This window comes from Mercenaria mercenaria, chromosome 12 (genome assembly GCF_021730395.1).
Source record: "Mercenaria mercenaria strain notata chromosome 12, MADL_Memer_1, whole genome shotgun sequence".
Taxonomy (NCBI): Eukaryota; Metazoa; Mollusca; class Bivalvia; order Venerida; family Veneridae; genus Mercenaria; species Mercenaria mercenaria.
In genome coordinates, this window is record NC_069372.1 from 41,059,474 (window position 1) to 41,198,796 (window position 139,323).

The window sequence follows — 139,323 nt, forward strand, 5'->3', positions numbered from 1 at the left end:
AAAACAAAGCATGCAATAGAGCTCCTGGACGCTCCAGAGGGACTGCTTACCACACGCACAGCATCCTATTTCGCTCTGGAGCCACTGAATTATCTTAAGGAACACAGAGCGGAAACGTTCGATGACCCGACTGCAGTGTATGCAAGGCAACTTGTGACCCGGTGGTGTACTGGCAGGACACCTGGTGTGTCCAAATGGTTAGCTGGGTGGGAACTGGCGAAAGGATCTCCAAACACGGGCGAAAAGAGACCCTCAACGTCCTTGGAGTTGATAGATGTTTGTATTGCTCCCAAGGAAATCAAAGCTCACTTCAGCCTAGGGGAAACGTACTTAATGGCAAAGGTGGACCTTTCAATCTCGGAGGATTTTCGAGGGATGGACAGCCTCTCACGAAGGCAGAGGGCAATCCAATGTTCAACTGAAATTCCAAGTGGCTCTTGGAAGGTGCTTAACAACCCTGAGACCAAAGCTGAGAGTGCTGCCCTCCTTGGTATCCAGGAACATTACATTTATGTCCTTTTACATAAGCCTAAGCCAAGTTTTCATGCTAAAGTTCAAAAAATGTCTGAGACTCAGACTCATGTCTCTCCATCAGAAGCACCAGATGCGCCAAGTACACAACCGGCCAGCCCAGAGGGAGCTAATGACGACCTCATGCAGGAAGTAATGAAATCGTGTGGTATACTTCCACCGTTTTCACCAATATCATCACCACCACCAATTCACCTGGGCCCTGCTGATGAAGGCACTTCCAACGACACAGAAGACCCCTTTCCACAGGTGACAGTGCTCTCCACATCTGCCAGTTTATCTCCAGCTCTCCCTGATGTCATGACATCCTTTCCAGATGCTAGTGTATCTACACCTGTAGCTTTGCTTCCATCAAACAAGTCAACTCCACCTCCAGAGGTACCTACTGTTGAAGTGGTCCCTCCACCACCAGCTGTATCCAGTGATGAAGTGGTCTCCCTGCCTCCAGTTGTAAGCTCTAATGTTGATGTGGGCCCTCCATCTCCAGTTGTTTCAACTGTTGAAGTGGTTCTTCCACCTCCAGCAGTATCCAGGGATGAAATTGTCTCCCCGCCTCCAGCTGTAAGCTCTTGCAGCTCTTATGTTGAAGTGGTTCCTCCAGCAAACACATCACAGGAAAATTGCCCTTCAGTTGTCAGCATGTCTACTGTTTCACAAGTAATGACTTCAAGTGCAATTGACTCTTTACCACTGCTCAGCTGCAGCAGTAACTCATGCTCGCTTTTCGCTGGTACCACTCCGGTTTACTGCTGCTCAAGTGTTGCACCTACTCCGACTTATGAGCCGACTATGATTGGTGGTCAGAGGCCGTCTGAAGTCATCTACAAACCAACACCTATACTCTCCCCCGACATAGTTAGACAGAGAGCTAGAACTTTGCTGACAAAGGGTTGTATGCCCTTACTTCCACCAGCACGCCGTGACCGGAATGTCATACCAGACCAGAGCATCCAACTCTGTCCTGGTCTGTTATGGCCTCCTGCTAACTGGAAATCAATGCTGCCAGACCAAAGATCATTAGCAGTCGAATTTGCTGCCCTCACTCTTTTGCGCCGGACAGGTACCACCAGTTTCTTCCCAGACCGATTTCCACTTGTTCACCAGTATAACTTTCTGGTTCTTCCTGGAAGTGGGCCTTATAAGACCGATATCAGAGGGAAGGCACGTGTTTACAATTACGAAGCTGTATCCCGAATCATCAATGGACAAGATATGTCACCTTTATCAGATCAGATGGACTTCCTGAGCTGTTTCAATCCTGGCAGTGGCATCGTCAACCAAGATGTACTTCAAAAGATCAGTGCTGTGCCATTAAGACTAAAATGAAATATTGATAATTCATGATTATGTGTGATAGAACTTTAAAGAAATTAAAATAGTGTTCGCATATGTATTCGCGCAATGCCAGCGGAATTTTTAGTCTTAATTGTATACAGTAATCACTTTTAATGTTTTACCCGCATTTAATTACAAATGTACAAATTTTTTATGTCAGGTTACTTCAGGAGAAGTAAAACTTTTAAGGTAGGGAGAGTTGTAGGATTTATGTACCACATGTTTTATGTATTCTATATCAATGCTAAAAGCTATGATTTATTTCATTTAAAGTTAAATCATAATGATGTTTGTATTTCTTAAGAATGACAGTTACCTTTTTTTATCCTGCAATGTCAGTTATTATCTTGCACGTTTTCTCCCATGTTTATGCATGTATCGTTTTGTTATTTCATATCTCCAAGGAGTACATTGCACTTTAAGTAAATTGTCACCATTTATTAACTTTACTCCATCCATTTATCTGTATTTTGCGTGAATGTTAACTTCCTAAAACTTTTCCTGAAATTAATGGAGGCTGCAATGTTGTTTACTGCAGTGTGTAGAAATACATCCGTTTACATATTCTAATGCAGCATATTTGTATCATTTTGTGTAATGTTCATTGATAGGATGTTAGAAACATATTTTAATCATTAACTGTCACTGAAACTTTACATTATGTTCATTTTTGTGAAAGAAGTGCGTACTATTTGTTAGGTCATTCGCGGTGTAAATTTGGAACTTTCAATCACCGGAATTCTCCATTTTATTGCATCAATTACATTTTATGTACCCAAATGTTACTCATCATTTGATTCAATACCATAAAAGATATATTGTCTTGGAGTATTATTGCTCACATTTTATTGTATGTCGTATTATTCGTAATTTTACTTGGAGATTCCGCTTAGCGTATTTTAGGATGAGATTTCCTACCCAACTCTGATTGGCTTAGAAAATTCCTATGTGCAATCTGATTGGATGAGACATCTCTCCTAAATTCCTAAACGGGTCAAAGCTTATAAATAGAGCGATCTGCCTCACTTTGAAAGAACAGTTGCGAAGGCGCCATTATTCAAATCATTATTGGTCAAAACAACTAACGTACAATTCCTAAATCCAAATTTTAGTACGTATTTAGGAATTTTTCCTAAATATCGGTTATCCAATCTTAGGTTCATTGAATTAGTATTATATAAATACAAGTATAGGTATACTTGTATACGAAATAGTTTTTAGTACGAACTTTAGGAAATAAAATCCTAAACTTAGGATTTTATCTTAGTTTTTAGGAATACGGTTTAATATATTTACTTAGGCAACTGCCCCCATTTGAGAGCCGGCGCACTTCATGAATATGATTATTTTTAGGATTTAGCATTGCTATTAAGTATTTGTATGTTATATATATATCAGTTATAATGCATTATTGCATTTAATACAGAGTGTTAAAACTGATATCGTTGTCGTCTTCTATATTGAAGTAATACTACTGCTGGTGTATTGAAACTCCAGTAGTCCTGTGTATTGTAGTGTATTTCATCAAGGCATCCTGACCCCCCTGGCTGAAGTACGCTACAGTTATAATGGGTGGGATAGGAAGACCCCCAAAAGATGAATCTGTTTCCATAGCCTCTGTATCGGTGACTGTTTGAGTGACGGGGTAAGCTATATATTCACAGCTATCTGGGACACCTCCTGTGGAATCTTGTACTTCAGTAAAGGTGTCATCCTCAGGTGCAGATGTCAAGTCATTGCGTTGGGCACAATGGTTTTCAGGTAGGATGGGAATTGAACTGGTTGTATCAAAATCAGTTCTTGGACAGTTGCTCCCAGGGGAGGTCTGATTTGGGCTTTGGTTATTGGAATTTTGTTCGGCATAGTTATTTTCGTGGGGTGCGTGATTTGAGTCTGGGATATCAGATTCTGGTTGGGCACAGTTACTGTTAGGGACGGTATGGATTGGGTTGGGGGTATAAGATTCTGCACCTGGCGGATGAAACCTTGTGTTAGTATACATTTCCTCAACACACGCCTTAAGGTGTGCCAACGCAAAAGATACATTTAGAATATTGCCTTGCATTTGTTTGACATTACATGCGTTTAGAAGTATATTTGTCTTGCATGAGTTTACACTATCCAATATACTTGTCCGGCAAGATGTGAAGCACGCTGTGAGTTCATCCATGTTCGTTTTCATATTGTGAAGACTCCCGGATACTTCTGATTTGAGTTCTGCCATAGTGTTTTTTACCGATTTTAAATCTTCATTATTCATGTTTTGCGTTGCCGCATGTCTTTGCTTGATTAGTAAAACATCTGCTTGCATTGATGAGATTGTTGCCTTTAACTGGATTATCTCTGCCTTGCATTGACACACGTTATGCGATGTAGCTGCATTTTGCGTCCCTAACACGGATGATTTCCTGCTGGGTTTTTTCCCGGCACTTATAAGGTCCTTTATTGTCGAGAAGTTTTCATCTTCAAGAACTGAAATGAGTGCGTGGATATCGTATGCAAGTTTGACAGAAGTTGCCTCCCCTTGACGGGTTTTTACACGTCTTTTGAGTTCACTATTTAAAACAAAAGGAAAATCCTCGGACTCGCGGAGGATATCAAATAGCATCTGTCTGCTTCTTTCTCCGAGTTGTGATATTCTGGAAGAAGTTGATTGACAAACATGTTACAAGGTAGATCACGAACCCATGCTTTCAGTCGCTGTATCTCGACCAGTTCAGCATTGACAGTGGCTTCATGTTGAGTTAAGTCAAAAGTCGATGCATTCATTTCATCGTTTTGGGAGTTTGTTAGCAATATCTTGTTATTTTGTATTGACATTGGTATACTGGAGTTCTCCGTGTAATGTTCCGGCCCGTTGCAATCGACCGTCACAGGTACTTTAACCTCGGTATTGTCACCCAACAATACAGGCTCTAATTCCGTTATGAAGTTACTAGTCGCCATTTCCCCTCAGGGATTATTGTATTTTATAACAATATATAAGCGTTAATGTGAGAATTTTGTGAGCGTTCTTTGTTGAGAACAAAGAAAAATGTATATTTTATCATATATTGTCTTAATTAATATTTATCTTAAACTTTAACTGTCAGCAAATGAAAGATTATTCACTTATCTTCATATCCATATAAAGTTTGTGAAATTCTACCATATATATCCAACAAAATATCATATATTTTCCAGAGCAAAATTTTGTACGTCTTATCACACACAAAACTCGAAATATTCGATATCTAAGTGCATACCTGGATAAAAACTTGAATCTAAAAGAGCATGTAAAACGAAATTGTAGAACAGCGATGCTCAACTACTTCAGAATAAAATGTAACCGGAAATATCTAACCAAAGAGGCTGCTGAAACTCTTGTGCTGTCATTGGTGATATCCCATTTACATTATTGCAATGTCATTTTGTATGGTGTTGCTCAAAGCGAGGTAAACAAAATGCAACGAATTCAAAACATGTGTGCAAAACTTGTCCTAAATCGAAGAAAATATGACAGCTCCAAACAAGCGCTTTATGATCTTCACTGGCTACCCATCAAAGCCAGAATCACATTCAAGATGCTCACCTACAAGTATAATTGTTCAGTCGGAAATTCTCCAGAATATCTTTCAGAACTTCTCATAAAACAAACTCAGACAAGGAACTTGCGTTCTTCAAATTCCGTTACTGTGTGTTTCGTTGTTCCTTTCAACAAGCGCAAAACGTTCAGCGACAGAAGTTTTAGTACTGTTGGACCTAAACTCTGGAACTAATTGCCTCTCGAAATGTGGAACTCAGACACATTAGATGTTGATTATTAGATGTTCATTATTTTAGAAATTACTTTGCACTCTTTTAGAGCCTGTGACTGCGATTTCGAAGATATTGTGGTAACATGAACTGGATGATTTTTACTATGTAAATACATTCGAAAATTGAACAATTTTATCACAAATACAAAAATGCAGTTGTTAGTAATAACTTATGGACATGTCACAATAACTCACTTTTACTTATTTACTAACAAAACAGCTATCTTACTCTAGCTTAATATTCTAGCATTTTATTGATCTTATCTGATGCCTGATCTTTTGTTTAATACTTACTAAACAAGTTATTCACAATGATATTTATGCTCATTTTTTTCATACATCTTTAAAATGTCTTAATTTTTAGACGTAAAATGTTTTATGTAGCTCGTTTATTAAATATTTCTGTGTTTTGATGACTTAATCCTTAACCTTTTGTTTTGAATGAATCAACATTTTGTTGTGCTTTGCACTGCATATCGTATAGAGCTATATCAACAAAAACTGTTTGTTTCCGGTAAAATGCTAAAAAATAGGGTAAGTAGGTTGGTATCAGGGCCGGATCTAGAAATTTTTGACTGGGGTGGGGGGGGGGGCGGGTACCAGTCTTGATTTTTTTTAAATACAAGTATAAAATGGTATCCTAAGGTGCATTTATTGGTGGGTGTACAACCCTAATATTTGGGGGTGGGGGGTCAGGGGGGCTCTCCCCTGGAAATGTTTGAAATACATGCATAAAATGGCGGCCGCTGGTGCATTTTTAGGTCAAATATTTAGGTATTGGAGGGGTACGTTACTCCCCTCTTGATTGTGGGTGGGGGGGGTCAGGGGGCGCTCCCCCTGGAAATTTTTGAAATACAGGTATGAAATGGTGGCCTCTGGTGCATTTCGGGGTCTAAATTTTGAGAAAAAAATATTCCTTTGCCAAAATAGTAGGGTGCATCTTTGATGAGTATAGGTCACTTCTCAGACAACTGAGGTGGGGGTGGGGGCACGGGTCCCCTCGGACCGGCCCTGTATCCGGGCCTGGGTATTCTTTTATTTTGTTTTATTAAGTGGGACTTTTCAGAAATTAATTTAGTGTCAAAAATGAATGCAAATAAGGAGATTATGCCTTAAGAGCATCAGTAAGTTGATTTCTAACATCACTGACCGTGTTTAAAGCATAAAACTGCAGTAAAAAATATCTTCGAGGCCATAGAGCTAAAACATTCAGGATCGGGTCAAACATTTAGGCTAGTTCAGGATACCGGAACCAAACCATTTTTAGGCCTTACAACAGATATCTTATTCAGTTACCAGTTATTCAATTTGTGTAAATATGCAAGTTTGACGTGATCCATTGTCGTCTGGGTTGCTGTTTGAATCCCGTCAAGAGCTGAATTAGGTGGCCTACACTACACAACGTACATAATTATGCCCAACTGTTTAAAGACGCGTAAAAGTATATTTATTGCACTGATATATTACGTCAAAAACTACTTACTCTCAAACAGAAGAGGGTTGGATGTTCACACATGTCTGTAACTGTCTCCGGTGCAAATTCATTAGGCAGTTTCGTTACTTCACACAGTTGACAATCCATTTTGAAAGAAATAACCAAATTAGTTTATGATTTATATTGTAAAGAACAAACATCTATTTTGATATGAAATATGCATGCGTGTTTAGTTTTCTGAAAACGTTTATCTATGTCCTTGACCTAGTGAACGAATATCCATATTTTTAAATTGACATACCATAGATGTTAGGGTTGATTAATAAGTAACACTAAAGTCTGTTCCACCTATTACGTTTACCTCGTTTCTGAATTATCAGTATCGATAAAATCGTCCAAAAAACATATTTATATACCATACATCAATATCTCTAGACCTTTTTTTCATTTTTCAATAAGTGTATTTTAAAGATATAATCTTGGATTTTTCTTTTTTCCCCATAGGCCGTAATGCTATATGACGTTACGTCGACTTTCCAATATGGCGGCGTCCGTAGCGCAACAAACTAGGGGTCAACTCAAAATTAAAACGCCCGAGTTAATATTTGAAAATACTGTGTTTGTTATCGTATTACGCTAATTCTTGGGGAATTCATGTCAGGCCACCTCAACATGAATAAATAAATAAATAAATAAGAAAATAGAAAGAAACAAACACAAAAATCAATGGCATTCTAAAAAAAATGTGCGTGCGAGCGTCTCGATATTTTAATAACACATGGGTATTCTTCTTATATTAGTTTTTCTGTTGTTAGACCGGAAAATTAATAAAAAACTTGCCTTCTGTGGATGTGACCTAGATAGATATTACCTCCCGGGAGTATTTTTATAGGATTTTAATTAATAAAAGTGGAAACTAAACTTCGCAGTCCGTAAGGATATTCCCTTTCAATCACGTCACATTAATCTGAACGGACAGGACAAGGAAAAAATGTTTTAAACATAAATGGTTAGATGTCTACTACTCGAAATATTTGCGTTGAAATACGTTCATAGTTACAAAAACTATCTTGACCGTTTAGAAATAGAAATATTGGTTTTCCTAATAATTTTGTTAACATTTCTGTATTTTTTAGTTATATTTAGGACCCAGATCTAATTATAAAGAAATATCAGTTTATGTAAATGTTCCACTGAAAGGCCAAATTTTTATATTGGACCAGTGACGGAAAACATACAGAAAGTAATAACGTAAACAATTTTTTTCTTTAAGACTCCATATTTATGTTGCATGTAAACTCCTTTAGTTACCACTGTGGATAAAAAATGTAGAACGACAATGGCCTCTTTTTCAAAGGTAACAATTTAACGTTTTACTGACAGGGTGTAAACATTCCACTCGCCCGCTCGCATTGGCGAGTTAAAGTCTGAGTAGGACGAGTGGACCTCGCTGTATACTCGACCGATCGGGCGAGTGGTTTTTTACGTCCTTACTTTACCAAATCAGAAATTACAACTCCAAACCTCAACAAACTTTGAGATGGTTCAGTCGCTACCTGGATTGACTGGAATTTACCCGCGAATCGTAAAGATATCAAACGTCATGCCGGTAATTTTCCATTCCACAAGCACGTGCGACCTGTCGTATTAAATATCTAATTTACATCGACACGTACACAAAAACCGTGCGTAGTGCATTCATTTTTTAACATTTTCGCTTCAAGTTTTCAACACCCCTTAAATAAATCTCTAACAGAATATTATAAATACTGAAAAATGTCAGAAAATGTTCCTCAAAATTAATGTGATTGACTACCTTTAAGAACCAATGCGGTACGATCAAACAGAGATGTGTCACATGGCGCGAAAAAACATGACGTAATGCCATGACAATCTCGAGCAAAATACCGCTTTGATCTCCACTTCAGATGTCAAGATACTGACACACTTCTTTTAGCTCTTTGAGGGGGTGTAAATTGATCATGAAAACAAGGTCAATTACTTATGTTTATCAACTGAATAATTACCGATAATCTTTAAACGTTTTTTTCATCTCTTTCAACACGGGTGGATGGACGATGGTTATTGTGTCCACATTTTTAGACACTTTTCAAATAAATATTTTTCGGGAAATAATACTATTGTACATAATACTCCTTTCATAAAAGTGACAGTATTAAAAGTGTCAATTATTAGGGCGAGTGGCTGTTCACTAAGGGAGAGTAGATATTACTGGCTATTAGTCCTGCAGGGCGAGTGGTGTGAAAAATTTTTTTACACCCCTGAATTTAGTCTAAATTCTTATATAAATGCTCTCTCAAATGGGCTTTTTCTGTTAATTCTAGGAAAAAAAACCTCTTGTTTTAATTAAAAGTGCGGGAAACGACGGGGGGGGGGGGGGGGGGGGGGGCAAAATACATGCTGTACACCGGGGTCCTTCAGGTCCCGCTGCTCCTACGCCTATGTTACACTTTTTGCTTATCATTTTGATCATTCTATCATATTTTCTTCGATCGCGCGCCTCGTCACGTGCCAAATGTTACACGTGTGAGCACGACCGAAAAGAAAAGAATTATCGATCTGTCTCCGTGGACCTTATTAACAAGACTTTGTGCCAGAGACAATAATTAATCTGTGCTCGGTAAATCCAGAAAAAAAAATCTGAAGTTACGTACACCTTGCGACGATTGCGCTCATACCTTTGTGGAATTTAAAAGCATATCCAGACTGCAAATTTAACAGGAATATAGGATATATAAAAATAATGATTAGAAACAAAAAGAAAATATCAAACCTTTGTTAAAAAAACCCTGACTGGAGTAATGTAAAACTAAAGCAAAACTTTAACGGAAAGAAACAAGTTTCAGCTCGCATTAGCGTTAATATTCATGAATGATTTGAAAATAGTTTGTAAATGTTTAAATCTGTTTCTGGACATCGTAGCTCTGATGGACAATAAAAGTTGATAAATGATAGTTCGGGGATATTTTTTTATAATTGAAATCGGCGGTTATGAATAACAATATTTAACGTTTCTATGACTGCTCTCTGGACATTTTACCATTTATTTAAGTCAAATGTAAATCTGGCATAATAAAGATAATAATAATAATTTAATAAAAACAGAGAATGGGTTCACGATCCGATTTCGCTTTTAAAAAAGGAGATGCTTCCATATAAACAGCAACATTATAAAAAAAATAAAACAGATAGGTTGACGAAATGATAAAGAATTAATCATTGTTTAAATAGATCTATAAATTTCAAAAAGTAGAAAATTATTATAGCATGACACACGTCAAGATTTCTATCTTCTATCGGCTGATTGTACACCTATGTAAATTTTCCCTTGTGCGCCTCATATAAATCTGCATAGTGCCAGCAATACTACGTCATTATCTCATACGTTCATAAGTTTCTTTCAAGAAAAAGAAGCATACACAACTGGGACTCGATAGGGTGAATATTGTGTTCATTGTGAAAGAAATTGGATATGTGGCGGACTGTAAATACTTCCTTAAGGATGCTAAAATACAGGTTATCTTTGAACCATGCGTTTGGAAATGATGTTAAATTGAACAAGTCATCGTTTCAAGGGCATGGTGCGATTGATGCCTGAATTTCATCGATGTGTAAAAGAGCTTGTTTGTTTACAACTGATTCATTGAGGATTGGATAGAGCTATTGAAGACTTGGAAGAATTTTGGAGTGTTTACAACTTTGATAGTTAAAAGTGAGTCAATTTACTTTTTTTCTTAGATCTAAATAACATGTTTTTTTAAACACAAAATTTCATTTCACCCATGCATTCCCTTGTAGTGAATTGTGAACGAAATGAGTTTTGAGTCGCTCCCGATAAAATTCACGAGAATTTTCCCGCAATACTTCATATTAGAGAGCAAACTCCAATGGCGACAAGAAATTACAATGGGAGACTGCCGTTGAAAATATAAATTTGTCATTTATTTGGATATTTGGCAAAGCAGAAAAAAATCGTTAAATTTCTCGAGGGTGACTTTTTTTTAGTTTATCAAACCATGTTTACTTTGCCGGTAATTGTCGTAGTTTTGTCATATGACTCCAAAGTTGGGGTAAACCTTTGGAATGGAACAGACTTTAGTAAATTAATCACTATGTTCGGCGTAGATAGACATAGTATAGAATAACCAATTATAAATGTAGAGCCATAGCTTACTTGGCATTTTTACAAAACTATGCCCCTTTGACTTAGCAGTTTTTGGTTAAGTTTTTGTATGTAAGCTGGTATCTCAGTATCCACAAATTGGAAAGGATTGAAACTTCACACACTTGTTCACTGTCGTGATATGACATGCAGTACAGAGGTTCAATACCTCTACTTTGCATTTTACAAAATTATGCCCCTTTTTCAACTTTTGTATTCATTCAATTGACAAGGCTGTTGAATAGTCGAGCGTTGCTGTCCTCCGACAGCTCTTGTTCAACTTAGGAGTTTTGGGTTAAATTCTTATATGTAAGCTGGTATCTTAGTTACCCACTAATGGGAATGGATTGAAACTTCACACACTTGTCCACTGTCATGAGCTGATAAGCACTATGCAGGTTCCATAACCCTACTTTGCTTTTTTACTAAATTATGCCCTTTTTTTCGACTTTCGTATTCATTCAATCGTCAAGGCTGTTGAATAGTCGAGCGTTGCTGTCCTCCGACAGCTCTTGTTCTATATTTTTGCCAGTGCTGGAAGAAAACTCGTCTAACATTCCAAGTAGTAAGATGAGTGGCTGTAATTTATTATATAATTATATGCAATAAATTAACATCTAATTTATGAATGAATGCATAAATTCATACGCTTCTATAATAAAGTAGTACTTAAAAGAAAAACATTCATTTTTATTTTATTAGCTCTCCTGTCACGAAGTGACAAGGTGAGCTTTTGTGATTGCGCAGCGTCCGGCGTCCGTCCGTGCGTGCGTAAACTTTTCCTTGTGACATCTCTAGAGGTCAGTTTTCATGTGATCTTTATGAAAATGGGTCAGAATGTTCATCTTGGTAAATTCTAGGTCAAGTTCGAAACTGGGTCACGTGCGGCCAAAAACTAGGTCAGTAGGTCTAAAAATAGAAAAACCTTGTGACCACTCTAGAGACCAAAATTTTCAATGGATCTTCATGAAAGTTGGTCAGAATGTTCACCTTGATGATTTCTAGGTCAAGTTCGAAACTGGGTCACGTGCGACCAATAACTAGGTCAGTAGGTCTAAAAATAGAAAAACCTTATGACCACTCTTGAGGCCATTATTTTCAATGGATCTTCATGAAAATTGGTCAGAATGTTCAACTTGATGATATCTAGGTCAAGTTCGAATCTGGGTCACGTGCGGCCAATAACTAGGTCAGTAGGTCTAAAAATAGAAAAACCCTGTGACCACTCTAGAGGCTATAATTTTCAATGGATCTTCATGAAAGTTGGTCAGAATGTTCACCTTGATGATAGCTATATTAATTTCGAAACTGGGTCACGTTCGGCCAAAAACTAGGTCAGTAGGTCTAAAAATAGAAAAACCTCGTGACCTCTCTAGAGGCCATATTTTTCAATGGATCTTCATGAAAATTTGTCAGAATGTTCACCTTGATGATATCTAGGCCAAGTTCGAAACTTGGTCACCTGCGATCAAAAACTAGGTCAGTAGGTCAAAAAATAGAAAAACCTTGTGACCTCATTAATTGATAGATTTGTTTCAAACTTATAAATAAGTATTCTTCATCATCACCCACATCAAATTGCACAAGGGCCATAACTCTTGCATCAATATTTCATGAATTATAAAGATTTCAATACTGATAAAATTGGTTAAAATAAGCAACTAAACTCAGGTGAGCAATACAGGGCCATCATGGCCCTCTTGTTTCCTCTATTATTTGAAAAATGTGACGTGCAATGGTTGTAGGTGTGCCAGGAAATATCTGGCTCTTGAGTAACTGTTCTTGCAGTAACTCGGCCAAGCTTTGTTACTGCCTAAACAGTTACAGTTAAGCTAGATAATTCTATCCAAACCTTCAGCCAGTGAAAGATTGCTATGTTCTTTATTAAACAACATCAGTAATACAAAATCACATATGTTTTTAGCTCACCTGTCACAAAGTGACAAGGTGAGCTTTTGTGATTGCGCAGCGTCCGTCATCCGTCTGTGCATCCGTCTGTCTGTCCGTGCGTGCGTAAACTTTTGCTTGTGACCACTCTAAAGGTCACATTTTTCATGAGATCTTTATGAAAATTGGTCAGAATGTTCACCTTGATGATATCTAGGTCAAGTTCGAAACTGGGTCATGTGGGGTTAAAAACTAGGCCAGTAGGTCTAAAAATAGAAAAAAATTTGTGACCTTTGTAGAGGCCATATATTTCACAAGATCTTCATCAAAATTGGTCTGAATGTTCACCTTGATGATATCTAGGTCAAGTTCGAAACTGGGTCTCGTGCCATCAAAACCTAGGTCAGTAGGTCAAATAATAGAAAAACCTTGTGACCTCTCTAAAGGCCATATTTTTCATGGGATCTGTATGAAAGTTAGTGTGAATGTTCATCTTGATGATATCTAGGTCAAGTTAAAAACTGGGTCAACTGCAGTCAAAAACTAGGTCAGTAGTTCTAAAAATAGAAAAACCTTGTGACCTCTCTAGAGGCCATACTTGTGAATGGATCTTCATAAAAATTGGTCAGAATGTTCACCTTGATGATATCTAGGTCAAGTTCGAAACTGGGTCACGTGTCATCAAAAAGTAGGTCAGTAGGTCAAATAATGAAAAAACCTTGTGACCTCTCTAGAGACCATATTTTTCATGAGAGCTTCATGAAATTTGGTCAGAATGTTCATCTTGATGATATCAAGTTAAAATTCGAAACTGGGTCATGTGCGATCCAAAACTAGGTCAGTAGGTCTAAAAATAGAAAAACCTTGTGACCTCTCTAGATGCCATATTTTTCATGGGATCTTTATGAAAATTGGTTTGATTATTCATCTTGATGATATCTAGGTCAGGTTCAAAACTGGGTCACGTGCGGTTAAAAACTAGGTCAGTAGGTCAAATAATAGAAAAACCTTGTCACCTCTCTATAGGCCATATTTTTCATGAGAGCTTCATGAAATTTGGTCAGAATGTTCATCTTGATGATATCAAGTTAAAGTTCGAAACTGGGTCATGTGCGGTCCAAAACTAGGTCAGTAGGTCTAAAAATAGAAAAACCTTGTGACCTCTCTAGAGGCCATACTTTTCATGGGATCTTTATGAAAATTGGTCTGAATGTTCATCTTGATGATATCTAGGTCAAGTTCAAAAACTAGTTCACTAGGTCAAATTATAGAAAAACCTTATGACCTCTGTAGAGGCCATATTTTTCATGGGATCTGCATGAAAATTGGTCAGAATTTTCACCTTGATGATATCTAGGTCAGGTTCAAAATTGGGTCATGTGCGGTCAAAAACTAGGTCAGTAGGTCAAGTAATAGAACAAGAGGACCATGATGGTCCTGAATCGCTCACCTCTTCCCACATGACCCAGTTTTGAGTATGACGTCATTTTTTCTATTATTTGACATAGTGACCTAGCTTTTGAGCTCATGTGACCCAGTTTTGAACTTGACCTAGATATTATCAAGATAAAAATTCTGACCAATTTTCATGAAGATCCATTGAAAAATATGGTCTCTAGAGAGGTCACAAGGTTTTTCTATTATTTGACCTATTGACCTAGTTTTCGAAGGTACGTGACCCTGTTTTGAACTTTACCTAGATATCATCAAGGTGAACATTCTCACTAATTTTCATGAAGATCTCATGAAAAATATGGCCTCTATAGAGGTCACAAGGTTTTTCTATTTTTATACCTACTGGCCTAGTTTTTGACCGCACGTGACCCAGTTTCAAAACTGACCTAGATATCATCAAGGTGAAAATTCAGACCAACTTTCATACAGATCCCATGAAAAGTATGGCCTCTAGAGAGGTAACAAGGTTTTTTTATTATTTGACCTACTGACCTACTTTTTTAAGGCACGTGACCCAGTTTCAAATTTGACCTAGATATCATCATGGTGAACATTCTGACCAATTTTTATGGAGATCCATTCACAAGTATGGCCTCTAGAGAGGTCACAAGGTTTTTCTATTTTTAGACCTACTGACCTAGTTTTTGACCGCACATGACCTTGTTTCGAACTTGACCTAGATATCATCAAGATGAACATTCAGACCAATTTTCATACAGATCCCATGAAAAATATGGCCTTTAGAGAGGTCACAAGGTTTTTCTATTATTTGACCTACTGACCTAGTTTTTGAAGGCACGTGACCCACTTTCGAACTTGACCTAGATATCATCAAGATGAATATTCAGACCAACTTTCATACAGATCCCATAAAAAATATGGCCTCTAGAGAGGTCACAAGGTTTTTCTATTATTTGACCTACTGACCTAGTTTTTGATGGCACGTGACCCACTTTCGAACTTGACCTAGATATCATCAAGGTGAACATTCTGACCAATTTTCATGAAGGTCTTATGAAATATATGGCCTCTAGAGAGGTCACAAGGTTTTTCTATTTTTAGACCTACTGACCTAGTTTTTGACCGCATGTGACCCAGTTTCGAACTTGACCTAGATATCATCAAGACGAACATTCAGACCAACTTTCATACAGATCCCATGAAAAATATGGCCTTTAGAGAGGTCACAAGGTTTTTCTATTATTTGACCTACTGACCTAGTTTTTGACGGCACGTGACCCAGTTTCGAACTTGACCTAGATATCATCAAGGTGAACAATCTGACCAATTTTCATGAAGATCTTGTGAAATATATGGCCTCTAGAGAGGTCACAAGGTTTTTCTATTTTTAGACCTACTGACCTAGTTTTTGATGGCACGTGACCCAGTTTCGAACTTGACCTAGATACCATCAAGATGAACATTCTGACCAACTTTCATAAAGATCCCATGAAAAATGTGATCTCTAGAGTGGTCACAAGCAAAAGTTTACGGACGCACGCACGGACGCACGGACGCACTGACGCACGGACGGACGACGGACACCGCGCGATCACAAAAGCTCACCTTGTCACTTTGTGACAGGTGAGCTAAAACCTTGTGACCACTCTAGAGGCCATATTTTGCATGGGATCTGTATGAAAGTTGGTCTGAATGTTCCTCTTGATGATATCTAGGTCAAGTTTGAAACCGGGTCAACTGCGGTCAAAAACTAGGTCACTAGGTCTAAACATAGAAATACCTTTTGACCTCTCTAGAGGCCATATTTTTCGATGGATCTTCATCAAAATTGGTGAGAATGTTCACCTTTATGATATCTAGGTCAAGTTCAAAACTGGGTCACATGCGGTCAAAAACTAGGTCAGTAGGTCTAAAAATAGAAAAACCTTGTGACCTCTCTGGAGGCCATATTTTTCATGAGGTCTTCATGAAAATTGGTGAGAATGTTCACCTTGATGATATCTAGGTCAAGTACAAAACTGGGTCACATGCCTTTAAAAACTAGGTCATTATGTCAAATGATAGAAATACCTTGTGACCTCTCTAGAGGCCATATTTTTCAATGGATCTTCATGAAAAATTTTCAGAATAAACGACGTCATACTCAGTTCATGTGGGGACAGGTGTGCGATTCAGGACCATCATGGTCCTCTTGTTAGTTACATAATACTGCACAGATGGATTTACTTGTCCTTAATATATTTGAATATGAAGACATTTTTTTTTTAATTGAGAATTCTTTAGTACAGATTACATTTCCTTGAGAAAAATAGATACATTTATAGAAAAGTTACAGTAAAGTCAGTCTGTACTCTTATTAAGAAAAAAAAAATTAAATTTCCTAAAGTTATTTGTATTGTGCTTTATCAGATAATGTTCCAATAATGTTTTATGTATTATTATTAAAAGTTGGATGTTTCAACAACTGGAAGACCTGTGATGACCAGCTTTTTCCTCAGTGTTGCAAAGTAAGTTATCAGCCTTAAACGCTCAGTATGTAGGATATTTTCTTATATTCGCAGGGGCCTAAGGGCTTGTTTTATTCCTAACAGAGTATTGTCATGTAATATCGTCAGTTGTCAGTTACCACCACTTTAATTATAAGTGTCCATTGATATTACTGCCATAGTCTTTCTTAGAAGTGGAAAGAATTCTGTCTGTCTATTAATGCATCTGTCAGTTTGTCAGTCTAATTGGCAGAAAACATTTACGGTAGCCAACATTAACAGATCTAGACTCTGATATTAAGTTCTGCATAAGTTCAGACATATCTTAACCCTGTTTGCTTGATAAGTGCGACGAAACATGATGTTTAATCAGAGCATGGTGGAAATATGTGCTAAATAGAAAATAAGAACATTTTTGTTGTTGACAGAGTTTCATATCAAAGGTCAGCTACGAAGAAGCCGGATGAACATCTGGAGGAAGACGGCTCAGACACTGTAAGTTTATATAAGCAATTATCCCATTTAAACACTCCAAGTATATATAGGCAATTATATAGGCAATTGACTGTCTTAAGCACTGTAAATGTATTGAAGCAATTATCCAGATAAACAAGAGCTGTCCGTAAGACAGCGCGCTCCACTTTTCGGGGATTTGACAGTAAAATGAATATATGTCTGAATAAGAGATCTCTACTTTAAAAGGAAGATACACCAAGGGACATAATTCCATCAAATACACAAATCTGAGTTATTAGGATTGTTACAACACATGCAGATGATGATAAAGACATATTTTGAGTTTCAAGTCATTATCTTATATAGTACCAAAGTTATGTCTAGAAAAAGAAGTTTGTAAAAAATTTAAGTATAAAAGGGGCATAATTTGGTCAAAAATACAAATCAGAGTTATGGGGATTGTTGCCACACATGCAGATGATGATGATAAAGATACATTTTAAGTTTCAAGTCTTTATCTTATATTGCATTAAAGTTATATCCAGAAAGCGAAGATTACAAAAATAACTAAGTACAAAAGGGGCATAATTCCGTCAAAAATACAATTAGAGTTATGGGGATTGTTACCACACATGCAGATGATGATGATAAAGATACATTTTAAGTTTCAAGTCTTTATCTTATATTGCATTAAAGTTATATCCAGAAAGCGAAGATTGCAAAAAAAATCTTTAAGTACAAAAGGGGCATAATTCTGTCAAAAACACAATTAGAATTATGGGGTATGTAGCCACACATGCAGATGATTATAATCAAATACTTTTAATTTCAAGTCATTATCTTTTAAAGTACCAAACATATGTCTATAAACGAAGCTCTCGAAAAAATTTAACATGAAAATAATTCAAAGTATAACTTCTTGGTGACCTTGACCTTGGGTATAATGGGCCCAGCCCCTGCACATACTTTGTTTTTATGCTGGACAATGTTTATGTGAACTTACAGTATGATATAAGCAAAAGTAACAAAGATACGACAGAAAAACAAAGGTTGCTGAAAAATTTTAACCTTAAAAATAACCTAAGTATAAGACCTTGGTGACCTTGACCTTGGGTATAATGGGTCCAGCCCCTACACATACTTTGTATACTGGACAATGTTTATGTAAAGTTACAGTAAGATATAAGCAATAGTAACAAAGATATGACAAAAAAACAAAGGTTGCCGAAAAACTTTAACCTTAAAAATAACCTAAGTATAACACCTTGGTGACCTTGACCTTGGGTATAATGGGCTCAGCCCCTACACATACTTTGTTTGTATACTGGACAATGTTAATGTGAAGTTACAGTAAGATATAAGCAATAGTAACAAAGATAGGTATGACAGAAAAAGGTAGCCGAAAAACTTTAACCTTAAAAATGACCTAAGTATAACAGCCTAAAGACCTTGACCTTGGGTATAATGGGCCCAGCCCCTACACATACATTGTTTGTATACTGGACAATGTTTATGTGAAGTTACAGTAAGATATAAGCAATAGTAACAAAGATATGACAGAAAAACAAAGGTTGCCGAAAAACTTTAACCAAGAAGGGTCACGCCGACGCCGACGCCAGGGCGAGTAGTATAGCCACCCTATTCTCCGAATAGTGGAGCTAAAAAGTGTTAATATATAAAGGCATTATCCAACTTAAACACTGTAAGTGTATGTAGGCAAGGAAATTATCTGTCTTAAACACAAGTGTATACAGGCAATAATCCAACTTAAATACTGTAAGTATATAGGCAGTCATCTAGCTAAAACACTGTAAGTTTATGTAGCGATTATATGTCTTAAAACCTTAAGTGTATGTAAGAAGTTATCTGTCTTAAGCACTGCGCAGTCACTGAAACGCCACATGTCATCTGGCAATTATCTGTCTTAAACACTGTAAGTCTGTAAACACTATGTGTAGAAATGGCAATTATTGTTCTTAAAAACTGTAAGTGTATAAGGCATTTATCTGTCTTACACACTGTAAGTATATAAGGCAGTTATTTGGCTTAGACACTGTGTGTACAGGCACCTTAAAATTTGTAAGTGTATATAGGCAATTACTCACCTTAAACACAGTAAGTGTATATTGGCAATTGTCCACCTTAAAGTAAGTATATAAAGGCAGTTATATTAGATGCTAAAGATAAATGTCCTTTGATACGCCCATTTGAAAAATGGGACTTATTATGGGAATGCCCCTGGTGGGCGGATGGGCGGGCGGAGGCGTCCACAGACTTTGTCTGGAGCATATCTTGTTCATGCATGGAGGGATTTTGATGAAACTTGGCACAATTGTTCACCATCATGAGATGGAGTGTCATGCGCAAGAACCAGGTCCCTAGGTCTACGGTCAAGGTCACACTTAGAGGTTAAAGGTCAAATTCAAGAATGACTGTCCGGAGCATGTGTTCTTCATTCATGGAGGGATTTTGATGTAACTTGGCACAATTGTTCACCATCATGAGGCGGAGTGTCATGCACAAGAACCAGGTCCCTAGGTCTAAGGTAAAGGTCACACTTAGAGGTCAAAGGATACAAGCATGAAAACTTTGTCCAGAGCATTTCTTCTTCATGTATGGAGGGATTTTGATATAATTTGGCACAAAATTAATGTTCACCACCATGAGACGGAGTGTCATGCACAAGAACCAGGTCCCTAGATCTAAGGTCAAGGTCACACTTAGAGGCCAAAGGTCAGATACAAGAATGACTTTGTTCAGAACATTTCTTCTTCATGCATGGAGGGAATTTGATGTAACTTGGCACAATTGTACACCATCATGAGATGGAGTGTCATTCGCAAGTCCCTTCTTTAGAATTACTTCCCTTTGTTGTTACTATAAATAGCTATATTGTAACTTTTTCATTACTAGTCGTAGGGAAAAATCGAGACCTCTTTTCTGTAGTACAACATACATGTTACTTCCAATTTTGAGGTGTATTTTGACCTGTCTCTACCTGGTATGGATTTTTGTTTGGACTTAAATTTTTTTGGTTTGTTTAAGATTAACTCCCTTAGTTGTTACTATAAATAACTTATATTGTAACTTTTTTATAACTGACCTTAGGGAAAAACCAAGACCACTTTTCTGCGGTACAACATAGATGTTACTTTTAAATTTTAGGTGTATTTTAAGGTATCTCTACCCGGTAAGGAGTTTTTTTGTGGATTTAGAAAACAAAAGAATTAAAATGATTACTACACAACCACAGAATTAAAATTCCATTTGCAAATACAGGTGCTAGTGTCAAGAAATTTGCTATGACGGGTGTATATTGTGACATTCTGGCACTCTTGTTCTTTAGTGAGTTGCAGGGCGCGTACAAGTTGCAGAAAGACCAGTGAAATTCTGTGTTGGACGTCCTGCTGAAGCTATTTGTCAAGCACAGTCTGTGCTACAATCAATTTATAAATAAATAAGTATATATAAAGACAGAACAGCTTGTAAATGGTATGTAAAATACCTCTGTGGTTATCTTTACAGAAAACCCCCATCCACAATGTACAGGTTTATGATTTGAGAGGATCATGGAACCAGGAGAATCGGACTGTTCTGATTGGTCTGTATGACAGTTATATGAAGGCACAGTCACTGAAGCGTAACCTTTCATCAGAGGCCCTGAAAGGGTTCAAAGTAGAGGGAGGTGGGAATGCTGCTAATAGTGTAAGAATGCCTAAGTTTTTGTTTTCAAAATTATTGAATACAGTTACTAGTTGTTTGAAGAAGTGACGTTCTAAGATACAAAATGAGCATCCGCATCTCCGCAGTCTGGTCAGCATCCATGCTGTTCGCTAACGGTTTCTCTAATTGCAATAGGCTTTGAAAGCGAACAGCATGGATCCTGACCAGACTGCGTGGATGCACAGGCTGGTCTGGATCCATGCTGGTCGCTAATGCATTATCTTGGTTTTCTCATGGTGCGCCTCAAATGAGCATTCAGCACAGATTAACCAATGTTTTTATTAAGCATTTGTTTTTCTTAAAGTGTATACTAAGGTTTGTGGTTGTTTGAAAGAAGACAGAATTACAAAAGCTATGACAGTGTTAGTATTCCTTAACAATGTATGAAAAAATAGGTGTTACAATCCATCCAATGAAGTTAAAGCAGCTTGTAAATATTGTGTTTAAATGTGTCAAATCAGGTTTAGTGTAATTTCTAATATGAAAATAAGAAAAAAACATAATATTACTCATTTTCATTAAAGCATGGCAGTACTGATGTCACGTCACATATTATTTAGCTTCATATAGGCACTGCAGTAGAGTGCTACCATATTTTGTCTACAGTTTTATATTAAAGGCATTCAAGAACAAAAAAAATGAAGAGCAGAAAGGTTTAGTATTTAATATTAGCACCCTCCAATCTATTTTAAGGAAGGCAAAGTTATTCTTTAGACCTCTAAGCACTCCTTAATTATTCAGCAGGGTGTGTAACCTCTTGCTATGCTTTAATATTATTAAAACGCTCTGACATTGATGTGAAGTGTACCTACTATTTGGTGCCATACATTTGTGTTTAGTGTTTCCCTGTTTCATTTTTGTTTTTGCATAAAAGAAATACTAGATTTGTAATAGTATTTAGGTTAACCATGTTTTAATATATTTAATCACTCAATTGGTTATGCGCTGTATAAAGTTATTCAGTAAGGAGATGCCCTTGTAAAATTATTCCACAGGCATATAACCTCTTGGTCATGTTTAAATCTATTAAAACATGGTTTTGCTATACAGTATTTCATAATGTCAAATTATGTTTTTCTGCAGAAATCCAACATAAAAGGTTCAAACCTTTCAATAGATGCACAAGATGTTGCCACACCGAGTCCCTCTACCAAGATGCAGACTAGTCACGCTCACACTATGCTAATGAAGCTGGTGGCTGAGTCAGACAGTAAATCTGTTGCTTTTACAGAAGAAGTATGTTTTAACCCTTAGCCTGCTAAATTTCTATAATGGACTGGTCCATCATTCAATTTGGGCAATACCATTTATTATTCGAAGGGGTGTTTACTGAAAATTTACTGACTGAATAGCGAACAGTGCAGACCATGATCAGACTGCACGGATGTGCAGGCTGATCTTGGTCTGCACTGGTCGCAAAGGCAGATCTACTGCCGCCAGCAGGCAAAGGGTTAATGGTTTTTTGATTGATATATAAACAGTAAATCCACCAAGGGCTTGGGGTGGGGGGGTCTCTGTAGCCAAGTAGTTTAGGTCACTGACTTGGAATCACTTGCCTCTCACCAGTGTGGGTTCAAGACTTGCTAGGGGTATTGCATACTCCATTTGAGAAAGCTGTCTAGCTTATGGAACGTCAGTGGTTCTACCCAGGTGCAATCTCAGTGATAAAATAGTGCACAGAAGGGCACCTGGCGCCTTCCTCCCCCATCAAAAGCTGGAAAGTCACCATACGACAGTAAACCAAAATAAAGAAAAAAATTAGTAAATCCACTATATTAATTTTATGTTCATAAACACTTACTTTCCTTGATAGAAAATGAGGTACATTGAACTAGAATTTTCAGCAAGAAGCACTTCCCTTAACCTACATTTACATGTATTGTAGCCTGTTTAAATTGAACTCTTATAGGAATTTCCAAGATTAAATAAATTACCATGATTGTCCTTTTAAAGATTGAAAAATGTGTTTCAGCCATCTAGCACAAACATGGATCAGTTACAAGGAGTTGCTGCATGTCAGAAAGACGATGTCATCCAGAAAAAATGGCTGAGTAAGCATTTTTCTTTCTCATAAACATTTTAGCGTGTGTTTCAATGATTTTCTTTTATTTGAGTAGACCTCAAGTTTTTGTTTTCTGTGAGCATGTACTTGAGCCTGCCAGGTGATCTATGCAGAGTGCAAAACTATCAGTCAGTAAGTTGCAGGTTCAAGTCTTGATTGAGGTATACTTTTGTGTGATAATTGTCATGTTTTAAGATCATTTAGCCTCTGATTGAAATGAGGGAAGGGTCAATTTAGTGTAGTAAGGAATATGTTAATACTGGTAGTGAATCCCGGAACATTGGTTAGTTTGACTGATCACGCCATAAAACTTAAAGCTGATAATTAGTTGAGTATGGATTGAGAACATGCTTTTTCTTCTGTTTTCTGAGCAACTTAGCATTTTCTGTCATGTGGCCAAGTTTAAATTTGTCTCTGACTTTGTCCCCTTAAGTTCTGTCTTTGGACCATAGTAAAATTGTCTCCTTAAGTTCTGTCTTTGGACCATAGTAAAATTGTCTCCTTAAGTTCTGTCTTTGGACTGTAGTAAAATTGTCTCCTTAAGTTCTGTCTTTGGACTGTAGTAAAATTGTCTTTATAAGTTCTGTCTTTGGACCATAGTAAAATTGTCTCCTTAAGTTCTGTCTTGGACCGTAGTAAAATTGTCTCCTTAAGTTCTGTCTTTGGACCGTAGTAAAATTGTCTCCTTAAGTTCTGTCTTTGGACCGTAGTAAAATTGTCTCCTTAAGTTCTGTCATTTGACCATGTTTCAATTTGTTTCTTGAAGAACAAGACTTCAGTGTGAATTTGTCACCTTAAGTTCTTTCTTTGGACTTAACTTAAATTGTCCCTTTGATTTCTTTCATGTGACCATGTTTAAATTTGTCATAATATGTAGGTCTGACATGTGAATAAGTTTGTTCTGTCACACAAACAGGTTTATATTTGTCTTAGAAAATAGATTGTGCATCATGTTACATATGATATGAAATATTTTTTGTTACTTATGGTGTATATTTTCTGTTGTTTTGTAGTTGAGTTACATAACAGTCAGCTGATAGTGAAAGGTTGTGAGACACTTGGGTTTGTCATCGTGGCCGCTGCCAAAGCCAAAATATTGTCATGTGATCACATGCCTATCTGGGTACGAGACAATCAGCTCCGTAGCAAGGATACATGGGTTGGATCTCTAGATTGTATGCAGGTAAAATTGAAGTAAATTTTAAAGAAAATTTTTGAAGGGAGAAGACTAAACTTACATTCATTGAAGTGTGGAGGGTATGTAATCCATTTGTAACTTAATCCAAATACACTTTTTACTGATGTGGGGGCCTCTTTGACCAAGTGGCAAAGATTGCTGACTTCAGTGACTTCAAATTACCTGCCCCTTACCAATATGGGTTCGGGCCTCACTTGGGGTGTTGAATTCTTCATGTGAGGAAGCCATCCAACTGGTTTACAGAAGGTTGGTGGTTCTTCTTAGGTTGTTGCCTGTGATGAAATAATGTACGGAGTGGCACTTGGGGTCTTCCTCCACCATCAAAGCTAGAAAGTTGTCATATGACCTAAATTGAGTCTGTGTGACGTTAAACCCAACAAATAAAGCTCTTACTGATACAGGGGAACCCCTCAAAACCAAAAATCCTAAAGGTGGAAACCTTTCTAAACAGTTTTGTCAGACAGACATTAGTTCCTTCTGTTGAAAATATACTCTCTAATCCAGCCGAGATTTTTTTGACGGTTTTTATAGCCGTTACTTGGCTATATTTCCAATGCCAAAAAGTATGTATTTTTCCCAAAATGGGTGCAGAAATTCCCAGTCTACATTCTGAAAAAAATTTCATAAAAATTGCACGAACATTGACCAAATTATGGACAATTTTGTAATGGCAGTATGATAAAGAGGTTGTACAATGTGAAACAAGTGTGTGAGAAAGTGCTTAAACACATTCTTACTACTGGTATATCCTATGGGACTAAATATTTCCCAATTTGCAACATTTATGCATAAAAATTCCCAATTTTGGGGGTATAGGCTATGTTCCCAAAACAGCAAGAAAAAACTCTGTCCAGGCACCTTTCAATATATTAGTTATGGGGGATTTGGAAGTCTTAAAAATTCATATGCATGATTTTTTTTTGTCCTTTCAGTACTATGCTACAGTTGACCCAGAACATGAATTTAGTGATGACAATATTCCATGGTTGTCCAAGACTCATGTTGAGGACAGGTCTGAACCTGAACTCTCCAGTCTGCAAGAGATGGCAGGAAGTGGGCACAGTGTTGGCGGAGTTGTCAATATCAACTACGGTGGAGTACATGTAAGTACTCAGTAATATTTAACCCTTACCCTGCTAAATTTCTATAATGAACTTGTCCATCTTTCAATATGGACAGTACCATTAACTGTTAAAAGGGGTGATTACCAAAAATATGCTGACTGAATGGCGTACAGTGCAGGTCATGATCATTGCTTATGGAAGGTTGGTAGTTCTACCCAGATGCCCGTCCCTGATGAAATAATGCATGGAGGGGATCCACAGTCAAAGCTGGAAATCCCATATGACCTAAAATTGTTTCAGTGCCATGGCTAAACCCAACAAAGTAAAAAAATAGTTATAACACAAATACTCATGTCATAAGAATTCTTCTCACGCTAGTAAGGCTGTTGCAGAGAAATTGCTTACTAAAGCCTGCATGAATATCACCCAATAAATACATGTAGTAATATATTGAGATGATTATGTTTTGCTTTCAGGTACAAATGCAGAGAATCATATCAAGATGTAAATGCCAGTTCTTCTATGTAAATTATGGTGAGGCAGATCCTGTCTTACTGCAAGAAGTACCACCACCTGTAAGTACAGTGTGTTTAAAGCCATATGTCAACATTTTTATGCCATTGGTGTCAAAGACCGGGCATACAGGATTTGAAATGTAGGTCCGTCTGCCGGACTTTCTTGTGTATCAATGTTTCCAGCCAATTGCAATGAAACTTGGCATACATCATCAAAATGAAATTGACATGCACATATTATTGTTAATTTGTTGTCTGCTTATTTTTGTCCTGAATTACTTTGAATCATTAATATTTGTGGGAGGGAGACTAATTTTCATGGTTGAGTCAATCTACGAAATTTAATCCCAACGAACAAGTGAAATTCCCATTCATTTTATGTTCAAATGTTGAAATGCACAAATTCATATCCCCATGAAATTGCAGTTTTGACAAAAACCATGAAATTTCATGCCCACGAAATTTAATGATTTTACAGTATGCCAACTTCAGCATGCCTTAGCACAAAGTACTTTTGGTGAGCTGTTGTAAACTCATGTAGGCCATCCATCTATTCGTCATTAGTCTGTCCACATTTTTCTTCAAATGTCATCTCGGTGGAAGCTGATGAAATTTGACCAGGATATTCCTTGGATGTTCCTCTACAATTTTTTTTAAAGAATCTTATATCATGCAGAAGGGGAAAACTTGAAAAATCTTCTGAGAATTAATTTAGAAATAATTTCACACAAATTTTGATGATTGTTAAAACCATGGCTTCCATTTTTTCTGTTTGTAAGTAGTAGGAACTTTGAAAAATCTGCTTGTGAGAAACATGGGATATTTGTTTAACATTTGACACTTTATTTTAATATGTGCAGATGCTTTTGTCAACAGTCAGTTCTGTAGTAAAACTGTTGGAACTATTTTCTTTTAAAAATTAAATTGATGATATGGTATCGAAACAAAACAGCATACTTTGTCAAATGACATTGACCCAACCTTGAAAGAGTTGTGTTGTAATTGTTAAATTTTTTCAATTTTCAGTATTGAGAATACCAATTTCTGCAGTCTTCTACGATACTTCAAAGTTTGCATTTCTCATTTGTATATTTTGTTTGTTGTAGCCATCCGATGATTCTGATATGATGCAGAGAGACGAAGGAGTGGATACATTTACCCTGTTACATCATGATCTCAATGTTGTCACTAACTCTGTAAGTTATTCCAGTCTTCACATTACAACCATGCTCTGTGTTACATCATGATCTCAATGTTGTCACTAACTCTGTAAGTTATTCCAGTCTACACGTTACAACCATGGTCCATGTTACATCATGATCTCAATGTTGTCACTAACTCTGTAAGTTATTCCAGTCTACACGTTACAACCATGGTCTGTGTTACATCATGATCTCAATGTTGTCGCTAACTCTGTAAGTTATTCCAGTCTACACGTTACAACCATGGTCCATGTTACATCATGATCTCAATGTTGTCGCTAACTCTGTAAGTTATTCCAGTCTACACGTTACAACCATGGTCCATGTTACATCATGATCTCAATGTTGTCACTAACTCTGTAAGTTATTCCAGTCTACACGTTACAACCATGGTCTGTGTTACATCATGATCTCAATGTTGTCGCTAACTCTGTAAGTTATTCCAGTCTTCACGTTACAACCATGGTCCATGTTACATCATGATCTCAATGTTGTCACTAACTCTGTAAGTTATTCCTGTCTACACATTACAACCATGGTCTGTGTTACATCATGATCTCAATGTTGTCACTAACTTTGTAAGTTATTCCAGTCTTCACATTACAACCATGCTCTGTGTTACATCATGATCTCAATGTTGTCACTAACTCTGTAAGTTATTCCAGTCTACACATTACAACCATGGTCCATGTTACATCATGATCTCAATGTTGTCACTAACTCTGTAAGTTATTCCAGTCTTCACATTACAACCATGCTCTGTGTTACATCATGATCTCAATGTTGTCACTAACTCTGTAAGTTATTCCAGTCTTCACGTTACAACCATGGTCTGTGTTACATCATGATCTCAATGTTGTCACTAACTCTGTAAGTTATTCCAGTCTACACGTTACAACCATGGTCCATGTTACATCATGATCTCAATGTTGTCACTAACTCTGTAAGTTATTCCAGTCTTCACATTACAACCATGCTCTGTGTTACATCATGATCTCAATGTTGTCACTAACTCTGTAAGTTATTCCAGTCTACACATTACAACCATGGTCCATGTTACATCATGATCTCAATGTTGTCACTAACTCTGTAAGTTATTCCAGTCTACACATTACAACCATGGTCTGTCTTACATCATGATCTCAATGTTGTCACTAACTCTGTAAGTTATTCCAGTCTACACGTTACAACCATGGTCCATGTTACATCATGATCTCAATGTTGTCACTAACTCTGTAAGTTATTCCAGTCTACACGTTACAACCATGGTCCATGTAACATCATGATCTCAATGTTGTCACTAACTCTGTAAGTTATTCCAGTCTACACATTACAACCATGGTCCATGTTACATCATGATCTCAATGTTGTCACTAACTCTGTAAGTTATTCCTGTTTGCACATTACAACCAAGGTCCCTGTTACATCATGACCTCAATGTTGTCACTAACCATGTAAATTCTTCCTGTGTACACATTATAACCATGGTCTGTCTTACATCATGACTTCAGTGTTGCCACACACCATGTATGTTATTCCTGTCTACACATTATGACCATGGTATGTGTAACATCATGATGTCAATGTTGTCGCTAACCATGTACTAAGTTATTCCTGTGTTCACATTATGACCATGGTCTGTGTTACATCATGATCTCAGAGTTTTCACTAACCATGGAAGTTATTCCAGTTTACACATTATGACCATGGTCTGTGTTATGTCATGATCTCAATGTTGTCACTAACCATGTAAGTTATTCCAGACTATACATTAAGACCATGGTCTGTGTTACATCATGATCTCAATGATGTCACTAACCAGGTAAGTTATACCTGTGTACACATTATGACCATGGTCTGTCTTAAATCTTGATCTCAATGTTGTCACACACAATGTAAGTTATTTCAGTCTACACGCTACAACCATGTTCTGCGTTACATCTTGATCTCAGTGTTGTCACTAACCATGTAAACTATTGCAGTCTACACATTATGACCATGGTCTATGTAACACCATGATCTCTATGATGTTACTAAGTTATTCAAGACTACACAGTATGACAGTATCAGGCACCTTGGTAGAACTTGCCATAAGTCGACTTGATGACTTCCTTACATGAAAGACATCCATGCCCCAAGTAAGGCAAACACACAGTAGTTAGAGGCAGGTAATTCAAACTCTCTAACTTTAACCACTTGGTCTTGGAGGCCCCAGACCACAGTGAATATAAGTTTTTAAATTTTACACATTATATCCAGTCTATTTGTGTTACGTCAGGATCTTGGTGTGTTCTGTAACTATGGAAATTCAGTTTACACATTATGTCCATGGTTGAAGTTACGTTATGATCTCATGGTAGCTAATCATGCAAGTCTACACATTCTAACCACTGTCTGTGTTACAGTTGGGTGACTAACCATCATGTAATTACTGTTTACACATTATGGCCATGGTCTGTGTTATATCATGATATCAGAGTGGTCACTGACCATGTAAGTTATTCCAGTTTACACATTTTGACTATGGTCTTGAGTTACATCATAATCATAGTGGTCATTAACTATGTAAGTTATTCCAGTTTACACAGTCAGCCATGGTCTATATTACATCATGATCTCATAGTGGTCATTAACAATATAAGTTATTCCAGTTTACACAGTCAGCCATAGTCAGTGTTACATCATGATATCAGAGTGGTCACTATCCATGGAAGTTATTCCAATTTACACAGTCAGCCATGATCTATGTTACATCATGATCTCAGAGTGGTCATTAACCATGGAAGTTATTCCAGTTTTCACAGTCAGCCATGGTCTATGTTACATCATGATCTCAGAGTGGTCATTAACAATGTGAGTTATTCCAGTTTACACAGTCAGCCATGGTCTATGTTACATCATGATCTCAGAGTGGTCATTAACTATGTGAGTTATTCCAGTTTTCACAGTCAGCCATGGTCTATGTTACATCATGATCTCAGAGTGGTCATTAACCATGGAAGTTATTCCAGTTTTCACAGTCAGCCATGGTCTATGTTACATCATGATCTCAGAGTGGTCATTAACCATGGAAGTTATTCCAGTTTTCACAGTCAGCCATGGTCTATGTTACATCATGATCTCAGAGTGGTCATTAACCATGGAAGTTATTCCAGTTTACACAGTCAGCCATGATCTATGTTACATCATGATCTCAGAGTGGTCATTAACTATGTGAGTTATTCCAGTTTTCACAGTCAGCCATGATCTATGTTACATCATGATCTCAGAGTGGTCATTAACCTTGTAAGTTATTCCAATTTACACAGTCAGCCATGGTCTATGTTACATCATGATCTCAGAGTGGTCATTAACTATATGAGTTATTCCAGTTTTCACAGTCAGCCATGGTCTATGTTACATCATGATCTCAGAGTGGTCATTAACCATGGAAGTTATTCCAGTTTTCACAGTCAGCCATGGTCTATGTTACATCATGATCTTAGAGTGGTCATTAACCATGGAAGTTATTCCAGTTTTCACAGTCAGCCATGGTCTATGTTACATCATGATCTCAGAGTGGTCATTAACCATGGAAGTTATTCCAGTTTTCACAGTCAGCCATGGTCTATGTTACATCATGATCTCAGAGTGGTCATTAACCATGGAAGTTATTCCAATTTACACATTCAGCCATGGTCTATGTTACATCATGATCTCAGAGTGGTCATTAACCATGGAAGTTATTCCAGTTTTCACAGTCAGCCATGATCTATATTACATCATGATCTTAGAGTGGTCATTAACTATGTGAGTTATTCCAGTTTACACATTATGACCATGGTCTTGAGTTGCATCATTATCTCAGAGTGGTCATTAACCTTGTAAGATATTCCAGTTTACACAGTTAGCTATGGTCTATGTTATATCATGAACCGCCTCGGTAGCCTAGTGGTAGAGCGTCCACTTCGAGTGCAGGAGGTCGCGGGTTCGATCCCCGCCCACGTCATACCAAAGACATAAAAAATGGTACTAGTAGCTTTCTTGCTTGGTGCTCAGCATTATGAGGATAGCGCTAGGACTGGTCAGCCCGGTGTCAGTATAATGTGACTGGGTGGGGTATCATGCCACGTGTCTGCGGCGTGATATTCCATTGAGGTAGCACTATGAATTTGGGCATTGTGCTCACTGCTACAAGCAGACACCATCATTTATATGACTGAAAAATTGTTGAAAAAGTCGTTAAACCCGAACACACACACGTTACATCATGATCTCAGAGTAGTCATTAACCATGTTAATTATTCAAGTTTTCACATTATGACCATGGTCTATTCAGTTGTTATATCATGAGTTAGGACTATTCACATTGCTGCTTTGTGATTCACATTTTTACATTAATTCAAAAACATGAGAGTTGTAATTTAATGATAAAAGTGGATTCAGAAGCAAGATTCACTATATTCTTTTAGTTGTGTATTGGCAGAAATTTGCCAAGGCTTGCATTTTGTCGGAATTCAGAAACTGAAATATTGTTGCAATATGCTGGCTGAATCAAATTTGAGCCGCACCATGAGAAAACCAACATAGTGCATTTGCGACCAGCATGGATCCAGACCAGCCTGCGCATTCGTGCAGTCAGGTCAGGATCCATGCTGTTCCCTTACGGTTTCTCTAATCGCAATAGGCTTTGAAAGCAAACTGCATGGTTCCTGACCAGACTGCATGGATGCGCAGGCTGGCCTGGATCCATGCTGTTTGCTGGTCTGGATCCATGCTGGTTGCAAATGCACTAATGTTGGTTTTCTCATGGTGTGGCTCATTATTATTTACTTTTCTACATTTCAGTTGCAGTATAAGATCATTTTGGACATTGTCAACAATCTTTTACTTCATGTAGAGCTTAAGAAAAGGGTGAGCATTTCATTAAACAATTTATATCACAAACAAATAAACTTAGTTATGTGAAACAGAGGGGTATAATAAGATACTGAGAAATTATTTATATTTGGCTGGGGACTACTTTTTGTTGATTTTATGGTGCAAAATTTTCACCAATTTTGTGATTTAAAGAAATACATGAAAACATCAGCCAGTGTAAATTTCCATGTTTGCCAAGACACTTTAAAGTCAAGTAAAGAAAAACAACGTTAGCTTTGGCACTTAAGTTTTTGGTCACGCAACATCTGGAATTGGCAAACAACAAACTTTTTGACCTGTGAATGTAACAACTTATACAATATGTCGTGTTGCAGGAAGCTACAGAGAAGCTACAGAGCATGAGGTTCCAGCTACAGCTGTCGAGAGTGGAGGACCAGAAAACACCAATCCTCTCACTGCAGGAAAGTGTCAGGTATGAGTTATAGTGGTGATTGGTCCCAAACTCTTTTCCATTTATTAGCTCATCTGATTTTTTGAAAAAAAATGATGAGTTATTGTCATCACTTGAGCGGTTGTCGGCGTCGGCGTCGGCGTCGGCGTTGCCTGGTTAAGTTTTATGTTTAGGTCAGCTTTTCTCCTAAACTATCAAAGCTATTGCTTTGAAACTTGGAATACTTGTTCACCATCATAAGCTGACCCTGTATAGCAAGAAACATAACTCCATCTTGCTTTTTGCAAGATTTATGACCCCTTTTGTACTTAGAAAATTTCAGATTTCTTGGTTAAGTTTTATGTTTAGGTCAAATTTTCTCCTAAACTATCAAAGCTATTGCTTTGAAACTTGGAATACTTGTTCACCATCATAAGCAGACCCTGTACATCAAGAAACATAACTCCATCTTGCTTTTTGCAAGATTTATTGCCCCTTTTGGACTTAGAAAATCAGTTTTCTTGGTTAAGTTTTATGTTTAGGTCAGCTTTTATCCTAAACTATCAAAGCTGTTGCTTTAAAACTTGCAACACTTGTTCACCATCATAAGTTGACCCTGTATAGCAAGAAACATAACTCCCTCCTGCTTTTTGCAAGATTTATGGCCCCTTTTGGACTTAGAAAATATCAGATTTCTTGGTTAAGTTTTATGTTTAGGTCAACTTTTTCTCTTAAACTATCAAAGCTATTGCTTTGAAACTTGCAACACTTGTTCACCATCATAAGCTGACCCTGTACAGCAAGCAACATAACTCCATCCTGCTTTTTACAATAATTATTGCCCCTTTTGGACTTAGAAAATCATTTTCTTGGTTGAGTATTATGTTTAAGTCAACTTTTCTCATAAACTATCAAAGCTATTGCTTTAAAACTTGCAACAGTTTTTCACCATCATAAGTGGACACTGTACATCAAGAAACATAACTCTATCCTGCTTTTTGCAAGAATGATGGCCCTTTTTAGACTTAGAAAATCATGGGTAGGACAATATTTCTATTACACAAAAAAAAATCAGATGAGCGTCAGCACCCGCAAGGCGGTGCTCTTGTTTTCTTTGTTTTGACCACTAGAAACCTCAGATAATTTTAGCATTTTGATCATTCTGTTTGCAGCCTTGAGTAGGGCTGTCATTGATTGGGTCTTAGGCGTATCGACGATACCGATATATCAGAAGACAAATATCGACGATACATCGATATATTGATTATTAAGTTAGATTAACGACCTATTTGTTCATATGCATACAATATACCTTCCTGTAAATGCTATTTTAAGTTTTATTGCCTACTTTCCATATTTCTGTTTGATTGTGTTGTATTTGTATTTATGAAATAAAAGAAATACATAAAAATTAATAACATCTTTCATTTTTATTTTGCCTTCACTCCTTTTTTGCATTTATCCAAATTTACAACTTTTTGAACTTTAGTTGTTTTTTAGGGTCTGAGTGTTTATTTGGGTAGTTTTTTTCTCTCTGTAAAATATCAATTTTTGAAAATGGGAATCGATAATCGATCGACAAAAAAATATCGTTGATGCATCGATATCGTTTCTATCGATGACAGCCCTAGCCTTGAGTGATCATAATTTTACTGTAATTTATCAAAAGCTTTTTATAATGTTGTTTACTTTAAATGTTAATGCATTAAAAATTTGTATACATTTATCTCCCTTTAATAAATTTGTTGTATTGGACTGTACAATATTTGAAGGAACATAACCAAAGTAACAATTACTTCTGTTTTTAGGGAACAAACAGAGAAGTATAGGTATTACGAGAGAGAATTGTTTCACATTATAAAAGCCATGGAAGAAGAAGAAAATGTAAGGTAGGATTCAATCCAGTAAACTATCATATCTGGCAAGTCTCAAGAAATAAGCACGAGCCTCACAAATATTTTGACTGCCTCGTGAATCGCCAAAAAACAAATAGGAATGACATATAGTTTGAAAATTTTTTAATTTCTTACTAGTTCTACAAAGTATGGATGAATACAATTTTGTTTGTTTTGGATTTAATGCCGTTTTTCAACAGTATTTCAATTATGTAACGGCGGACAGTTAACCTAACCAGTGTTCCTGGATTCTGTACCAGTACAAACCTGTTCTACGCAAGTAACTACCAACTTCCCCACATGAATCAGAGGTGGATGACTAATGATTTCAGACACAATGTCGTTTATCAAATAGTCATGGAGAAAATACTCCCTGCCCGAGGATTGAACTCGCGATCCGTAGACCAAGGATACAGGAAGTCCTTTTGAGCCAGTAGCTCACTGAGTCTAATTTTAAGTTTTAGAAACTTGGAATCAAATATTATAAAAAATAATTACAGTGCTTTTTTTACAAGTTTCCTAATACATCCAAGTGAAAAGGAATATTGTGGTATATGTTTGTAATGTCATGATATGCCATGGGCTTGGATTCTTCTTGATTTGGATCATTGTGAAATCATTAATTATTGTTGGGCACTATTTTTAGTGGATTTTTAGCTCACCTGAGCAATGCTCAGGTGAGTTTTTCTGATCACTCAATGTCCGGCATCTGTCTGTCGTCTGTCTGTCCATCAACATTTAGCTTGTGTATGCGATAGAGGCTGTATTTTTCAACTGATCTTCATGAAATTTGATGATAATGATTACCTTGATGAAATCTAGGCCGAGTTCGAAAATGGGTCATCTTGGGTCAAAAACTAGGTCACTAGATTAAATCAAAGAAAAACCTTGTGTATGCGATGGAGGCTGTATTTTTCATTAATCTTCATGAATTTTGGTCAGAATGATTACCTTGATGAAATCTAGGCTGACTTTTTAAATGGGTTATCTGGGGTCAAAAACTAGGTCACTAGGTCAAATCAACGAAAACCCTTGTGTATACGATAGAGGCTGTATTTTTCAAATAATCTTCATGAATTTTGGTCAGAATGATTGCCTTGATGAAATCTAGGTTATCTTCGAATATGGATTATCTGGGGTAAAAAGGTAGGTCATTAGGTCAAATCAAAGAAAAACCTTGTGTATGCGATAGAGGCTGTATTTTTCAATTGATCTTTATGAAATTTGGTCAGAATTATTGCCTTGATAAAATCTAGGTAGAGTTTGGTTATTGGTTATCTGTGGTCAAAAACTAGGTCACTAGGTCAAATCAAAGAAAACCCTTGTGTATGCAATAGAGGCTGTATTTTTCAATTGATCTTCATGAAATTTGGTCAGAATGATTGCCTTGATGAAATCTAGGTCAGGTTTGAATATGGGTCATCTGGGGTCAAAAACTAGGTCACTAGGTTAAATAAAAAAATACTTGTGTTTGCTCCAATTTTAATGATACTTGGTCAGAATATTTTTTCCATGCAATCACTAGGTCTATGTTTACACTGTTATGGTGTATTATGGTGTGTTTCTCAGGTGAGCGACCTAGGGCCATCTTGGCCCTCTTGTTTGGTTTAGTCAATCCATGAAACTAAATCCAAACAAAGCAGTAAAATCCTAATCCATTTTATGTTCAAAGGTCAAAGTCAGTGAAATTTTATCCTCACAAATTAGTCATTTTGGCCAAAACAACAAAAGTTTTTGCCTCTGAAATTAAAAATTTTCACAGTACACAGTATTGTCGATATACGTTACACGTTACAATTCTGAAAATGATTAATGGTTTCATTCAGACAGTTGTAATTGTTCTGGTGAACTTTTACTTATTATTTAAGGATTGTTTATCATGTAAAGTTATGAAGTTAGTATGATTGTGTTGACAGTTATGCAGCAGACTTGATTGAAGACCAGGAGAGGCTGGAGTGTAAGTTACGACAATGCAAGGAGAAAATCAACAGTCTGAATGAGGAATTGTCCATACGAATCAGTTGTTTTAAGGAGAGCCAGCTTCAAGTTCAGGCAACGTTACAAACCAAACAGACACAACAGGCATACGTGATCAGGAGGAACGAAGTTTGCTTCAAATTTGCTCAGTGGCGTTTAACCGAACCAGATGGACAAGTAGGAATTGCCGATTTAGCATTGAGGAATTTTGTATACACAAAGGTGAATCGAGATAACGATACTTGGAGTCATCAGGTGGAACTTGGCTGGGTCAAGGCCACTAATTTATTGCCAAATTCAATATACAAGGATGTGCTTGCACCACGTGACCCACCTGGTCGTGATGACAACAGACAGATGACCTTAAGAGTGCTATGCACTGAACGTCCTCCAGGTAAAAATGTAGAAATATTGTATTCTTTGGAATTACTTGCTTCATTTCTGTATTCTTAGCGAAGCATTTCAAGATTAGTCCTTTGTTGATAATACCTTTAAAATACATATACAGTCGAACCTTAGCTAAAGACCACCACTAAATAAAGGCTGCAACTACAAAATCTTGCTTATCAAGGCCACAGTTTTCCTGTTTAACGAAATAATTTTAAATAGTAATTAAGCCTGTAATTAGAGACCACCTGTGAACAACGGACACATTTTATATTCCAGGTGTGGTCTTTATAAAAAGGTCTGACTGTGTCTGTACAGCCTACATAGGTAGACATTTGTAAATGCTAATAATGATTTAATCCTTTAGTAATGGTCAAAACTTTCTTATAATGTTACTTATGAAGTGTTTTAGCAATTAGTTGATAGAGATACCATTATAACAATATTTCAGTGGGTGGAATAGCAGTAAAGGAACATTTTGAGGTGAACCTAGTACCACTTCAGATACAGATGACATACCAGCTCTTTAAGAAGGTCATGGAATTCTTCTTCCCTGATAAAAACATTGACAACGAGGACCAAGGTAAGGTTATAGAATTCTTCTTCCCTGAGAAAAATGTTGACTAAGAGGACTAAGGTAAGGCCATGGAATTCTTCTTCCCTGATAAAAAACATTGACAACAAGGACCAAGGTAAGGTTATAGAATTCTTCCCTGAGAAAAATGTTGACTATGAGAACCAAGGTAAGGTTATAGAATTCTCTTTCCCTAATAAAAATATAAACATTGAAAACCAAGGTAAGGTCATGGAGTTCTTCTTCCCTGATGAAACCTCAACAATGAGGGCCAAGGTAGGATCTTTAATTGCTTCTGTGATAAAAGCATCAACAGTGAGGACTAAGGGAAGGTTATGAAATTTTTCTTCCCTGATAGAAGCATCAGCATTGAGGACCAAGGTCAATTCATGTAGTTCTTCAGTGACATAACATGAGGACAAAGGCTGTATCTTGGAGTTCCTCTTCTTTAATACAAGCATAACAATGAGGACTAAGGTAAGGTCACAGAGACCTTCTTTGATTAAAACATCCTCAATGAGGACAAAGGTAAGATCATGAGGTTATTTTCCCTGATAAAAGCTTCAACACTTAATACCATTGTAAGGTCATGGAGTTCTTCTTCCCTGTAAAAAACAATGAAAATGGAGACCAGGGAAAGTTCATGGAGTTCATCTTCTCTGATAAAACATTGATATTGAGGACTAGGGTAAGCTTATAAAGTTTTTCTTCTGGGATAAAAAGTTCAACAGTGAGGACCAGGGTAAGGTTTTTATGTAGTTATACCCCCACAAAACGAAGTTTGGGGGGTATATAGGAGTGAGCTTGGCGGTCGGTCGGTCCGTTGGTTTTGCATGGTTTCCGGATGATAACTCATGAAAGGCGTGACCGATTTAAATAATTTTTGGTACACAGGTGTAACATCAGAAAATACAGGTCAAGTTCGAATTTGGGGTCAGTAGGTCAAAGGTCAAGGTCACAGAGACCCTGAACAGTTAAACGGTTTCCGGATGATAACTTGAGAACGCTTGGGCCTAGGATCATAAATTTTGGTACACTGGTGTAACATCATGAAGTGCAGGTCAAATTCGACTTTGAGATCTGTAGGTCAAAGATCAAGGTCACAGTGACTCGGAACAGTTAAATGGTTTCCGGATGATAACTTGAGAACGCTTGGGCCTAGGATCATAAATTTTGGTACACAGGTGTAACATCATGAAATACAGGTCAAGTTACTTTGAGGTCAGTAGATCAAAGGTCAAGGTCATAGTGACTAGGAACAGTTAAATGGTTTCCAAATGATGACTTGAGAACGCTTTGGCCTAGGATCATAAATTTTGGTACACAAGTGTAACATCATGAAATACAGGTCAAGTTTTACTTTGAGGTCAGTAGGTCAAAGGTCAAGGTCACCTTGACTTGGAACAGTTTAATGATTTCCAGATGATAACTTGAGAATGCATGGGCCTAGGATCATGAAAATTGATAGGGAGGTTGGTTATGACTAGCAGATGACCCCTAATGATTTTGAGGTCAGTAGGTCACAGGTCAGGGTCACAGTGACCCGGAACATTTAAACAGTTTTCGGACAATAACTTGAGAATGCTTGGGACTAGGATCAGGAAACTTAATCTGGAGGTTGGTCTTGTCAAGCAGATGACCTGTATTGATTTTGAGTTCCAAAGGTCAAAGGTCATTTAAACCTTTTATTGACAATAACTTGAGAATGCTTGGGCAGAGGATCATGAAACTTCAAAGGGAGGTTGATCATGACTAGCAGATGACCTCTATTGTTTTGTGGTCAGTAGGTCAAAGGTCAAGCAAGTTTGGCTTTGACATTGGCTTATTCTGTGACAAGGCCATATTGTGGGGGTATAATTCGTCACTCCTGTGACAACTCTAGTTTTTATTTTTTCATAAAAGAAAGGACTGAGGTAAGGTCATGGAGTTCTTCTCCTAGATATAGTTATAACAATGAGGACCAAGGTAAGGTCTTGGAGATCTTCTGATAAAAATATTGACACTGAAAACCACGGTAAGATCATGGAGTTCTTCCCTGATAAAAATGTTGACATCATGACAAGTTAAGCAGACAATGTTGTTCTTCTCCTTTATATGAACAAAACAGTGAAGACCAAGGTAAGGTCACTAGTTAGTATGTTGAGGGGGCGGGGGGGTTAATATTCCCTGAAAATTATTACTTTAACCACTCCATGCCATAAATAGTGTAAAAAAACGACAAAAAAAAATGAAAAAGAAAACAGCAAATGAGCTACTCCCACTGAGTTGTTATTTAAAGAATTTTATCAATTTGCATTTGAAAGTGACATCTAGCAAAGTATAAGCAAAAGATAGATGTGTAGAAACCATTTAAAATATCTTCTGATAGAGAGATGAAGTCCAGCTGCATGTAAATACCTGTGTTACTAAATGGAAGTTTCTTCAAAGCTTTGTGGACCTTTCAGATGATGATATGGAAGGTGCAACAGCTTCAAAGTCATTTTCAAAATCTGAGAAACGATCAACACAGAAAAAGGAAGTGAAAAGATCGCCATCTTTCACAGCCACAGATGATATAGATAAAATGAAGGTAGGTAATTCTGACAGAATTTTGGTTACCATGGTAACCAAAGGAAAAATTTTAAAAATCTTCTCTTCAGAAAATCTCTTTGTTTCGTTTTCAAAATAATTTCACATCATTGTTTCTTGTGTGACCTGCCAATATTTCTTGCAAGCTTTGTTGATTTGTTAAAAAACATGATGGCCAGCGGGCAAAGCTAGTTTTCTCTGTATCTGTATGGAAAACATTGAAATTCATTTCCTCTAAAACCACTGGTCTGATATGAAAATAATTTTACTATAATGTTTCTATGGTCATCCACTCAAATTCCTTCAAGCAATGTTGATTTGCTAAAGAACATGACTGCCATGGGTGGGGCTAGTTTTCTTTATAAGGATATATAGAATACTTCTCTGAAACCACTGGCCTGGTTTTTAGCTCACCTGAGCCAAAGGCTCATGGTGAGCTTTTGTGACCGCTCAATGTCCGTCGTCCATTGTGTGTCGTCCGTCGTCCGTCCGTCAACATTTTATAAAAAAATCTTCTTCTTGAAAACCACTGGGCCGAATTACACCAAACTTCACAAGAATGATCCTTGGGTTTCAAAATATGCAGAACTCTGGTTGCCATGGCAACCGAAAGGAAAAACTTTAAAAATCTTCTTGTCCAAAACCGCAAGGTGTAGAGCCTTGATATTTGGCATGTGAAATCATCTTATGGTCCTCTATCAAGATTGTTCAAATTGTGCCCCTGGGGTGAAAAGAGGCCCCACCCCGGGGTCACAAGTTTTACATAGACTTATATAGGAAAAAACTTTAAAAATCTTCTTGTCTAAAACCACAAGACCTAGGCCTTTGATATTTTGTATGTAGCATTGCCTTGTGGTCCTCTACCAAAATTGTTCAAATTATGCCCCTGGGGTGAAAAGAGGTCCTGCCCCTGGGGGTCTCAAGTTTTACATAGACTTATATAGGAAAACAACTTTAAAAATCTTCTTGCCTGAAAATGCAAGGCCTAGGCTTTTGGTATTAAGTATGTTGCCTTTCCTAGTGTTTCTCTACCAAATTTGTCCAAATTATGTCCCTAGGGTGAAAAGAGGCCCTGCTCTTGGGGTACCAAGTTTTACTTAGACTTATATAGGAAAAAAAATTAAAGATCTTCTTGTCTGAAAGTTCAAGGCCTAAGCCTTTGATATTTGGTATGTAGCATTGCCTGGTGAATCTCTGACAAGTATGTTCAAATTATGCCCCTGGGGTGAAAAGAGGCCCCACCCTGGGGGTCACTTGCTATAATGATGAGTTATATAGAAAGAAATACTTAAAAAAAATATCAGATCATATTTCCTAGACTGTTTAATTATAATTACCTGATGACCCCAAGCGATTAGGGATCACTTGACTGTGACCTTGACATACTGACCTACTTTCTTGTTTTTTAAGATACAGCCTTGAAATTTGGATGACATGTACAGTTTTGCACACTGATCTTAAAACTGACTTTCAGTTACCATGAATGTGACCTACTGATCTACCTTCTTAATATTTTAGCATCTGTTTGCCATTTGAAACATGTGGCTCTTATTACTCAGGTGAGCGATCCAGGGTCATCATGACCCTCTTGTATAATTACTTCATACCAATGTTCTTTGGATGACCTTCTGTTAAACTCCTCTAAGCCATGTTGTTTAGGATTGCATGTTGAGTTTTCTCTGTAGTATATATGAAACACTTTAAAAAAATTCTCTTAAGAAACAACAGGTCCAGCTCCAAAATAATTGAAGAAAATTATCTTAATCAAAACCAAGATTCATGTTACAAATGGGTGTTTTATTAATTTTACTAAAGGGTTTGTTTACTTTATGACTTTATGTGCCATTTTCCTAGTCTCTGAAGTGTTCAAAATTAGATCATACCCACAGATCTTTCAGTGTTCATTTTCATAAGCAGTAGTAACATAGATAGGACATTGATTAGCTTTTGTGAAAAGCTTTTGTTCTGTTCTAACTAGAATGGTATTGTAGTATTTATTGTTCCATGATAATAGACCTTGCATTCGCTGAATTACTCATGCTTTATACTAATATACCTTGCAATAACTGAATTATTCATGGTTCCATACAAATAGACCTTGCAAAAGCTGTTGTTTTTTTTTTTGCTTTATTCCATATTTAATTTAGTAGACTTGACAATTACTGAATTTTTCATGCTTCTATGCTAATAGACCTTGCAATGACTGAATTATTTATGGTTCCATATTAGTAGACCTTCCAATTACTGAATTATTTATGGTTCCATACTAGTAGACCTTGCAATTACTGAATTATTTATGGTTCCATACTAGTAGACCTTGCAATTACTGAATTATTTATGGTTCCATACTAGTAGACCTTGCAATTACTGAATTATTTATGGTTCCATACTAGTAGACCTTGCAATTACTGAATTATTCATGGTTCCATACTAGTAGACCTTGCAATTACTGAATTATTTATGGTTCCATACTAGTAGACCTTGCAATTACTGAATTATTTATGGTTCCATACTAGTAGACCTTGCAATTACTGAATTATTTATGGTTCCATACTAGTAGACCTTGCAATTACTGAATTATTTATGCTTCCATATATTCAAGTAGACCCTACTGTTACTGAATTATTCAGGATTCTATAGCAATAAATATGTCAATTTCTTCCATAATGTTTAAACCTTGTTTTTACTATATTATTCATGGTTCTTTACTACTAGACCTTGCTTTTACCATTTGATTTTTGCTGCTAGTTCACAATCTGTATTTTTGTTTGTTTTTTTAGGTAGTTCAGGTTTTCTATCTTTTATAGTAACTGACTTTTTTTACAGCACACCTGTATGATGGTTAAATGATAAAGCTTTAAGTTTTGGACTGATTCATTGTTGTGCCTCATTGATTTTAGCATATCATTATTTACACTTACTTCAGTTTTATTTACACCTTGAATGTGATCATTATGAGTACTTTCTTAACAAAATTATTTTGATTTTTGCTGTTAGAAAAAATCTGTTTACCTGCGACGTAACTCAACTGTCTCTTTATCCAGTGGAAAAATCTGCTATATCTCTACGATGAAGGTTTGGAGTTACTCCCTATATATTAATTGTTGTAGTATTGTCCGTTTTCGACTTCTCTATCAATATTGTTTAAACATGTTTGTATCTATATACTTTTGCATATTTAATTTCCCTTTAACTGAGATAATTCATACATGTCAGGTGAATTTTGAAGCTATTTCCAGTCAAACTTTGGTCACAACTCTCAGTATTACTCCATTTTGTCACTCAAAACTGAAAAATTCTTTGAAAGTGTAAGAAGTATGATAGAATATGCAATAGGATAGACAGATCAGAAATAGATCTTGTATAAATTTAAAAGAGTTATTCAGAACTGTTTTTCACAACTGATAGGGAAGTTTGTATTGCCTGGCCATATTTTCTTTCACTTTGTTATCTGGAAATGCTATTTTAAGGGTAAATATTTTATACTACGGAAAATCTTGAAATGTCAATAAGACTTATAGTTTAAGAAAGCCCCCTCAAGGCAGTTAGACATACAGTCAAACCTGTCTTATGGCGTGGTCACACTACACGTAGTTAATCGTAGTAAGGAACGATCGTAGCTGATCGTAGTTGATCGTACTAAGCGTAGTTACACGTAGATAATCGTAGTCAAACGTAGTAATGATCGTAGTTCGAACTTATGATTTGTCCGTAGTAAGCAAATAATTTTTCGACATGTTCAAAATCTGACTACGATTAACTACGATGTTTTGACCCTACTGTGACCGTAGTTTGAACGTAGTTGATCTTAGTTAAACGTACTTGATCGTACTTAACAGTAGTGTGTATCGTTTTTGATCGTAGTACAAGAAAAACACATCGACAGTACGGTTCAACTACGACCAACTAGGGCTCCACTACGGCTAAACTAAACAAGGGCTCCACTACGGCTAAACGCTTTTCCGTAGCTCAACGTAGTTGATCGTAATTTGTCGTAGTTGTTCGTACTTCGATCGTAGTATATACGTAGTGTAACGTAGTAACTCGTGGTAAGACATAGTGATACCCTATTTAACCCTACCCGATTTACTCGTAGTTGAACATAGTAAAACTGTTGTTCGTACTTACACGTACTTCAACGTACGACAAACTACGTTTAAAATGAACTACGAACAACTACGTGCTTGAACGTAAATGTGACCATTGCTTTAAGCAGCCAGCCAAGGAAGCAACAGTCTGACTGCTTAAGACAGGTGGCAGGTTAAGGTAAGTTAAAATGGGAACAAAAAATCAATTTTTGAAGCTAACTGACTAGCTGTTTAAGAAAAGTGGCAGCCTATAAAGCAGGTTCAACTTTATGCATAATAAAAACGAGTGTCAAGGTAGCAATTTTTACTCTGAATGAAGTTCATATTCAGATTAGTTTTACTCGGTTATACAGTGATCCAGTTGTCATTGTTGGAAAAGAATATTGAATATCTATTTAAGTAGCAAACTGCCAACATAGGTGAATTCTGAGTAATTTAAACATTCACAATCATGGTGGTTTGAAAAGTTGAATCCTGGAGACTCATCCTGTCTCAGCTGTCTGGCATGATTTTGGCAACAAGGGTCACGTATTGGGACAGAAACCACTATATTTAATGAATAATAATAAGTTAATTATCAAAATATTTGAAGCAAGACTAAAATGATTGCCATATATTAATAAGGTACAGTAGAATTCCGCTATTAAGACCACCCATGGTTCTTTGTAAAACTGGTCTTATTAGCGGTATGGTCTGATTAGTGGACAAGGCTATACGGGGAAGGTCTGGCAGATAATAACACATTGGAATACAATCAAGACGCAATAATGGCAAACACAGTGCTCAATTTATATGTACATGTAGCTTTATTTTCTTTAATTTCTTTAGCCTTAAATACTTGATCACTGTGTTAATCAAAGAATTACGGATCAAACTGTGTATTAATTAAGGACGCACTTAACTGATAATGATTTGAAATTTGTTCAGTTAAAGACAATTACAACAATATCAAACCTTTTCAAACTTCATTCTCCGCTGAAATCCCAAACGTATTTACATTAATAATAACAAACAAACACCGTTTAGATCTAATTAAATCCGTTTTAATCCAGTCAATTCGATCAGCGGGCATTCGTCTAATTACAAACAAATTAGTTAATTCAACAATTTCTTATGTTAAAATAGCGATGTAAAACACCAAACATCTTTAAATAACAATTTCAGACAATCAAACAGTTTGATACGTTGTTTTGATAACGTTTAAAAGACTTGTTAGCAATTAATGGATAAATACACAATGTACTCGCTTAACGTGTTAACACGATGTCGCACGTGTTAATTCCCACGGCGATTTGCGGTAACATACAGAAAAATTTGAGTGGTCGTAATTGCGGTGATTAATTAAGTGTGAAAAAATCAAACAGTTCTGAAATTGGTGGTCGCGTTAGTGGATTAGCGGTCTGGTTGCATTTTCGGACAAACAACCACAGTGACTGGTTTTAAGAAGGAAATATTCCGTTCTTTGCAAAATCGGTCGTATTAGGGCATATAGTAGCCAACAAAGTAGTTTGGGACACAAAACAGAGCCATATCTCATCAGTGGAGGCCATTCACAAAATCTGAAGTACTTTCTGATATAATACGTACAGGTCAGTGCAACCATTCAATGTGATACATGTATTGACCTGTGGTTATCATGTCATCTTTGAAACCATGTCCATTTCTGCATGTATCCATCCATTATAGCCTATGTAGCCAATTTGTTACATTGATGGTATACCTCCAGTAGTGTCCAGGTGTTGTCGTACTAGGAGTTCAAGGTTGCATTTTACAAATTTCAATAAATGTAGTCCTTTTCTGACACCAGCTGCTACTTTTTTCTTTCCATTTTATGAATTGTGGAAAATGTGCATGTCTTTTCTGCTTTCACTTACTCCTTGTAGTAAATTGCATGACATGATGGTCTCTTACCTCAGACATTTTATTTCTGGTAAGAGAATTTTTGTAAAAAAATTATCAGTATTAAGAGAGATAATAGATTTTCATATTTACAAATTTTAGTTATAATACTTTTCTTTGAATATAATATTTGTATGACTGTAAAAAAACACAGTATATGTACAGAACACAGTCATTTTTGTCTCACCCACTTTTAATGGAAGTGAGACTAAGTGGTCCAAATTCCAGAGGCAGCAGCAGCAGCGACGGCGACAGCAATGACAATTGGGAATAACTCAAAAACCGTTACATATAATTCTTTTCTTGTAGAATGTTTTAGAAACTAATTTTACACCCCGATGGTGAGTCCTGGCCTCCTAGTGATCTTGACCTTGAAGAAATTAGCAGTTTTTAGATTTTTTTGACGCCTTTGAAAATTAACAAAAATGACAATTTCTTAAAAACCGTTACATATATTGCTTTGAAACCTTGTAATTCTGCCCCCCTAGTGACATTGACCTTGAAGAAATTAGCATTGTTTAGATTTTTCAATGCCTTTGAAAATTCACAAAATTGACAATTTCTCAAAATCCGTTACCACCTGCCAATTAATTATAAATCAGTTTATTATCCCCCGACGAAAGTCGGAGGGATATAGCTTTGGCGTTGTCCGTCTGTCTTCACGTCCGTCCTTCCATCCGCCCAGAGCCATATCTAGGAAATGGTTGGGAATATTTATATAAAACTTCATATACATGTTCACCACAATGGGTTTTTGCGGCCCGCCAAGTTTCAGTCAGATTGCCCTAGTAACACCAGAGTTATGGCCCTTAGAAGTTTTTAGTGTAAACTATATAGGGTACTTTAAATATGGCAATTTCTGCATCATAACTTTTGATATATTTGACCTAGAACTATGAAACTTAAACAGACTTTAGATCACCATAATGTGGTTGTGTACACACAATTTCGTTCAGATTTATTTTGTAAATTAAGAGTTATTGCCCTTTAATTGTATAAAAATCCACATATTTGTACATAACAAACTTACCATTTGGTAGAATTTCATTAAATTTATTTCATTCTTTTCCATGAACATTAATTGTAAACATGTGAACTTGTGTACCCACACCTGGTCACCCCCTTACCTTGATCATACCCCCTACCCCACTCCTGACCCCCCCCACCCCCACCAAAAAATAAAAAAATAAAAAAAAAATTATTCCTTATTTTAGATTTTTTTTTTAAACAAACGTCATATACATGTTCACCGCTATGAGGTTATGGGGCCCATCAATTTTTAGTCAGATTGCCCAAGTAACACCAGAGTTATCGCCCTTAGAATTTCTAGTGTTAACTATATAGGGTACTGTAAATATGGCAATTTCTGCATCATAACTTTTGATATATTTGACCTAGAACTATGAAACTTAAACAGAATTTAGAGCACTATAATATGGTTGTGCACACACAATTTCGTACAGATTTCTTTTGTAACTTCAGAGTTACTGCCCTTTAATTGTCTAAAAATCTACATATTTGTACATAACAAACTTACCATTTGGCAGAATTTCATTAAATTTCTTTTCCCTGAACATTTATTATTAACATGTGAAGTTGTTCACCCACACCTGGTCACCCACTTGCCTTGGTCACACCCCCTCCCCCTCCCCCCCCCCCCCCAAATTTTTTTTCATGCCATTTTTTTTATTTTTTTCAAACCTACCATGAATATTTATCAACATGCAAGTTGTACCATTCCCCCTACTTGCATTTCAATTAGCTGCATTTAATTTTAAAAGTTAAGCTTAATACAGTAAGCATATCCCATTCAAAATAAATTCTTTATCAGGTTCAAAGTATCATACATTTATTATGTACTCTATAATTAAACATTTGTTTTCTGTTAAATTGATTTTGACTAATGAAATTATTTGCTTCTTATTAACATCCTTAACTTTTTGCTGGATATATTTTTTTGCCATTCCTCACCACAAACCCTTTCGGCGGGGGATACAAATTCATCGAATTTGCTTATATATTTTGTGTTTTAATCTGTAGTCTTCTTTTGATACATTTAAAGTAAATAAATATGTTGCTGTTATTTAAGAAAGAATTTGGCAGACTATTATTTGGTGAAAATCTAGTGTTTCTTTTTGTGTCCAGTACTAACGATAGGTTTTATGTCATTTTTTAGAGCATGTGAAGCACACAGTCAAATTTATGAAAGGTCATTTAAAGAAGTAGATTTTTTAATAATGTTTGTCATTTTCTGGTGTTTAAATAGAGTAAAACGTTTCCTTTTCTTTGATAGGATCCAAGTGGTTAGTTCAGGAGAGTTATTTTGTTGATTTTTTTTTTCAGGAAAGAGCTGCCAACAACAATACCTTCTTGTACATCAAGATCCCAGAGGTGTCCTTAAGAGTTTCTTATAAGGTAATTTGTTTGAAATTCGCTCAATTACAAGAATTTATGCAGTTTTGCATTTAAACATTTTAAGTTAAAATTTTTTTAGATATGAATCTTTCATTCTTCCTTATACATATTACATGCTAATACCAGTACAGATGTTTTTATGCCCCTTGGGCATATAGCGATTGAACTGTCTGTCCATTTGTCTGTCCCTATGAACCAGATTTCCTACAGCCGATTTAGTTCATACACACACACACACAACAATCCTTGTTGCAAGACCTACAAACTGAATATAAATGACCTTGACCCTCTTATGACCTTCACCTTCAAACTTAAAAGCTTAATAAACAGCACTTCTTAATAAACTTAAAGCCTCTAATTACAACATATTTGGTCATACACCTTGGGGTGTGATTTTGCATTTTGAAAACTCAGCTCCTTGTTTATCCTATGAATAATGTACTTATGGTACATATACATTGAAGGTAATATATGTACATATGGTTTTGTGTTATGAATAATTAGCACTTGCAGTACATATACATGGAATGTTTTGACATACAGACTGGTCTACAGTTTAATGTTTAGCTTTGATTACGATTCAAAACATTGAATATCAGTCTGAATCTTTACATCCCTGCAAACAGAGTTTGAAAGAGAGTATATTTCATAAGAGTGTTTTGTGAATTCTGTTGCAAAAAATTGTTGGGAGAAATACCTCACACTTTCAAAGGAATTTCAGTGTAATATTCTTGTACTGAATCACCATGAATGATAGATGTGCATTACATATGTCCAAGTATTGCAGAATTATGTGCTCTTGTTTCCTCTAACAAGCAGTATTGTGAAAGTATTAGTCCCTGTCAGTGATAAGTCTAGTTTCTATTGTTTTAATCTGTCTTTAGAAAATAGTTTTTCCTGTATTCTTTATGTAACATGAATATTGTAAAAGGCTAGTGTATCTTATGAAACTTGATAGGAATGCATCAGTTATGTTGCTTCTTCATTCTTGTAGCAGGTACTGCACATTACAGTTATTATGCCTTCCCTCGAAGAAGGAGGGGTATATTGCATTGTAGATGTCTGTCTGTCGGTTGGTCAGTAGGTCCATAGACCAGTCGGGTTTCCGGATGATAACTCAAGAATGCTTGGGCCTAGGATCATGAATGTTGATATGGAGGTTGATCATGACTAACAGATTACCCCTATTGATTTTGAGGTCTGTAGGTCAAAAGTCAAGGTCATAGTGACCCAGAACAGTTAAACCAGTTCCAGAAGATAACTCAAGAATGCTTTGGCCAAGGATCAGGAAAGTTGATAGGGAGGTTGGTCATGACATGCAGATGACTCCCATTGATTTTGAGATCAGTAGGTCAAAGGTCAAGGTCACAGTGAAGCAGAACAGTTAATTTAGATGGTATATTTGGTGGATTTAATTCATACCACACTTGGCAATCCTAAACGGGGTGATCGATATACTGAAATGCGTCATGATATATCTGTCAGGCTATTTAGCGTGTCCCACAGGTGTACTGAATTGATGTACTCACAACGAGCACCCATACTGAAATGTTTTCAAATTGGGCCACGTAGGAGTACCTGGCAAAATAGGGGTACATGATGGAGCCCACCTTATATATTAACGTTTTGGTAAGATATGTGCATGTTTTTGCTCTTACAGGGAGAAAAGGAGAAGAATATAGAGGATGTACATGATTTCAGTTTGGTATTACCTACACTAGAATACCATAACTGTATATGGACATGGTTTGATCTACTCTGGGCAATGAAGAATGATAGCAAGAGGGTGCTCATATCTCAGGTAGTAATGTGAACTATGGAATTTCAGTTGCACATGCCATTGCTTAATGCCAACTGTGCATTGTCATTTGTCAATGATATGTAGAATCTGTTTCTCACAAAATATTTTCTTCATGCGTAACATATTCTTTGTTTCATTTTATCTCTAGTTTTTAGTGGGCCATTTAGAAATATTTGTATAATGGCAATGAAATTTTCTGCCTTCTGCATAATTTAAGACTGAGGTGTATTCAAGAATACTAAAAGCTTGTCAATAATTTTATGTTTGCTAACATGCTATCATTTTGCTGTGTAACTACCATTTCTGAGGATTTGTGAAGATCCTTCTTAGAATTTTGCTTTCAGCAATCACAAAAATCTGTGGACAATTTAGGCAAATGACAATTTGCTTTATCCAGCTAATAATCCATATTTAACTCAATAGTTAATGACATCATAATTTGAGTTGTGCATACTGGAAGCTTAGGGGAAAAGATAACACCCAGTTACTTAAAACTTTAACCAGCTGTTAAACTAACTGCCAAAATTCAAAATATTTGTCAAGATGGGAAACTCTGGTATGATGTTTTGAATTTACTATAAACCACATTTAATGTTCATAATCCTTAATTTATACGATTGCTTTTCTTAACCTTTAGCCATCTGGCGGCGAGTTATTCTGCCTTTGCGACCAGTGCAGACCAAGATTAGCCTGCACATCCGTGCAGGCTAATCATGGTCTGCACTGTTCGCTATTCAGTCAGTAAATTTTCAGTGAACACCCCTTTGAATAATAAATGGTACTGCCCAAATTGAATGATGGACCAGTTCATTTTTGAAATTTAGCAGGGTAAATGTTAAGTATTCTAAATGTCGAAATATGACCAACATTTTATTCACCTGTTAAAGTTTCAAACATCTTGGTGTAGGTAGGCAAGAACATTGTTTCCTTGGACCTTAACACTATGCTACAGCAGACTGTTACAATAAAATTTAATTGAAAGGCATCGAAATATTTCTATGAATAGCACTTAAATTTTTCTAACAGGCCATCAAGCAGAAGTTACATATGAGGAGTAGACTGACTGAGGAACCACCTGTAACTGACGTACAACAGGAAGAGGATAAGGCTAAAATGCTGCTGGGTGCTAAACTTCTGGTATGTCTTTGTCATCTTCTCTTAGAATGCCAAATGAATGGTTCTCTATGTAGGTAAAGATCTGTTTTGTAGAACTGACTGAAAGAAGCGAACCTGAGTAAACGCTCATATATACAGTTTCAGTTTACAAGACCTTATTGAACTCTTAGGCATTAGATTTGTGAAAACAATAAGAGCACTGACAACAAGAAATTTTGCCTCATATTGGGACATATACACAAATTCCTGCAGAAGTATAGATTGTGTTATGCAGAATAAACATGTTAACAGAATAAATTACAAAATGAAAGGTCACTGCCCTTTCAGGAAGCATTGCCATGTCATTGGCTGAAGCAAAAGTAGTTCAGTTTGGATTTTTTTTTTATGATTTTACAGAGTATTGTTTTTGTTTTTGAGTGACATTATTGGAATCCACTGAAATGTAGAATTAAACTTCACAAGACCTGAATCAAAGAGCTATAAAAAAGTATTTTATACACCTTTGCCTCAGTCAAACAGAGCTGCTTTTTATTTTATTTTTGCTGGGTTTTTTTCTGCTTCTGAAGGACTTTATAATTGATTTAATTTGATACAATTATATCATTGTACTGGTTTTGATGTTAAAAAGTCAGCAGCTTATCCACTTACCATGAAATTGTAGTTTCTTACTTCAACTAACTGTTAGTGAAATAACATACTGTGTAACATAATATACAAACAACTTTCCAAGTGTTATAAACTGAAATACCCAAAATAGATGTATACTTTGAAAACTGTTCTAACAGTTAATTGTTTTTTCTCTCTTCAGGCTCCTCAGGAAAAACCAGCCAAGAAAACACTGTTTGGAAAATCACAGAAGTAGTTCCAAATAAACTTGACAAAGATAACTATTATTTCAGCAAAATCCTAGGAGAGGAATATATTATTGTTAAAGATTGTGTAAGGCTTGGCAGCAGTTACTTGATAGTTAGTCAATGTTTTTCACATGCCGTGACCTTGGACATATACACTACTTCACAGAGCTTTTGCTTTGACCGTACATGTATTTGCATTGTCTTTCATAAATTGTAAGAGTTGAATTTGCAAGACACATTTGCCTGAAGATCATTTTGTTGCATTGTTTACTTATGATATGTTGATGGCCCTTTCCTGTGTTAAACTCAAAATACACTTTAGTTTATGTATGCCTTAAAAATTACTGAATTACCTACTTAACACTCCACATTTTTAACTGGATCATAATAAAACATTGTAGTATGATTGTCCCTATGATACCTAGGTCAGACATGAAACTAAACTATCTTGGTGAAGAACTAGGTCAGTAGATTAAATAATAGAGAGACTTAGTTAATACTCAAAAGGCCACTTTTTCTACCCTGGTCTTCATGATACTTGACCAGAATGTTTATCTGTATAAAATCTAGGGTAAATTTATAACTTGGTTACATGGGTAAAATACTGGGTCACCAGGTGGGAACATTGAAAAACTTGGTTTATGATAGTCTTGATTTACGTGAAATATTGTCAGGATGTTTGCTTTTATGAAACCTGTTTTAAGGATAACATGGTGTAATAGGCCTCAATTTCACCAAAAGCGTGCACACAACTTGATAATGTAAGCTTTAAAAATGTAAAACGATAGAAATAAGGTGCATATTGACAAGTTATATAATGATTGAAATTCTCAAGAATTTCCTTTAGATTACCTCCCCTGATTATTTTAGTTTTTTATGAGTTATCTCCCCTGAAAACTAGAAAAAATGATTTTCTCCTTTTCCCTAAGGGGAATTTAGATTTCTTTTTGATATTTGTATCAGAATCATATAATGCAGCTTTCTACCGCAAAATTTTCTCAAAACTCGAGTTCAGATTATCATAATCAAAGAAATTATATATTCCCCATAGGCATCAATTTTATTTTCAATACCGATTATCTCTCCAAAAAATGATAAAATTTGAAAAATCTCTCCGTGAAAAGTTTTTAATTTTGAATGTCTTTAAAGTGACCAAATTTCATTTAAATATTACCATCCAGTTACAAGATATGAAATATGGCTATTACACCATGTTATCATTTAATGTATCACGGAAGTGTTCCTTAAGTAACCATGGTGGACAGATAGCTCAGTGGTTTGCACACTGGCCTTCCAATCCTGAGGTTGGGGGTTCGATCCCCGGCAGCTACTCGGGAAGTTTCAGAAACGCTTTTCAGTGTTTCCCACCCAACTAGAGGTGTACTGGTCAGGAACACTGGTATCAGTGCTATATACTGGGCACGTTAAAGAACCAGGCTGTCTATTCGAAACGAGCTAGGCTAAGTTAGCCGGAAAAGCCTGTATCTGATTTCTGATCTCTCTGTCGTGGGGGCTTTGTCTCACTCTGTCCCTCTGGTCAGATTGCTCTGTGTCTGTACTAGTAGAGGATGAATTATGCGCCCTTTGTGGCTGCATTTGAACTATGTAAAGCGCCTTTGAACGTGAAATTGATGATGAAAAGGGCTCTATATAAATCTAGTATAATTATAATAATAATGTTCCAAGTTTGATCAAATTATTCCAGTTTGTTGAAAAAAACATGGCCACCAGAGGAGGTGTATGTAAACACCATTTCATATATGTACATGTATACAGTATTTACTACATGCATATAGTGGATACTTTAAAAATCCGAAAATGCTAACTCAATTTCAAAATAATTACACAGATATTTTCCATTTGCGACCTGGTCGATAAAAATTGCTCGGACGATATGTGAAACTCATGTGAGTGATCTAGGGCCGTCATGACTCTCTTGTTGTTTGTTTGTGTGTTTAACATTGATTGTTTAGGAAGTTAACCAAAATAAGTTCAAAATTATGTAGAGTAAATATTTTAAGTTCTGTTAAAGGGGTGCAATACTTTTGATAGATATTTTTAGAATTTGTAAAATTATTTGTATTGTTATGAGTAAATGCAGCTTATTCTTAGGTTGCTACATTTTCTTTGAATGCTGATTTTAGCTAATGTTATTTATTATGGTATGCTGTTATTTATATACATGTATATTTATTAAAGAAAATAAAGGTCACTAACTATCATTTGTTTGTGTTTCATCAAATAAACCCCTCAGCTGGGTTTTCTCATCATATCTGTTTTGTCTTTTAACCCAGCAGTTTATTGTCATCTTATTGACTTTGGTCTCTCACCCAGGGCAACATCTGTCAAAATTAATAGTACTAACTATTTTCATTGCTAAGATTACAGTGATTTTAGCTGACTATTTGAAGATAGGTAGAGCTATTGGACTTGCACGTGCATAAGCGTCTGTGTCCCAATTTGAATATGGTTTTGTATGTAAAATGGTATGTCGGTACCCACAAATCGGAATAGATTGAAACTTCACACACTTGTTCACTGTGATGATCTGACGTGCAGTGCAGAGGTTACATAACTACATTTTTACAAATTATGCTCCTTTTTCGACTTGGCAATTTTTGGTTTTGTTTTGGATGTAAGCCGATAGCTCAGTACCCATTAATGAGAATGGATTGAAACTTAACACGCTTGTCCGCTGTGATGGAGCTGACATGCATTCTACAAGTTCCATAATTCTGTATTGCATTTTTACAAAATCGTGATCATTTTTCAACTTTTATTTTAATTCAGTAAGTTTGTGGAATTGTCGAGCGTTACTGTCCTCACAACTCTTGTTATACAGAAAATTGGTTTGATTTTAAAATAACAAAAAAAAAAAAACAAAACGCCTTGGCCTTGTCTTCATAGGATTGCTGTCTATGGTCAGAATATGACTCTTTGCTTTGAGGTTAAGTAGGTCAAAGGTCAAGGCCATAGACTGACAACGGCTTCAGTTCAATAACTATGTATATCTTGCACCAACTTCGAACAAAATTTATATTGTGACTGCCTGTGCACAAAAGGTCTAGACGTATTGGAATTTTAACTGGTCTCCAATGATATGAGATCATTTTAGCCGACCTTGAAGTTTCATTGAATGACGACTGCCTGTGGCCAATAGATAGCACGCATTTCTGTTTTCGACAAATTGTCAAAGGTCAAGGTCACATTTACACCGAGCCTGAAAACGGATTCCAAGTAATAGTAGAGCGCACAGGCATCTAGTCATAGAATTTCACAGGTAGATTATTTTAGGGGTAAGGTCACGGTATCCTGTAGCCAGAAAACGTTTTCCCCGTCAACTAGATGGGGCTTGTACCTACCTACATCAAACTTCAAAAGAATGATCGACTGATTTTGCTCGAATTCGGCTGAGAAGCACCACTTGTCGCAAGCTAAATATAATGTTTCTGTTACTTTAAGTCACAGTGACCCGATATCACTAAGGCTTGTAATATCTTCATCCTGATCTTGTTCGTGTGTTTGTTTTGGGGTTAACGTCGTTTTTTTTTTCAACAGGATTTCAGTCATGTAACGGCGGGCAGTTCACCTAACCAGTGTTCCTGGATTCTGTACCAGTACAAACCTAGTCTCCGCAAGTAACTGCCCCATATGAATCAGAGGTGGAGGGAGGACGAATGAGTTCAGACACGGTGTCTTTTATCAAATCGGCACGTAGAACATACGCCCTGCCTGGGGATCGAACTCCTGACCCTGCGATCCGTAGACCAACGCTCTCCCTACTGAGGTAAGCGGGCGCGCTTCATCCTGATCTTGCAACTGAATTAATTCGGCAGCGCAGTACCCTTTACTGCAGTTCAAAAGCTAACTGTTTCATTGCGATTGAGGAAAGAACACTTAAATCACAGTGCCCGATATTACCAAAGCTTATATAACGTTTGCATCACGTGCGGTTTTCACTTTGTCCGGTGTAAAATTTCAATTTTGTCCAAATTGTGACCGTCATCCTGCTCTACCTAATGCACGAATTCGACATCGCAACGCCTTGAAGTGCAGTTCAAAAGATATTAATACCGTTATTATTTCATTGCAATTTAGCGAAAAGCTCCGTAGTGGCAAGACATCAAGCGTTTCACTCTTTCTGCTACTGTAAAAGCAGAAATTTTGGCGAGGGTTTAATTTTAGCTATATTCGCGAACCCTTCATCTCGCGAAATTAATCCTTGCGTAAATATTCACCATTAGTATTATTCAAATTCAAGTAGTATACCGTTTTTACAATTTTTCGAATATTTAATCTCGCGCACATACTCAAAATTTCAAATTCGCGAAATGTTGACCCAGTGAAAATGTGTGCTTTTACAGTATGTAAACTTATCCATCGTAACCTTACAATTGAACGAATTCGGCCGCGCAGTACCTCTTAATACATTTCACAAGACCTGTGCAAAAAATGGTATTTTTAAGGGTACCGTTCCTGGCGGTTTCGGTACTCATTTTTAACGTAGGCCACTGCTTCGGCTTCTAGGACTCTCCTAGCATGAATAGAAGGCAAAATATGCAGGTCGCCAAAATCATCTCAAAACTCGTATATCGAGCAGGTCCCTGCCAGTGCAGAAATGACAAATTTTAAGGGTACCGTTTCTGACCGTTTCGGTAGTTATTTTTCAAAGTAGGGCACTGCTTGGTCTCATTAGAACTGCCCTCCCAAGTATAAGTTACAAGCAAAATAAGCGAGTAGCCAAAATCATCCTTAAACTCGAATTTCCTACAGGTTCCGACCTGTGCAGAAAAAGCAATGTTTAATAGTACCCCTGGCTGTTTCGGTAGTTAATTTTCAAAGTAGATCACTGCCTGGTCTTCTAGGCCAATCCAGCATTAATTGCAACCACAGTATGAAGGCTCCCAAAATCATCCCAAAACTAAATTTTCACACGCGTCCCGACCTGTGCAGAAATGACGATTGTTAAGGATACCGTTCTGGGCAATTTCGATAGTTATTTTTCAAAGTAGGTCACCGCTTGGGCTTCTATGACTGTCTAAGCGTGAATTGCAAGCAAAATATGCGGTTCCCCAAACCATCCCAAAACTCGAATTTCGCACAAGTCCACCCCTATGCATAAAAGACGATTTTTAGGCGTACCTTTCCTGGAAAGTTTCAGTGCTTATATTTCAAAGCAGGTCACTGCTTGGGCTTCTAGGAATCTCCTAGCATGAATTGTCAACAAAAGATGTGGGTTCCCGTAATCACCCCAAACTACCAAAGATGTGAAAAATGATACCAGTAGCTCCCTTGTTTGGTGCTCAGCATTAAAAGGGAAACTGGTCTCTTCTCTCATACCCTCGTGGCGGTGGATTCCACCAGGATTGAGGTGTCCAGAGTGATTAATATAAGTTGTAGAACTTGTTTCACAATCGACCAAAAATATAGCGTAAACTAACAGTAATATAAACAATTTTGTTATCTGCCTTTGAGGCCCGCATGAGGACATCCAATATGTAGTCTCGTTATATAAAGTCGTTTTACTATCGGACTAAAAAGGTAATGGATTAAATTGCTGTGAATGCAACTGGTAATTTGCATTTTATCAGCTGCTAAACACCTTAGGTAAATTTTCATTTGCATAATATTTTCATGCATCAAAAACAATTCACGAGATACATACATGATTCAAACTAAAACTATCACTATTACTTTAAAAGTTACTTTTGTAGAAAACAAAGGAATCTAACTTTTGTGTAAACTTCAGGATGAAAATACAAACTTTGATAATAATTTTATATATTGGTTTCGTTCGATGCACCAAGAAGGAAATGTTTGACCAAGCGTTTGAACAAGATCTGGAAAGGTATATAGAAAATACAATGGAATGTCACCGTCTCCCTGGGCTGACAATATCTGTTGTTAAAGGTATCATTTTTAACATTTGCAACAAACATAATTTAAGTGTACATTTGCTACAGATTTACCCTAAGCCTTTTTTTACGCAAGGGAAACAATCTAACTATATAGTGAAATTTTTGAGTGAACACAGTTTCTTAATCCTAATCCTGCCCATGTTATATCAGTGCAAAGGAAAAGTAACCTATCTATGATAAATGCCATGTATAATCACATAGTTATGCATCTAACAGTCTTGAAACTGATTTCTTCGATTTTCTCATATTTTTAGATATTTTTCCCATACTTTGACGCAATGTATGGGTAGTTGAGATTGTTCTCTTTCCAGCAGTAGCCTTTTCAACATATTTCACCTTGTGAAATTCTGTGGGTTTTGACTTTTTTAAAAAAATCGTCTGTTTGTTGACAAATTTCACCACAAAAATGTCCTACTTTTCCCTAGGGCAATCAATCATTTGATCTTTACATAGTTTTGTATTGAGGTTGCTAATCCATGTGGCAAATGTACATGCTTTTTTCATGGTTAGAGGTAAACAGTGGGTAGTTTGGATAAGGTACTAGGTCAATTGACACCTAAGCCTATCATAAAGTCTTTGCGGAGTTGTCTCCATTTTTTCCAAATATTTCATCCGTGATCATTTTTTTCAGCTCAAATAACTCTTTTTCAGGAAATGATATTTTGATAATTTTTTCAGTCCTTGTATTCTGATGCAGATAACTTCACATATATATAATATAGATAGCTCCTACTTGAAGTTTGTATTTTCAGTTACAATGCCTACATTTGCTTATTTTGATAATATTTTTCTCATAACGTTTCTCATATTTTCATGAGTAAAATTATTATTATTGTTATTATTATTAATTAAGTCACATTCTTGCATAAAACCTTTGTTTTTTGCTGACTTCGGGCATACAAAAACGAGGAGAAAACGTGTACAAACAAGGAGATTCTCGTGAGCACGCACTGTTTGTGAACGTTTTGGATATGTTGTTACGGGTCCAACCACAGGAGCCTGAAATTCTATCCAAAAGCCACGAAAAGTCTGTATATTAAAAAAGACCACTCTTCTATATAATAATGTGTTTTTTATTATATAGAAGGGGGTCTTTTTTCATATACAGACTTTTTGTGGCTTTTGGATAGAATTTCAGGCTCCTGTGGTCCAACGTAGACAAAAATAGACACCGGATCAGTTTTAGTTCAAGCGGAAAGGTCCGAGACTTATTAAATTTTCATTAGATATCACGTTTTAACCTTACGTTACTTTCAACATGCAGAAAAATATTTCCAGCACTTTTGTTGTGTTGTTTTATGCAAGAAAAGCGATATCGCACGTTTAGTTCGTGAAAAAACATCTGCAAAATCAGCCCGTGCACTAACCAATGCCTCGGGATACCTCGGATATTGTTACACGAACAAAACGTGCGTTAACCCTACAGTTGAAGTGCTTTTTACAATAAAGACAATACAAAGAATGACAACTCTAACAACTGTATATAAGTATTAAAACAATAAACAAAACAAAAAAAGTTAAAAACACACTGAAGACACATAAAGCGGCATTGAAAATGCATAAATGCATTCTACTTGCGACGTTACCTTAAGAGACTACCTAATATTAGGGTATTATCAAATTAAAGCATGATGTAATACACAAAAATCAATCCGGATTCAGACCTAATCACTCCTGTCAGAAACGTGGCTAAAAGACATTGACAATGGGGAGTATGTAGGGGCTATCTTTCTTGACTTTAGGAAAGCTTTTGATATGGTGGATCATGAAATACTGATTTATAAACTGAAACTTTACCATTTTACAGAGAGAACATTGGATATACATGTATTTAAATCTTATTTAGCTAATCGAACACAGATTCTAGAAGTAAAGAAGCTGCATTCCAAAAGAATGACAGTACAATCCGGTGTCCCGCAAGGATCCATATACACTATAGAGACCACATTTCCTGCCTGATTTTCATGGAACTTTTCCAAAAATACTTTTGTCACTTCTTGGGTCAAGCTCGTCTGTGGGTTATCTGCGGGGACTTTGTCAAATAAGCCATGTTAGTGAACTTATTTTCTTCCGGACCTTAAAATGTTGTAAGAAGGGCTGTTGTTCTGAGAGCTAAGGCATTAGTGTCATTAAGGCCTTCTTTCAAATTTGATTTGACATTTCAACCGAAACTGACACAGATTAAAGAAAAGATTACATGTATTTAGTTGTACTGTATCTTGCAACTAATGTAAAGTTTTGCTTTAGGGGGTTCAGGGAACTAACGCTGCTATCTCGTCTGAATCTTTGTCACTGTTTTTAAGTGAGCCTGATTTAACTTTGCTCCCAGATAATTTTCCAGATAAAACAAACCTTTGTTTGTTTTGGGTTTAACGCCATTTTTTAACAGTATTTCAGTTAACGGCGGGTAGTTAATCTAATCAGCATAAACCAGCGTTCCTGGATTCTGTACCCGTATAAGCCTGCTCTCCGCAAGTAACTGCCAACTTCCCCATAGGAATCAAAGGTAGAGGACGAATGACTTCAGACCCAATGTCTTTTATCAAACCGCCATGGAGAACATACGCCCCGCCCGGGGATGGAACTCACGACCCTGCGATCCATAGTTCTGCACTCTCATTGAGCTAAGCGGGCGGACAGACAAAAAAAAAAAAGATCAATGTTCATGTTTTCGGATAAGTTTTATTTGTTAAATCAATGATTTCTGTCTGCAGATTCAAAGACTTGGGCCCGGGGATACGGAACAGCCGATTTTTCACAAGGACGAATGGTAGACAACACTACACAATTCAATATTGGCAGTGACCAAATCGTTTACAATGGTGCTTCTAGGCATACTTTTGACAGAAAAGGGGTAAGTTTTAACGTGTGGCGTATACACCTAATAAAATTTACACTCAATCTTAAAATTTAATGAAACATATTTTGATCTCAGATACTTTTTTTCCTTTTATTTCTTTTCATTTCAGTTCAGTAGCGCTAGCCCCGTTGTGTACCCCGATGTGTATCCACGCACCATCACACGCGTTGTGACGCCACACTGTGTGTTCTGAAATGTTTATTAACATATTTTGTTCAGTATTCTAATAGGAAGAGGGGCATTCATGGCCGAGTGGTCATCCTGCTGGCTTACAGAAGGTCAGTGGTTCTACCCAGGTGCTCGCCCATGATGAAATAATGCACAAAGGAGCACCTGGGGTCTTCATCCATCATCAAAGCTGGAAAGTCGCTACATGACCTATAATTGTGTCGATGCGACGTTAAACTCAACAAAACAAAGCAAACTAAAAGAAAGAAGTTTTCAATAATAATAATAATAATAATAATAATAATAACTTCGTGTAGCAGACTTGTAAATGAAGATAAACGCATGTTAGGATAGTGAATCTCTGCACTGAATCAATTAAAAGAAAATTTCTAAATACATATCTAAATGAATTTCTTTCCAAATTTCTACAGCCATAAAAGAAATCGAACGTTTAAGAAAATTAGCTTTTAGGTCAATGGTGCTGTTTCATTGTCTTCCTGTAACTAGTGATGTGATTTTTTGTGCATCTAAACGGCAATACCATATTATTGTTTATGTTCAAATACTGTAATTACAGTCAGAAAAAGTGAAAACTTTCGTAATGTTTCAGTAAGCTGTTTGCAAATGTAGATGAAACGGTATATTTATGTTTCCCACAAGTAGTGATGGAGGCATACTGAATCAGTGTTGTCCGTCTGTATATATTTCTTTCTGTCGCAAAGTATGTCAACGCAACTCCTCCGACACCAATGGGCGGAATTACACCAAATTTCCCAAGAGTGATATATGCTAAGCCTAGTTGTGTATATCTTTGGCATTTCCTGGTTCGGTGATTTTCAGTGGAGTTATAGCCCTTGATTCATCAAATTTTATGACATTTTGCCACGTCTCTTATTTCATTGGGCGGATTTCCACCATACTGTACAGGAGTAATAAGTGCCAAGCCTCATTGTATATATTGTTGACATGTTATGACCTTTTGATTTTCGTATTTTACCTTGTCCGCGCAACTGCTTTGATACAACTAATCGAAATTACACCAAACTTTCTTAATAGTGATCACTGCCAGGCATGCAGTGTAGTGTATTTTGCAAGCATGTTCCGTTTCGGCAAAGTTACGGCCCTTGATTTGTCAAAATTCATGATGTTTTGGCCACTTCTCTTTTATTTTTATAACAGGGCGGATTTCCACCAAATCTTACAGGAGTGATCAGTGCCAATTCTTTATATGCATATTATCGGCATGTTCCGTTTCAGTGATTTTCAGTGGCCTTATTGTCCTTTAATTGTCATATTTTATTATATTCTGGCAACTTCTCTTACATTTTTGGGCATATTTCCACCATACCTTACAGGGACCAAGCCTAGTATTGCATACCATCAGCATGTTCAGTTTCAGTGACTTTCAGCAGAGTCATGACCATTGATTTGTTACATTCTTTGATATATTTGCTACTTGGCCTACTCCTATTCAACTGGTTGGAATTCCATCAAACTTCACAGCTGCTACCACTTCCAAGCCTAATGGTGCATATCGTTGGAATGTTATGGTTCAGTGATTTTCCCAGGAGTTATGACATTTTATTTGTGGCATTTTGCCTGGTAAGTAGTGGGAGACATACGCTTTTTGTGAAAAACAATCTCTAGTTATATTAAAGGTTGGATTGGAACGCAAAGATTCACGATATTCTGGGACCAAACTACGAGTTTATAGACAAGTACCGAAGTAACGAGACGACACTTCGAGACATGCTCTCACACCGAACGGGTCTGGCTCCGTTCAATATAGGCCAATTAGCCGGTTATCCGACCGGTCTGACTAGAGAACTTTTCAGCAAGTAAGAATATTTCATAACACTACAAATTTCTCAGTAAATTATTTCTGTACTGAAATGGATCGATGAATGTTGAGATACCAAACACAAGTTGAACGATTTTAGTTTTCGCTTTCTGCAATCTGACTAAAGCACGATCTTCCTAAATGTCAGATCTGATGACCACTTATTCTGTATTCGGATTTCCAATTCAACCAATCTATTTATATTTGAAACAAGCAGACGGTTTGTTTCACCAAACATTTGACTTTGGCTAACATCATCTTTAGAATAGAAGTTTCGTTATATCATAAAATAACATGAGCTTTTTATTCTTAACTAAATCAAGTTCGGGAATCGCACATGGGCCACCGCCGCAATATCTTTTTCCGTGTTTTTGACCAGTATTCTACAGAGGAACACGAACTTACCAATGTGTCGTAAACCCCAGTCCCGGGGTTAAACTGTTCAATGAGGACCTAAAATGTGGTTGTTTGCAATGTTCTGATTGCTCGAGTTTTGGGGGTAAATGTTCAGGATGACCGACACCACTGGCTTAATTAATTTCAGGAAAAGCCAGATTCCTTATGAGACCACTTTCTGGGCTATTTCAGAGTTATTATATATATATAATGCCAAGTGCTGTAATAATAAGTTCAGTTATCATAACACCACTTAGATCATAAATTGGAAAAGTCAACACACTATGTAGTATTAAATGAAAACACAAGAGTAATTTCAGTTTTACAAATCTATTTTGTCTTTTCTTTTCTATATTTTTTTTCTTTCTCCAGATATATTTATTTTGTACAAGTTCAAAATCACAAAAGGTAACAGAATTCAGTTTGAATGCAAGTGCACTAGAGTCATAAAAGTTCCACAAGTTTCCCAGTTAAACTTAAAATTAAAGTCTGCAAAAAATTCTACAGTTCTCAAAAATTGCCACCCACTGTTCTTGGTAATAATAAAAAGCAAAATACAGAATTGCACCCAAAATAATGGCTCCTAAAACTGTCAAATTCAGAAAAGGTTAAGAATCAGTGCAATAGTTATCAGCCACATTTTTCTATTCACAAATTGATTAATTAATATTTAACTAATTCTAAGTCCAAATTTCTTATTTATATCCACAGAAATAATTTTACCAATTAAGCTTTCCAAAAAGATGTTGCTGCTTTAAGATCCAAAAGTGTCAAGTTAACTGACCTACATTCTGTTTCCTTATATAGACAGGGAGCCTGACTGCTGCGTTTTGATTGGCTAATAATTTTTAAAGGAATTTCAATATTTTCCCCATCTAATACAAGAATTAGAATAAGTGTCATCAAAAACAAATAACATAAATATAATCTACAGAAAAAACTACATCATAACAATATGTTTTAAATAACAGAAAACTCTGTTGAAATGATAAAATTAAGTGTCAAAGAAATTGCATAATTTGTCCCCAAAATCCAATATGGCCGCCAAAATTCCACACTCACTTCAAAGGGCCATTTTAAAGATTACCAGAGAACAAAGCTGATAAAAAATCTATAAAATTTACTACAACTAAAAAACATCATTCTTGACATGGCAGTAAAATTTCCTTCATGAAAAGCTTCTTTAAATATTTTTAATAAATATTTCTAATTGGCCAGCTCTAGCCACCTAAGGAATTGACTAGAGAAATTGCAGACAAAAGGGCATTTCCCAAAATTGTTCTAAAACTACAGAATGTCATGTCCCTAAATTTTGCATAGACCTAAAGGCATATATTTACAACATATATAATGAGAAATGGCACCAGAAAATATAAAATATGACTTTAAGAGCATTTAATGGTTTCTGCTGATAAACTTTCTCGAAGTCGGGAGTTTTTTAGGTATATTTTTGGGAATAACTCGACCAATATTTACTCAATAAGGGTCAAACTTTCAGCAAAGCTCTGTCATAATGTATTCTTTAATGTACGGTAAAAGAACATGGTAACTAAAACTATTTATTCAGATATTTACAAAAATCAGAATAATTCACGGCCAAAACCGAGGTTTACCACACAGCTCCCCCCTTTGAAAAGAATGCATTTTGGAGGAAAAATCATTCCATTCCGGCCTCGGAATGCTATACATATAAAAAGTTAAAGGTTTTGGCAGAACATAACATATATACATAATGAGAACCTTACACAGTACGTCATATAGGGTAAGATACCACCAACTTGGCATAGCTATAGTGGTTTTGAGCAATATAGTCACAATGGCATAGAATATATACCCATGAGCAAAATAAATAAATAATCTCTTTCTCTACTCCTTGTAAATAATCTCAAAGGGTCAACATTTCAATAGATCTCTCAAACTTAACATCTGTACCTCAATGCACTTAGTCAGCATAAATATGTATCACCAAAATTTAGTCTGAGCCAAAACAGGAATGCAAGTGAAATAATAGAAACAATTATAAATAAAAATACACTGTGTACTGTTACCGTATGTAACGTAAAAAGCACCATCAAGCATTGCAAAGTGTTACCAGACTCAGTCAAGCTTCAAACAATATAGGGACAGGTAAGTGTTCGACCTGGCAATTTAAATATTGAAAGAACAGTCACCAACTTGACATACACAGAAATGCATAACTTTTGAATGCATTAATTTAAGTGATATCAAAAATACTAGAAACGTAATAACTTTTAAAAAACTCACTCCAAACCATAATGCACCTAAAGTATTTATATTTTACACAGTATATAACTGTTGGATACACTATGGATGTAAGATGTAAATACTCAAACAGCGCTGAGATAATTAAACCTCAAAGACCTTAAAATGAAAATACTCGGTGAAACCAGATATAGATAAGTGTTCAATCTATAAATTTAAGGAGACACCTACAGACTAACTGTCAAGCTTGCCCAGTAGTCAAAAATACACAAACTAATACACAAAGTAAGACAAATGGTAACGTTCCCTGAGTGTTCATATCACTCAATACTTCACAAACAGAAATAGCACATAACATATTCAAGGTAAAATGTCCCAAGGAAAATTTATGGTATAGCACTTAAGAAATGGTACTTGCATAATAAGTCCTAGAAATTAAAAATATAGTTATATATAGTTCTGTGGCACATCAGGTCAGGTCAGCTAGTCCCTCTCAGGTTCAGTATGGCACACATCTTAGTAAATCCCCAGAGTAAAGGTTAATCCATAATGGTTAAATCCAAACAGAATGATAATTTCACAATTTTAAACACTTTCTTGATTTCACTTTTAATATTTATTCACTTTTATTTTGATATTTGTAGGTATTCACTTATTTAAGCACACTTAGAATTAATCTCACAATTTTACATCCTTTTAATCAGTTTTAGTAGATGGCATGATGAGTTCCTTCTCAAGTTGGTGAAGATCATTCATCGCAGCATTATAGAGTGTCTGAAAGTCCTCTGGTTCCTCCTTTTCATCAAGTACAGGAGTACCTGGTTCAGTGCAATCCTCATAGTCTAAATCATCATCTGTGACAACCTCAAGCATTGGGTCTAGTATACTGAACTTGAGGCCTGTAGGGGTGACCAATTTCTGTAACACTTTACGTTTCCCTGACAGTTTCCCAATACACAGCTTAAAGGGTTGGCTATCTCCAGAGGCAATTCCAAATGTAACGTTAGTGCAGTTATCTCCCCTTTGAAGATGGCGTGATGCTTCCCTTGTATTTTGAAAGACTTGACCGCAGGAACACGTGAAGGGAACATAGTCTTCATTCATGTGGATTTTAGCGGTATGCCGCCATACTGCCCAATATCCTCCAGAAAACCCACATAACAGACACTCAAATCGACTTGCCATGGCACAGTCCTAGATATAGCAAAAGAAAGTACATCAGTGTCATTTATTTAAATGAAATATTCATTTAGCATAAAAGTCAGAAAGTTTTATCTTGCTTATGTGTGACATGTTTTTGATTCTTTTAATAGTGGCTAGCAATTTTTGTGATTCGATTTATTTGACCAGTGATTTTTGTACCCTTTTAGCCCAACCCGGCACTTGACTAATGTCTAACACAAAAGGTTTTAGTCTATCATGGTGCACAACATATGTGCGACTTCGCCCTTGTAATAAATACACTGATTGCGTAACTGTTTTCAGTATTACAAATGGACCTTCCCAAGGTTTTTCTAATTTACGATTCGGTGGGCACTTTTTATACACTAAATCACCCACTTTGTAAGTCCTTTCACAAATCCTACTGTCATAATCGCGTTTTTGTCTATTAGAGGCTAAGCGTAATTGTCCCCGCGCGGCTTGATAGCACTCCTCTATTCGTTCTCGTAATTTTTCAACATATTCATTTTCATCAACAGAGCCATCCAGTTTTGGTACAGGGAAGATAACATCCACCGGCATAGTGACTTCACGTCCAAACATCATGTAATTCGGGCTAAACCCAGTTGAAGGATGAGTTGTGCTTCTGTAAGCTGCTAGAAGTATGCCAATATACTGGTCCCAGTCATCACAGTTCCTATCAACAAATTTTCTCAACATACGTCCCAGAGTTCCATTGAACCGTTCAATCAGTCCATTCGAGGAAGGCCTATAGGGGGTAGTGCGCGTCTTTTTTATTTCCAGAAGGTCACATATTTCTTGAAATAAATCGCTTTCAAAGTTCCTGCCCTGGTCGGTATGAATTTCAAATGGTACTCCATACCGGCAAATGAATTCTAAAACTAATTTGTTGGCAACTTCTTCTGTCTTTTGACTGGGCAAACTATATGCTTCCATCCAGCGCGTGAAATAGTCCCCTATTACTAAGATATACTTATTTCCATTTCTGGTGATGGGTAGAGGTCCCATAATGTCCAGGGCAATGCGGTCAAGAGGATATCCTGCACGATACTGCTGAAGTGGTGCCCTTGGTACTTTTGTAGGCTGTGATGACTTCTTACACACATTACATGTCGATATATGAATTTTAGTATCCTCTTTGTACTTATACCAATAGAATTTTGTACGTATTTTTTCTACAGTCTTATTGACACCCAAATGTCCAGCACATATACTGTCATGGCACATTTTTAGGACTTCTTTCCTCAAAATTTTAGGTACTAGCATTTGAAGGGTATCTCTGCCTTTCTGCTTATCTTTTTCAGAAACAATTTTTTGGTAAAGAACATGGCCCTCCTTTACAATATTGTCCCGGTTTAGCCAGTACTTTCGTACAGCTGGGCTCAGTCCATTTACCTCCTCCCTAGAAGGAGTTTGGTTTTTGTCAATCCACTCATGTAAATGTCCCAGGTCTGGGTCTTCTCGCTGGAAGTTTGCTATATCCCGTGTTGAATAATTTGGCAAATATTGCGCATTTGTTTGTCGATATCCGGTATTAGCTTCTTTTTGAAGTTTCTCTTCATTTTCGTATTGCTGCCTGGTCACTGCTCTACAGTTTGTACCATTATTCACTGAATGACTTAAATCCACGACAGTGTCTATTTCCTCGTTAAATTCCTCCCATTCATTTCTAGTGTATGTACAGTCCGGGCAATCGTTAATCTCCTCTGCGCTATGGGGGCATACGTTTAGTTCAAAGTCCTTTCTACTTAAGCTGTCTGCATTCTGGTGGTTCCTGCCTGGCCTGTGCTGAATTTCAAAGTCATATTGTGCTACTGCTTCTAGCCATCTGGCTAATTGTCCTCTGGGGTCCTTAAAATTAAACATCCACCTTAAAGATCCATGATCTGTCCGTAAAAGGAATTTCCTTCCTAGTAAATAGTGTCTGAAATGATGCGTAAATGTGATAACCGCGAGAAGTTCACGTCTAGTTACACTATATCGCTGTTGGGCCCCGCTAAGTTTCTTTGAAGCATATGCCACGACTCTTTCCTTGCCACACTGTATTTGTGACAACACTCCACTGACCCCAATATCCGACGCGTCTGTGTCCAAAATGTATTGGCAGTCACTTTGAGGGTACGCAAGAACCGGAGCATTGCACAGTGCATTTTTTAGGTCTTCAAATGAAAACTGACATTTTGCTGTCCAGTTGAAAGGAACACCTTTCCTAGTCAGTTGTGTTAGGGCTGAAGCGCGTTCACTAAAATTTTCAATGTACTGACGATAATAATTGCAAAGTCCGACAAATTGCTGAATACCTTTGACAGAAGTTGGTTCTTTCCAATTTCGAACAGTTTCTACTAACTTAGGATTTGGACGGATACCATTTTGTCCGACAATATGACCGAGAAATAGCACTTCATTTTTGAAAAGTTCACATTTAGATGGTTTTAACTTCAAGCCGGCCCTTGCGATTCGGCTGAGCACTTCTCTCAGTCTTGACAAATGTTCCTCAAAGTCCGAGCCTAGAACAATTATGTCGTCCAGATATATGAGAATAGCTTCCCACTGGAGTCCTCGTAAAATCATTTCCATGCAACGTTGGAAGGTAGATGGTGCTCCGCAGAGACCGAACGGGAGGGTTTGGTACTCATATAATCCATATTTACTTATAAATGCTGTCTTCGGTTTGTCTTGTTCTTCTAATTCTAGTTGCCAGTACCCCGCCTGCAGATCTAGTGTTGAAAATATTTTGGCCGAAGAAAGACAATCTAGGCACATGTCGATACGCGGAAGTGGATAGGCATCCTTAATGGTGACGTCATTGAGTTTGCGATAGTCTATGCACCATCTAACTTTCCCATCCTTTTTCCTAACCAGTACAGTCGGGGAGCTCCATGGAGAGTTTGAAGGTCTTATTACACCGGCCTCTAATTGGTCCTTTAAATACTGTTCTTCCTCGGCTTCAAATCCCTGCGGTTTCAATTTTATGTTTGATCACGTCACACCTACCTAGATCTGTAGGGGATTTTGCAAAAGTGTTCTTATGTTCATCTAACAACGTAGCTAATTGCAGTTTTTCATTTGCGGATTTTAAATTTTCTATACTGTCTTGATACAGAGTGCCTAAATGTTCTGGCAGTGTTGGGATGTTTAATTTTAAATTCAAATTTGATTCATTCTCCTCCATTATGCTACTTAGGACAACATCTGGCATTTTCGGTGAACAAGTACTTTGATCAACAAGTCCCTGTTTGACATTCAGACTTTGCTGGTCACTACTACCTACAAGTTGGTGCTCCCTATGAAAAGTTTGTAAACGTGAAACCGCTACTTCAGCCATTTTTGCATTATCTAATATAAAGTCTGTGCTTTGTACATCTTGTGTTTCATGCAGGTATCCAATTTTTGTGCTTTTCTTAATGCGTACTGGAGCATTACTAGCATTTATAATCCTTACAGGAATTTTTCTGTTTTTTGGTGTCACTAAAGCTTTAGCAACAACCAGTCGCCGGCATTCATTTGGTTCAAACAGATAATCACCACTCATGTCATTTTCACACAGGCAAGTCATCACAAATTCAGACCTGGCAGGTACTGTTACTGAGCGTTTGACTTCAATGTTAGCTACGGAACTCTTTGAATGAGTAATTTGAATATCCAGCCATTTGTTTTTTACTCTAAATCCTTTCTCTGGATCAATTGCAAATTTGTGATGATACATCATATCCCATCCGAGCAAAACATTATCTCTTATAGGTGCCACATAAACTGGCCACTTGAAGGTAAATTCCCCTATTGTAATTGTAATATCCGTCGTTCCACAAACGCTCATTTCCTTGCCAGCTTCAGCTACGACTAGTTTCCTTTTTGCTCTTTGTAAGGGCGGCCTGACTTTTTCAGGAATTTGATTAAAGATTTTGTCATTTATCACAGTCACTTCAGCACCAGTATCAATAACTGCGTCGCAGTACATTCCACCAATTTGAATGGGCACTTTAACAGTTTTTGCCTTGATTCTGTCTATCACAATATGTAGATTATCACTGATGTTAGTGTCACTATCACTTAATATGCTACCTTTAGAGCTACCTTTAGAAGATATATCTACATTTGTTAATTCACTAGAATTTGTATGGTTACAATTGTTTGTCACAATTTTAGCTTCTTTTTGTGAACTGTTTAATGTATTATTTTGGGTCCTACGTCCATTATGAGCTGAGCTGCGACCCCCTAGCACAACTCCTTTCCATTTCCCTGGTTTGATGGTTCTGGTGTTTTATTCCTACTGGCCGGCCTATTTGGGCATTTCGTAGATATATGCCCCTTCTGGTGACAGGTATAACATGTAGGTTCCTGCCATTTGTTTCTTTGATTTGAGTTTTCTTCTGTAACGTCATTGCTGATTTTAGCAAGTTTTTCCATTTGCTCAGAGAGGTATTTCTGCATGTCACGCCAGAGCTGATTTATGCGTTCCTCAGTCACAGTTTTTCGGCCATTAACGCGTCTCATGTCAGACATAACTGAATCATCGTCAGAATACTGACTTTGATCATCAGACTGTTCATCTTCGATATTGCGTATTCCTGATGTTTTAATTGTATATTGTCGACATGCCTCATGCCAAGAGATCATGTCGAGTGCTTCTGTTAAGTCCTTTGGTTTTTTTGTCAAGACTTCATAGGCAAGTTTCTGATCTGGAAGTCCTCGAAGGAGATGCTCTATTGAAAGGTTATCAAATATAGGTGTTCCTTGCATACCGGGGTAGGCCCTAGACATCACTTTACTAACTCTGGCACAGTACTGCTGTAATGTTTCCTTGGAGTGTTTTTTAATATTGTACAAATTTGCACGATGGGTTTCAGCTAGCAGACATTGTCCAAAACGCTGTTCCATAGCACGCACCAACTTATTGGTGTTTTCCCGTACATCCAGTGAAAGGTCCGACACAAACATGAGGGCTTCACCTTTAAGAGCAAACAGGAGCTGTTCCCTAAATTTTTTGTCAGTCCACTCATAGCTTCTGGCAATATGTTGCAGCTGCATCATGAATGGTTCCCAAGTGTCTGGCTTGCCATCAAATGTTGGAGTTCTCGGCTTGAAATCGTTATTTGACTTGTCATAGCGGTAAGGTGTCGCAACATAATCAAAGTCATAGTTTGGTCTTAGTGTTGCTCTTCCACGGGGCAATTCAGCGAATGTGTCTGAAGGTGTATCTGCTCTGTAGGGTCTTGGCAGGTTCGTACGTGTTTCTTGCCAGTAAGCATTAGGCCTGGGATGTCTTCTAGGAGGGTCATAGAATGTGTGTGTTGGTGACGATTCCCTGTAGTACTCATATCGGCCTTCCCTTTCTAATAGGTCTTGTCGATCTTGTCCTCGAATAGGTGAACGTTGCAAATATTCACGAAGATCGTCTTCATATTCATCATGTGACTGTCTGGGTAACCTTGGTTTCCATTTTTCCCAGTCGAGTTGGTTCTGATCCCGGTCTTGAAGTCCTGGGTTGAAGTCAGCATGGTCCCTGTCTGCAGGGGGATTGGGCGGCGGTTGCAAGGCTGTTCCCCCATTTCTACCGGATTGAAATGGGCTTCTGTCCCTCAAATTAGACAAGGGTTCATTAGCCATGGCCATCTCTACCTCGAGATCAGCTGATGCTGGCCGATCCAGACTCTTTGACCTAGGTCTATGGGTTACAGGTACAAATCTGGATCGGAGTTCCATTTTTAGCGTAAGAAAATTATTACAGGCGCACCGATGCCGTGCTCCCCTGCCCTAAACTCTATCTAAGATTAAAAAATGTAGCAGGCGCACCGATGCTGTGCTCCCCTGCTCTTAACTCTAAGGCTTAAAAAATGTAGCAGGCGCACCGATGCTGTGCTCCCCTGCTCTTAACTCTAAGGCTAAAAAAAATGTTGCAGGCGCACCGATGCCGTGCTCCCCTGCCCTTAACTCTTAGTTAGTAATGGTTGCAGGCGCACCGATGCTGTGCTCCCCTGCTCTTAACACTAAAGTTAGGAAAAAATGCTGCAGGAGCAAAAACTAAAGGCTCAACTGCATTTACAACTAAAGTTAGGAAAAATGTAGTAGGCGCACCTATGCTGTGCTCCCCTGCCCTTAATTCTAAGGTTTAAAAAATGTAGCAGGCGCACCGATGCCGTGCTCCCCTGCTCTTAACACTAAGTTTTAAAAATTGTTGCAGGCGCACCGATGCCGTGCTCCCCTGCCCTTAACTTTTAGTTAGTAATGGTTGCAGGCGCACCGATGCTGTGCTCCCCTGCTCTTAACACTAAAGTTAGGAAAAAATGCTGCAGGAGCAAAAACTAAAGGCTCAACTGCATTTACAACTAAAGTTAGGAAAAATGTAGCAGGCGCACCGATGCCGTGCTCCCCTGCTCTTAACAACTCTAAGGTTTAAAAAATGTAGCAGGCGCACCGATGCTGTGCTCCCCTGCTCTTAACTCTAGGGTTTAAAAAATGTTGCAGGCGCACCGATGCTGTGCTCCCCTGCTCTTAACACTAAGTTTGAAAAATTGTGGCAGGCGCACCGATGCCGTGCTCCCCTGCACTTAACACTATGATAGGATTTGGAAATTCAGAAAAAGTGAATGACCTGATTTAATAATCACAGGCCCAATCACCCAACTGAAGCTTTGTATAGCAATAGAGGAAAGCCTAGTTCATTCACAGGCCTTTCACACTATCACCACAAGAAAGAAGGAGTTGTGATGCAATAAGCGATAGAAGAAAGCCTAGTGTATAATACAGGTCTTCCCTATTATCACCTATGTTTCAAAGATAAGAGTATAATCCAGAGGTCCTGTTGAACTGCTGAGGTCCGATTCTTAAAAATGATTCCTGCAGTATAAATTATTTCCAAATAATATTCCTGTATGAAATCCCCGCTTCTGACGCCAATTTTGTCGTAAACCCCAGTCCCGGGGTTAAACTGTTCAATGAGGACCTAAAATGTGGTTGTTTGCAATGTTCTGATTGCTCGAGTTTTGGGGGTAAATGTTCAGGATGACCGACACCACTGGCTTAATTAATTTCAGGAAAAGCCAGATTCCTTATGAGACCACTTTCTGGGCTATTTCAGAGTTATTATATATATATAATGCCAAGTGCTGTAATAATAAGTTCAGTTATCATAACACCACTTAGATCATAAATTGGAAAAGTCAACACACTATGTAGTATTAAATGAAAACACAAGAGTAATTTCAGTTTTACAAATCTATTTTGTCTTTTCTTTTCTATATTTTTTTTCTTTCTCCAGATATATTTATTTTGTACAAGTTCAAAATCACAAAAGGTAACAGAATTCAGTTTGAATGCAAGTGCACTAGAGTCATAAAAGTTCCACAAGTTTCCCAGTTAAACTTAAAATTAAAGTCTGCAAAAAATTCTACAGTTCTCAAAAATTGCCACCCACTGTTCTTGGTAATAATAAAAAGCAAAATACAGAATTGCACCCAAAATAATGGCTCCTAAAACTGTCAAATTCAGAAAAAGGTTAAGAATCAGTGCAATAGTTATCAGCCACATTTTTCTATTCACAAATTGATTAATTAATATTTAACTAATTCTAAGTCCAAATTTCTATTTATATCCACAGAAATAATTTTACCAATTAAGCTTTCCAAAAAGATGTTGCTGCTTTAAGATCCAAAAGTGTCAAGTTAACTGACCTACTTCTGTTTCCTTATATAGACAGGGAGCCTGACTGCTGCGTTTTGATTGGCTAATAATTTTTAAAGGAATTTCAATATTTTCCCCATCTAATACAAGAATTAGAATAAGTGTCATCAAAAACAAATAACATAAATATAATCTACAGAAAAAACTACATCATAACAATATGTTTTAAATAACAGAAAACTCTGTTGAAATGATAAAATTAAGTGTCAAAGAAATTGCATAATTTGTCCCCAAAATCCAATATGGCCGCCAAAATTCCACACTCACTTCAAAGGGCCATTTTTAAAGATTACCAGAGAACAAAGCTGATAAAAAATCTATAAAATTTACTACAACTAAAAAACATCATTCTTGACATGGCAGTAAAATTTCCTTCATGAAAAGCTTCTTTAAATATTTTTAATAAATATTTCTAATTGGCCAGCTCTAGCCACCTAAGGAATTGACTAGAGAAATTGCAGACAAAAGGGCATTTCCCAAAATTGTTCTAAAACTACAGAATGTCATGTCCCTAAATTTTGCATAGACCTAAAGGCATATATTTACAACATATATAATGAGAAATGGCACCAGAAAATATAAAATATGACTTTAAGAGCATTTAATGGTTTCTGCTGATAAACTTTCTCGAAGTCGGGAGTTTTTTAGGTATATTTTTGGGAATAACTCGACCAATATTTACTCAATAAGGGTCAAACTTTCAGCAAAGCTCTGTCATAATGTATTCTTTAATGTACGGTAAAAGAACATGGTAACTAAAACTATTTATTCAGATATTTACAAAAATCAGAATAATTCACGGCCAAAACCGAGGTTTACCACAAATGGTTAAATATCAAGTTTGATAATTAAAGCAGTTTACCTTCAGTATCCCGTAGCAAACTCTTTTCAATTTTGATTGGAAAAAAAAAAACAAAGAAAAAAAAAACTACTAGTTATTCTCATGTGTTTCCATAAGCTTTATTATCTGAGCCTTGCCATGAGAAAACCAACATAGTGGGTTTGCGACCAGCATGGATCCAGACCAGCCTGCGCATCCGCGCAGTCTGGTCAGGATCCATGCTGTTCGCTTTCAAAGCCTATAGTAATTAGAGAAACTGTTAGCGAACAGCATGGATCCTGACCAGACTGCGCGGATGCGCAGGCTGGTCTGGATCCATGCTGGTCGCAAAGCCACTATGTTGGTTTTCCCATGGCACGGCTCATTTTATTCCTTTGCAAAGAAAATAAAAACACGTGTTCCAAACCAAATTTAAGGTGGCCCGAAAAGGACATGTATGTATATACATAAACTATATGGAATAAGAACTAATGCTTTTATGTATGAAATTTGGATCTAATATACCTTTAATTAAATACTTTGTAATGCAATCTTTCTCAGGAAAATGAAGCTCTGGCCACAAAAGCGGCCTTTCCGGGATACATTCATTTACAATAACCTTATGTACATGATGCTGGGACATGTGGTGGAAAAACTGGGTGGTGACACATGGGAAAACCTCCTGACTTCTAAAGTATTTCAGCCAATAGGAATGAATTCTACCCGGATTCTCAGAGAGCCAAAAGATGTGTTGGAAAACGGCGTTGCTAAACCTTACATATTTAAAGACAATATGTTTCAAAATGGTTCACTCGAAATATATCGGTATGTATTTTCACTGATTTGGAACGAACTAACTAATATTAAGAGCATTGGTGCAAGTAAAATGAATAGAAATAAATTTAATTCATATTATTTGAAATAGTAGAAAGGTTGATACTTCTAAAGTGTAGGTAACAAATTCTCTGTACATATACTTTAGTTACTTAACCTTGTCCACTAAATTCTAATCGATTTGCTAACTAAATCAGATTTAGGTTTTACTAGTACACTGAACGTGTTCATGATAATATTGTGAAAACTGTAATGTTCTAAATCTAGATACAGTTAAGACAGACTCTGATTGAACCCAAATGTACGCGTGCCCGTTCATGGTAAAATACAATCGCTAATATTACTGGAACAACAACGTTAAGGAACTTACCCGAATAAATCATGGAAGGGGCCATACGCAAAGGAAAAAAGCGTCCATTTCCATTGATTTGCACCTGACCGGAAACAGTAAATCACTGTACATGATGTATAGTATAATAGACATGGTCATGAAAATACTATATCGCTTCAATCACGCTCCTAAAAGACGGACTTTGACAAATGGGGCCTATGCAACTAGAAGAATAGATAATTTATCTTCAGTGGTACACTAAGTTCTCAATGTTTCTTATCGCCTGATGTGGCATTGTTTCAGCTATACGTGCACGCCAAATGTGTATATGAAACATAAATTTGCAGTGTCACAATAATATATCAAGTATTTGCTTTGTTCTGACATATCGCAGTGACTTTGTTTGTCTGCAATTGAAGCAGAACACGCATCTACTCTTTTATCTTGAATAAGTTTCTAGGCGTTAAAAATTATTTGTTTCCGGTATCCTGACCTACCCTAAATTTTTGGCCCGACCCTAAATGTTTTTATGGCCTTGGAGAATATTTTTTCAACATTTTAACAAAAAGTTACAAAACTGCACTTTTATGCTTTAAACATGGTCAGTGATGTTAGAAATCAACTTACTGATGCTCTAAAGGCATAACCCTCTTATTTGTATTCATTTTTTGACGTAAAAATAATTTCCGAAAAGTCTCACTTAATAAAAAAATTCCAAAAATAAAAAATAATTTTCCGACCTACCTACCCTATTCTTTTAGCATGTTACCGGAAACAAAGCTTTTTTTAGGCCCTATCAATATCGGCATTATCATTTTTATTTTTAATTTATGTTTCAATTGTTAGCATCCATCTACTTGAACCGGCTGGTGCAATTTTGTCAACAGGAGAGGACATGGCTAAATATATGAGATTTAATCTAGATGGTGGTGTTACAGATCACGGAAAATCTTTGATTGGCCGTAAACTACTTTTAAAAGCATTTAAAGGTATGAAGAACGTTTTCAAACAATTGATCATGGCTTCGCGATTAACTGAAATGCTGTTTCCAGTATTTGACTTTCTCACTGAACACTTAGGTTGGCTTATTTCTGTTTTGTTAATTTTATGCACCGATCTGTAGTTATCAAAAAACTGTATCAGTTACCGCATCACTGTTACTTTAACCATCGAAAATATTGTATAAAATTTAAGTAGATAGTTTCTGTGCTTTAATTTCATATATTACATGCTACATTAAAAGAACACATATGCTTTGTCTTTATTTGTTTTTTGTTCAAGTACAAACCTGATTTCTGGCTAAGTAGATATCCTTCGAACCCTTTTATTTTCCTCTATTGCGTTATATACCCTTAAAGGATTTTCCAGGATTATATTAATTAATTGCAATCACAACAACAGTCTTTTCGTGCCATATATTGTATCCAGGTACTCGGACTCAGTATTATCTTCTATGATCCTTTGGGATCATGGAATTCATTCAGAGCAACTGTATATTAGGGTTTCATTGATGTTGTTAATAAAATAGTATCACTTATCTAGGAAAACAGCCTACTCAGCGTTTGCATTCATAGACATTACACATCTTGAGACATACAAGGCTTTATTATATTCTTTCAAATAAAATATTGAGAATTATTGATGAAATATAATCCATATTCTAATTGTATTTATTTTTTATTGCATTGAAACATGTATTGTCACTGCCTTTAAACATATTTACTGTATTTTCACTGTTTTTCCAGGAACTACTTATTGCAATAAGGATTCTTTAGGAGTGATTTTGGAATCATTTGAAAAAAAAAAATGTACAAATATCGAAGTAAACTATTTCAAGTCAAAATATAAAAATTACAATGAAAATTCAAATTTTTATCAGGAATAATGTTGATATTTTGACATCCTGGTATGGTAAAAAGCATAGTGGCTACGGCACCCGTGAAATATTTTATTTCCACACCATTCAATGAAAATAAAGACCGTATTGATGAAAACAAAACTTCTCAAATATCCTATGTGTATAAACCAGGAAATAAGACCAAAATCCGGATGATTCCCGAAATGTTTGGTCAATACAAACTTGTCATAAAATGTGGGTCTTGGTTTAATAATGCATGGGTTTGAATGACCGTTATTGAGCCAATATATTGTAATCAAGTAATACTCATCTTGAATCGGCAAAGTTACGAGCTAAATTGTAAGGGAGTTTCTTTTTACTTGTTAACAAAAACATAAAGCCGAAAAAAAGCCATAGGCCATTTCAGTTTAACAATATTGGTACAGTATTGAATTGTTTTTGTAAAACTGTTTAGTTTGTGAAATTATTTTTTAATTCTTTTAAAGACAAAATTACTGTTGTTACTGTTTCAGCTACCATACCTACGGTTGGTAGCAGTTTTATGAAGAACAACTTTCTGACACTCCCAGAAGTCCCAGCTTCAGACGCAACATTCGGATACGGCCATGCCTGGTTTACCGCGACATATCGTGGTGAGAGAGAATATAAATGTATAAAATAAGTGTTAGGACGGCCAAGGAAGAATTATATAATTTGCTTTAAAGTTAGCTTTAATAATTGTCTCTCTGTAGATATCAGTCAAATAACACGGGCACAGGTAAATTACTGGTATGATAATGTCAATAGCTGTAGATCATAACTCAACATAATGTTTGATATTTTATTCTATACCTTTTTCTTTTCAAATAAGGGATTCGTATTTGTTCCATGTGACCGTCCAGTATTTGATACAATGCACTCCATGTTGTACGATGCAAGATTTGATTCGAATCTTCGTGCTAAATAAACAAAATTTTCCCGATTTCAGTTTAAAATAATAGATTATCAGACAAAAAATGAACTCTTCATTTAATGATATCATTAAAAAGGATCCATTTCAAAAGTTTGCGCATAAAAATATATCAAGACCAACAACCTACGGTCACTTTAAAATAATAAAAGGATACATTTTCTTTCAAGGGTACCGTAAAGTGTGGCATAGTGGAGGACTTTTCTCGTATGTTACGCTCTTAATGATGTTTCCAGACATAAATGCAGGTATGCTCGGTTTAACCCTTAGCATGCTAGATAAATTGTCGTCTGCTGGAAATGTCATCTGCTAAAGTAGTAAAGTTCATTCAATTTGCTCCAAAATTGGAAGAAATATTGTCAGAGTAGCAAACAGCTTGGAACCTGATCAGACGCCGTCTGATCTGGTTCCAAGCTGTTTGCAAAGGCTGTTAAATTCGCCTGCAGCAGGCTAAGGGTTAACAAACGTTGGCATTTCAATGATTATAAAGCAATTTTATATTACAGTATATTACAGTTGATACGTTTAGTAAAATTTGTACGGAACACAAGGGGTGCCATTGTGGATTAGCTTTATGTTAAGTTATGTGTTTTTATAGTTAGTTCCAAAGCATATGCACAAACAAATATTTTCGTATTACATTTGTAATTACATTGATTGTTTATACCAAAGTAGTGTTTCTTTTGGTATTTATGAGTACTTCGATAAATTGTAAATTGGATATTCGTTTTGTTTTTATTTAAGGACTTTATGCAAGTGTTAATGGTCCAGCTATAAACGGAGTGTCAGCATATGCTCTGCGTAACATTTTGTCTTACATAACTGATGAACTGATTGGGAAAGAGCAATGGCTTGATGAAACAAACTCATGTCCATCACCACTGCTTTCGCCAAATACGAGCACGACCTCGACACCACCAGAACCGTTGGGAAGTTTGCAAAATCCTTCGGAATATATGGGATATTACGCGAGTCATTTTCTTCCTGGCTTAATGGTTTCAACAAAATCAGGGGATGATTCGTCACTATCATTTCAGATGAACCGACTTGGAGGAATTCTCCATTCTACACAAGACAAAGATAGATTTTTGATGGAAGTCACAGCTCCATGGGAATATATGGTTTCATATTTTGATGACAATGATGAAGCAATCATGATAAATTCAACATTTCTGCGAAATGAGGAAGGCGTTGTTACGTCTTTAGAAGTTGATTTGGAAGTGAAGGTGGTATACAGTAAAGATGTACCCGCTCTGAGCTATCTTAATCTTATACCTGATCAAGAACCTTTTATCTACCTATAGATGAATACCAATTATTTGCATGGACTGTTGTCACCAGTCAGGTTCATTTGTTTATATTAAGAGCGAATAGCTTCTACTGAAAACGAAATTAAAGGCGTACGCTAGAATTCCCTGTATATGAGAAGGGCAATCATCTAAGAAACAAAAATCTGCAATAAAAATCATAGGTCACCGGTCCTGAAAAAGAGTTATCTGCCCTTGAAAATGGCTTTTTAAGGGAAAATGACGTTTTCAAGGGCAGATAACTCTTTTTCAATATCGGTGACCTATGATTGTTATTGCAGATTTTTGTTTCTTAGATGATTGTCCTTCAATATCCAAAGTTCGAAGAAATTCTATTATTGGGAAAATTTCGCCCCGAATTCTAACATGCAACGAGTAGCAGTAACGTCTTGACTACATAGCTTGTGTCTATATTCATTCATGTAGTATACTCAGTTAGATAAAGTAATATTGTGGTACAAGTCTCTTATAAATCTAATGGAACTGCTGCATTAGCTATTTAGATGTATAATGTACATGTACATAATTTGTGTATATTCTATATATGTTGTTTGTTTTGGGTTTAATGCCGTGTTTCAACAGAATTTCAGTCAGCTGTCAGTTATAACAAAATAACTTTGAGATAGCAAACAATGTCAGCTACTAACCTATGTTAGTATGTTATGACACTAAGCATTTGTTATTCCATCCAGGCATTATAAAACATGTTTGGGTATAGCGAAGTGATACACTGGCATCAAGTAGGGTATCATCAAATATATGTAATAATATAGTTCATAAAATAATTATTCTTTAAATCTAAATTTGATTTACAATTTCGGCCTTGCGGGTAATGAATGCTTATTAGTATAAAATTAGAGATTGTGTGTTTCTCTCATAATGCAAATTAAGAAAATAAAATGTGTTACGTACACTTCCTGTCTATTGGCTAAGTTGTTGGCCGCTCAACCGGCAGGCCGAGGACTCAAACCCCACTGGGGTAACCACCATGACACCAAGACCTGTTTTTTCGTAGAATAGAACTTGAATGCTATTCAAATAAGCCAATATTTTCTTCGTGAACGACCTAAAATAAATTAGTATCAATTACGCAAAACAAATTTTACTGTTATCTGCTCCTTGTGGTCTTCCATACTTGCATGTTAAAATACTCAATCAGTATTAATGTAAAAGTAAAAAAGTAAAAACTCTGAAAAGCGGACCTTGTCTGGACCAAGTCAAAAGTACCGTTTTCAGGGGATTTTGTACATATCTGTAAGTGGTATTACATATGTTATTTTATTCCTTATATATATACATTATTCATTATATTAGATATATTGATTTCTACAATTTTAAATACTTATTAATGTGATTTCAATGTCTGTTGGTGTAAGGTTACATATTATATCGTTGCTTATTTTATTATGTTAAATATATTGATATCTACAATTTTAGATAATTGTAAATGTGATATCAATGTCTTTGATGTAAGGTTAGGGGATTTGAAGTGGGAACTGATCAGTTTGTTATAGAGTGATATACAGATGTGACGACATCTAATAATGGGATATCAGAATGTGAGGACAGTGGTATTCCGACAAATGTCCGATTAAAACTTCCCAAGGTTCTTTCGAGACACATGCTTGGTCATACAGTTTTGGCGCTGTTGGAAACAGCTGAGGCTACTTATTTGATAACTGTATGTTATATTCAGTTGGTTGACTGTTTAAAGCCCTGAGGTTCCATGAAGGAATAATGCCGGGCAGTTTGATCGAAGCGCTGAGTGGTTGCGGCTTTGACTTTGTAAATCGTTTGTGTTGAAAAGATGCTAGGTCATATTGGTTTGGGTACTGTTGAGTCGGCTTCAACTGCTCTGTCAGATAATAATGTTTTCTGTTCTGTGGATTGATCCCTTAATCTCCACAGGTTCCATTAAGAAAATAAACCTGTCCAGTATGATCTCGTGATGTTTGGGTCAACTTTAACTATTTGCTAGTTAGGTTACGGTCACTAGTTAGGAATCGGTTTTAATTTTGAAAATTCATGTTGTTACTTCATTGTTTGACATGTTAGTATAATTTTGAAACATAGGGCCTATGTTCATTAGCTTGCTGCATGTATAATTCATCACTCGTATTTTTATCTAAAAACATTCCTTCGTGATGACTTTCTTTTTTTGTAAATAGAGGGAAGGAATGAAACGGTTTCGACTGTTCTACATGCTAATTTGAAGTATTTTAGCTTAAGCTTAATTATGTTATTGTATGAATCAATTCCCCATTATTCTGAACATTTAGATTACTGTAGCAGTTCTTTTTACAGTAAATCTAAAGTTTGTTGAAATTACACAATAATTCTTAAGGTAAATCAGATTGGTACTTAAGATATTAGAGAAACTACTATTGTTTATAAATCTGTTAAATTATATAGCACATATGGCACAGTGTTAGGAACCGTAACTCCCCCGCATATCAGTTTTCAGTTATACCTCTTGATCCCTTATTTTTAGCGTTGCCCAATCCCGTCCGCCTTCAAGTCCGTAGGTCCTTCAGCCAGTCCCTTCTTCACACAAAATGTGATTCCTTGATAACTTTAAAAGTACAAGATATTTTGTATGAAATTTGGTATATGAATACATGACAGCATACTTAGAGAATACTTACTTTTTTCTATTTCGCTAAAATGGCTATAAATAGTTATTATTGACTGTATCATCTTTGAGTAAGAACATGTTTTATATGATCAACAGTTAATAACGAGGAAACGTGGTAGGGCACGGCCTTGAACAATGACAAAGTTTATTCTTGGAAGTCTAAATAAGTTATTTTTTCACAAAACCTAACTGTAACCAATATGTTCAAAAGTTATGGTATATAAAATATCCATGTGAGTTGAATCTCTAAAACATAAAAAGGCTATATATGTCCACCGTTACACGGCCTAAAGACGCACAGACAAATGACGCGAAAAACTGATCGTTGCATAATTGCGACTCAAAAAGTCCTCAGTTATTTTGCTCTGAAGAGCTGTTTTTCCTGATTTTTTTTGCATTTTCACCCCTGAGATCACATGACAGATGTATGCTTTACATTTAGGTAGCATGTTCGAAAAAAAATAATACCATTACAGAATTTGCCATGGATACTTGAATCATACACCACCACTACAACTGGGGTGTGATTTTTGAGCTGATTTTGCAGTTAGTGTGTTTGACTGAAAATATTTTTCATGCATCAAATATGACCCTACTTTTCTATTCATTTTTATTCAGCACTGACATTATTCTTCAAGAAAACGTAAGCTACAGCCATTTAAAATTGGTCCTCATGTGTGCTACAGCCATTGGAAATATGTCAGTTTTATATAGAGTAAAGAAGAACAGCTATTTAGTGTGTTGTAACCATTATAATGGTTACACCTCTGTTAGGACGTGAGTTGACAAAAGAGCCAGTGATACATCCGACGCGGCGTTAATGACCGCAAATATACGAAATATGTAACAAATTCAAGGCCTTATAATGATCGCTGACTTGTTCCCTCTGTCACAGACAAAAGTCGCCCCGCCGAATGTCGCCCCGACCAATGCGCGATGCTAACTGCCGAATGCTAAATAACAAATAGTTAATGTCAATTACCAATTACATAATGCTAAATGTCTTATACGTAATGCTAACAGCTACATACAAAATACTGTATGTTATATACTAAATGATCAATGTCAAATGTTAAATGTTAAAACGATTTATGTTTATTGCCAAATGATAAATGATAAATTAAATTGATGAAATATATTTACTGTATGCACAGAGATGGTCGTGGCTAAAACCTGAAGGCCTGATACTAGCATTCGATAAGAAAAGTTATACATTCGTCAGCTAAAACTTGCAAAAATAAAGCAGTAAAGTCGACATTTGAATCTGAAGACACAATGAAAAAGAACACAAACAAATGATAATGTTACACATATTGTATATAGACAAGCTCCTATATGCTACGATAATGTGTCTGGAATGTGAAGCATATGTTCACAGTGTACAGCTTATACATGCATTTTGCAAGTTACCTGTTTAGATATTGAAGTGAAATACACAGCAAAATTTCTGATTATATATTTGAGCCTTACGAAAGACTCTTGTATATCTGTCTAACGGAGATTTTTTGATCCTAGTTTGTTGGTGTTTCACTGTTGGTTATTTTAAATTAAATGGAAAATATTGATACTGGTGTGAAGGTCGTAACATTAGCTTTACAATGACACCCTGATCATAAAGCTGATTTGTTTGTATAAGTCGTAGTGGCTTGTGGTCATGACACTGTTGATGAGCCCACGTAGCAGATATTATCCGGTTATTCACCTACATTGATATTTGATGCCCCATTTGATCATAGTGTTAATAAACATTGGCGGGTAATGAACTCTTTAGAATATCTTGCAATTAATGATACTATGACTTTCTTGTATAGGTAATATACCACTTAAAATATATTGTTTCATGTGTATTATCCAAGCAATTTTGAACCACCATTTTTTTTCTTTGCAGAATTTCACTCATATTTTGACATATATTGCGCAACAGAACAATTCAACACAGATATCTGAAAATGGAAATGATTCAGTTTACCATGCAATAAAATGCAAGACAATCTGTATTTAGTAACGCATGTTTATATTACTGATTTTGAAGTATCAACCCCCAAGCAAAATTGGCTAGCGCTAGTTTTCGTGGTTTTGGCCGCTCTGATTTATTCGAGATGTATTTCAAAGACACATACATCTTATGAGTTATTTATGATTATAATATTTTTACGTATTCATTTGAATGAGCACATTTTATTTTGGAGCAATGAAACGGTGAAATACATTTACTGTAACCACAGAGATGGCCGTGGCTTAAGTGGCAGGGGCCAGGTACGTATTTGGCACGGGTACGTTTTTTTAACTAAAATAGGTAGATGTACTATAAAGGCATTTATATTCAACTGGTATTTAATGATGTTTATAGAACTAAGGATTCCTGCGTACGAGTAATAATTGTGTAAGATAAATTTATACTGAAATCGATTTTCCTAGCCCCATGTAGTCAGCCGGGGCTAAACTCTTACCTGAGGTAACGGATTTCAGACGAAATTGAAAAGGCCATCCATCCTTCCAGATTCAGCTCATTATTTTCATCTGGTCACATGCTTAAAATATACATATGCTTAAGGTCAGTCATTTGCAGATAATACGGTACAGGTCGCGCAAGGTGTGCATGTTGGGCCATGTTTTGCCTCAAAATTTAATGTACTGAAAACGAAGTTTCACTCGTTTGATCATAGAGACAATGGAATCGGCAGGCTGAAAATGTCACATGATGAAGTGCTAAGAATATGCAATACATCCGCTTAGTACTTTCCTGGAATTTCTCAATATTAGAGATGTTTATGACTTTTTTTCGCACTGATATCAGCGCAGATTTGTGGAATCTTCAAATTTACTGTACCTTGCCCTCACCCGAACCCATTTAAACATTTTCTTGTAGGCCTGGTACCGGCAATCGATTTAAGTAGTAATACATTCCTCAGCTAAAACTTGCTAAACATCGAGCTGCAAAGTCGATTTGTGATCACAAGACACGACAAAATAGAACACAAACAAATTAGAATGTTATTTATAGACAAGCACCTAAATGCTACGATAATGTGTCTAAAATGTTACTCATTTCGAATATTGACATTGTGGAGCATATGTTCAGTCAAAGTGTACAGCTTACACATGTATTTTGGAAGTTAGATATTGAAGTGAAATATGAAGCAAAACTGTGTTATCTGTGTGACGGAGATTTTTTGATCATAGTTTGTTGGTGTTTCACTGTCGCTTATTTTAAATTAAATGGAAAATATTGATACTGGTGTGAAGGTCGTAACATTAGCTTTACAATGACACCCTGATCATAAAGCTGATTTGTTTGTATAAGTCGTAGTGGCTTGTGGTCATGACACTGTTGATGAGCCCACGTAGCAGATTTTATCGAGTTATCCTAGTACCTACATTGATATTTGATTCTCTATTTGACCATAGTGTTAATAAACATTGAAGGGTAATGAACTCTTTAGAATATCTTGCAATTAATAATACTATGACTTTCTTGTATAGGTAATATACCATTTAAAATATATTGTTTCATGTGTATTATCCAGGCAATTTTGAACCACCGTTTTTTTTCTTTGCAGAATTTCACTCATATTTTGACATATATTGCGCAACAGAACAATTCAACACAGATATCTGAAAATGGAAATGATTCAGTTTACCATGCAATGAAATGCAAGACAATCTGTATTTAGTAACGCATGTTTATATTACTGATTTTGAAGTATCAACCCCCAAGTAAAATTGGCTAGCGCTAGTTTTCGTGGTTTTGGTCACTCTGATTTATTCGAGATGTATTTCAAAGACACATACATCTTATGAGTTATTTATGATTATAATATTTTTACGTATTCATTTGAATGAGCACATTTTATTTTGGAGCAATAAAACGGTGAAATACATTTACTGTAACCACAGAGATGGCCGTGGCTTAAGAGACAGGGGCCAGGTACGTATTTGGCCCGGGTACGTTTTTTTTAAATAGAATAGGTAGATGTACTATAAAGACTTTTATATTCAACTGGTTTTTAATGATGTTTATAGAACTAAGGATTCCTGCGTACGGGTAATTATTGTGTAAAATAAATATATACTTAAATCGATTTTCTTAGCCGCGTGTAGTCAGCCGGGGCTAAACTCTTACCTGAGGTAACGGAAGTCAGACGAAATGGAAAAGGCCATCCATCCATCCAGATTCAGCTCATTATTTTCGTCTGGTCACATGCTTAAAATATACATATGCTTAAGGTCAGTCATTTGCAGATAATACGGTACAGGTCGCGCAAGGTGTGCATGTTGGGCCGTGTTTAGCCTCAAAATTTAATGTACTGAAAACGAAGTTTCACTCGTTTTATTTTAGAAACAATGGAATCGGCAGGCTGAAAATGTCACATGATGAAGTGCTAAGTATATGCAATATATCCGCTTAGTTCCTTCCTGGAATTTCTCAATATTAGAGATATTTTTTATGATTTTATTCGCTCTGGTATCAGCGCAGATTTGTAGAATCTTCAAATTTACTGTACCTTGCCCCCAACCCCCAACCCATTTAAACACTTTCTTGTAGGCCTGGTACCGGCAATCGATTTAAGTAGTAATACAATCGTCAGCTAAAACTTGCTAAACATCGAGCTGCAAAATCGATTTGTGATCTCAAGACACGACAAAATAGAACACAAACAAATTAGAATGTTATATATAGACAAGCACCTAAATGCTACGATAATGTGTCTAAAATGTTACACATTTCGAATATTGAAATTGTGGAGCATGTTCAGTCAAAGTGTACAGCTTACAAATGTATTTTGCAAGTTAGATATTGAAGTGGAATATGCAGCAAAAGAAGTGAAATATGCAGCAAAACTGTATTATCTGTGTAACGGAGACTTTTCATCATAATTTGTTGATGTTTCGCTTATTTTTAATTATATGGAAAATATTGATACTTGTGTGAAGGTCGTAACGTTAGCTTTACAATGACACCCTGATTATCAAGCTGGTTTGTTTGTATAAGTCGTAGTGGCTTGTGGTCATGACACTGTTGATGAACCCAGGTAGCAGATTTTATCGGGTTATCCTACCTACATTGATATTTTGACCATAGTGTTAATAAACATTGGCGGGTAATGAACTCATTAGAATATTTTGCAATTAATGATACTATGACTTTCTTGTAAAGGTAATATACCACTTATAATATGTTGCTTCATGTATATTATTCAGGCAATTTAGAACCACCGGTTGATTTTCTTTGCAGAATTTCACTCATGTTTTAACGTATATTGCGCAACAGAACAATTCAACCGCTTCTTATATCTGAAAATGATTCAGTTTACCATGCAATGAAATGCAAGACAATCTGTATTTAGTAACGCATGTTATATTGCTAATTTTGAAGTATCAACCCCCAAGTGAAATTGGCTAGCGATATTTTTCGTGGTCAATCTGACTTATCCGAGATTTATTTAAAAGACACATACATCTTATGAGTTATTTATGATTGTAATATTTGTACGTATTCATTTGTATTAGTAAGCGGTCACGTTGTCATATATAGCCCGTCCCACACAGAGAGACCTCGCATATCGATATTGTAAACAAAAGCTTGAACACAGCCCGAAACAGATGTTAGTAATAATGTTACGTAATATCACATGAAATTCAATATGAATGCATTATTCATTTTTTTTCAAAAGTTAGTACATTAGTCTCAAAACTCATTTATAACTGACAGGAATCGTGTATCACATTAACTTTTAGCCTACTGGTGGCAAGTGATTCTGCCTTTGCGACCAGTGCAGACCAAGATCAGCCTGCACATCCGTGCAGTCTGGTCATGGTCTGCACTGTTCGCTATTCAGTCAGTAAATTTTCAGTGACACCCCTTAAAACAATAAATGGTATCGCCAAAATTGGAAGATGGACGAGTCCATTTTAGAAATTTAGCAGGCTTAGGGTTAATAAACATTGGTAACAGACAAATGCATTTGCCTTCTTGCCATTATACTACTACATAAATCAAATAGTAAATTTTTAGTAGTTCTCTAAACAGTTTGCATACACTATCAAACGAATGTGTGTCAGCTAGGTATAAGGTTAAAATGTAAAACGTGTATCTTAGATTACATTTTGTACCAGTAATCTGTGCCATTTAAAGGTTATGAACTTGATAATAAAGTGGTTATATCTACACTGTTACAACTACATTGTAACTACGTACGCTCTGTTATTAATATGAACGTTCCGATGATATCCGGTAATATATGTTATGAAAATTAACGGACCGAATCGTTGAATTGAAAAGCCATTACAGGCTAAATTGTAGCACGCGAGTTACTGCAAACAAAATGATTCCAAATTGAATATTCGCTCCTATAGAGACGAGGATATAAAGGTGCTGCTGGAAATGACCTCTGAAGAAGGATGGAGTTTTTCTGAGATTGATTGTAGGGCTAGCTTAAAAGTTGACCCGGAAGGATTGCTTGTAGCAGAAGACGAGATAGGAATGCCCATTGGTACGTTGCTTGACTCGAAGAACTAGTTTAAAATTTAACATGAATGATTGTTGCTGTTTATGTGTCATTAAAAATGTGTTGTTTCCCATACATAGCATATGAAGTGTATTTTAATTTTCAGTCCGACATTGAGACATGAGATTTAAGACATTGGTATAGGATTAAATCTTTTTTTTCTGCTGTTTATGCATGTTTAAATCCTGTCGAATAAAGCACACGTTGAAAGGGTTTTATGTTGCGTGCGTTATTTATAGGACCGGTTTACACATGCTTGAACACCTAAAAGAAATTAATCCTCCTAATTGCAAGTAATAGTTAAAAACAAATTTGTCCTCCATATCAAATATTTCATCAAATTTTGAATCGAAACCATGATTATGATATGTATATGAAATGATCTAACTGGAACAATGAGTGCTCGGTTTAGAAATAAGGAAGCTATCGCAGTTTTTTCGAATGTCGTTGCTATCTTTATGGCTTTTACGCAACTCTGAAATGAGCCGTGCCATGAGAAAACCAACATAGTGGGTGTGCGACCAGCATGGATCCAGACCAGCCTGCGCATCCGCGCAGTCTGGTCAGGCTCCATGCTGTTCGCTTTTAAAGCCTATTGGAATTGGAGAAACTGTTAGCGAACAGCATGGATCCTGACCAGACTGCGCGGATGCGCAGGCTGGTCTGGATCCATGCTGGTCGCACACCCACTATGTTGGTTTTCTCATGGCACGGCTCAAATGTGCACATGAATACAAAAAATATACACAAAGGGTTAGTCGATATATGAACGTCCCGGTTAAATCATACAAATTTCTTGGATTATTAAATATTGAAATTATTACAACATAAAGGATAATAACATTTTCAGTTAGATCACTATTGGAAATGTATATTTTGTTACTTTTGATAAAATTTTGTAATTACTTCCCTTTTATATAAAATTATTTAAAAAGTGGTCTATTTCTGTTGGTTTCAATAGCATTTCTAGTTTTACATTTGCATTTGACAAATACTGAAATATTTCAACTACGTGAAACAAAAAGTAAATTTTAAAACAAAGTAAAGCTTCGTAATTCATCTTTGATAGACAAAAGGAGGTAATAACAATTTTACAAACTTGTATTTCTGATTAATTTTGGGAAATATGTTCTTTTCAATACAATTTTTGACACTTTTAATACATACTGCTTGTATTCATGTTACTCCTTAGGCAAAATACGTTTATTCAATTTATATTTATGCTAATATCTTGGTTGGGCAACTAGGAAAATCAAATGTTAAAAATACTTCCAGTGAAAATCTGACGTGTATTAAGAACTCAGTCAACACAAATAAGTGGAAATGATCAGCTGATTAAGTTTTGAACAAATCCATTACTTGCTCAAAACCTGATTAACCACGTTTAAATTGTCGTTCTTGTGTGTTTGTGCTCTTTAAATGCACCAACACACCTGAACGAGATGGCAGAAATCAGCCACTAAAGTGTCACACAGACGTCATGTAGTGATACATGTCTGCGAATATCTAATACTGCGTGCTTTCTTACATATTCTTTAATACCGTCTGTGTCCTCTATCATTGTCATTAAAATGTAGTATAGTTTGTCACCGGGATAAATTCAAAATTATTGAAACATAGAAATTATTCATACATCTTGTTATTTAATGTTTTTGGTTGCTTAAATGTTATGTTTGCTTGTTTTGGTGCCTTGAAGTAAACTGAAGTGCATTACCCCCTACAAGTGTTTTATATTGAAATAGAAAACATAAAATGTGCGCCTTGACACAATTATTCTTTTATTTTAAGGAAAGATACTGACCAAAACGGCGAAATCACCGCTTGTCACTTTGCTGATACGATAATCTAGTACTTTGTTTTTTAGATCTAGCGTATGCATATAACAATAATAATATGTTGTTAAAATCTCTTGAACTTTTAATAAAACTGGACTGTGCTATCATATAAAACCATTCGTTTTACGACGTCAACTTTTTAAAAGTCACAAAAATACATTAAAATATCTAAAATTCACAAACAAGAAAAAAGTTATTAGGGAAGAAAATGATGACCAAACAAGCTTTTATTTGTGTATTTTTTGTGACTTTTTAGGATCGGACGAGGTTGTTAAATGAAGGAATGATGTCATTGCGATATTCGATAGATTTGATTGTTATTAGCAACATAATATTATTGAAAGTGTACTTTCAGTATTTTTCCAGAAATTGGTAAAATAGCACATGACATTGATTAATTGTCAAACATTTCTATTTTCAGGATTTATCGGGCTTTTCAATATGACGTCAAACATAACGTATGTGAATGTTTTCATTGTACAAAAAGATCTGCGTGGGAAAGGAATCGGGAAGAAATTATGGGAAGCCATGCTAAAGGTCACAAAAGACAACACTTTAGTCCTTGATGGTGTTTCACAAATGAAAGGGTGGTATGAAAAACGGGGTTTTTCTTTTGAAGCTCACAGTGCCAGTTCCTACCATGGAACACTTTCATCTCAGGAATCTGTGACTTTACAAAACCCGTATAACATTGTTTCTCTCTCAGACGATATATGGTCAGCACTTATTGCGTATGATCAGCAAATTTACCCATACTCCAGAGAGCATGTTCTACGAGCATGGTTTTGTGGGGTCGACAGATACACCGCTGTCGCATTTCTCGATGAAAGCGTTGTCGGTTATGCGAATCTTCATTGGAAATCAAAGAAAGAATGTAACATCCGTGTATTAAACGCTGATAATGACGTCATTGCTGATACATTACTTCTTAATCTGTTGCAACATATTCCTCTAGGTTCAAACGTTTCCTTCATTTTATTGGAAGATAAACCCATTGCAAAGTATTTCTCAAATTTCAAGATTTCGGGAACTGAACATAAACTATTTACAAAGGAAATAACTGGTATTCAAACCGACAAAATAATATTTCATACGGGTCACACAATTTAAAAGGACATGTAAAAGAGCTATATGTCAGATATATAAATTTCTGATTTGGCATTTTAAAAGTAATTCAAATTATAGTATCCTCTTCAGATATGTGTTAATGTCAAGTAACCTTCACCGCTACAAAGCTTTACACATATGGATATATAATATAGATCGATACATATTTGGTGCATATCGTATCGGAATATACAGTGAGGTACTTACATTTTAATTCCAAGATATAGCAAAATATCTCTTTTAACGAGAATGTTATGGTTGTAAAATACTGGACCATTTAGGAAATTACTCACTTATCAAGTTGGAAATACCTTGCTAGAAACAACCTCTACAAGTTTGAGAAAATAGAAAATCTTTCTTTGTCTCAACATATTACTGACTGTTCTCTGGAAACGACATTTTAATAAAAAAAAGAGATGTATCTTGAGGAATTGACATTTCACTTATTAATCATTACGTCAACGAAACCCCATGTATTGACTAAAGCAAAAAGGATGACCACGGGCAGTTTGGCTGTTTTATGGTCACCTCAGTCGGTACCGTGTCGTATTTGAAACCAAGTATTTAGTTTTTGTAATGCTTGTCTAAAGCAAAAGCTTAAAACACGGAACGCGTGATTATCATTTAAGACATTTTTTGTGGATATTTAAGAGCAATGAAAAAGAAGTTAGGCACAGTTTACGAATAAACAACCCTTTGGTGTAGAATAAAATAGAAAGAATGTATGGTGATTAGATCCATATATTAACTGAATTTTGTTTAGTATAAATACGTTTTATCGGAAATATTTTAAAATTTATATACTTATAGAGTGAAAGGTATATTATGAACAGCATAAATGTATTATTTATTTGGATACTTCTTTGGACACTATGCTAAGAATCTCTTGAGCAGGTCAGTTCCACATTTTCTGGTCAAAAATCAACACCTAAAGTCAATATTCAACATTTTGTTTTCGCTTGAAACAACTAGGTAATTGTCATAATCTACGGTTGTTTAATGTCCAACGTCAACAAATAGTAACAGTTTACAAATTTTTGTTTCTTGGAGTAAATGTATTTGTTGTCAGCAGCTGTATAACGTTTACAATGATCCACATTTCAGCCTGCTTCAGAACGCCCGAATAGACTATACATGTATAAGGTGTTAATTTCTAAGTATGTTACCATAAATAAAATCCAAGAAATTTTACACGATGCTAGCAACAATACTGCACTGCATGCCGCGGGTGCCTAATATATCGATCACTTTACAATACTGTTGCAACGTTAATCTTCTCATAGATGATCTCTGATATGCGCTAAATGCATATAGCAAGCAGTGTGCCTTTATTCCAGAGAACATGGTTCACATGTTTTGTTTTTTCTGGACCCGCAGATAAAGTATTATGGCACTCTTCGATTCAAGTACCACTGGCTTTGCAAGTTATGACGAAATGGGACATCCGCATATCGTTAAAGGGTGATGACCGCTTCATTGCAGAAATAAAACTTTTGAATCTGTGACAAAATATGCCTCTCGTTTGTTCTCTTTTGTTCTACTTGGAACATGACGATTGCAAAGTTCTTATCAGAATTCCAAATTAGAATTATAAAATAGTATTAGACTATTTCTGGTGTTCAGTCTGACATAATATTATCCTACGTCTTCCATGTACTAAACATTAAATGAATTTATACAGTAGCTTGTACAATTTAAATGGGAAAATTTAATTTATTTGGCTTTCTATCCTGGATCAACTGCGTCTGTTTTTGCATTCAATACGGATATGACGTATTTCCCGAAAGGACTGGAATTAATCCAAAACGAAAATTATTACATGAATACTAACAGTGGTTATTTTTCCCTAGTGTATGAATAAATACACTTTAAAAGTTATCCATTATGAACAATGAATAATGAATAAATGATTATATTGTTATAAAACCTGGAGGTTATATTTGAGCTCGTACCATATGCTATAGTTTTCTCATGTTAAATAAAGCTATACACTACTGGAGGATGTCTGTGGATAAGGTTTAATATTACCAAAATATTACGTTCCTGATTTTAATCGATGAGCTCATTGCTAGCAAAATGATATTTGGAGAACATTTAAATCGCTCAATTTGAACGCCAGCCATTCCTTTAATATCACACTGTAGCTGATTATGTAATAGAGGATCTGACAAGGTATGTCGCGCTTGTATCTTTTTTACGAAATAAGCAAAATAAAGTGAAAATGAGAAACGTAAGTACACATTTGATTTTGACTGTTATTTTCCATTAGTGTTGTGAGCAGGCGAGAAGTTTGAACAATTCGGAGATAAACCTACACAAGGACTTAACCCTAATGTTATGCCTCAACAGAATAAATAAAATGGAGAGATGCCTTTCTCACGTGGGATCCTATGAAATATCCCGGATGTTCTGGAATTAGTGTTTAAAATACCGATATATGGATTCCGGATGTCGCATTACAGGACACGTTTGATAAACTGACGGAGTTAGGCCAAGAGGGAGGTAAAGCTGATGTGAAAAGTGATAGTTTGGTAACTATCTGGCCGTATCTCACAATTTCCGTTTGATAAACAACAATGTGTTTTCGATTTCCTTTCATGGAGCCATTCGACATCTGATCTTCTTTTAAAAAGTTCACAAAAGAAACCGGATATGACCTTCTTCACATGGTCTGATGAAGTCGCATCCTTTAGTGTTAACGTAGGTGTGCAACTTCTTGGAAGCGCTTTTACGGTCATGCTCGCAATTGTCTCGTTAAATATCTTCTATAACGAGAGAAGCTGTGCTATCCCGAGAATACTGAAGGCTTTTGTAAAACTTTGCGGCGTAACTGAAGCAAATGAGCACTTCCAGATAAAAACAGATGTACCACATGAGACTTCTGTAGATTGCTTGAACGATATGACCGACGATCACATAAGCGTTAGTGACGAATGTCGGCCTGTGACATGTAAAATGGTGTCAAGAGCAGTGGATAAACTGTGTCTTACATCTGCAGTCAGCTGGCATGTTATTCTTACGGCAAATCTGGTTATAAACGTTCAATATTTAATTTAGACATTGTCGGATTTATGATGTTTTTGTTTTGTAAAGTCATATTTTACATAAGATATCGCTCACATTGCACAAAACAGATGAGTGCTCGATTCAAACTATAGAAATTTGAATAGACTGTTTTTGAAAACACATGCCTACCATTACTGGAATAGGCATGAAATTTGTTGAACTGATGATAAGTCTCATTTCGTTTGTTTTCTCAATAGGCCTAAAATCAAAATTAAAACAATACAATTGCAAAAAAAAAAAAGAAAAAAGAAAAAAAAAAGAAAAAAAAAAAGAACCAAAAAAAAAACAACATTGGAAATAATTTGAAAGAACATACCTCATTCAGAATGAAGAAAATACCTTCAATAAAAACACTTGTTGTAAAACATTTAATTGTATTTTATGCCCAAATATCATATATGTGTGCATTTGCAAAATCTATTTTTAGAATTTTGCCGACATTGAAAGTATTAAAGTATGAAACAAATGTGTACCTTCTTTTAGTAATAGAAAGTAATATGTTTCTTTGGTTGGATATATTCAAATGGTTTTTGAACTGTGAAAATGCGGATCAATTGTTTTCATTTCCTTATTTGAAAACGTGTTAAAATAGTGTTGACCGTTGGAACACTACCTAGTTTTAAGTGTATATTACAAATTTCAGGAAGTGCTTAACTACCTGTTTGCGATAACTACTTTAAATACTCTGACACGTTATACCTTCCAAAACACGGTAGTCGCAATGTGTATTTTATAACAAGGATGTAACTGTTTACAAGTATATTTACTAATTAACTACATCATAACCATAATTTCTAAGGTGACAGGTGCAAGGGGGAGGGGGGCAGACGTAAGGGCGATATCCAGAACTTGGATATTACTTGTCTCCAAATTTGTAGTGGTTCCTACGTCAGTGGCTGTCGAAAATTATTGAATCAAATCGGTTTTTATATAAAAACAGTATCTATTATATGGTGACTGATGTTTTATTAAGCCAGCTTTTCAGAACACGGAGGAAATAATACTTGTATGAAGGTTGTCTTGGGAATTTCACAGTAACCCTCTGCAAATATTTATGCTTGTAGGACTTTTAAGATAATCAAATAGACTCTAGTCTAGTTAGTTAAATTAGCATTGCAAACTATCTTGACGATATCATATACAGTTACCATTATGTAAATCACATATTGACCGGATAGTTTTAATCAATGCATTGGACTAAAACAAGGACAAATATAAGCATTGACAGTGAAAAATTTGGACAACGCATCAGAGAAACATTCACTACTGTGCCAAAATGGCCTAAATCTTATAGTTTGCAAATGGAGTAAAATTTCACTATTATGCCAAAATGGCCCAAACTTATAATTTGCAAATGGAGTAAATTTTCACTATTGCACCAAAATGGCCCAATCTTATTGTTTGCAAATGGAGTAAATTTTCACTATTGCGCCAATATGGCCTTAATCTTATAGTTTGCAAATGTAGTAAAATTTCACTATTGCGCCAATATGGCCCAAATCTTATTGTTTGCAAATGGAGTAAATTTTCACTATCGCGCCAAAATGGCCCAAATCTTATAGTTTGCAAATGAAGTAAAATTTCACTTTTGCGCAAATATAGCCCAAATCTTATAGTTTGCAGATGGAATAAATTTTCACTATTGCGCCAAAATGGCCCAAATCTTATAGTTTGCAAATGGTGTAAATTTTCACTATTTTACCAAAGTGGCCCAAATCTTATAGTTTGCAAATGGAGTAAAATTTCACTATTGCGCCAATATCGCCCAAATCTTATAGTTTGCAAATGTGGTAAATTTTTACTATTGCGTCAAAATAGCCCCAATCTTATAGTTTGCAAAGGTAGTAAATTTTCACAGTTGCACCAAAATGGCCCAAATCTTATAGTTTGCAAATGTAAATTCCATTTCATCAAGACATCTTTTATCAATCTGCGTGAAATATTTTGTAATTTATTATTACTGAAGACAAGATCTGACGTAAATAAATATAAACTTTCCAGCATTTTTTGACAAATCTGAAATGTTTTGTTGGAACACAGTTATTGACCACAATCAATAATGACCATAAATTAAGCATATTTTTATATCAAAGGTAATTCCAACAAAATACAATTTCAACAAGTTTAAAGAATAAACGATTAGCTTTAAGTCTCATATCCTCCAAAGAAAGAAAACCGAATTTGCTCCCATACGAATTGTCTTACATATGGCAAAATGTACATTTTCTTAAAAATCAGATATTTTTATCCATCAGTTTAACAAAAAAGAAAAAAAAAGAAGATATTTCAAAAACATTATATGCTAGCTTTCTTCGTTTAGAAAAAAGTGCAAAATGTTCAGGCAATTAAGCCTTCAGTGAACTTTGTAATCATTAACACAATAAATATTTGGTAATCAAATAAATAAATAACCCTGAAAAGTGTCAACCATCAATTTGATAGACAAGAATAAATATTCTGTCCTAAAGGGATAATTGAATCGAGATTATTCCAAAGTGCTGCTCTCATGGGCCATTTTGAACAATATTGTTTACAATTAACCGTTTCCTAATATCATTAATGACAAATAGCTTATGTAAAATTATCGTTACTTCATCCGGGAGCCAGTACAAAATACTATATGATACAACAGTGTCTGTCATTTATACGCAGTAATCAATTAGGAGAAGAGCAAGATAGACTCATTCAATACATTTAGTTTGGAAATGGAAGAAACTGGAGTAAAGAGAGAAGTCAGAAGAATTCAGTAGAGTCTATAACGGTTACAGTTACACTAATAAATATCGCTAAAGACTAAATACACCTATGATTAACAATCAATTTCAGTAGAAAACATCTGCTTTTTAAGATAAAGTTTCAGCTAATAAAGATTTTCTCTTAACTGTCCTGTTGTATATAATATTTTTAAAAACACATATTCATGTTTTATAGAAGTGTTATACTATGTAAATAAGACAAAATAAAAGCTAATTTGTCTTCATCCTGCCCTAATACAGTTGAAAATTATTTTCAACACCTTATCTTGAGAATATATATAAACCGTTTCGATCACATTAAATGTAATAGTATCACACTAGCTCTTAACCTTCATGTCTTGATAAATGTAACAGTACCACAGTAACTTTGAACCGTCATGTCTTGAAAACTGTCATGTCTTGATAAATGTAACTGTATGACACTAGCTCTGAATCTTTATGTCTTGATTAATGTAATAGTGCTACACTAGCTCTGAACCTTTATGTCATGTCTTGATAAATGTACTTGTATGACACTACCTCTGAACTGCCATGTCTTTATAAATGTACTAGTATGGTACTAGCTCTGATCTGCCATGTTTTGATAAATTTACTAGTATGACACTAATTCTGAACCTTCATGTCTTGATAAATGTAACGGTATTACACTAGCTCTGAACTGTCATGTCTTGATAAATGTACCAGTATGACACTACCTCTGAACTGTTATGTTTCGATAAATGTAACAGTACTACATTAGCTCTGAGCTGTCATGTCGTAATAAATGTACTAGCATGCCACTAGCTCTGAACTGTTTAGTCTTGATAAATGTAACAGTATGACACTAGCTCTGAATTTTCATGTCTTGATAAATGTAACAGTATGACACTAGCTCTGAACTGTCACGTCTTGATAAATGTAACAGTATGACACTAGCTCTGAACTGTCACGTCTTGATAAATGTAACAGTATGACACTAGCTCTAAACTGTCACGTCTTGATAAATGTAACAGTATGACACTGGCTCTGAATTTTCATGTCTTGATAAATGTAATAGTATGACACTAGCTCTGAACTGTCATGTCTTGATAAATGTAACAGTATGACACTAGCTCTGAATTTTCATGTCTTGATAAATGTAACAGTATGACACTAGCTCTGAACTGTCACGTCTTGATAATCAAAGACTTATTTGAAGTTTCACGGTAATGAACACTAACTTAAAGGTCGTTTCAAAAATGATACTGATATAGACGAATAATCGGATAAACATTTTTTTTCAACCTGTCAGCAACCTGAGAGCAAACCATTTTAAAATGAAGGCAAGTAACGCATTACTAAATTAAATACTAGTACCTTTTCATACTAGAAGTGCTTTATCAGTGCAAAAGCTAAAAGACATTATTTGCATGGTAACACGGGTAACAGTTAGAGTGTTTAGAGCTCCAAATTGGTCAAATCTACAAGAAAACCGCTTTGCAAGATAACAGTTTAATACCTTACCTTTGAAATTTGATCGAGACCCAAACTGTAATGAAAATTACATTGTACTACAGGTTAGTTCTGTAATATTCCTAGATATACTGTAACCATTCTGAGACATATTAATACTACAAAATTATCGAAACGCAAGGCACTTGGTCAGTTTACATTTATTTTTCGAATATGTATGCTTTGTGAATTTCTAAAGAGAAAAGTGGCATCGCTCCAATTCTGCAAAGTTGATTAGCAATTTAAATGAAGTGTGGGATGACATACGCCTTTTACCATCTAAAGTATCTTGTAATTTCGTATGTTTTTAAAATGCGTCATAATTACATGCTATACTCCCTAGCACTGTATTGTTCGCAATAGGGATAATTTTAGTACTGAATGTGGAAGTGTTTGACAGTTAGCCTGGGTCCCTGGCTCATAGCACTTCCTGAATATTTTTCAGTATTCAAGGAAGACATAACCTCATCTTTAAACACGAAAGAGTGTTTATTTTATTTTGATTTTTTACTGAACATACACATATTTACATGTATGATATAACCGTTTCATAGACAGAATGTTTAAAATGAAACTGAAGATTTATAGACACCCATTTTCCACTTCAAATGACCTTCATACATCGAAATTCTTTTTTAAATGTTTGATTTATTAATACCGAGCATGGGTGGCTGTTCTTTTGAATGTTTTGTTTGAATTTTGAACATGGTTGTTGTTTCCTTAGTTTTGCGGGTATTCAGATTGAAATGTACTAGAATTAATATTGGAATTAGGGTATGGGTTGGGCGTTGGGCAGAAAGTTTGATCTTATACCAATAGTGTTGTGTCAAGAATCTCTGCAAGACAGAAATGTACATTGTAAAACAAATTTGTCTCATTTACATATCAATAATGCATGTTTTTACTATTCAACAATATATTCAAGGTCCTGCATATTATTAATATTTCCTGTGTTATGACTTACGCTAACCACTTCCTGATTATATTACCCTTGACCTTTAAGCTTTTATATGCTTTTATAGCATGTAACTAATGCAATCAAATAAATCTTATCTACTGTTCTTCTTCGTCTTTTAGAAGTAATGATGTTGTATGAAAACAGTTATAACTGCCGTATATCGAACGCCAAATTTCTGCTAAAGATCACTTGTATACAGTCAAACGTTTACGTTTCATTTCTTACTTAGCATTTGCAGTGTTATATTTAGAGTGTTATTGTGAAAAATGCTAACCACTTAGCTCGGTGATTACTTGAAACCTTACACTAAAATTTTGATTGAGAGCCAATCCTCAAAGTCAACAAAGTGTCTAAGATTCAAGATGGGCACCAAGAGGACCACTAATTTTACAAGACTTTATAAAAATGATTGTCTAAGTAAAATTTTATGTTAGAAGTAGAGAAAACGGATTGTTATGATAAGACATTTATTTCTATTTTTTGAAAAATCAATTTCAAAAAGGCTGCTACAACGCAACCGCCAAATTTATTAAAAATTTAGATTTATTCAAAATCTAAAGAGTTTTGCTTTTACTTCAGCTTTAATTGAAGATTATATTAAGTTTTATCTAATTTAAATGTGAATTACAGTACCAGTCTAGAAAATTAACCAAGATTTCCTTTAAAATTTTACAATTATTGAAATTTCATGTGTTTCGTGATATCTTTTTATTAATATGACAAGATAATAATTCCTACATTCTAAAACGAATGATACAATGTCATTGTACATTTGTATCAACAGCAGCTATTGACAGTAACACATAACTCAAAATTCAAGATGGTCACCAATATATCCATCCAATTTTACATGTACAAATATTTCCATCTGTTCAAGTGTTATTTAGTTATTTACATAATGAAAATTTTCAACACAGTGTCTCAATGTAAACATACAATTAATGATGACTGAATGATTTACTAGATAAGAATCTACAGATACAATTACAAATGTTTATAATGTATGAAGGTCAAATAAATACGTAGATTGGCTCTACAACCATGAACAAAAGATGAAATAGTACAAACACTTTTAGTTGACGTATATTAATAGATAGTTCAATTATCCATTAGCATTAATTTTAACCTTTTCCATGCTAAATTTCTAAAATGGACTGGTTCATCATTCAATTTAGACAATGCCATTAATCATTCGAAGGGGTGTTTACTGAACATTTACAAACTAAATAGCGAACAATGCAGATAATGATCAGCCTACACAGATAATATACGAAACAGACAGTGATTATGACGTCTTAGGTAACTGAAAGTATCAAACTGAAAAGAACTGTTAATAGCAGTAAATACTAAATTGTTCATTACAAAATAGCAGAAGAATGATTAATGCTAAAACTTAATTGTTTCTATTTTCGAATTCATGTGAATGGTGAAAGCAGATAAGCAGTTGTAAGCATGTATTTTTCAGTTACTAAAGTACACATTTATTAATGTATCGTAACGTAGATTACAGTGTCAGGGCTATGCTACATGCATTTTTATATGAAACTAGTGCAAACTTGATAGAATTCTCGCATAATCTTAAGTCTAAACATCATTATAAGGATTACGTAATCAAATCTGTTGACTGAGAAATGAAAAGTTATATTGTGAATTTTGGTAACGTATATAATAATGGTAACGTACTTGTTCTTAAAACTGTTGAACGATAAATTCTTAAATAATTTGTATATGAAAATACTTTATTTTAGACATATCAGATGTTTTCCTACAATTTAACCTATTGGAATAATTGATATGAGTATTTTTATAAAACATACGGTAACGTAAATTACAAAATGTAATGATCGATTGAGAGAACAAAACTAAGCGAGAACATTGACAACAACATATTTTGCATACCACTAAATGCACTTGATAATGATTTTGGTTGTTTCTACCACATAAACCACTATATTCCAGTTTTATCATTTATTAAATTGTTAAAGTAACGTACATTTCATACTGTAATTCATAGAGAACCCGCTTGCCAGACGGTAGAATTCAGAAATATGATCTACAGACAAGGGGCTTCCAAAATAATGAATTCTACAAAAGGGGGGGGGGGGGAGGGTTTCACCTTCTAGCTCTAGGCCTATTCAGCCAGCTCGTTTCTGTATTATTAGGGATGTGTCTTCTTAGATGCTTTACTTGCGGGGTTCTGTCTCTTCAAACTTGCATAGGAACAGCTGTTCAAGACCTGCCATTACAGTCGTGTATACATTTAGGGCACGATTGTAGTGTTTACCTTGTAATACTTTATCAAGTAAACCACTAGCACACATTCCTGATTCTGTCACAAGTTCTGCAAGACCATTGCCCTTCATTAATATTCCTTCAGTCCAAGATATAGTGTAGATTGTGTGAAACACACTCATTCTAACAATTCTGTTACCAAGTTCATCTCTAGACTGCAGAACCAATAAATATGCCGACTTAGCTTAGTCACATGTCACTATAGTATATTTCTGGTCATTCATTACTTGCAACTACCGACGTTTGTAAGATATGCTGGACTATAGCATTATCATTGACTGAATAATTCAAAGGTGCTATATATATGAAGCATGTTTGAGCGCTTTCTCTCTGCAAATCATTTCACACATTTGTAGCTTATTTTGATAAATTAATTAACTAATTAATTTATTTATTTTTTAATTAATTAATTAAGTTTTTAATTAATTAATATATTTATTTCATTTTCCACTCAATGAAATAAGTTTCATTTTACATGAAAATGATTTGTTTGTTAATCTTGATGAAGAAAATTACATGTTATTGATGTAATTCTTAATTTTCGTCATATAGATTTATATTTTGTTATATATTTATATGTTATAGAATATATGATACATATTTATGGAATTTGTACATGTTAAATATCTGTTTAAACAAAATATTTTACCATATCCCAATTATTTTTTTTTTACTTTTTTTTTTAAATATTATAAATTTGGAACTCAAATAGTCAATAATATATAATTTTACCTTCTTTACTATACATTACCGCTTATATTTTTCGTAGTAATTAGAAGTATTTTACAACTGATGTATTTTATGCTCTTATCTGTTATAACCAGAACTTCTTTTTGTAACACTTTTGACATAGACACTTTAAATGATATATAAAATCGCATAGTTATATTTTCTATTTTAGTTATAACTTTGGTAACGTAAATTTGATAACGTAAAGCACATACCTATAAGTGTCATTTTTACCTACAAAATATAAATCTGTATATTCTGTCTTTATATATTGTAAAGGTAGTAAACCATTTATGGCTAACTGTAGTTCCAGTCAGTATTTTCTAAAAAATATTAATGGTAACGTATAAAGTAGGCTGTAACGTAAAAAGAAATCGACTGCTAGATAGCAGAATTTCTAGAATGATAGCTCATATCATATGCTTTAAGAAAATCTTAGCGTAGAAATATCCTTAGAGGGGGGAGGGGGGTTATTGTCAGCTCAATGTCTATATAGACAAGCTCCAAATTGCTACGATAATGTGTCTAGAATGTTACACATTTCGTATATTGACATTGTGGAGCATATATTCAGTCAAACTGTACAACTTAAACATGAATTTTGCAAATAAAATATTGAAGTGAAATATCAAGTAAAACTTCCGATTTTATATTTGAGTTTTACAAAAGACTCCTGTATATCTGACTAACGGTTTTTTTTATTATAGTGCGTTGGTATTAAACTGTCGCTTATCTTAACTTTAGTGAAAAATATTGATACTGGTGTGAAGGTCGTAACGTTAGCTTTACGATGACACCCTGATCATCAAGCTGATTTGTTTGTATCAGTCGTAGTGGCTTGTGGTCATGACACTGTTGATGAGCCCAAGTAGCAGATTTTATCGAGTTATCCTACCAACATTATTATTTGATGCTCTATTTGATCATATTCTTAGTAAAAATTGAAGGATAATTAACTCATTACAATATTTTGCAATTTATGATACTATAACTTTCTTGTATGGGTAATATACCACTTAGAATATGATGATTTTTGTGTTTTATGAAGGCATTATAGAACCACCGGTTTGTTTACTTTCTAGAAGTTAACACATTTATTGAAATATATTGCGCTACAAATAAATATATTTACATTCGCCCTATTCTTTTCCGTTGAACATTATGGCGTTCATTTCGTATGAACAGCGAAAGGAAAGGCGCGAAAGTTACGTCAACGCTGCTTAGTGATAACGGGCCGCTGTCAGGGAAAACGTTCCTTAGATGACGTCGCAGATGTTCCGTCTGGTAACAGAATGGCCGGGAAGCTTTTTGTAATGTTAAATTGCAAAATGTATGCAATTTTTATAGTAATCTTGTTTAAAAATTAATAGGAAATATAATGTAAATATAAGAAATGAAACTTTTATTTTCGGTGTTGATGTAAAATGAACGAAAGAAAAGGATCGGGAAATTAAACATTTTTGCCGATCCTATTCTAGACGAGTTATTTCTTTTTTCGTTCAGTGCTCTATAAGATGTCACCTTAAAAATATCAACAAAGTGGAATGTGTAAATTCACACTAGAGAATGGGAGCTTCGTGTGAAGTAAACATCGAAATAGCTGCTGGAAGGCAGCTAGTTCTGCCGAAATGCTCACCCGTGTCCTAAATAATGTCCAATGTCAACATGGGGTCTTCCTTCAACACAAATGTAGGGAAGAATCTATTTAAAAAAAAAATTTATAGCAAAAGAGTGTTTTAATACTATTATGCACGATGGGCGGCTATACGTCGGGCGCAGCCCTCGTGAAATTATTTGCCCGAGTGTATAAATAGTGTTAAAACACGGCTTTTCTATAAATTATTTCCATTCTAATAAGCTTTTAATCTAGAACAGTAGATAAAATACAGAAGCGTTCTTTCTTGGTCGCAACAAAATCTTTGACTTCACCGCTCTTTAACGTGACGTCATTCTAGCGTAAGAGTGTTTTAACAGAGACAAACATATTAGAATGTAATGTAATGACTTAAAAGGTATTGAGCCATTTAACAGAAAAGCAATATCTTTTTCTTTGCTCACCAAACTTAATATTCGGATTAAATAGTTATGCAAAGGTGTATGGTAAAACCTGGAGAACTTTGTTAAAAATCAGTTTGAATGTAAGTTTGAAGTAAAATATAAATAAGCGGTCATGTTGTCATAGATAGCCCATCTCACACAGAGACACCTCGTATTCAGTCGATATCGTAAACAAAAGCTTCAACATAGTCCGAAACAGTAACTGTTGTTAGTTATAATATTACGTATTATTAGATAAAATTCAAAATGAATGCATTTTCTCCCAAAAGTTAGTACATTAGTATCAAAACTCACATCAATAAACATATTTCTTGGTAACAGACAAATGCATTTGCCTTGATGCTATTATACTGCTACATCAATTTAATTGTTCTCTGTAGAGTTTACATACACTATCAAATGAATGTGTGTCAGCTAGGTACAAGGTAAAAATGTAAAACATGTATCTTAGATTACATAGCATTTTGTACCAGTAGTCTGTCTTATCTAAAGGTTACGATCTTGATAATAAAGTGGTTATATCTACACTGTTACAAAACTACATTGTTACTACGCACGCTCTGTTATTAACATAAACATTCCAATGATATCCCGTAAAGTTACGAAAAGTAACGGACCAAATCGTTGAATTGGGAAGACATTACAGGTTAAATTGTAGCACGCGAGTGACTACCAAACAAAATGGATTCCAAATTGAATATTCGCTCCTATAGAAACGAGGATATGAAGGTGCTGTTGGAAATGACCTCTGAAGAAGGATGGAGTTTTTCTGAGATTGATTGTAGGGTTAGCTTGAAAGTTGACCCGGAAGGATTGCTTGTAGCAGAAGACGAGACAGGAATGCCCATTGGTACGTTGCTTGACTCTAAAGACTAGCTTAAAATTTAACATGAATAATTTCACCTGTATATGTGTCATTATAGTTTTGTAGTTTCCCATACATAACATATGAAGTATATTTCAATCCTCAGTTCGACATTGAGACATGAGATGTGAGATATTGATAAAGGATTACATCATTTTTTTCTGCTGATTATGCATATTTAAACACTGTCGTATAAAGCACAAGTTTAAAGGGTTTTATGTTGTGGGCTTTATCTATAGGACCGGTTTACACATGCATGAAATTCAGAAAAAAAATTAATCCTCCTAATTTTAAGTAATAGTCAAAAAAAATTAATCTCCATATCAAATATTTCAGATTCAATTGTGTATCAAATTTTGAATCGAAACTATGATTACGATATGTACATGAAATGATCTAACTAGGACAATGAGTGCTCCGTGCAGTAATTGGGAAGCTATCGCCGTTTTTCCGAATGTCGCTGCTATCTGTTTCGGCATTGAAAACGCTGAAATGTGCACATGAATACAAAAAATATAAAAAAATGGTTAGTCGATATATGAACAAATTGCTTGAATTAGTAAATATTGAAATTATTATAACATAAAGGATATTAACATTTTCAGTTAGATCACTATTGGAAATGTATATTTTATTACTTTTTATGAAATTTTGTAATTACTTCCCATTTATATAAAAAGTATTTAAAAAGTGATCTATTTCTTTTGGTTTCTATAGAATTTCTAGTTTTACATTTACATTCGATAAATATTGGAATATTTCAACAGTCTGAAACAAAAAGCAAATTTTTAAACAACGTAAAGCTTCATAATTCATCCATTTTCAATCTATCTCGGTTGCGCAACCGAAATAGACAAAGGGAGGTATTAACAATTTTACAAACTTATATTTCTGATTAATTTGGGAAAATATGTTCTTTTCAATACAATTTTCTGACACCTTTTATACAGTATTGCTTATATTCATGTTACACCTTAGGCAAAATTTGTTTATTCAATTTATACTTATGCTAATATAACGCTATCTTGGTTGGGCAACCAGGATAGGAAAATCAAATGTTAAAAATACTTCCAGTGAAAATCTGACGTGTATTACAAACTCAGTCACTCAGTCATCCAAAATAAGTGGTAATGATCAGCTGATTAAGTTTTAACAAATCCAATACTTGACCAAAACCCTGCACCTTTAAATTGTCGTTCAGGTGTTTATGTGTTTTTTAAATGCACCAACACACCTGAACGAGATGGCAGAAATCAGCCTCTAAAGTGTCAAAGACATTGTGTTGTGATACATGTTTGCGAATGTCTAAATCTGCGTGTATCTAACATATTCTTTAATACCTTCTGTGTCCTCTATCATTGTCTTTAAAATGTAGTATACCTTCTCATCGGGTAAATTCAAAGTTAATGAAACATAGAAATTATTCATACATCATGTTAATTAATGTTTTTGGATGCTTAAACGTTGTATTTGCTTGTTCTGGTGCGTTGAAGTAAACTGAAGTACATGATCCCCTAAAAGCATTTTATATTGAAATAGAAAACATAAAAATGTGCTCCTTGACACAATTATTTTCGTTCTTTTATATTAAGGAAAGATACTGACAAAAAAAAAAACGGCGAAATCGCCGCTTGTCATTTTGCGGATACGATAATCTAGTACATTTTTTAGATCTAGCGTATGCATAAAACAATATGTTGTTAGAAAAGCTTAATGTAGTTCTGCACGTTTGATAAACCGGAAGTGATTGCATAACGTCATTTATGGCCTAACTATAGTAAAGTAACCAGCGTGGGAGCCATCTGGTCTATCACGTAATAGCGGACAGGCTTTTGAACACTTGGCATGGCAACAGAGGTCTAAATTAAAATTAGTTTCTGTTTAAATTTCATTGTGGATGTATATTTGTCATTTCGGTAGGAAAAATGGGAGAACAGTTTGTATTTGCTGAAGTGAAGCTCAATTTTAGTATGCGTAGTACTTCCAGGTCACAGCAGTGCGATTTTGATGTGATTTTACAGTAAGCAAATGTGACAAGAGAAATCTCTCTTCGAAGATATATGACCCCTATTTTTCTCTTCATTTTATATCAGTTTTATCATAACTCTTTAGATATGGTAAGGATTTATTCTGTGAAATGTGTCTAGCTATGTTTGGTAGCTCTTTAAAAAATGTCAGTTTTATATTGAATATTTAGGGAAAACAATTTACACGTTTGTGACCTTATTCGGAAACCGTAGAATAAAGCCTGGATTCGGCGTACGGTAATGAAAATAATCTTATGATTTAATCGAAACCTGTGAGTAAAATCATTACAATGACACTGTTGCTATATTTCAAAAGCCAACATATAATATTAAAACATATGATACCTTAAAAATTCAAAATAATGTCTTAAAATTAGTGAGAAATGTCCGGTTCACTTTAATCATGGTCAAATATCTCAAAAATAAGCAAACGGACCTATACATTTTATTTACCAAATTATAGGGTTTAATTTACGACTGTGAGAAGTTTTATCAAAATCTACATTGTAGAAAAAATTCTATTCGCGAAATTATGAAAATTATTATTTTCCCATAGACTCCAATTATGAGATATTGAGCGCGGTCCAAATTTTTCAAATCAGTCTAGCAAAAAAATCAAGCATACTATCCTATTTTTTATTTGCTGATTTTTCTAGGTATATTCTGAAGTTTTGAAAAAAATAGTGTTTAATCAAATTCTACATTGTAGAAAAAAATTCGATCAAAACGTGCAGAACTACCTTAAACATCCAATAAAACTTAACTGTGCTATCATCATTCGTTTTATGATGTCAACTTATTTTTTAAAAGTCACAAAAAATTTTAATATCTCAAATTAACAAACAAGAAAAAAGTATTAGGGAAGAAAATGATGACCAAACAAGTCTTTTTTGTGTATTTTTGTGAAATTTTTGGATAGGGTGATGTTGTTAAATGAGAAATGTTGTCATTGCGATATTCGATAGTTTTGACTGTTATTAGCAACATAATATTATTGAAAGTGTACTTACAGTATTTTTCCAGAAATTGGTAAAATAGCACATGACATTGATTAATTGTCAAACATTTCTATTTTCAGGATTTATTAGGCTTTTCAGTATGACGTCAAACATGACGTATGTGAATGTTTTCGTTGTGCGAAAAGATCTGCATGGGAACGGAATCGGGAAAAAATTATGGGAAGCCATGCTAAAGGTCACAAAAGACAACACTTTAGTCCTTGATGGTGTTTCACAAATGAAAGGGTGGTATGAAAAGCGGGGTTTTTCTTTTGAAGCTCACAGTGCCAGATCTTTCCATGGAACATTTTCATTTCAGGAATCTGTGACTTTACGAAATTCATATAACATTGTTCCTCTCTCAGACGATATATGGTCAGCACTTATTGCGTACGATAAGCAAATTTACCCATACTCCAGAGAGCATGTTCTGCGAGCGTGGTTTTGTGGGGCCGACAGATACACCGCTGTCGCATTCCTCGATAAAAGTGTTGTCGGTTATGCAAATATTCATTGGAAATCAAAGAAAGAATGTAACATCCGTGTATTAAACGCTGATAATGACGTCATTGCAGATACATTACTTCTGAATCTGTTGCAACATATTCCTCTAGGTTCAAAGGTTTCCTTCATTTTAATGGAAGGTAAACCCATTCCAAAGTATCTCTCAAATTTCAAGAGTTCGGTTACTGGACATAAACTATTTACAAAGGAAATGACTGGTATTCAAACCGACAAAATAATATTTCACATGTGTCACACAATTTAAAAAGGACATGTAAAAGGGCTATATGTACAGATATATAAATTTCTGATTTGGCTTTAAAGTAATACAAATTATAGTATCCTCTTCAGATATGTGTTAATGTCAAGTAACCTTCACCGCTACAAAGCCTCACACATATGGATATATAATATAGATTGATACATATTTGTTGCATATCGCATCGGAATATACAATGAAATACTTACATTTCAATGCCAAGATATAGCAAAATATCTCTTTCAACGAGAGTGTTATGGTTGTAAAATACTGGACCATTTAGGAAATTACTCACTTATTAAGTTGGAAATACCACGCTATTCGTAGAAACAACCTCAGCAAATTCGAGAAAATAGAAAATCTTTCTTTGTTTCAACATATTACTGACTGTTTTCTGGAAACGATATTTTAATAAAAATGATGTATCTTTCAGGAATTGACATTTCACTTAATATTAATCATTACGTAAATGAAACCCCATGTATTGACTAAAGCAAAAAGGATGACCACGGGCATTTTAGCTGTTTTATGGTCATCTCAGTCGGTACGGTGTCGTATTTGAAACCAAGTATTTATTTTTCGTAATGCTTGGTTAAAGCAAAAGTTTAAAAAACGAAAAGCATGGTTACCATTTAAGATATATTTCAAATGGATGATGTTGCATTTGTGAATATCTAAGAGCAATGAAAAAGAAGTTAGGCACAGTTTACGAATAAACAACCCTTTGGTAAAAAATAAAATAGGAAGAATGTATGGTGATTAGATCCATATACGAACTGATTTTTGTTTAGTATAAATACTTTTTATAAGAATTATTTTAAAATTTATATACTTATAGAGTATATAGAAGGTATATTATGAACAGCATGTATGTATTATTTATTTGGGTACATCTTTGGACACTATGCTAAGAGTCTCTTGAGCAGGGCAGTTCCACATTTTCTGGTAAAAAAACAGCACCTAAAGTCAATATCCAACATTTTGTTTTCGGTTGAAACAACTAGGTAATTGTTATAATCTACGGTTGTTTAATGTCCAACGTGTACAGATCGTTACAGTTTATAAATGTTTTGTTTCTTGGAGTAAATGTATGTTTTCAGCAGCTGTACAACGTTTACAGTGATCCGCATTTCAGCCTGCCTCAGAATACCCAAATAGACTATACATGTATAAGGTGTCAATTTCTAAGTATGTTACCATTAATGAAATCCAAGATATCTTACACGATGCAGTCGAGATGCAGTTAGCAACAATACTGCACTGCATGCCGTGGATGCCTGATGTATCGGTCACTTTACAATACTGTAAATTTATTACAACATTAATCTTCTCCTAGATGATCACTGGTATGCGCTAAATGCATATAACAAGCAGCTATGAACATGGTTCACATGTTTTGTTTTTACTGGACCAGCAGATATAGTAGTATGGCACCTTTCGATTCAAGTACTACTGGCTTTGCAAGTTATGACGAAATGGGACATCCGCACCGCACTTCATTGCAGAAATAAAACTTTTGAATCTATGACAAAATATGCCTCTCGGTTGTTCTCTTTTGTTCTACTTGGAATATGACGATCTCCAACGTTCTTATCAGAATTCCAAATTAGAATTATAAAATAGTATTAGACTATTTCTGGTGTTCAGTCTGACATAATATTTTCCTACGTCTTCCATATACTAAACATCAAATAAATTTATACAGAAGCTTGCATAATTAAAATGGGAAAAATTTACATGATTTGGCTTTCTATCCTGGATCAACCGCGTCTGTTCTTTCATTCGAGAACTCATAAAATAGACCGGATATGACGTATTTCCCGAAAGGACTGGAATTAATCCAAAGCGAAAATTATTACATGAATAATAACAGTGTTTATTTTTCCCTAGTGTATGAATAAATACACTTTAAATGTTATCCATTAGGAACAATGAATAATGAATAAATCATTATATTGTTATAAAACCTGCTGGTTATATATTTGAGCTGTTATCATCTGCTATACCTTTCTCATGTTAATTACAAAGCTTTACGGTACTGGAAAATATCTGTGGATAAGGCTTAATATTACAGAAATATTACATTGCTGATTTTAATCGATGAGTTCATTGCTACCAATATGATATTTGGAGAACATTTAAAAAGCAGTCTCTTAACTTGTACGTCAGTCATTCCTTTAGTATCACACTCTTGCTGATTATATATTGGAGGATCTGACATGGTATGCCACGCTTGCTGATTATATATTGGAGGAGCTGACAAGGTATGTCGCGCTTGCTGATTATTTATTGGAGAATCTGACAAGGTATGTCGCGCTTGTGTCTGTTTTACGTAATAAGCACAATAAAGTAAAAATGAGAAAAGTTAGAACACATTTGATTTTGACTGTTATTTTCCTTCAGTGTTGGGAGCAGGCGAGAAGTTTAAATAATTCGGAGATTAACCTACACAAGGACTTATTTTCGGACTATAACCCTAATGTTATGCCTCAACAGAATAAATCAACGCCGGTAAATGTAACACTTGATATGTATTTGATGTCAATAGACAATGTTGATGAGAAAAGGCAAACCATTACTATTAAGGCATTCCTTGAAATAAAATGGAGAGATGCCTTTCTCACGTGGGATCCAATGAAATATCCCGGAGTTTCTGGAATCACTGTTAAAAATACTGATATATGGATTCCGGATGTCGCATTACAGGACACGTTTGATAAACTGACGGAGTTAGGCCAAGAGGGCGGTAAAGCTGATGTGAAAAGTGATGGTGTGGTAACTATCTGGCCATATAATATATATACAGTTGCATGTAAAATTTCGATCTCACAATTTCCGTTTGACAAACAACAATGTGTCTTCGATTTCCTTTCATGGAGCCATTCAACATCTGTTCTCCTTTTAAAAAGCTCACAAAAGAAACCGGATATGACGTTTTTCACAGAAAGCGGCGAGTGGAATCTTGCAGGAAGTGAAGTGAAATTAGTCAGAGATATGTACATTGCTAATGCTTTTGATCATGTGCACTTCTGTTTTGTTCTGCAACGGAAATCTCTGTATCACATCATAAACGTTATTATACCAGTTCTGTGTATCTCCATTTTGAATATCGTTTCATTTCTACTTCCATCGGAAAGTGGCGAAAGGGTATCTTTGTTCATATCAATATTTCTCGCTCTAGCTGTTATCTTGACCACTGTGAACAGTTCGATGCCAAAATCATCTGATGAAGTCGCATTTTTAAGTGTTTATGTATGTCTGCAACTTCTTGGAAGCGCCCTAACGGTCATGTTTGCAGTTGGCTCGTTAGATATTTTCTATCACGAGAGAAGCTGTGCTCTCCCGAGAATACTGAAGGCTTTTGTAAAACTTTGCGGCGTTACTGAATCCAATGAACACTACCAGATAGAAACAGATGTACCACATGAGACTTCTGTAGATTGCTTGAACGATATGACCGACGAGCAAATAAGAGTTAGTGACGAATGTCGGCCTGTGACATGGAAAATGGTGTCAAGAGCAGTGGATAAACTGTGTCTTTCATCTGCAGTCTGCTGGCATGTTATCCTTACGGCAAGTCTGTTTATAAGCGTTCAATATTAGACAGTGTCTGATTTATGACGTTTTTTGTTCTGTAAAATCATATTTTACATAAAATATCGCTTACATTGCACAAAACAGATGAGTGTTCCATTTAAACAATAGAAATTTGAATAGACTATATTTGAAATTCTTGTTAAAAGACATGTCTGCCATTATTGGAATAGGCATGAAATTTGTTGAACTGATGGTAAGTCTCATTTTGTTTGTTTTCTCAATATGATTTGAAACAACATACCACCTTTAGAATGAAGAAAATGCCTTCAATAAAAACACTTGTTGCAAAACATTTAATTGTATTTTAAGCCCAAATATTATATATGTGTGCATGTACAAAATCTATTTTTAGAGTTTTGGCGACATTTAAAGTATGAAACAAATGTGTACCTTCTTTTAATTATAGAAAGTAATATCTTTCTTTAGTTGTTCATATTGAAATGTGTTTTTTTTAAATGTAGAAATGCAAATCAATTGTTTTCATTTCCTTATTTGAAAACATGTTAAATTGTGTTGACCATTGGAACACTACCTAGTTTTAAGTGTATATAACAGATTTAAGGAAGTGCTTAATTACCTCTTTGTGATAACTTTAAATACCCTGACAAGTTTTAACTTCTAAACACTGAAGTCAAAATTTGGACTTTATAAACAAAATATAGCTGTTAAAAGGTATATTTACTAATTTACTACACCGTAACCATAATTTCTAAGGTGACATGTTTAGAGAGGGGTGGGATGGGGAATCAGTGGTGAGAGCTTTCCCCAAGAACTTGGAGATTACTTATCTCCTTTGTAATCTTTCCTACGTCAGCGACTGTCGATAATTATTGAATTAAATCCGTTTTTATATAAAATCAGTTTCTATTATATGGTGACTGATGTTTTATTAAGCCAGCTTTTCAGAACACAGAAGAGAGAGATATACTTGTATGAGGGTTGTCTTGGGAATTGCACAGTAACCCTCTGCAAATATTTATACTTGTGGTACTTTTAGGATAATCAAATAGACTCTTGTTAGTTAATTAGCATTGCAAAACTATCCTGTCGATATCATGTACAGTTACCATTATGTAAATCACATACCTACTGGATAGTTTAATCAATGCATTGGGCTAAAACAAGGATAAACATAAGCCTTGATATTGAATTATTTGGACAATCGCATCAGAGAAACATTCAGTTTTGCGTCCTAAATGGCCCAAATCTTGTAATTTGCAAATAGGGTAAATTTTCACTTCTGCGCCAAAATGGCCCAAATCTTATAGTTTGAAAATGGAGTAAAGTTTCACTATTGCGCCAAAATGGCCCAAACCATATGGTTTACAAATGAAGTAGATTTCACCATTGCGCCAAAATGGCCCAAATCTACTTTTTTTCTAATGGAGTAAATTTCCTTTAATCAAAACTTCTTTTATCAAACTGCATGAAATACTTCGTAATTTGTAATTATAGAAGATCTGACGTAAATCAACAAAATTTTCAGTATTTATTGACAAATCTGAAATTTTCTGTTGGGACACAGTTGTTGACGACAATCAAGGATGACCATAAATTAAGCACACTTTTATATCAAAGGTTATTCCAAAAAAATACAAATTTAACATGTTGAAAGAATTAACGATTAGCTTTTAGTCTCACATCCTCCGAAAAGGAAGAAAAACTGAACATTGCTTCCCATTTTTAACCGGACCATTAAAGACTTAAGTAGCCTAACTTTGATAATTTCATTAACTTAAGTACTTTATATATTGTTATAGTAAAAAAATGCTTAACCCCTAAAAGTGTCAACCATCAATTCGATGACAAGAATAAATATTCTGTCCTAAAGGGATCATATGGAGTCGAGATTAATCTAAAGTGCTGCTCTCATGGGCCATTCTGAATAATATTGTTTACAATTAACCATTGCTAAATATCATTAATGACCAATCTCTTGTGTAAAATTATCATTACCTCATCCGGGAGCCAGTGCAAAATGCTACATGATACAACAGTGTCTGTCATTTATACACAGTAATCAATTAGGGAGAAACTGGAGTAAAAAGATGTCAGTACAGTCTATAACTTGATGGTTACAGTTACACTAATACATTCATTAGAGACTAAATATATCTATGATTAATAATCAATTTCAGTAGAAAACATCTGCCGTTTAAGGTTAAATTTCAGCTAACAAAAGTTTTCTCTTTAATGTCCTGTTATGTATTATATTTTTGAAAACACATATTCATATTTTAAAGAAGTGTTAAAATAGGCAATAAGACACTTAAAAGCTAATTTGTCTTTACCTTCTAAGACAGTTGAAAATTATTTTCAACACCTTGTCTTGAGAAGATATATGTAAATTTCTTCAGATGTCCCCTGGTAGCACAGAATAAACTGTTCCCATCACTTTTAATGTAACAGTATGACACTCGCTCTGAACCGTCATGTCTTGATAAATGTAACAGTAATACACTAGCAATGAGCTATCATGTCTCGATAAATGTACTTGTATGACACCAGCTCTGAACTTTCATGTCTTGATAAATGTAGCAGTATGGCACCAGCTTTGAACTGTCATGTCTTGACAAATGTAGCCGTATGACACTAGCTTTGAACTGTCATGTCTTGATAAATGTAGCAGGATGGCACTAGCTTTGAACTGTCATGTCTTGATAAATGTAGCCGTATGACACTAGCTCTGAACTGACATGTTTTGACGAAAGTAACAGAATTACACTAGCTCTGCACTGTCATGTCTTGATAATCAAAGATCGACATACATACTGACATAAGCGAATGATTGGGATGAACAATGTTTTAACCTGTCAATGAGAGAAAACCATTTGAAAAAAGTTTAGTAACGTATTATTCAATGAAATAATTTCTTATATTGTAAGTGCTTTATCAGTTCAAAAGCTAAAATACATTTTATTTGCATGGTAACACAGGTAATAGTTAGAGAGTTTAGAGCTCCAAATTGTCCGAATCATTCAGATAATTCTACGAGAAAACCGCTTTGCAAGATAATAGTTTGATACCTTATCTTTGAAATTTGATCGAGACCCAAACCTCAAAGAAAACTACATTGTACTAATGAAAGTACTGTTATATTCCTAGATATACTGTAACACTCTGTGACATATTTAGAGATAAAAATATAAAAATACTGTATTTTGATCCCTACAGAAATGTTTAAATGTTTTAAAATATAAACTGTATTATTCTAAATTATTTTGAAAAAAATAGTATACTGTTCGGAACATTCAGGTAGACACTATCTCTCTTCGGACGAAAATGAAACTTACTGAAAACAATTTGAAATATGAAGAAATAAAAGTATATACAGTTTTAGGCAGTAATCTAACAGGAACCATCTGCTGCAACCAATGGATTAAAATTGTGACCAACAGTTAGAGTTTAATATAACATATTTCATAAATTAGATCGCTTTCAACAATATTGTTTGTTGCTTTTATTATAAACTACTCTAAATATTAAACTATAAAATGAACTACAAAGGAAGGTATCATAGCCTATTTGAAAAAAAAAAAAAACAACAACAACAAACATATCTGTTGTTTGTCAAAAGTCAAAACTGTAGCAAGAGTCTTAGAACATTTACCGAGAGCTAATAAGTATACAAAGGTACAGCTGTCGTTCATAATCGTTTGTTAAAAGTTAAGCTTTTTTGTAAACACGTATGGGGAATTAGCAGTTTGCTTATGTTACAGATCATACAATTTGAAATAATGATTTTGGGTAGGAGAACTCAACAGTTTGGTGTAAGTCTTATTTGCTTATCTAAAAAATAGAGTAAATAATAGAGTGTGGTCAAAAGCTGAAAATGTAGTCATATTTCTGTTGAACAAATAATTTTACTTTGTTAATTTAAGCATGGTAATAATAAAAACAGGAAGAAGAAAATTTCGAAGCACAGAATTCAATCAAGCAAATAGCAGACTAATATCAGATACTGTTTGATCAAGCATGGTCTTGAGAGGCAATATAGAGTGGAGAGAACTCTCACAACCTTGAACACTGGAACTTTTTAAAGGGGTGTATTGAATAAACTCTATGTTTTAAAAAATGCAGTTAATACCGGGTTATACGACAACACTGAGTACAAGTATTGGGATACTTTTAAGGGCGGCAGCATTGCATTCTAATACTGATGTTGTGAAAGTTGATTAAAATATATAAAAAGACGACCCTTTGAAAGCATAGATATGCAACTCTGAAACATTTCTGTTAAAGGATTACTATGATATATTGAAATAGAATGTTTGACCCCAGAAAAAAATCAAGACAATAACAAAAACATACAAACATATCGAGAGAGTTTTGTGTGCAATTTCTTTCCGAAACATTAAGACTGTCATACAGCTGTAAGTAGCTTAACATATTTTACTTGAGAAAAGAGTATCAGAAGCATTAAAACTGGTCATTAGTAATTTAAAAATAAACCTTTCTTTGCACTAGAATTGCAAGCTTATTACCAAATTGTTCGGTAACTGACACTGCCAAATTACTTATTCAGCAACAATAATTCTTTCTCTCTATCTGTTACTCAGCCGAAAAAGAAGCTGATCAACATTCAGAGAGACAACCTCTTATCTAACCTGAAACATACCTTGAATTAGTGAAAAGAATTATTGATTTGTTAATTAAAAGAGGAGACAGGTGTAAATGAAATGTGTTAAGGCTATTTGACCGTTAATTACCTTCAGTAGATGTAATAGCCTTTGTGCTATGCTTTAATACTGAAATAAACATTCAATATGGACATGGCTAACATTACCAGATAACGGTTTAAGCTATTTGATGTTGAATCTATATCTGCATGAGTTCCATGTCAACCGAGTTAATTGTTGAGTATGCATATTTAGAGACATTATCAAAAGCTATCACTTTATTATACAAAATAGATCTATCGGTAAATATACGAGGTCGTTCAATAAATACGTAAACTGGGTTTTATAACTTCTAAACTAAGCAATAAAGACGTCTTACGTTTGTATCATTCAGAATCATAGTGTGTCTGATTTGCATTTTCAAGATCTGAATTTACTTCCATGCAATATGTTTGTGCTATGATATTTAATTTTATTTAATTAAAGGATATGCTGTACGGCCCACGTAAATAACGTCTTTATAATATCGACTTTATTTACAACTATTCGTAATAAATTTGATTTTGGTTTTAAATGTATATATTGAACAAGTTTTGTAATAAAAAGCTCATCTTATCATATAAAATATAAATATTCATTTTCAACAAGGTATCAATCTTTGTTACTGTAAAACATACATTAAAATCTATTCATAGGTGAAGCATGCCTTATTAAGTTATCAAAATTATTTCTAATGGATAATTTTAAGCTATCTATTAATATATGTCAACTAAAACTCTTCTTTCTACAGCCATTCAATATTTTTTACAAGTTCTTGTACAATTGGTTTTGGAGCCAATCTGCGTATTTATCAAACAACCTTTAAACATTATATAATTGTATCTGTAGGTTCTTATCTGGTAAATTAGCCTTGACATACAGTCATCATTAATTGTATATGGGCAGATAATTCAAGATCAAGCCAGGGTACCTGATTTTTAAAATATGTTTCCGTTTTATACTTTACTCTTAGTCAGTATACTAAGTTTAAAGAAAATCTGTCCATTGGAAAAATTTGCCTATGTAAATATATGCGATATGTCTTTAAGTGCATCTTTTGAGATTGCTAAAAGCACAAAAATTTCATTTCTTTTGTAAGAACTCGAGACATGCTTGCAAAGAAGTGATCGAATGAAAGATGATCATAATGTCATGAACGAGATAAGATTTTCTACAATAACAAAATATGTAAATAAAATTCTTTGCAAGCATAATAGCAGACTCTGTTTGATTGATTTGCTCGATGAGACATAATGAAATGTGCATACCTCTCGCCCCCTATCACTTTTAAAACATTTGACACATGAGTCCATGTCACTGTGGACAGTAAGACTATGTTAGTGTATTTGGCAAATTGTACATGTTTTTTCTTTGTTTAAATCTCCTTTGTTTTGATATTGTGATAGCTCGAAGAGAATTTGATCACTTAATTTCAGTCAAAATTTTAAACTCACTTCTTATACTAAGTTTTTGTTTGACTTTTAACTCTGGATCAATCCAACCTGTTCTTAAACTCAAGAATGTATAATAGACCAGATGTGATGTATTTCCCGAAAAGTCCGGAATTAATCCAAAGCGAAAAGTATCACATAAAAATGTGCATAATATATTAAACTTACAGAGGTTATCTTTCCCCTAGATAGTTTCTGTTAATCATTAAGTACATAAAATATACGAAAAACTACACATTAAAGATGTCCAAACAGGAACAATGAATAATTGATTATAATGATATAAAATATGCAACCTATACTTGACCGCATCCCGGCGGGCTCTTTTGTTTCAACCAAAGAGAACTCCGTTTGTTTCTACTCTACTAATCTAATAACTTACTTATTTCATTAAAACTCCCACTGGGGCTACTACCATTTACCATACCTTTCTCATGTTCATTCTAAAAGTATTCGGCACTAGTGCATTTTTGTGGATAGGATCAGAATTTATATTACAATAATATTACATTGCTGAATTTAATCGATGAACGCATTGCCAGCAAAAGTTACAAAGGTTTACGTCAGTCGCTCCTGGATATCAGACTTTAGCTGATTATATGTTAAAGGATCTGGCAAGGTTTGTCAAGCCGGTGACTTATTTAAGTAGTAATCAAAAGATTTAAAATATGGGAAAAGATAGTATACCTGTGATTCTGATAGTTCTTTCTCTACAGTGTTGGGAGCAGGTGAGATGTTTGAACCATTCGGAGGTAAACCTTCACAAGGATTTATTTTCGGACTATAACCCAAATGTTATGCCACAAGAGAATAAATCAGTGCCGGTCAATGTTACACTTGATATGTATTTGATGTCTATAGACAATATTGACGAGAAAAGGCAAACTATTACGATCAAGGCTTTTCTGGAAATAAAATGGAAAGATGCCTTTCTTACATGGGATCCCATGAAATACCCGGGAGTTTCTGGTATCAGTGTCAAAAATACTGATATATGGATTCCGGATATCGCATTGCAGGACACGTTTGATAAACTGACGGAACTAGGACAAAGTGGTGGAAAAGCTAATGTGAAAAGTGATGGTGAGGTAACTATTTGGCCATATAACATTTATACAGTTGCATGTAAAATTTCGATCGGAAATTTTCCATTTGATAAACAAAATTGTGTTTTCGACTTTCTTTCATGGAGCCATTCGACATCTGATCTTCTTTTAAAAAGCTCACAAAGGAAACCGGATATGACATTTTTCAAAGAAAGCGGTGAGTGGAATCTTGCAGGAATTGAAGTGAAATTGACCACAAAAGTATACGTAAACGATGCTTTTGATCATGTGAAATTCTGCTTTGAACTGCAACGTAAATCTCTATATCACGTTATGAACGTTATTGTACCAGTTCTGTGTATTTCTATGTTAAATATCATATCATTTCTACTGCCATCAGGAAGTGGTGAGAGGGTTACTTTTTCTATATCAATATTTCTCACACTGGCTGTTTTCTTGACCACTGTGAACAGTTCAATGCCAGAATCATCAGATGAAGTCGCCTCCTTTAGTATTTATGTAGGTCTGCAACTTCTCGGAAGTGCTTTCACTATCTTGTTCACGATTATCTCCTTAAATCTTTTTCACCATGACAGAAGCCATGCTATACCGACAATCTTGAAGGCTTTTGTAAATGTTTGCCGCGTTACTGAATCCAATGAACACTACCAGATTGAAACGGCTGTAACACACGAGAATTCTGCTTGCTTGAATGATATGACCGATGAGAACATTAAAGTTGGTGACAAGTGTCTACATGTGACATGGACAATGGTGTCAAGAGCTGTTGATAAACTGTGTCTTATATCTGCAATCTGCTGGCACATTATTCTTGTGGCAAGTCTGATGATAAGCGTTCAGTATTAGACATTGTCCTATTTGTGATGTTTTTGTTTTGTGAAATCATGTTTTACCGAAGATTTTGCACATAATCATAAAAATAAACAAAATACGACATACTGCGCAGTAATTCTGGTCAGGAATGTCCCCCTGATGAATTGCTTCGCGCTTTCCAAAGCTTATTGTAAATAGAGAAAACCCCTTAGCAAACACGCAATGGGATCCTGGACCAGCTGTCGCAAAGCCACTACGTTGGTTTTCTCATGGCGCGGCTCATTTTAGAAATCTATCATTCAGTTAGATCCAAATGTTATAAATAACATGTCTAAATTTCAAGAATATCAAATTACGCAGATATATTTCCATTTATTATACTTTCACTGCCCCATTTTCAAAAGTCACAAGTTGTGCTTTTAGAAAACGAATGAGTACCGTTTATAAGAGCACAAGTGTGTAAATTTTGATCTTTTACTAGAAATTGTAAATATCACCTAAATATTACATTTAGGTTTCAATCACACCGAGGCAGCAATTTTCACTGCTTGCCTTGTTTTCGGTGCTTCCGAGGGATCTACTTTTCAGATTTTATTTACTTCGCAACAGCGGGTGTTAAGTGCTGTGTGAAGGCCGTAAAAATGTTGTCCCGTCTTCATCTCAGTGTTGTTATATTTCCTGATCCTTCGGAATAATTGATTTCAACTAATTTAAATTTGAAGATTGAATACTGCTTAAGCCCATGCTAAAGGGCGCGGGCAGTGTTGCATTTTCCATTATTTTACTGCTCATGATCAGGCTCAATCAAACCGAGTCTGCAATTTCCACTGTTTGCCTTGTTCTCGGTGCTTCTGATGGATCTACTTTTCAGATTTTATTCAGTACGGCACGACAATGACATTATATTCTTTTTTTTTTGGTTATGATTTTTCGGCGACGCCGTCTAAATTCGTTTTCGTTACCTATACCACGTGACTTCAGTTTGCAAATCAAACTACTTGATAACGCATTATAGATAATTTATCAAAATGGAAGATTTATGCAACACTCTGCCTGATTGGACGAGAGTGTCAATTTCTTTCACTCTGTTGATTGTGCTACGCTGAGTGAAATGTAGACAAAGCGCTTATCCTGTTCACAGTTTTAAAGCTAACTTTGGCTCCGTATATTTAGCAAGAATATTGATATATCTCAAAATGATAAGTAAGTTTAATAAATATGATAAAAACCTGTTCAAATACCAACATATATCAAATTAAAGAAAGAGCTGAATACGGTCTGCGTATCACATGAATAAGGGTGTGATAAGAGTCGTTTATGTAGAGAAGTGCTTTTTAAAAGATTTTCCTTTTTACAATTGTCGTCTGTATATGAAAATGTTTCTTGCTTTTGTGACTTATTCAGATTGCATATTAAAATGAGTACTTGTTTGCTTTGATATATTTGTTATAAATTATTTAACTGATTTATTATATATGAACATTTTTCTTTAGTATGCAAATATTGAACTCAGTTGAAATCTGTTTTATTATATATATGCTATATAATGACTGAATCTCATTACACTGAAATGAAGGTACGCTGCATACAGTTTATCTATGTGATATGACTACGGTCAAACTTTGCTTATGAAACAGAAATATTGAAATAATTACAATTGTATGTTTTGCTTGACCTTCACTTTTTTTATAGGTGTGACGTCATTGTCCAAAGATTCATGAATAGCGAATATGCTATTTGTTAAAGCGGGATCAGTTGGCCTATTTTAGAAATAAATAAAAATAATAAATAAAAAAATCCTTTAATTGATTTTTTTCTCATGTATTCTAATCAAACTTGATTTGTGGCATTTTTATCAGACCCGCAGCCAACTTTGTTCAGCTGGGACATTTGACCCCTTTTAGGGGCTGCTAGAGCTAAAACTAGAAATGCCTTTCTTCGCATTAACCACTAAAATGTAATGGATTTTTATCAAACTCGATGTGTAACAATATTGTAAGGTCTCCTGCTATTTTGTTACAAATGGGGATAGGGACCAATTTAGCTAAAAATATAAACACGTTTAATGACCTCTTCTCATGAACCGCTTCATGAATCTTCATCAAACTACTGCTGTAATTAAACGAAACGAAATTGCAACCCTACGAAACCTTTGCGAAAAATTAAAAGAGAACCATTTAAATTGTTAAAGTGCAGTGTTTAATTTTGCAATTTGAAAAATGTTAGATGAAAGATGAATGTTAGATGAAAAATTCATAAACTTCTTTCCTTATGACAATTGGCCGACCATCATTTTTAAAGATATTTCTTGTTTCTCTTATAACGTTTCTCCGCTACATTGTAAATTCTAGATATTTTCCTAAATATTTTTTTAGTATATTTTTATGACTTTTCGAAAATGTGTTGAAGCGGTAAGATGAGTTAATATGCTTTTGTTGAAATCTGAGTATGTTGTCAACAACATATTGACCTAAGCGTATGCTAAATTCAATAAATGTTCTTATCAGTTATTTTCAATATATTGGCAAAATAACAAGTGGCGAGTTATCTGACTTGTTCAGTAAATTTTTGAAATTCTTGTTGAAACACATGTCCACTATAGTAGTATTAAATATAGCGTTTTTGAAACATCTGACCCCACTTAACCTTTTGACCACTTCTAAAAAACCGACCAATACCGGACAATTTAAAATCCACAGGTTTTAAACCCAGTTAAAACCAACTAAGAAGTTTTAAATACATATGATATAGATGAGTTTACAAAATAAAATATATTGTTTGAAAGAAAGAAGATTTACTGATAATATAAACCCCCATTATGTTATAACAAAAAATGGGAGAAAAATGATAAAAGCTACCTGTTCGTCTTGTGGGAAAATGAAAGCAAAATTTGTTAAAAGTACTATCAAAGCAGGTAATTTAGATATTCATAAAGCAATGTTACCTTTATTACCTAAAAAAGGTTTAACACTTCCAGGATATAACTATTGTGGACCAGGAAATCCTTTAGATAACGGACCTCCTGTCAACGAACTAGATGCAGTATGTATAAATCATGACTTTTGCTACGACTCAGGACTAAGTAAAAGTGAATGTGATAAACAAATGCTTTCCAATTTAAAGAACACTAAGTCAAAAACATTTGGAGAAAAGATTGCAAAACATTTAGTTGTAAAACCAGCTATCAAAACGAAATACAAACTTGGTCTCGGACAGGAACAACAGTTCCCTATGGGTTTAACACCCAGACAAAAATCAAAAAACGGGAAAAGGGGGTAGAGCAAACTTTTACTACCCCCGAAATAAATTGGAGTGATGAATTAGCAGAAGAATTACACAAACCAATTAAAAGGAAATTTAGGAAACGAAGAGTGATAGTTAATGATATTGATGATACTTGGTCAGCTGATTTAGTTGACATGCAAGCTTTTTCAAAATATAATAAAGGAGTAAAGTACTTGTTAACCGTTATTGATATATTTAGTAAATATGCTTGGGTTATTCCATTAAAGAATAAAACCGGAGAATCTGTTACAGAAGCATTTGAAAAAATAATTTTAAAAGGGCGATTACCAATAAATTTATGGGTGGATGAAGGAAAAGAATTTTATAATAAAAAGTTTGAATCATTTTTGAATAAAAATAAGATTAATATGTATCATACATTTAATGAAGGCAAAGCTGTAGTAATTGAAAGATTTAATAGAACTTTAAAAAGAATAATGTGGAAATATTTTACAGCAAATAATACTTATACTTATTTAGATAAGTTGCAGGATATGGTTGATAAATATAACAAAACAAAACATTCTAGTATAAAAATGACACCAACTGAAGCTAGTAAAAACTTAAATAAAGGTACTGTTTACTTTAATTTATATGGTAATTTAAAGATACCAAAGAGTAAAACAAAATTTAAAATTGGTGATCGAGTCCGCTTAAGCAAACTTAAAAGACATTTCGAAAAAGGATATACACCAAACTGGACAGAGGAAATATTTATAATTTATAAAATTAATAATACAAATCCCAGAACATACTCTATTAAAGATTTAAATAATGAAATAGTTCAAGGTTCATTTTACGGACAAGAACTTTTACATACTGCACAAGAAGTTTTTAGAATTGAAAAAGTTATTAGACGAGACTATAAGAAAAAACAAGCTTTAGTAAAATGGAAGGGTTATAGCGAAAAATTTAATAGTTGGGTTCCGTTTAGCGATCTTGAACAAATTTAATTTAGAAAATAAAAAGTTTAATTATATAAATGAGCAATAAAAATCTAATTTCTAATAATAATGGAATAGAAACAATAGATCAATTAATTATTCACTTAACTAAACTAGCTGCTGCTTACAGAAAAAGTTATAAATTTTGTGGGAGAGTAAATACTGGATTATATATTACAGCAGGTATTTTTGATTGCTCAGCTGCATTAGCACTTGTTCCAGCTATTCCTGTATTTGTAGCAGTTGCTGGTGCTGTTCCATCAGTAATTACCATATTTACTAACAGACTAAAACTTGACGACAAGAAATTTATTTTAAAAACACATCATCACAAAATAAAACAACTTATAACAAAAGCACGGATTGGAAAAGTAAATAAAGAAGATCCAAATAAAGTTATTCAGGATATTTTTACAATACTATTAGAAATGCAGAAAGAAAAAAATTATTCAACACCTCTTGAAATGCATATGAAGGAATTTAAACTTAACGGATATAAAAGTAAAAAAGAAGAAGAGTTGTATTAAAGATTATTAAAGATTATTAAAGATTTATTAAAGATTTATTAAAGATTTTTTCTATAAGTATTTTATATAAATGAGAAAAATTATATCAGTTGAAGGTAATATTGCATCAGGAAAAAGTACGTTTTTAGATATTATTAAAGAATATAATCCTAATTTTAATATAATTCCAGAACCAATTCACGAATGGCAAAATGTTATGGACTCTGATTATAATTCATATAATCTTTTTGAACTTGCTGCTCAAGAACCTTCCAAATATTTATTTCCTTTTCAACTAACAACTTTAAACAGTCATATAAAAATGTTATCTTCTGCTAAACAGTTTGATGGTGTTTCTGTTCTTGAACGTTGTTATTTAACTAACAGTAACGTTTTTACAAAACAACATCACAACAACGGTGTTATAAATACCCCGAGTGGGCAGTATACAATCTTTTCTTAACTGATCATATTATAAAACCATACGGAAAAAACCCAATTGATGGATTTGTTTATGTTAAAACCGATCCAAAAATATGTTTTAAAAGACTTCAAAAAAGAAACAGAACGGAAGAAAACAAAGTTGGTTTAGATTATTTAGAAAAACTACACAAATTACACGAAGAATGGTTAAACAGAATGTCTCAAGAAGGTATTAAAATTTTAACAGTTGATAACAATTTAGAAAAAATGACTTTAAAATCTTATTCAAAAGATATAGATAATATAAACAAATTTCTCAAATCAATATAATTTCATTATGTGCGTTTTTAAAGATTTTTTTCTATAAGTATATTATATATAGATGGTTAATAGAAAGGTAGATAGAATGATTATGCCAAAATTATCTAGCACTTTAGAAGAAATAATGAATCCAGACAAAAATTCATATAAGAAAGTTCTTAAAAGAAGAAATGTTATTAAATCAAAACTTAATCAAATAGTTAGAGATGAATATAAAAATCACGTTATTGATAAATTACAAAATGTTATAGATCCTATCTTTTAAAAAATAATTTATTTGAATGGAACTGTGGTTGTCTATTAACTGAAGAAGAAAATGCTGAAAGATTATGTGATTGTCCCAGACCAAATAATATTAGAAACAACCCTAAAAAAGTTATTGTAACCGACTGTGATACTAATGAAGAAAAAACATATAAAAGCAATTATGCAGCGTCTAAAGACCTTGGTATTAATTCTGGGTTAATAACAATGTGCTGCAAAGGAGAAAACCGAGTAAAATGTGAATATCAAAAACTAATGGAAAAAGATATAAGTTTAAATATTTTAATTCTTCTTAAAGATAATTTAAAACTTTATTTATTTTATTATTTTTTTAATTATTTGTTTAATTACTTTTTTTAATCCTTTTTTGCTTAACGAATTTTATTTTCTAAATATAATATATAGATGGAAATCGAGAGATCCACAAAACAATATTATAAGAAATTTGAAATTAAAATTACATATAGACAAGATCCAAAGAATCAATTATATTTAACTATAAACGACTCTTATGAAATACTTAAATCTGAACTTAAAACTTTAAAAGGTATAAAAATAAACGTTGTTTTAAAAATAACTTTTGCAAAAATGGATAAAACTGATACAATATATAAATCAGCTTATTTTCAATCAAAGGCTTTAGAAATTATTAACACAAACGAAATAAAAAAAACTTTACATCAAGCTTTTGATGAAATAATAAATAGAATTGGTAATTGGATTTCAGAAGGAAGTGGCTGGAGAATAGAGTCAGTTGATGCTCATTATATAAATAGATATAAGTATAATCCGTTGGCTGCTTCAAGTTATTTAGAATTACCAAAACCATTACAACATCCAATGAAAGGATTAATAAATATAAAGAATGATGATAACAAATGTTTTAGATGGTGTCATTTAGCTTACAAATTTCCTGTTAAAGAAAACCCTCATAGAGTTTCAAAATATAAAAAAGATATAAACGATCTTGATTATACTGGAATTAAATTTCCTGTTACATTAAATCAAATACCTAAAATTGAAGTTTTAAATGAAATATCATTTAATATATTTGGTTATGAAGAACCTACGGGAATTTATCCATTGTACATATCAAAATATCAATATTCCGAAAGGTGTGACATGTTGCTAATTACTAATGATAAAATAAATGATAAAATAACTGATGATGACTGTAAGCCCTCAAGAACTGTAGTCCAACATTATGTTTGGATAAAAGACTTTAATAGATTAATGTTTCAAAAAACAAAATATCAACATAAAAAACACTTCTGTAAAAGCTGTCTGCAACATTTTTCTCAAGAAAGAATATTAAATGAACATATTCCAAATTGTTTAGCTATTAATGGTACCCAAGGTGTAAAAATGCCAAAAGAGGGAAGTAAAGTACAATTTAAAAATTATCATAAAGGTTTAGCAGTACCTTTTGTAATTTATGCTGATTTTGAATCAATAACTAAAAAAGTTTTAACTGCTTTACCATCAACTGAATCTTCATTTACTGAACCATATCAAAATCATATAGATTGTGGTTACGGCTATAAAGTTGTTTGTTGCTATGACGATAAATATACTAAACCAACCCAGATTTATAGAGGTCCTAATGCAGTTTATAAGGTTATTGAAAAAACGCTTGAAGAAGAGGAATATTGTAAAGAAATATTTAAAGAACATTTTAACAAAGAACTAAGAATGTCTAAAAAAGATGAAAGTGAATTTAAAAAACAAAAGTTTTGTCATATCTGTGAAAAAGAATATAAGGAAAATGAAAATCCTGTCCGGGATCATTGTCATATAACAGGAAAATTCAGAGGAAGTGCTCACTCAGAATGTAATATTAATTTTAGACTAACACACAAAATTCCTGTTATTTTTCATAATTTAAGAGGTTATGACGGTCATTTTATTATGCAACAAATAGGGAAATTCAAAAAAGAAATTAATGTTATTCCTAACAATATGGAAAGATATATGGCATTTATGATTTCTGACTTGGTCTTTATTGATTCATTCCAATTTATGTCTCAATCATAGGATAACCTAGTAAAAAATATTCCAGAATTTAAATAGTTATCTAAAGAATTTGATTACATAGAATTATTAAAAACAAAAGGTGTTTATCCATATGATTACATGGATTCATTTAAAAAATTCAAAGAAACAAAATTACCTTCTAAAGAAGATTTTTATTCAATTTTAAATGAAACTAATATTTCTGATAATGAATACGAACATGCTAAAAATATCTGGAAAAAATTTAAAATAAAAACAATGGGAGATTACCATGATCTATATTTAAAAACTGACGTATTACTTTTAGCTGATGTATTCGAAAATTTTAGAAAATTATGTTTAGAGTACTACAAATTAGATCCTTGTCATTATTTTAGTAGTCCTGGGCTAGCTTGGGATGCAATGTTAAAAATGACTGGAATTAAGTTAGATTTAATAACTGATATTGATATGTATCTTTTTATTGAAAAGGGACTGAGAGGAGGAATAGGTTATATTTCAAACAGATACAGTAAAGCAAACAATAAATATATGAAAGATTATGATTCTAAACTTGACAGCAAATACATTATGTACCTCGACGCCAATAACCTTTACGGTTGGGCTATGTGTCAACCTTTGCCCTCTGGAAACTTTAAATTTATATCCGAAAAACAATTCAAGAAATTAATTGCAAAAGGTAAAAGTAATTTTATAGTTGAATGTGATCTTGAATATCCAAAAGAATTACATAAAACCCACAACGATTATCCTTTGCTCCAGAAAAAATTAAAATACCAGACGAATGGCTTTCTTACTATAGTAAAAATATTAAAACAAAATTTGAAATAGGAAAAAGTAATGTAAAAAAATTAGTTCCAACTTTAATGAAAAAAACAAAATTATGTAGTTCATTATAAAAATCTTGAACTATATACACAATTAGGGTTAAAAGTAACAAAAATACACAAAATATTAACTTTTGACGAAAGTCCTTGGTTAAAAAAGTATATTGATTTTAATACTCAAAAAAGATCTAAAGCAAAAAATTCATTTGAAAAAGACTTTTTTAAGTTAATGAACAATTCTGTATTCGGTAAGACGATGGAGAATTTACGCAAGAGGATTAATATTAAATTAACTCATGATGAAAACCTTTTATTAAAATATATAGCCAAACCTTCATTTGTTAGTTCAACGATGTTTAACAAGAATTTGTTTAGTATTCATAGAATAAAAGAAAGTTTGTTATTAAACAGACCTTGTTATGTTGGAATGTGCATTTTAGATTTATCAAAATATTTAATGTATGATTTTCATTATAATTACATTAAGGAAAAGTACGAGGGTAATTGTAAATTACTATTCACTGACACTGATTCATTATGTTATGAAATAAAAACCAAAGATGCATATGAGGATTTTTATAAGGACAAGGATTTATTTGATAATAGTGATTACGATAACAACTCAAAATTTTATTTCGATAATAATAAAAAAGTAATTGGAAAATTTAAAGATGAAGCTGCCGGCATTCCCATTGTTGAATTTGTCGGATTAAGAAGTAAAATGTATTCATATTTATTAGAAAACGAAGTTAATATTAAAAAATGTAAAGGAATTAAAAAACTTGTTGTTAAGAAAACAATAGTTCATAAAAATTACAAAGATACTTTGTTTAATTCAACCCAAACTAATCACACCTTTAAAGTTATTCGTTCTGATAAACACAATCTTTCCAGTTATGTTATAAATAAAACATCTTTATCATGTTATGACGATAAAAGATATATTCTTGATAATGGTATTGATACATTAGCTTATTCTTAAATTAATTCTTAAATTAACTCTTAAATTAACTCTTAAATTATAGAACCATAAATTGTTAACTGAATATTCTTAACATTTAAAGAATTAATAGAAATAACATCATTTATTTTAAATTTATTAGCATAATTAATAGAAATAGATTCATTTTTTCTGTTATTTTTTACAAGTCAAGTCAAGTCAATACTTTTATTCAGAGTCACAGTTTACATGGTGTAAATACATGTGAACAAATAAATACACATAACTGATAAAGTTCATACGGGAGTGGTAATTTCTGAAGGGGAAGTGATCAAATCAAGAAGACACTTTAAATAGAAAAAATTGATACTATACGATGAAAAATATCAATAACATAATGTCAGATTTAAATAACAAGTAGAAATAAGAGACAAAAGCAAAAAAAGAAGTTGAAAAATAAAACAACAAAAAACAAACATTGCTTTCAAATTATATGGCACGTTATTTTTGTTGTGTAATATAGAAGTAGCTAGGTTTGCATATACTCTGTTTTGATTGGACGAGTTCGCAGGGCGCGCGAAGATCACGGAATCCACGTGTACAGTTTATGAATGGAGGCTACTATCGAGAGTTTATCTTAAATTGTAATAACAAAATAAGTCCGAAAGTACATTTTCCTTATGCTGATATCAAAATGGATTAAGATTTCGGAATGCGTGGACTTACACGAAGGTACTTTATTTTCTTTCTTGACTGAAATACACACGAACAAGAATTCGTAATGCATGGACTTACACTGGTTTGTTAAATCTTATTAAATCATTTGGTACATAGTAAACACTGTTTAAGAAAGGTGTGTATACAGATAGGAAATTACTTAAATTCTCGCAATACATGTTTAACAAATAAGCATAAATTATGAATAATTGTTTCATTTTTGCACGTCATCAGTTCTTTGTTTTTCAGGATATTTGGTCTATGGGAAAATCTATGAGGAATATATTTATTCCTAAGAGCTGTAAAGAAAGGACAAATTAAGAGGTAATGCATTTCATCCCCAATATCGTTAAGTGGGCACCGTGGGCACTTTCTCTCCTCATGTGCAACGTGAGATTGTCGCCAGCGCCCGGTTTCAACCGGAAGTCGATGGCTTCCTGTTCTGAAATGCAGGAGACTTAGTCGGAGCGAGCAAGGCAACGACAACAAATAGCTTTCCATCTGAAGGTTATCTTTAAATAGGCTATAGCCTGTACCTTTTGATGATCCAGTTAGGGAAGTTGACCACTGCTGGTTAAATTGGTCTGTTAGAACCCTTTTAACCAAAATATCAATACCTTTACAATTTAATGTCGCCTGATTAAGCCAGTAACAGGAATAGCCAGTATTGTCTAGAATGCTCTTAATACAAGATGACCATTTAAAAGCGTGTACAGACTGTATCATGTTCTGATAACAAATATAAACAATTTTAGAATGCTTGGATAAGATTATTTTATTCCAAAACTTTATCATTCTAGCTTTAATGATAATTTCAATTGGGTATCGCCCAAATTCTGCATACAGCATATACCTAGGGTACTGCTCCTACATTTTCCTATTTTACGTAAAAAGTACAATGGACATTTTCTATCATGTCTAGATTACTATAGCCCCACACTTCGCATCCGTAAGTTAGTATTGGTAAGATGGTGTGATCAAACAGCTTTAACTGAAGATCCACGGGAAGATCTAGATTATTTATTCTTGAAAAAAGTGCAAACATTGCCTTATTTGCTTGTGAAACAATATTCTTTTGGCATTGTAAGAAACTACCCGATGATGCGAACAGCACTCCTAGATATTTATATGTTTTTACGACATCAACCACTTGTTCACCTAACAGAAAATTATATTTCTGTGGCTTATTAGTTCCGAAAACAATAATTTTGGACTTTGTAAAATTTATATTGAGCTTCCAAGCGCGGCAATACGAAGCAAAATCATTTAGGCTGTTTTGGAAATCTTTTTCGTTATCGCTAATAACAATAGTATCATCTGCGTAAAGTAAAACCAGTAGTTGTAGAAATACGACTGCGTTGTCAATTTCAGCATTTAAATTTATTCCTGCATTTTTCGTGGATAAAAAGTCTTCTAAAATCATTTAAATACAATGAAAACATAACTGGAGACAAATTCTCGCCCTGTCGAACCCCGCAATGACTTTCAAATAGATCAGAGTTCTGTCCATTTGCCGAGACACAAGACTTAATATTTTGGTACATGTTGGTTATAACATTGAATATTTTACCACGTATCCCACTTTTAAAAATTTTACTCCATAAACCTGATCTCCAAACTAATCAAAGGCGGAAGAAAAATCAATAAAACAACAAAATAACTTTTTCTTACTTGATCTTAACTTCTCTATTAAAAAAATTAGTGTAAATATATGGTCTATCGTAGAGTAATCAGCTCTAAAACCAGCCTGATTTTCATGTAACAAAGTGTTATCATTCAAAAATAGTTTAATTCTGTCATCTAGTATCGAAGTAAAAAGTTTACCTAAACAGCTTAAAATAGTTATGGGCCTATAGTTACTGGGTGATAGTGGGCTACCTTTGTTTTTGAATATAGGTTGAATAGAACCGATTAGCCATATATCGGGTAAGATACCTGTGTCAAGGATTTTGTTAAATAACAAACAGTAAATGGGAAGCATCAATTCGGTCGTACTTTTTAAGTATTCGTTCGATATTTTGTCAAAGGGCGACGTCGCTTTATTTCTCTTACATTTTGAAATCATTTTTTCTGATTTCGTCCGCTGTAATTGGTCTATTTAGCGAATCTAAATTATGTATGTTTGGAACAAACGAGTCATCATAAGGTTCATTAAAATTTTCGTGCCGGGTTTCATTTACCGTTTTATAATAGTCATAAAAAGACTCGATGTTAGGCATTGTTTCTGTTTTCTTTTTATTAATACTATTAAGAAGACGCCAGTAATCTCGCGGTCTATGTGAGCTCATGTCGCGTAACTTTTTCTCATGACTATGATTATGCTTACTCAGGTAGGTATTGATTGTTTGTTTATACGCTCGGCTGGTCGCATTTAGTCTGTGTTTATTTAACATCGACCTATTTAACTGATAATCTTTTCTCGCCCTGTTATATTTATTCCTTGCGCGTTTGCAGTGCGGCCCAAACCATGGTTTGTTAGATTTATTTTTACTAAAATGTTTCGCATTGGAAAAAGTGCAATCCGCTGAGGTTAGAAAAAGACGAGATATATTTTCGGTAGCTTGATTAATAAGTAATTTAGAATTTTCAGTATTATCATTCCGTAACATTGTGTCTATTTCATCTAAAAGTGACGTATTTAAATTATTAAAAACATCGTAATTTTGAAGAATTATATTTTCTTTATTTTTTAGTTGTAATTTAGCTTCTCCTTTATCTATTTTAATTGCATCAACAAGAATAATTAAAATGCAATTAAAACTAATTCTTACATTATTACCATTTTGAACTAAACCAGGACTAGCATTTACAGTTTTCCATTGAAATAATCCACTATCGGTATCTTCGGTATAACATGTTAAGAACAATGGAGGTTTTCTTATTAATTGTGCGAGCTTCCAGCTCTCAAGGACTGACGTCCATCTTTCTATTTTATTTACTTTTTCATTTATATTATTAAATATTCCCATTATATTAATTATTCCAGTTAAATAAATGTCCTTATTGGTTAAAATAATTTATAATAGTTTGTTCATTTTGTTTTACATTATTAATTTTTAGTATTTTATACAATAAATCATAAATGTTTATACCATCTTGTAACATTTTTATAAAAAATAAACAATAATAACCACAAAGTGTACTTGTTTTGTCTTGATATTGAACATTGTTGTATTTTACATTTGATATATACTTAATTACTTCTTTCGGCGGAGGAAGTCCAAATGGATCGAAATACATATTATTTAAGTAACAAACCCAATGTGTTCCAGGTCCAGCAGAGTCATCTAAATTGATTATTCCGCACTCGTCCTTTGCTTTTGATTTTAATAAATTTAATAAATTATTTCTACTAAATACACCCCTAAAGTTTTTAATTTTTAATTGTTTTACCCATTGTTCAATTTCAAAGTTAGAAATTGGTTTGTTTATAAATTTTATTTTTTTTTACTATAGGAATTCGTCTGTAAGGTCTTTTCTGAGAATCAATCTGTGGTCCCTTACCACTTAACAAAGATGTAATCAAAGGTATCCCTAGACTAGCAGCCAACATACCTAAAAACCCACCGTCTTGTTTCTGTTTTTGTGTTAATTTAATCACTCCAGATCCTACTAGTTGCTTTCTTTGATTAGGTGTAAGATATGGTATATCATATTTCTCTTATCATTAGCTACTGAAATAATACCATTCCCAAGTAACTTACTAACACCAGTACTGGCCAGTCCAGAAAGGGCTCCAATGCCTAGAGGGGCTAATATTTTTGGAGCTATTTTCGCTGCCATTGGAAGAATTGTTTTTCCTAACAAACCAGCCAAAGCTCCTAAAAATCCGCCATTTTGACCTTGACTGGACATTTGTTTTTTTGAAATTTTAATTTCTAATCCCTTCTTATTTGCAACAGCTTTTTAAATTTGATTAATTTGTGTTTTTGTTAATAATAAAGGGAAGTTTCCATGTAATTGTTCATGTTTTATTCTAAAAGTATATGGAATTTTATTATTATAAGCTTGTGCTAAATTTTTCTTTTGTCCATCTGTTAGGTTAACTTTATATTCAATATAATTTGATGTCATTATATATAATTTATATTTATTTTATTTAAACAATAACAAGTTCATTTCCAATAGTATTTATTTCAACTGTTTCCTCATATAATACAATTGCGTAAATACGATATCTTGCAGCGGGAAGTGTATTTAACCTAATTGTTAATGTAATCTGCTTAGGATCTTCTGTTATTACTTCCTTTTTATATTCCAAGTTAAAATGAACAAATCCAAATAAACTATTAAAGTTTGATCTATTTAGCAGACTCCCGGTAGTCTTATTATTTTGTTTATAATAATAATTAATTACATCATCATATATTCTTGATATACTTGTGTATTCTGTTTCTGGATAAAAAACACCATTACCAACTTCAAGACGACAAGAACTCAAAGTACAAGTACTATCATCTGCTGCATCAACTTTAAATGTATCTAATAAATGTGGGTTATGTTCTTGTGAATTACTTTTATTAGGTCGTTGTAAATAAACAAATACATGTTGTGGTTTTGTTACACCAGCCGTTATTCTAAAAGTTGTATTAATCTGTTGTGTGTCACTTGATTGCGTCACCATTTCCCGTAGGTATGACCATCTTGCTTTTGTAAATCTTTCATGAATTAGATTAAGTCCAAATTCATTGAAAATTAAACGTGGAACCCATAGAATTAATTTTGTTACAATTACTCTACCAGCATCAGCAGCATTAGCTCTAAAAATTAATTCATCATCATCTGTCAGCTGCAGTGTTATTTGAATTTGACTTGGAGGTATAATATTAGTTTCTAAACCCTGAAAAAATGAATAATTATTTAATGGAATCTTAGCATTTACCTCTTTACCACCCTGGATTAATACCTTTCTATTAGCAAACCCCGAATTATATTTAGCTTGATCATTCCTGCTCTCAGCAGTATCAGTAGTATCTAAATAAATAAATTCATTTGTTCCAGTTGTTTTTGCATAATCATTGGATAGTTCAACTAAATTTTTTACATTTATTGCCTTGTATAAATTATTACAATCATAAACAATTTTTCCATTTTGTTTAACCACTAACTGATCAATTAATGAAGCTGCATTATTAATTAGAGCAATTTGGTCTCCATCAGCATAATTATTACCATTAGCAAGCTTATTTACTTTAAAACTTACTTCAAAATAACCATTAAACCAATCAAAATATGAACTTCTATCATTAATTGTAAAGTGATATCCGTTTTTTTGTTGCTTAACATTATTTCCCAAGACAGATATTAAAGCTGTATCTAATTGAATAGGAGTTAATTCATATCTTTCACAATATTGTTTTGTTCTAAACATGTATATATTATATATTATTTTATTTTTCATTTTATTTTTTATTAAAGTTAAAACTTTAGTTTTTATTAAAGTTAAAACTTTAGTTTTTATAAATTAATCTGTTAATACGTTTACGTTGAGTTGAAGTTCCAGATCCTGACAATATTCTATTTATTCTCATATGAATATCCTCCTCTTTATCATTATTATTTTTATTATTTTTACTGTTATTCTTTTCTTGTAATTCCTTAGCAATTAAATTACCAACTGCTGGAGCAGGTTTCTTTTTAAATTTTTCAACAATTTTATTTACAGCTAAATTTCCAACTTCTGTTCCAACCTTTTTTGTTCCACTTTCTAGTGCTGCTTTTCCTGCTGTTTCCAGAGCTTTTTTTCCAGCTGTGCTAATTGAAGATGCAACTCCACTTGAAAGCAATTTTATTAAAGTGTCAAAGATACCTGTACCATGTATGATTTCTTCTTCAGTCTGAGCATCAACATAAATAAATATTCCTTTATTTTTGTCATAAACTTTCTTGTACATTATATAAAACTAAAATGTATAATTTCATATTTCTTTTAATATTAGTGTAAAACTTGTTTCAACCCCATTAAAATTAATTATTCTACCAAATACATCTGTAATATATATTCTAATTGAATTTATAATATATTTATTAATTTCAGAATATCCAACTCTTTGTGGTTCTTTTGTAAATGGATAAGCTCTTGTTAAATCTGCAGTACTTAAAGCATAAATAATATCGCTGAAATTACCATCAACAAGTGAATTATCAATAAGATCGCAATGAATGTAAATTGTATCCACAGAGTTGATTATATTTGGTGTTGTAGTTCCCCATTCAGTTTTGTTTACAAATTTTTTCTCAAATCCAAGCAATGTATGAAAATTTGATTTTTCTAAATCCAACATAAAATTATCATGAATTGAAATCAAAATCTTAAAACTACTTAAATCAAATTCCAAACTTATTGGTGCAATGTCTGATTTATCAAATTCATAATCACCATTACTTATTAATGTTTCCCTAATATAATTATTAATATCTGTGTAACTGTAAGAACCATTTGTAAATATGATATCTTTCCAATCCTTACCATTATTATAACGAATTCTTTTATTATCATATTCATCACTAATATTATGCCAAGAGTAGGTCATAGTGTTAATACTATCCAAACCAACAACATAAGTTTTATTTTTATCTAAAATTAAAGAACGACTAAATCTGATTGTAAAATCACTCGGAGTATTTTTATTATCTTTAACTGTTTCAGAACTTAATACTATTTTTTTGTTCCATTTATATATAACTAAAATTTAAATTCAAGAAAAATATTTTTTATATAACATTTCATGTTCTTTTGGTAAGAGTGAATTCATTTTTAATAGTTTATCAATTATGCTAATACCTTCATTTTTTAGTTCTTCTTTATTATTTCCTGCATCAATCGAACCACAAATTAACTCCAACTCATTAACCAATTCTTCTGGATTACATGGACAAACGTCATAACCTTGTCCTCTAATTACTTTT

At 34.5% G+C, this 139,323-nt stretch overlaps 6 protein-coding genes across 7 annotated transcripts; all 6 read left to right on the plus strand.

The window, feature by feature from the left end:
- The first annotated feature begins 16,985 nt into the window (after window positions 1-16,985).
- Window positions 16,986-54,376, plus strand: LOC123533278 (protein hobbit-like). 2 transcript variants are annotated; one of them, XM_053519825.1, is made up of 19 exons: window positions 16,994-17,091; window positions 17,499-17,565; window positions 21,052-21,231; window positions 22,333-22,485; window positions 23,222-23,300; window positions 24,325-24,494; window positions 25,442-25,612; window positions 26,050-26,148; window positions 27,195-27,284; window positions 32,118-32,183; window positions 32,525-32,622; window positions 34,389-34,469; window positions 36,392-36,846; window positions 37,291-37,422; window positions 39,858-39,982; window positions 48,312-48,383; window positions 50,044-50,184; window positions 51,211-51,321; window positions 52,109-54,376. In XM_053519825.1, exons 1-19 carry the CDS (start codon window positions 17,063-17,065, stop codon window positions 52,160-52,162), a joined length of 2,373 nt encoding a protein of 790 aa, XP_053375800.1. In that variant the 5' UTR covers window positions 16,994-17,062; the 3' UTR covers window positions 52,163-54,376. The 2 variants fall into 2 exon arrangements, with proteins under 2 accessions (XP_053375801.1, XP_053375800.1); XM_053519826.1 differs by lacking the exons at window positions 48,312-48,383; window positions 50,044-50,184; window positions 51,211-51,321; window positions 52,109-54,376 and adding an exon at window positions 42,979-43,423 and having other exon boundaries at window positions 16,986-17,091.
- Window positions 54,377-60,642: 6,266 nt separating this feature from the next.
- On the plus strand, window positions 60,643-80,676 carry LOC123533279 (uncharacterized). The gene is made up of 7 exons (XM_053519827.1): window positions 60,643-60,926; window positions 62,759-62,938; window positions 75,803-76,066; window positions 77,253-77,395; window positions 78,777-78,896; window positions 79,384-79,461; window positions 79,958-80,676. Exons 1-7 carry the CDS (start codon window positions 60,892-60,894, stop codon window positions 80,515-80,517), a joined length of 1,380 nt encoding a protein of 459 aa, XP_053375802.1. The 5' UTR covers window positions 60,643-60,891; the 3' UTR covers window positions 80,518-80,676.
- An 8,575-nt stretch (window positions 80,677-89,251) lies between these two features.
- LOC123534459 (uncharacterized) lies at window positions 89,252-93,674 on the plus strand. Its single transcript, XM_045316724.2, has 2 exons — window positions 89,252-89,649; window positions 91,921-93,674. The coding sequence occupies exons 1-2, from the start codon at window positions 89,541-89,543 to the stop codon at window positions 92,607-92,609; spliced, it is 798 nt and encodes a 265-aa protein (XP_045172659.2). The 5' UTR covers window positions 89,252-89,540; the 3' UTR covers window positions 92,610-93,674.
- A 12,876-nt stretch (window positions 93,675-106,550) lies between these two features.
- On the plus strand, window positions 106,551-111,339 carry LOC123535148 (uncharacterized). The gene is made up of 2 exons (XM_045317700.2): window positions 106,551-106,785; window positions 109,906-111,339. The coding sequence occupies exons 1-2, from the start codon at window positions 106,617-106,619 to the stop codon at window positions 110,592-110,594; spliced, it is 858 nt and encodes a 285-aa protein (XP_045173635.2). The 5' UTR covers window positions 106,551-106,616; the 3' UTR covers window positions 110,595-111,339.
- Window positions 111,340-112,943: 1,604 nt separating this feature from the next.
- LOC123535286 (neuronal acetylcholine receptor subunit alpha-5-like) lies at window positions 112,944-114,191 on the plus strand. The gene has a single exon (XM_045317878.2). The coding sequence runs from the start codon at window positions 112,944-112,946 to the stop codon at window positions 114,189-114,191; it is 1,248 nt and encodes a 415-aa protein (XP_045173813.2).
- A 6,771-nt stretch (window positions 114,192-120,962) lies between these two features.
- Window positions 120,963-122,207, plus strand: LOC123533280 (neuronal acetylcholine receptor subunit alpha-7-like). Its single transcript, XM_045314924.2, has one exon. It carries the CDS (start codon window positions 120,963-120,965, stop codon window positions 122,205-122,207), a length of 1,245 nt encoding a protein of 414 aa, XP_045170859.2.
- The last annotated feature ends 17,116 nt before the right edge of the window (window positions 122,208-139,323 follow it).

What these genes read in the sequence shown, in the direction of transcription:
- LOC123533278 (XM_053519825.1), top strand. Translation starts at nt 17,063, where the DNA reads ATGACCAGCTTTTTCCTCAGTGTTGCAAA. An exon ending in GAAGAAGAAGAAAATGTAAG is followed by an intron (nt 34,470 to 36,391) that starts GTAGGATTCAAT and finishes TTGTGTTGACAG; the next exon opens with TTATGCAGCAGACTTGATTG. An exon ending in TGCTGGGTGCTAAACTTCTG is followed by an intron (nt 51,322 to 52,108) that starts GTATGTCTTTGT and finishes TTCTCTCTTCAG; the next exon opens with GCTCCTCAGGAAAAACCAGC.
- LOC123533279 (XM_053519827.1), top strand. Translation starts at nt 60,892, where the DNA reads ATGGTGCTTCTAGGCATACTTTTGACAGAAAAGGG. An exon ending in ATACTTTTGACAGAAAAGGG is followed by an intron (nt 60,927 to 62,758) that starts GTAAGTTTTAAC and finishes GTTATATTAAAG; the next exon opens with GTTGGATTGGAACGCAAAGA. An exon ending in ACTAGAGAACTTTTCAGCAA is followed by an intron (nt 62,939 to 75,802) that starts GTAAGAATATTT and finishes AATCTTTCTCAG; the next exon opens with GAAAATGAAGCTCTGGCCAC.
- LOC123534459 (XM_045316724.2), top strand. Translation starts at nt 89,541, where the DNA reads ATGACCTCTGAAGAAGGATGGAGTTTTTCTGAGATTGATTGTAGGGCT. An exon ending in CGAGATAGGAATGCCCATTG is followed by an intron (nt 89,650 to 91,920) that starts GTACGTTGCTTG and finishes TTCTATTTTCAG; the next exon opens with GATTTATCGGGCTTTTCAAT.
- LOC123535148 (XM_045317700.2), top strand. Translation starts at nt 106,617, where the DNA reads ATGGATTCCAAATTGAATATTCGCTCCTATAGAAACGAGGATATGAAG. An exon ending in CGAGACAGGAATGCCCATTG is followed by an intron (nt 106,786 to 109,905) that starts GTACGTTGCTTG and finishes TTCTATTTTCAG; the next exon opens with GATTTATTAGGCTTTTCAGT.
- LOC123535286 (XM_045317878.2), top strand. Translation starts at nt 112,944, where the DNA reads ATGAGAAAAGTTAGAACACATTTGATTTTGACTGTTATTTTCCTTCAG.
- LOC123533280 (XM_045314924.2), top strand. Translation starts at nt 120,963, where the DNA reads ATGGGAAAAGATAGTATACCTGTGATTCTGATAGTTCTTTCTCTACAG.